Source organism: Mobula hypostoma, chromosome 25 (assembly GCF_963921235.1).
Source record: "Mobula hypostoma chromosome 25, sMobHyp1.1, whole genome shotgun sequence".
Taxonomy (NCBI): Eukaryota; Metazoa; Chordata; class Chondrichthyes; order Myliobatiformes; family Myliobatidae; genus Mobula; species Mobula hypostoma.
The window spans coordinates 24,558,475-24,702,653 of record NC_086121.1 but is presented as its reverse complement, the minus strand read 5'-3'; the positions used below and the strand labels follow the sequence as shown (position 1 = coordinate 24,702,653).

The following is a 144,179-nucleotide window of genomic DNA, read 5'->3' as shown; positions in this document are numbered from 1 at the left end:
AGCTGACTCGTTAATGGCCTTTTGAGTGCAAAACCAAGGGAGTGGTAGCAATGGAGAGACATCAAATAAGACTTTTAGGCAGCTTAGTGAAATCATTCCTTATACGGTGAGGGAAAAGAAGAAATAGCAGTAAAAATAAACAGGGTTGTTAATACTTGCACCTATGCTTACAGAAACCAACATGTGGAACCTGCTTCTATGACAAAAGAGAACAAAATAAATCGAGCAAATAAGGGGATTTTACCAACATGAGAAATTCTGCAAATGCTGGAAATCCGAAGCAAGCCACACAAAATGCTGGAGGAACTCAGCAGGCCAGGCAGCATCTATGGAAATGAATAAACAGTCGACATTTAGGGCCGACAGCCCTCCTCAGGACTGAGGAGGGAGGGGGAAGATGCCAGAGTAAAAAGGTGGAGGGGAGGGGAAGCGAAAGAGGTTACCGAGAAGGTGATGGGTGAAGCCAGGTGGGTGGGAAAGGTCAAGGGCAGGAGAAGAAAGAATCTGATAGGAGAGGACAGTAGGCCATGGGGAAAAGGGAGGGAGGAAGTGACGCATGGGGATTTTAGATGGGAATTTTCCTAGTTATCATTGCATCTGGGAATGTGCATTGTACTAGGCCCAAGCTGTTTACCGTATTTACGGAACACTGTTCTGTATAATTCTACCTTACCTCATCTCCACAGGGCACTTCCACTTTCTTGTTTGTGTTTTTACAGAGGATTCTGGCCAGAATCAAGTGGAATATTTTGGCAGAAATGGATCATTTTGATGATCTTGGCCAGAGTATGACTGTGAAGTGCGTGTGTCTCTTTGGGGTAAGGGTTTGGGTTTGGAGTTGGTGCTGATGTCAGCAGCGAGAACCTCCGTTTATTAACAGAGGGATGAATCTCTTTACTTAAAAATGCTACAGCTTTCTGTCTTTTCATGCTAAGTGTTAAGCTGAAGAAAAGTTCACCGAAATAAATTTTAATTAAGGAAACATTTTGTTGCGATGAGTTTTTTTTTAATTGCTGGAGCCAGGTCTGAAATGCGTTGGCTGAAAGGAGAGAGGAAGCAGATTCAATTGCGACATTCAGAAGAGATATAAATAAATTCTTGAAGGCAAAAAGTTCTCAAGGGAAAGAGGAAGAACAGAGGAGTGAGATTAATTGGAGAACTTCTGCAAGAAGCAGTCTTAGGCACATTGAACCGAATTCCCTTCTTCTGCTACACATCATTCTATGATCCTGTGAATGTTTGGCACTTTTGGAAAGTAAACAATTCCGGCTGAACGTGGCTTCAAATGCAATTGGAATGTGTAATTCTTAGAATAAATTCCCAGCATCAAAACTAACTTTGTTGCTGCCATCATGAGTTTGAGGCAGAGCATGGCCACAGTTCAGGAAGCCGGTTATTTTCAGAGCTTATGAGGTACAGCACATCTGTTTATAATTAATTATCATTTGTAACATAGAAAAGTTACATGCTGCAACTGGATTCTGGATCGGAGGGCAGTAACGTGATTGGAAGTTCACGGCTTGGTGAGGTGATAGTGGTGGGGAAAATGGAGTAGAAAGTGGAGGCAGATTTTCTGTGCGCTTTTCCCTCATTTCCACTGAACACTCACCACTCGTGTCATTAACAATATGCACAGTGGTGACCATGTATCAGACAGAGCTGGGCAAAAGATGAAACTTAGTGATGGCAGACAGTAGAACCTCATGGTAAGCCATGAAAGTTGTAGAATGTGTGTCCCCCCCTCCTCTCTCCTTCCTTTATTCCCCATACTGACCTTTTACTTCTCATCTGCCTATCACTTTCCCCTGGGTCCCCTCCTCCTTCCCTTTCTCCTATGGTCTGCTCTCCTCTCCTATCAGATTCTTTCTTCTCCAGCCCTTGACCTTTCCCACCAACCTGGCTTCACCTATCACCTTCCACCTAGCCTCCATCCCCTCCCACCCCCAGCTTTTAATTCAGGCATCTTCCCCCTTCCTTCTCAGTTGTGAAGAAGGGTCTCGGCCTGAAAAGTCAACTGTTTATTCATTTCCATAGATGCTGCCTGACACAGGGTTCCTCCAGCATTTTGTGTATGGTGCTTTGGACTTGCAGCATTTGCAGACTTTCTCAAGTTTATGTATGTTTAGGAGTTGGTCTTTGAGTATTGAGTGTGATACAATAGCTGAGACACGTAAATGCTCTGAAAATAAGAGTCTTGAAGCCAGATAAAAAAAAGTGGTGTAAGAACCATTGATATAGCAGTCTGTGCACCCTGGAGGCCTGTAGAATTGAACCAGCTGAAATTCATTTCAGTATTTTTCTCCTTGTCTTGTGGCTTTAATCGTGACAGAAATAAAGAGTTGGTTAATGATACCTTACCTTCTCAGCATGGACTTCAATCTGATTGTTAGAGGTGGTAACGATAATATCTTCAGGAGAGAAATCGCTCACATCCACTGTGAATTGATAGTTGTCTCCCAGGGTCTTTACGTTGCCCATACTTCCCGGGCGGCCTATTTGGGCAGAACACATTGTCCAATTCCATCAGAAATGTCCATATTTACATTAAGTGAATGAGTTTGACTGTGTCTGTGGCGATTAGGTGTAAATCGCCTAAATTAGGTGTTTAAGTGTTGAGAATTAGTTCCCTGATGTGTAAAGCTTGTAACCCTGATTCTCAAGTTTGTAGATGACAAAATATATTGTGCAGATTCCAGTGAGGGTCATGTGCTAAGGAACACACGAGTATCAAATGTTGCTCAATGTTTTCCTTGCGTGGAAAAGGTAGAAGGCATTAGAATAAAATGAGATTTAAAACGTGAGGGAGCATAGTTTAAAAATAAAACATTCCTCAAGTTCAGTAGACAAGATTACCTTGAAATACCTCGATTCACATCGTCAAGACATGTTCTAAGTTCAATCATAATTAACTAGAAACTGCTGGTATTTCCACCACCTTCTGCTTTTATTTCAGATTTGTAGCATCTGCATCATTTCTCTTTTGGTTCCTAAATTTCAGTCACTAGCCCGAACAATCCTAACATGGATGGTGGTCAGCACACTTTCAGATAGTCTCAGGATTATGATACTGAGTGACAAATAGAGAGGAGGTGGGCATGTTCTATATAAGTGTGATGATAAGTTAGCAATTCAGTACCAAATATGCGAATGATATTTTCAGCACTGTGCTAAAGAGCATGAGTCACTACTGCACCCAGAGGTGATTAATTAGAAATCAGCAGTATGACCTTTCCATCCCATTAACATTCCAGCTGCAAGCAGATTATAAAGTGTGCATGCTTTTCTGATGAAGCAGTAAATGAGTAAACAGTCAGGTTTGGAATATGAGTTATGCATGCCCAGTTCAGAAGCCTTTAATTGGGCACATCATCTGACAGAAGATCCAGATGTCCACAGAGTCTCAATCTGATTACTTTCAAAGTAGTATTAGCCAAAATGGAGGGCAGCCCTGTAATGGAGTTTGACCATTCAAAGGACATTTGCTTGTTTTCTTTTCAATGAAGATCTTTTCTGTTCTTTTCTGCTTCCATTTGCACATTTATCTTTTCCTTGAATTTTCTTCCGAATGTTCTTCTTCTACTTTAAGAATATTTTAAACCTTTTTATTTTCTTTATTGCAGGAGGCATTAAAGCCTGACTCCATCACTGTTGACAAAAGTGGAGTGCCTGAGTAAAGTGGCCATTCTTGACCTTGAAGTTTTGACACGGTAGTGTAGTGGTTCAAAGAAGGCTTTACAGTATAAGAGCCCCAGGCTCAATTCCCGCTACTGCCTGTAAGGAGTTTGTATGTTCTCCCCGTGTCCGCATGGGTTTCCTCCGGGGTCTCTGGTTTCCTCCTACAGTCCAAAGATGTGCTGGTTGGTAGGTTACTTGGTCATTGTAAATTGTCCCTTGATTAGGCTAGGATTTAATCAGGGCATTGCTGGGTGACATGGCTTAAAGAGCCGGAAGGGCCTATTCCACACTGTATCTCAATAAATAAATAAAGTTTAGAGCGTATTAGAGCTTTTGCTTATTCAAATGCACAGTCTTCAAGCAGGATTGCGAGGAAGAGATAAAGAGCAGAAGTTAGAGATGATGCCCACCACCCTCTCCATGCTCACTAGTCCCTCAGTATGAAGATCCTGAGGCTACTTGAAACATTACATCAGCCATATTGGGATTGGCTAACAGAACATGTTGGTGATGCAAATTAGGAACCAAAAGCAAAATGCTGCAGATGCTGGAAATCTGAAATAAAAAAAATAGAAAATGGTGGAAATACTGAGGTCAGATACTGCAGGACTTGTTTGCACCATTTTCTCTTTATTTACAACTGAAATTAGAGCAATTCTTGTCACGTGACCTAATAATCAACAAATCAATAAAAAATCAATATTGAAAATCAATATTGCAGGCCTTACATATGAGAGATTAAAAAATCAGAGAGATATCATTTACTTTGCAACATGTCACGAGTATCTGAATAACTTTGAGGGTTTCAGATGTTGTTCCATCATAAATTGGAGGTTTACTATAGGTGCTGATTAAGTAAGCTAATGTGGTTTAAGTAGTTTCGTGCAATAATTGTTACTGAGTTTTCAAAGCTTCTCTCTGCTGGAACTGCAAAGCTATAAAAATTATCCCTTGCACATTTGTAATCTTAAACAAATTGGCACTAATGATTTAATCCTAGATGCTGGAACGTCGCTGTGAAGTTGAGACAGCAAGACACAATTGAAATTGATTCACAAGATGGGGATACTGAAATTAAACCAGGATAATTTTATTAAGCCCTTTCACTTACTGCTCTCAGGGAAGGTCACTGTGTTCAAATGATCTCTCTTTCTCTCCCTCCCTCGACGCTGTCAGGGTTTAGTACTGGCGCAAGGTTTAATCGACCTGGTTTGTGGATTGTGGACTCTAATGCACGCTTATGATGTGTTCTAGTTTCTGGTTTCTTGTTGCTTTTTTTTTGTTGCTAGCTTGGGCAATTTTGAATTGTGGCAGTCCGCAGATAACAAACTCTGAGCTGAACTAATATGCATTAAATATGCAGGTTGATTTTGTGGTTTTATATCCTATATTTTCCCATGTATTTTTTGTTACCGTTTGTGCAGATTTTTTTTGTGCGGGGTGGTTTGATATTTTTTTGAATGGGTTCCATAGTTCTTCTTTGTTTGATGGCTGTCTCTGAAGACAAATCTCAGAGATGTATACTGCATACATAATTTATAATAAATGTACTTTGAATCTTTGAAGTAATATTATTTATAGCTTCCTGTTAATTTTATTTAGGTGTTTATCACCCCCAGTCCTCTTTTAATCTACTACACTGCTAAGGGACCTTCTGTTTTATTTTTTGAAGATGACTAATCTGATACTTACGTCAGCTTAACAGTGCCAAGTTAATGCCCATAGATCTTTTTTTGGTCATGTCTAGGTGTTTTAATTTGCTCCCTAAAATTAATTCAGACAATTTATAAATATGCACAATAGCCATAATCATACATATCTGAAACATAACAATCCGTCACAAGATATGAATTTAATCACTTGCAAGAAATCTTAATTTAATTTTATTTGTCTTGACTTAATATATATTTTTTCATGGATACATTAAAGTACGGAGCTATAATCCCATAGGATTACACATCCATGTCATGATCAATCCCCTGGTCTGTGATCTTCTGATCATTATTTTCCACTTGCAGAATTAAATTCCTTTATATACACATTTGTAGGCAATGTAAAATGCTTCAAATTTTAAATAACAACATCAGTTTAAATAGCAAAGCCAAACCGGCACCCCTTCCCTTTGGTCATCATGGTGTTAGGAAAAAGGTGTGACTGTTGGTTTGGACCGATGTCACTGACCTGAAAATCCCACTTGCTCATTCCGTGGCCTCAAGAAGCTTCCATGGATGATTGAGGACTTCTCAAACTCGTCCCCAAAAAGACCCCTTGTTTTATCCATGCACTGATCCAAGCTTGGAGCCGACGCAGAGGAGGAGGAGGTCGTGGTGTTCTGATGAAAGCAACGCTCAGATTTGAAAGCAGTTGAAGATCTTACACTCATGGAAGGCAGACAGACTTTTAATCACAAATGTCTAAGTAAGCGGTTCCTTTCTAGCAACCCTCAAGGACGTGGCAATGCTGGATAAGCTTCTGAAGTCTGGATCGTCTTTTGTGCTCCAGTGGTATTCTACTCTGCTTTTATACGGTCTCCTACCAACTAGCCTGACAGCCGATGTTAAAGCCTGATGTTAATTTTAGCCCTGGCCACATCAGGCATGCAGTTGTGAAAACTCTAACAGATGAAAGCTTGCCAGAGCTCTACAAACAAACGGAGTGATCCAGGAATATGTCCTCATAGCACGCATTCCAAAACTGCTCAATGGAGAACCTAAAAAAGCAATCTGGTTCCTGGCATGGCAACTCTCGTTAAAGCTGTGGCACTGCTATCCAGAATCCGCAAAATGCTTTATATAGACTTGCAGCGACTGGTTGGGAGAATTGCAAAGATTCGAGAAATGTCAGATTAGCCTTTTGAACTTAAGCTACCCTGGAATTAGTCAATAAAAGTTGTTAATACAGTTGCAATTTCTTTAAGGAGATGCTGTCATAACTTGCTGAGCTCCTCCAGCATTTTGTGTGTATTGCTCAAGATTTCCTGCATCTGCGGAATCTCTTGTGCTAAACGTCCCATCTGGGATGCTTCATTTAAAAGATGTTGAAACCTTAATATTACTTCTGTATATTTATAATTCCCATTGCAGTAAATCTACTATCAAACAATTCATAAGTCCTAACGTTTGGCATCTTGCTCACTTGGTGAAGTTAGCCACACGTCCTTCATGTTCTCCAGAGTGCTGGTTCCTGCACTCCATCTCTACTCGCTAGGATACCTGGTACCTGTATATGGTACCTGTTATGTTTGATCTTAATGAAGGCAAACTTGGTGTGGGTTTACTCTAGAACATTTTATTACTGAACTGTAGCTCAACACAGGGCACGTGTGACCCCCTCCCCCCCTCCCCCCACCATCGTAGCTTCTGGTCCCTGGTGAACCGCCCACATTTTGCCCAGTGGGAACTGAAGTTCTTTATTATGCACACACAATAACACATCTACCCCTTTAAAGAAAAACAAACAAAATATTGTGTTCTCAAAACCTGCAAGGAATAATAATCCTTTCCACCAAAAATATCTACATTCTGTAGCTGGTCTCTTTTCTTTTTTTTCCCCAAATTTCCAACTTCAATTCTAATGAGCAAATATAGTCCTTATCCACTCATCAACTTTCAATCAGCCTCCGAGGCAGTTTAATGATCCTTTTTGATCTGCTGTTTGTTTTCACATGTGTATTGCTTTCATTTGATATGTTAATATTTGTGTCTTTCTGAGAACTCTGATTAACATGTTACTTTTTTACATCTGCTGGTCCCCTTGGTGCACCGACAGGTGATGCATCACAGTTTGTGGTTGTAGATCCACGTGGTTTCCTAATCTTCTCTGTTCTATCAGGAGATACTGGAATGAAGGTGACAATCATGTCAACATAGGCCTGTATATCAGCATTAATCTCTTGGTCACCCTCTTCCCTCTTGTTGACTGTTCGAGACAACGCATCAGCGGCAAACGTATATTGTCCCAGTGTGTAGATCATCTTCACATCATATTTCTGCAGCTTTATCCTCACGGGCCAGTCATTCAGTGGTTTGGACATAACTGAGACCGGTGGTTTATGGTCTGTCTCCACTTCAAAAGCTTGCCCATAGATGGAACCTTTTGCATGTATATGTGCTGTCGAGAAGCTCCTTCTCTATCTGTGTATTGTTGGCTTCCGCATTTGTTAAAGCCCTTGACACATAGGCCACAGGTTGCCACGTGTCGTTATGCTGCTGCAGTAGTACTGCTCCAAGGCCGTGCCAGGGTGCATCAGCCAAAATCCTAGTACACCTTTCCAGATCATAAAACCTCAGCACGATTCTCAGCATCTCAGTAAGGATTCTTTTCAGCATCTGGAAACACTCTTCTTGCTCATGAGAACAAATCCACTCATTTCGCTGCTCAAGAGTGACCCAGGTGGTGCTGACACAGTTGACAGTCGAGGGATTAACTTAGCCAGGTAAGTCATCACCCCCAAAAATCATCTCACTTCTTCCTTGTTTTGTGTCCTCTCCATGTTTTCAATGGTTGGCATCTTTCTTGGGTCAGGCTTCACTCCCTCTTCCGAAATTACACTTCCTACAAAAGTCAGTGTCTTAACACCAAACTCGCACTTCTCTTTATTTAAGTTCAAATTAACCTTCCGTGTCACATCCATCTCAGTTGTGCATCATGTTCATCCCTGGTGGACCCCCAGAAGATGATGTCATCCATCATGGTCTCAACATCAGGTACGCTTTCAAAGATCATGTGGATGGTTTTAAGGTAGACTTCTGGTGCGGACAGGATCCCAAAGGGTGGCCAAAGAAAACAAGATCTTCTCTGAGGTGTGTTAAAAGTACAGAGTCTCGAATTTGCCTCATCAAGCTTCATCTGCCAACACCCAGGCGACACATCAAATTTGCTAAGCCACTTGGCACCTGCAAACCGAGACATGATCTCCTCCCATGTTGGCAATATAAAATGGTCTCTCTTGATGGCTTTATTAAGATCTCTTGGGACTTGACATATCCACAATGCTCCATTTTCCTTTTGCAAAATGACCAGTGGCTCACCCAGTCTGTTGGTTCTTCAATGTTCTGTATGACATTTATCCATTCCATGCATGGGAGTTATGTTTAAGTTTGTCTCTAAGTGCAAACAGAACTTTTCTGCATGCATGGACAACAGGGGCTATTGTCTCCTCTACATGAATTTTATGTACACCAGGTAAGTATCTGAGCCCCTCAAAGACATCTGCATACTCTTCCATGAGTGTTGTGTGACCACCTTTGGTCTGTAAAGCCACTGTGAAATTTCTTTTCACCAGATTGAGCTTTTCGCATGCACTCAGACCGGAAATTGGCTATACTCTCTTTTCTACAATCAGTAGCTGTGACCTTAGGTGCTGCCCCTTGTGCTTGAAGGTCACTATTATTGGAACATTCTCTCCAGTGTAGCCTGTCACTTTTGACTTTACTGGGTAAATCTTGCTCTTTACCTTGAGAGTCTTGCAATCATCTATGGATAACAGATTCACCTGCACTCTGTTGTCAAGCTCAAATGGAATTGTTGTCTCATTCACAGTCACTGGAACTACCAATTCTGTTTTTACCAGCATCAGAAGTCTGTAGAGAATCTACAAAGACTTCCTCCATTTCCTCAGCAACCGTTTGCACCTTTCTCTTAGTAGCCCTAGCTTTGCAGCACTTTGCAAAATGATTCTTCTTCCCATAATTATTGCAGGACACGGCTTACAAAAGAATGTGCCTGCCTCCACATTTGCTGCATTTGCTGCTTGAGCCTTCCTCTTTGCTTTACTGTTGTTCTGGGAAGCACGTTGTTCTCTGCCCCTCTGTTTTCACAAAATGCACTATTGTGTCTGTCTTGTGCAGCTCCTTAGCTTGTGCCCGTGTGGTCTCTGCTGCCCTACACATATTCACAGTCTTCTCCAGCATCAATTCTTTTTCATGCAGCAATCTTTCTCCAAGTCCATTATCTGAAGTTCCGCAAAATATTCTGTATCTAACTAGTGATTTTCTCAAATCTCCAAATTCATGGGACTTATTTAGTATTTGAAACACAGCTATGTATTGGTTGAAGTTAACACCTTGTTTTGGGTCACAGGAGAAAAAAATGAAATGTAATGTTTATACATTTAAACATAGAAACAAAGAAAACATACAGCTCAATACAGGCCTTTCGGCCCACAAAGCTGTGCCGAACATGTCCCTACCTTAGAACTACCTAGGCTTTACCCATAGCTCTCTATTTTTCTAAGCTCCATGTACCCATCCAGGAGTCTCTTAAAAGACCCTATCATTTCCACCTCCACCACTGCCGCCGGCAGCCCATTCCACTCACTCACCACTCTCTGCGTAAAAAAACTTACCCCTGACATCTCCTCTGTACCTACTTCCAAGCAGCTTAAAACTGTGCCCTCTCCTGCTAGTCATTTCAGCCCTGGGGAAAAGCCTCTGACTATCCACACGATCAATGCCTCTCATTATCTTGTACACCTCTATCAGGTCACCTCTCATCCTCCGTCGCTCCAAGGAGAAAAGGCCGAGTTCACTCAACCTATTCTCATAAGGCATGCTCCCCAATCCAGGCAACATCCTTGTAAATTTCCTCTGCATCCTTTCTATGGTTTCCACATCCTTCCTGTAGTGAGGCGACCAGAACTGAGCTTGGGGCAAAATACAAATTTGTCATCAGAGTGTCCAACATAAAAGCTGTCTCATTAATTTGAAAGTCTCTTCGCCAATTACGTGCAGAAAGCTAGACTCTTTCAAGTTTTCATTGGTCTCTCCCACTCTGCTAGCAGTTAAATATATATTGAGTTGCTTTTTGAAGCATTTCTGCTATCAGTCAGATTGCTGGTAAACTGCAGGAGGGGGACTTGGCTTATCCACGATGGGAACTCTCGGCTTCTCACCCAAATTTCTTGGTGAATCTGATGAACTTCGGGAACAACATGCTCGCTCGCCTCACTACCCCGCTCCCCTCCATCACTTGTTGCTAGCACATTTCGTATGTACACAGTCTCTTTCTCAGTCGTGCATGGTATTCATTTACTCTCTATGTTTAGACCTCAGGTCAACTTCTGACTCCATGTTATGTTTGTTCTTAATAAAGACAAACTTGGCATGGGCTTATGCTAGAACATCTTATTGCTGAGCTCCAGCTCAGCTCTGAGCGCGTGCGAACCCCCTCATGATCGTAGCTTCCGGTCCCGGATGAATCACCTGCGTTGCCCACTGGGAAATGAAGTTCTTTATTATTCACACATAATAACACAGTATCATTCAAAAATTTGTTGTAACATTGAGTAACACCTAACAATATTAAATCGAAATGTGTTGAGATACCAATAGAAAAAATAGCTTACTCTGTAGGTTTATAGATGCATACAAAATTATGAAGGGTACAGATAAGGTAAATGCAAGCAGGCTTTGTCCATTGCGGTTGGATGAGTCTAGAACTAGAGGTCATAGGTTAAGGGTTAAAAGTGAAATAGTTAAGGGGAACATGAAGGGAACAAGCTACCAGCACAAGTGGTGGATGTGAGTTCAATTTAAACAATTAAGAGAAATTTGGATAAGTACATGGATGGGAAGGGATGGAAGGCTATGGTCCAGATGCAGGTTGATGGCACTGGGCAGAATAATGGACTAGATAGGCCAAGCAGCTTTTTTAATGCTGTAGTGCTCTAAGACTCTATATCTCTAAAATCTGTCAGTCCAGCAATCACCATAGTCCTGAGTATGCCCAATTGTTAGATATTTTCTCCTTCACAGTTCACCAATACTGAAACTAATCATCTACACTTTCAAAAGGATGTTTGTATTTTAATGTACAGATTGATTCGGAAACTCATGTTTGTATATCTGCACAAATGTTTGACCTAGTGAGGAGCGAGATGCTTCTTTAGAGGTGAAGGGATTGCTGACTTGTCATAAGAAGGTAATTTTACTGCAGAGTCAGTCGGAGGTTTAACTCTTCCTCAAGGCCAGGAGATGATCCATTGGTTTTCTACTAAAAGGTGAATAAAGCTAATCAAAATACCTGGGAATTCACTGTTTCACTGACTGTTTCTAACAATTTTTGTTGAAGAGTGGGAGCTCTGCGTAAGCACCTGCATTTAGGCCTTTGAAGCCCGAGGATCCAGTCGCTTTAGTTTACTGGGAAAAGTTTCCAGCTAGAAGGTCACAATCGGAAGCAGGAGTCACCAGTGGAAGACCCAAGTGCGAAAGCAAATGTTGTTATTTGCAGTTGTCCAGCTGTTCCACTATTGAACTGCCCCCTCAAGTTGAAAGGTAATGACCCAAATTTTGAATCTGGAATTAAGTGATATCTGGTTACTAGTTATTGCTTAAATTGTAAGTGATTGCTATTTTAAACTTTTTAAACTTTACTAAAAGGAAAGGGGGAATTGCTGGGAAACTATTTTTCCCTCCTTTTTTGATTTTTATGTGTTCACATTTCACTAATTCTTTATACCAAGCTTAGACACCATTTGTATCTAGGTACTATTAGAAACCAAATACTATTAGGTTACTTAAAACAAACAATGGTAAAGTTCTAAAATATCTATCTAGGGATAGTAAAGACAGCCCTTTTTGCTACATTAGAGTTCCACTGGATTATGGTATTTATTAAAACTAATGTGCAAGAGATCATGCAGTGACATTACATGGGTTAGGATGAAATAATCGCGGTCAATTCCCGACAGGGTGTCTGAGTGCCCGTTTCACACATGTATTTTAATTAATTGAATTGAGGGGAAAGTTGTGAAACCTTGGACAGAGATGCATTTAGAATACTAATTTTCTTTCTACAAGTATATTTAAATTCGGAAGTTCATTCCAGTTTGAAAATAACAGCTACTTGGAACCTGTCACGGGCAAAGTTGTGAAAAATCAATTTATTCTTTAGAAATAATGTGAAATGTGCTGCAAGATGCACTTTTGTTATATCTGTATATAAAATAGTCTAGTAAATAGTTTACAAAGTGTAAGATCAAGGCTTACACTTGATCAAATTTCACGACACATGCCGGTGATAATAAACCTGATTCTGATTCTGATTAATGACAAAATCAAGTATGATTATTCCAGCTCTAATTGAGAACATTAAGTTTGGTTCCTGTCATTTCAAAGGCCCACATTTCAACTCCTAGCTCCTTTAGTCCTGAGTAGAGTCAGAAATGTCAGATGTCACCTTTTGTCTCCTCGGATGCTGACTCATCTGCTTGAGTTCATCCAACCTTTTTTTGGTTCTCTTTAGTTCAATTATGTCACTTATGTGTACTGTACTCTTCTTCAGTTCACTTTTTTGGGATCTGGGCATCTGTGCCAAAGCCAACTTTTATTGCCTGTCCATAGTTGCCCCTTGAGGGAGTAGAAGTGAACTGCTAGCATTGAACTCCTGCAGATCTTCTGCTGAAGGTATCCCCGTGTTGTTGTTGTGGAGGGAGTTTCCTGGATTTAGATCCAGTAGCACTGAAGGACTGGCGACAGATTTCCAAGTCGGGGTTCTGTGCATCTTACAGGGGGGCCTGCAGTGGTGGTGTTCCCATACATCCACGGCCTGTAGGTAGTTGAGGAAGGGATGTTAGCGATATTCCTACCTGGATATGTCCCTACCTGTCGACCTTAATGACAAGATCCAACATCGTCTTAAATGCGCTGGAACAGCTTTTGGACGTCTCCGAACAAGAGTCTTTTATGATCGTGACATCCAAACAGATGCCAAAATGTTAGTGTACAAAGCAGTGGTAATCCCAACGCTCCTGTATGCATCAGAAACCTGGACAACATACCGACGACATCTGAAGGCACTTGAAAAGTTCCATCAACGCTGTCTTCGAGCTGAGAAGATAGAAGAACCAACGTGTGCTAAATGAAGCAAAAACAACAAGCATTGGAGCCTACGTCATCAAGAACCAACTAAGATGGAGCAGTCAAGTTGTTCGGATGAAAGACAAACGTCTGCCGAAACAAATCTTCAACTCCCAGCTTAAAGAAGGCAAACGTAAAAGAGGCGGACAACAGAAGAGATTCAAAGACGACTTAAAATCCAACATGAAGAAATATAACATCGACATCAACGATTGGGAAACCAATGCCAAGGACAGGAAACTCTGACAAGCCATCATCCAAGAAGGAACAGCAACTTTCGAAGCCAACAGATGTGCAGAATTAGAAGAAAAGAGAAGAAAATGGAAAGAGAGGCAGCCACAAGCAAAGCCCGATTTGTCATCTGGAACTACCTGTCCTGAATGCGGAAGAACTTTCAAAGCCAAGATTGGACTCATAAGTCACTTGAGAGCCCACAAGTAGATCAACAGAATGAAGACCATCATCCTCGACCTCGAGGGATAGCCACGACGATGTAACTGCAGTGCATTTTATAGATGGTGAGCACTACAGCCACTATGTGTCATTGTTGGAGAGAATGAATGGGAGCTTGACGAAGTGTCAAATTGCAGGGCTACTTTTCAGTGGGATCAAAGAGTTGACGGAGCTGTCACTAATCCATGCTTCATCTTCTTTGGACCCTTGGCTCCTAAGTGGAGCAAAGGCCATCGATGACCTCCCATCTCCATCGTCCTCTGAAGTTGATGGTATGGTTGGAGTTCATCAATGCTTCTGCAATCCATTGCATCCACCGTACAGGGGATTGGCCTATAGAGCTTCACCAGAGCCCTGTGTCCAGCCTTAACAGTTTCCACCTCTCACCATGGGGACGTAGGGTTGGACTTTGAGAGGAACTTATCTATGCAAGTGGGTGATAGCCTATCAGACTCCTGACATCTACTTTGAGAACTAGCCTTTTATTATCTGCTGTCATTTTGGCTCAGCTTTTCAGTTTTCTTTTTCTTTCATTTTTGTATTTTTGGTCATGTCTTGCTCATTTCCCATTCCACACACAAAGAGTTTAACTTGGATCTGAACTGCTCCTTTGCCGCCACATTATACTATTCTGGCTCAACTTATCAGCAAAATTCCTTTTGTTCCAACCCTCCCACATCCTCTGTTGCTTTTACTGCTCATTTTTTCTCTTTACCCCAGTTCTGATGAGGGACCCAGATCTAAAAACTTCATGAGCTTCTCTCTTCACAGATGCTGCCTCATTGCTGAATGCATCTAACAATTCCTGGTGTTTATTTTCCAGATTTCCAGCAGCAGTTCGATCTTCACATCATCATCTTGACACCAAACTCCCAAAATAACCTCTCAATTCTGATCTCAGTCATGTAACCAGATTACCACACAGACAGAGCGGGGAAAAAATCTAAGAGAATGGTCAGTACTCCCTTGAAGAAGTGAAGCACCTTCATTGACTTCTGACAACTCCTGGCCCCTGATGACTTAAAATGGAGAAAGGGCATTTGGGATAAGGTATCAAGAGCCTTGAGTTCATGAATATCAATCTCCAGTGTAAATGGCAGCAGAAAAGGACCATCTCATAACATACCTTCCGTCCTGTTGGTGGAATTGTCTTGGGCTCCTACTTTGTTGTCATTGACCACCTCAAACCCACAAACTGGGGTGGAAGTAAGCCACCCTGGATCCCAAGGGACTGTCTAAGACATGGCGGAATATACCTATAGCTTCTCACATTCCATATTGGAACAGATGCATTATTAGTAAGTTCACTCATACTTCAAGTTTGGAAGTCTTGGCTAAATGTACTTCATTGGATTCTTAGAACTGAGTAAGACAATTAGCTTGTGTCTTAGCTTCATCAATCTGGAGATCTCCTAACATGATGTCTCTTTGTAGCCTCCAATTGTTTAATTAATGATTTCAGGGTTTTCGCTTCTACATCAATTTATTTGTTGTCCAAGGCGAATCTTCTGATATCTCAAAAGAAGCCTTTCTTTCTTTTTTTTCCTCTTATCTTTCTTTTTTTTTGTAATTTATTTTTATTGAATTTCATCATCAAACATTTCCATAAGATGTTTTAAGATACTGTATATATATATCATACAATCATATTTGTCACAAATCTCCACATAATATTTATCTGTGGTATACACTTATAGAAAGGAGAGGAAAGAAAGAACAATCGAAAGAAGAAAACTATGTACAGAGTGGGGAGTGATTTGTTTTTTACAACATATTCATTGACTCTTGTTCTGGAGAAGTGTCCATGGATTTTGTTCCAGCAGTTTAAAGTAATAATCGGGTTAATTCTCTTCTGTACTTTAATAGTTTCTGTTACCTCATGAGCTTGGCACCGAAGATTTTGATTAAGTTCTTCCCACTGGGTCACTAATTGTTTGTGTTTCTTTTTAAGTTTTCCCTCTGTTTTCAGGAAATGATGCATCAGATTTGTTGGCGAATCTCTGATGGATCACATACTTCTTGCATTTGTAATTTTTAATGATATCCACGTGCAAGCATATGCAATGCAAATGGCTTTCCAACAACGAGCTTGTAGGTAAAGTTCATCTCAATAGTACTGCCTGGAGGGATTGATCTTGAAACCTACTGTCATTTAACCCTCCATGCTGTAGCTACATTTGTATCCAAGACACTTGCAGAACAAGTAAGTACTGAAACCTACCATCAATTAAGTATGTTTAGCACTTGTTCTAAGAAATACAGTAATGCAAAGGAAAGTTATATTTTCATTTGAAGGCTTGGTTTTCCCCTTGACTCGGGCAGAAATTGGTAGGACTTGGCCTGGAAATAATTTGGATAATGTGTCACTTGGGTGGTTGACGGTTGGGTTGGGTTGTCTCCGATCTTGGCCGTTTACTTGCAAATGATTCATTGCCATATGAGGAGACATTGCCCGCGTGCTGTTGACTGTGGTGGTGTCCTCCGAATGCTTGGCCTATATATACTTTTCAATCAGCTGATTGGACGGCATTTGGGAAGCTCAGTTGTGATGTGGGGAGGAGATCTCATCGCTGATTGGTTGTGTGGCGAACCTCGAGCATCGTGGTCTGGAATTTGCCCTCACTGGCTCATAAATAGGATCTAGGCCTGAATGTTGTTCGCAGAATTGTTTGCGGAAAACCACGCTTCTAGGAATTCTCTTGCGTCCCGCGTGCTTGTTTGCGCCACGACTTTCACTGATGCCCAGTCAAATTTGTACCCGTCTTGACCTTCATGGGTAGAGACTAGGGCGAGCTGGTCATGCTGCTTCACGGTCGGTTGATGTCCGTGCATCCTTGTGGATAGTTCTCTCCCGGTTTGGCCGACGTAACATTTGCTGCAGTCCCCACATTAGATTTTATAGACCACATTGGTCTTGTCCAACAGCTTGGTTTGTTCTTTTGGTCTGCAAAGTACACTCCTCATCGCTGCTGTTGGCTTATGAGCGGCCAAAATTCAGTGGTCTTGAAGCAGTCGGACTTCTTCTTTACTTATGATCAGGACTGCGCCATAAGAAAGCCTCTTCTATTTTCTAAGTGCAGGATACTGTTTGTGATGGAACTCTTGGTATCATTTTAGGTATAATGAAGCTTCTTCAATGTGTCTATTCATTGACCGCCTTTAATAGCAGATGGAGCATATCCTGTGGGTTGGAAATAGTTCAAGAGAACATCAGCTTCATACAGAATATAGAAGATTTTTGAGTACCCTTTGCCCACCGTTCCACTTTAGAACTGAACTCTGCTCTCCCAAATATTTCAAAAATGAACTTTATTTATAGAAGTCATACAGGAAATGCAATAACAGTGCATTCACTATCATTTGGTCTATACATTCATAGTGATTTTGGGTTTATACAGTTGTGGTGTTTGCACATTCCATGTACAAGGTATTATTGTGGCCTCTAAAAGAAACTTCAAGTTTCTTACTACAAGGGCCAGGCATTGACACAGGACTTATCTTGTCAATGTTTTCAGCATTGTTACGCCATCTCTCGAAAAGAATGACCCTGGGGTGTTACAATTCTGTTTCCCTTTCTCATACCTCCCAGTGAATGTTATCTGGACTACCTTCTCACAACTTCTCACAATTGCAGTACGCCTCCCTCTGGGACCACACGGCTCCTAAGGAACATACAGCCCTCCCCATCATTGAGCACATCTGCACAAAGTGTCACAGGAAAGCAGCAGCTATCATCAGGGACCCCTAAAACTCCCAGGCCACCCTCTCTTCTCGCTGCTACCCTCAGGAAGGGGGTACAGGAGCCTCAGAACTCACACCACCAGGTTCAGCAACAGTTATGACCCCCAAACCACCAGGCCCTTGAACCCAAAGGGGATAACTTCACTCAACTTCACTCGCCCCATCACTGAAATGTTCCCAAAACCTAAGGATTCACTTTCAAGGCCTCTTCATGTCGTGTTCTCAATATTTATTATTATTATTTCATTCTCTTTGTACTTTCAGAGTTTGTGGTCTTTTTCATACTGGTTGAATGCCCAAGTTGGTGAGGTCTTTCATTGATTCTATTGTGATCATATTCTATTATGGATTTATTGAATATGTCCACAAGAAATTGGCTCTCGGGATTGTATATGGTGACATATATGCACTTTGAACTTTGAAGTCCAGGAATATAAATCAATTTAATCAGTTACTGTGAAATGCAAAGGGATGGTTTTGTTTCACCTCACTTAATCCAACTTATCTTTATGTAATAAGGCAAATAATCAAACCCCCATGCTTTCACACACTCCCCTTCCCTGGACTGGTGGGACATCTTTATTGGACTAAGTTGATCTAAATGCTTGGTAACCTCCAGCATCCAAATTTTCAGAGTCTAACAACACATCCAATAGATCTGCACCTTCCTGAGATGACAACATACCCTCACCATCGTTTACTACAAGGGCCAGGCTTTTGCATTGTAGGGGAATTAAAGGTTATGGGGAAAAGGCAGGTAGGTGGAGATGAGTCCATGATCTTATTGAATGGCAGAGCAGGCCCAACGAGCCAGATGGCCGACTCCTGCTCCTGTTTCTTATATTCTCATGTTCTTACAAACTGAATACTGATTGCCAGGAGAGACTAACAAATCACTCAGTGCGTTTTGCAATGGTAGCACGTAATGGCAATCGTGTGTCCGATTTAACCTGGACAGGAATCTCCATGCAGTGCCTCCACCGACTTCATCCAGTTCCCACAACTCCCTGTCCTGAGCCAGACCTTGAGAAGTTTACCCTTCGGTATAGAGTCACAGATTCACCGAGTAACACAGCTCGAAAACAGGCCTAAAGGTGAAAATTCTCACAACGTGTGATCTTGCCTGGAGCACAATGCAGTTTCTGCCCCCGTTTAATTTGTATTTTAAATAGTTTAATAATTAATTCTCCTTTTTACCATTCCAAGCACTGTTACACTTCGCTGAAGTTGTGTGCCTCCGAGCACATTTCTTTCTTATCCTGCAAACAACCTTGACCCCTAAGGATAAATTGCTTCAGGATTGATAATTTTGTTACAGGAGCCTCTAATTCACAGCCCCAGAGACCTGGCCTCTGGCTCAGTCTGTATGCAGTTTACGTACTCCCGCCGCGACCACATGGGTTTCCTCCCACATCCCAATGATGGATGGGTTGGTGGGTTCATTGGTCACGGTAAATTGCCCTGGTGTGAAGGTGAGTGGTAAAATCTGGGGGTAATTGATGAGAATGCGGGGGGGAAATGAAGACAGTGGGATTAATGTAGACTTTGTGCAAACGGCATCTGTATTTGTATTTGGTGGTCTGAAGAACCTGTTTCTGTTCTAGGTGGCTCCATGAGCACGCCTATCAAGATTACCCTTCCCTATTCGATAGAGCTCTTAAAGATAGCGGAGTCAAGGGATACGGGGAGAAGGCAGGAAAAGGGTACTGGTAGTGGATGATCAGCCATGATCACAGTGAATGACGGTGCTGGCTCGAAGGGCTGAATGGCCTACTCCTGCACCTATAGTCCATTGTCTATTCCGTTTCGGCTATACCCACTCATGGGGAAACCCCGAGGGAAAAATCCAGACTTGGAGTCCCACATTGAGTTCAATACTGACTGGCAACTCCTGCGACGCTGCTGGTACCAAACTGTATCGGTCTCTGCCACTCCTTAGGGTTCATCAGTTGCGTGGAGAGGGGGAGCTTGCTGCATGGGCAACAGTTTGCTCTCCATATCATGCTGACCAGGCTGGCGTATCTAGACATCTAGGACGCAACATCCATGGCCAACCCTGACTAATGGAGGCCTCACTCATTCCCGTTGCTGTCTGTAATGAGTTTGTATATTCTTATGGTGACAACATGGATTTCCTCTAAGTGCCCTGGTTTCCTCCCAAATTCCAAGATGTATCGGTTAGGGTTAGTAAACTGTGAGCATGCTACATTGGTGTCAGGTGCATGGTGGCACTTATGAGCTGCCCCCAGCTCATCCTCAGACTGTCTTGTCCGTTGATGCAGATTACACGTTTTACTCTGTTTCAACGTATATGTGGTGAGCTAATCTTCTCTAATCTTCTCTATCTTCTCTCTCCCTTAGCTTGAACTCATCAGAGGCTTACAGAGCACAAGTAAACCACTCATTCTACCAGATAAGGAAACTAATATTCTCAGATCCATCTAAAACATTCACACCAACTCCTGGGAATCCCTGGCCCGTCTTCGTGCTGGCCGCTTTACACTTTAAATCGCATGGGAGGTTCCTCAAATGGAGAAGTATTTAGGATGATACTGAGAAGCTGTTCAAGAGGAAACTTGGAGTCCAGCAAGGAGGGTAGAAGGAGTGCCCCTACATCCCGAACTGTTCACGCACTGTCCATGCCAAACACCTCCAGTTCTACAATGGCAAGGTTTTGATGGTGTATCAGATCTTCCAAAACTGAAGAGGGAACAAGTTTTCCTCAACCTCAGGGGATGAACAACAAAGAAGAAGATTTCCTGGGTCTTGCTTCGCATGCTTATGGATAATAAGACATCATATCCTCAGATACTCACTCTCCCTCTGCCTCAAAAGCCCCCTTTTTAAAAAAAACGTTTGACTTCGCACTTCACCTTCTTTGTCCTTTTGCATTCCTGCGTGGGAGCCATTTTCTGTCACCTGCCCGATGAAACACTGAGATGCTGTCCTGTGTTTGAGAAATGCTGCAGAGAAGTAACCTGTTTACCAAAACAAAGCTGGAAATGATTGCTTCGATAGTAAGAATGACTTGTGTTCGCATAGCACCTACCAGTTTCCTCTCAGGACATCTAAGGTGCTTCATAGTTGGTGCTGATCATGGGATGTATATTGGCACACGGTGGGTTCGCAGAGCCAATAGTTCAATAGCGAGCAGATTTTCTGACTCAAATTTGTTGAATAAAATATGTCACACAGCACGCCAACCCTCAGCCTTTCTTCAAGTGGAGCCTTGTGACCCCTAGTGTCCACACAAGATGGTAAACAGAACTTCAGTTTAATCTAAGGCAGAAGAGATCTACCAAAATGCAGCTCAGGTTAGAAGGAGACAATTAACTTGGGTTGTTTACTCTGGAGCAGTGGAATTTGAGGAGAGGCCTCATAAGCATAAGACATTGGAGCAGAATTAGGCCTGTTGGCCCATCGAATTTGCTGATTTATTATTCCTCCCAACTCCATTCTCCTGCCTTCTCCCCATAACCTTTGACACCATTACTAATCAAGAACCCATCAGCCCCTGCTTTAAATATATCTAATGACTTGGCCTCCACAGTCTTCTGTGACAATGAATTCCACAGTTTCACCACCCAAGTTTATAAAATTGTGAGAGGCAGAGAAAAAGTAGATGGCTGGTATCCCAGGGTCAAAATGTTTAATACTAGAGGGCATGCATTTCAGGTGTGGGGGCAAATTGGAAGGAGATGTGTGGGTCAAGTTCTTTTACACTGAGGGTGAGAGGTGTCTGGAATACACTGCCAGAATGGAAGTGAATATGATAGAAATGATATGATGAAAGTGCAGAAAATGGAGGTCTGTGGACATTGTGTAGGCAGAAGGGATTACTTGAATTAGCCATTTAATTATTAGTTTAATTAGATTGGCATAACATTGTGGGATGAAGAGCCTGCTGTATGTCAGGATCCCATTGGGGTCCCAGCCTAGAGCTTTGTGCGAATGAATCCGGAGGGGATCTTGAACCTATAAATTACAGATTTCCATGTGTGTGTGTGTGTGTAAGAAACTTCTATAGATGTGTGGTGGAGAGTATATTGACTGGTTGCATCACAGCCTGGTATAGAAACAACAATGCCTTTGTCCGGAAAAGCCCACAAAAAGTAGTGGATACGATGGGTGAAATACTCCCTATCATTGAGCACATCTGCACAGAGCACTGTCACAGGAAAGCAGCATCCAGGCCATGCTCTCTTCTCGCTGCTGCCCCAGGACTCACACCACCAGGTTCAGGAACAGTTATTACCCCTCAACCATCAGGCTTTTGAACCAGAGGGGATAACTTCACTGAACTTCACTCATCCCATCATTGAACTGTTCCCACTAAACTGGACTCACTTCCAAAAACTTTTCATCTCATGTTCTGGACATTTATTGATTATTCATTATTATTATTTCTTTTTTTTCTCTCTCTTTCTTTTTATATTTGCACAGCTTGTTGTATTTTCTTGCAGACTGGTTGTTGTCCGCCCTTTTGGGTGTGGTCTTTCACTAATTTTGTTATGTTTCTTGTATTCGCTGTGAATGCCCGTGAGAATATGAATCTCAGGCTTGTATATGTACTTTGGTGATAAATTTACTTTGAACTTTTAACTTTGTGTGTGTGTGTGTGTGTGTGAGAGAGAGAGAGAGAGAGAGAGAGAGAGAGAGAGAGAGTTACCAGCTGACCCTGAGCTGTGTGAGTTGATTTCCTCTGAGTCTGATCTGCTACTGAGTCAGCTGATGAGTCTGGGGTGTGGTGGTGGGTGTACCGATGGGAAAAATGCTCACTTGAAGACAATCACCAGCACAAGTAAGACCAATAAGGTGGGAGCTGCTTGTTTGGGTGCCTGATGTTTATCCTTTGGATCTCAGAACCTCACGACCTCAAGAGTAACCAAGTGGGCCGAGCAGAAGAGGTGACATTGAGGTGACTGAGTGTGCTTTCCCAAAGATGAATACTGCAAACCGTTAATATGGCATTTACTGCATACTTCTCTCTTTTACTTTCCCACTTCTTCCACAACATTCCCAGCTCTCTGGAGAAGAAACTTTAGGAGTTCCCCTTTAAGGGTCACACAAGCGGCGCTTTCTGACTGCAACGGGGTCATTTTGCTCCTGCCCTCGATTCTGGAAATGGGACAGGGTTTCAGAATGCCTGTGGAAGACCACCTGCTCCTGATGGACTCCTGCTCTGATGCCAAGTGGAAAAGATTATAAAAAGTTTCAAGTGAGTGTCAAGAGAAGGGTAGAGGAAGAAGTCGTGGTGTGGATTTGAATTCTTCACCTTGGATTCACCTGGAGAAGATTACAGCTTGTTGTTCATATATCAAACTGTACTTTAATCCTTATAAAGATTCTTGGAACATTCAAATCAACATTTTCATAACAAGTTTCATTATAGAGTCATAGAGGTATACAGCACAGAAACACACCCCTTGGCATGACTTGTCCAGACTGAACAAGATGTCCTCCCGAAGTGGTCCCATTTGCCTGCATTTGGCCCGTTTCATTCAAACCTTTCCAATCCTTGTACTTAACCAAATGTCTTTTAAATGTTGTAATTGTACCCATCTCCAGCAGCTCATTCCATGCGCTCTCAGATCCCCTCTCACCTTAAGCCTATGCCCTCTGGTTTTCGATTCCCCTGCCCCGGGAAAATGGCTGTTCTTTAACTACTTAACATCAACACATTATCAAGTTATCCATTTACTAACTTGAATAGTTCATGGGGGTTTTAAGGCACGGATTTTAACAAAGTTGTGCGCAGTGACAGGAGGGCCTAAATAGAGAACTGACGTGAAACAGAATGACATTGCTGTGTCAGGATAGTATTTAAGGATCAATGTTCCAAAACTGCATTATAGGAGCTTTGTATGGAAGGACCTTGTGAAAGGCATCACTGCTGGATTCAGTCATTGGCAGCTGGTGTTGTCAGCTTCTTAAGTGAAATACCAGCTGGTGTTGTCACAATAAACTTTTAGATTATCCATCACACAGCATCTACCCTTGTCTCCACTATACCTCATCCGACTTCTAAACGAATGGCTGATTCATATTGACACTTCCAGCCAAGGTTGGTCAGGTCTGAGGAACGTTTATGTGGTTTTGATGCAGTAAATATTGAAGGCCCTGAACAGATTAGCTGATGGGATCTAGAGAGAGGACCTATCCTTGAGAGGGATGGCAATCTTGCTTTATCACAGAATATGACCCTGTTGTCATGTTTGTATCATTGTGCCTAATAAGTAGGGATGGTAATAAGATCAGACCCTCGGCTTAGCTCAGAACCGATGCCTAGAAAATCAGTCCTGTGCTGTCCGATGACCACCTCTGGGCATTGGGATGCTTGGGAAGTTTAACAGCTTCAAGGTTCAAAGTCAATTATTATCAAAGTACCATATGTCACACCCCTGAAATTCATTTTCTTGAGGGAATACTCTATAAATCCATAGAATAATGACCATAAGAGAATCAAAACAAAACCGCACCAACTTGAGCGTTCAATCTGTGTGCAAAACTGTGCAAATTTCAAAAGAAAGAAATAATAATAATGAATAAATAAGCAATAAGTATTGAGAACATGTGATGAAGAGTCCTTGAAAACGAGTCCCATAGCTTGTGGGAGCATTTTAACGATGGGCAACTGAATTTGAGTGAAGTTATCCTCTTTGATTCAGGAGCCTGATGGTTGAGGGATAATAGCTGTTTCTGAACCTGGTGGTGTGAGTCCTGAGGCTCCTGTACCTTCTTCCTGATGACATCAGCTAGAAGCGAGCAGGTCCTGGGTGGTGGGGCTCCCTGACGATGGATACTGCTTTCCTGCAACAGCATTTTGTGTAGATGCACCCAGTGGTGGGGAGCTTGCCCATGAAGAGCCATGAAGAGCTTCAAAAGAGACCAGAACTCCTTTCCAAATACCTATGCATAATAATTGAACAAAACTCTCAATTATCTTGAGCTTACAAACTTTATCCATTGCGACTAGCTCAGATTTCTTCATTATCTTACACTACTAGTTAATTAAGGAGTCTCACCATCTGGGATGTGCCCTCTTCTCATTATTACCAGCAGGAGAAAGTATATACAGGAGCCTGAAGATCCACATTCAACGTTTTAACAATGGTTTCTTTCTCTCTGCCATCATATTTCTAAACAGTCCATGAACCCAAGAACACAACGTCACCCATGCCTCTTTTGCACTATTCATTTATTTGTAGCTTATAGTGATTTTTATGTCTCACACAGAACAACAAATTTCACAACAAATGTCAATGATATAAACTCAATTTTGATTCTGATTCTGAATTTGTGATGGTTCCATTCCAATTCATCTCAATATTTTAACGCTTTATTCTTTTGAACTAATCAGTAAACTCCAAGACTTGGGCCTCAATACCCCTCTGTGTCATTGGATTTCCTCACTTGCAGACTCTGAGAACCTGCCCTGGACCCGTCATATAAATACATTTGCGAAGAAAGCACAACAGCGCCTCTGCTTCCTCAGGAGTCTGCAGAGATTCGGCATGTCATCAAAACCTTGGCAAACTTCTGTAGACGTGCGGTGGAAAGTGTGCTGACTGGCTGCATTATGACCTGGTATGGGAACACCAATACCTTTGAGTGGGAAATTCTATAAAAGGTAATGGATTCAGCCCAGTTCATCATGAGTAAAACCCGCCCTACCATTGACAACATCTACATGAAACGTTGCCGTAGAAAAGCAGCATCCATCATCAAAGATCCTCACCACCCAGGCCATGCTCTTTTCTCACTGCTGCCATCAGTACAAGGTACAGGAACCTCAGGACTCACACCACCAGGTTCAAGAACAGTTACTACCCCTCAACCACCAGGCTCTTCAGCAAAAGGGGATAGATACACTCACTTAAGGACTTGTTTATCTTGTTATTTCATGCTTGTTCTTTATTGATATTTGCAGTTTGTATACAGTTTACAATTCCTGAAGTTTACAGTTTACAGATCCTGTTTGCAGTTACTGTTCTATAGATGTGCTGAGTGTGCCTGTAGAAAAAGTATCTCAGGGTTGTATGTGGTGACATGTATGTATTCCGATAATAAACTTTACTTTGAACTTTTAATTGGTATCAAATATTTTATATTACTGTAATTACTTTAAATTGGCATGAAGTATTTTTTGAATATCTCTTGATATTTTCTGCTTCTATGAATCTTAAAAAAAATTAATTCACAATAATGTCCCATTGTTCTTCCACAGTGCTCAATTCAAGTCCTGGTGAAGGGTCTTGACCGAAACATCAACTGTCCATTTTCCACAATAGATGCTGCCTGACCTGCTGATTTCCTTCCTATTTTGGTCCAGATTTCCAGCATCTGCAGTGTCTCCATTGTTGTTCAAGATCTGGAATGATTATTGTCTGGAGTGCTTTCTTTCAATCATAGAACCTAGAGCAAAGTACAGGGACCTAGAGCTATAATATTGTGCTGATGTTTGTAAACATACTCCACAATTAACCTAACCCTTCCTTCCTGCAAAGTCCCCCATATATCCATGTGTGTTATCTAAGAAACTCTTAAATGCCCCTATTGTTTCAGCTGCTACTATCGCCTCTGGCAGTGCGTTCCAAGCACCTACAGCTGTTCGTGCAAAAAGCCTAGCTCTGTCGTCTCCTTTAAATGTTCCTCCACTCACCTTAAACAGATGTGCTCTGGTATTGGCTATTGCTGCCCTGGGGCCAAGGAGCTGGCTGTCCACTCTTTCTATGCCTTTCCTCATCTTGTACACCTCTCTCATCCTCCTTCGCTCCAAAGAGAAGTGTCCTAGCTCACTCAACCTTTGCTCACTAGACATGTTCTCCAATCCAGGCACCAACCTGGTAATTTATGGTAACTTATGTATAAAGTTTCCGTATCCTTCCTATGATGAGGTGACCAGAACTGAACATAATAATCTAAGTGCGGTCTAACCGGAGATTTATAGAGCTGCAGCATTACCACAAAGTTCTTGAACTCATTTCCGTGACAAATGAAAGCCATCCCACCATATGCCTTCTTAACCACCCTATCAATCTGTGCAGCAACTTTGAAGGATCTCTGGACTTGGACTTTAAGATCCTTTCACTCCTCCAAACTGCTAAAAATCCTGCCAGTGAACTTGTACTCTGCCTTCATGTTTAATTTTCCAACTCTGCTTCACACCTCACACTTTTCTGAATTGAACTCCATCCGCCACTTCTCCGCCCGACTTCGCATCCTGTCTATATTCTGTTGTAACCTATGACAATCTTCAACACAACACCACCAGCCTTTCTGAGTGAGTGAGTGGGACCTCCATTGGCCAGGGTCGACCATGGATGTTGTGCCCTAGTTGTCTAGATACACCAGCCTGGGCAGTACGATGTGGAGAGCAAGCTGTTGCCCATGTGGCAAGCGCCCCGTCTCCACGCATCTGATAAACCCAAAGGAACAGCAGAGACTGATACAGTTTGGTACCAGCAGCGTTGCAGGAGTTGCCAGTCAGCGTTGCACTGCCTTAGGGACTCCAGCTCTGGATTTTTCCTTCAGGGTTTACTCCCGAAGGCTCCTCCATGGGTGGGTACAGCCACAAGGCAGCAGAGGTTCGAGATCAGAGTTTTCCTTCTCCTAGATGAGCTGCCAAAGGCACCAGTAGCCCACCTCTGCCCCTTCTCCTGCCAGTAAAAACTGTTCCACCAGCTTTAGTAGCTAAGCCACACATGAAAACCAAGAGCTGGACTTGGTTGTCAGAGGCTATTCGAGGCACACATCATTGGGAGCATTTAATAGGTGGTGGGCGCTTGTCCCCACTACCACCCCCTGGCTTAAGGAACCAGCCTTTGTATCATCTGAAAATTTACCAACCTACCTTTCCACCTTCCTCATTCAAGTCATTTATAAAAATCACTAAGAACAGGGGTCCCAGAACAGATCCCTGCAGAACACCACCAGTCGCAGACTCTCTCTCTACCACCACCCTCTGCCGTCTGTGGGGCAAGCCAATTCCCAATCTGTCAGTCACGTTTCTATGGGTCCCTTGTCTCATTACTTTCTGAATGCATTTGTGCAGATTTTGCCATGAAATTTGGTCCCTATAAAGCTATCTCATCAAGTACTTGCAGCACTATGATGAAATTATTACAGTATTTTGTCATCTAAATTTCCTGTCCTTGCTGGTTTCTTTGTGCAGAACGCCACTACAGTCCAATCACAGCGGAAACAGATAATCTTGCATTTCCTAGTCTGTCATCCTAAAGCAATGTAAATCACTGAGTCATAGGCTCATGATGCACAGAAATAAGTATACAGCTGTATTAATCCTTCACTAACTCTATTTCATTATTCCCATATTCCCACCAGATTCTACCACTCCCTGGGGCAATTCCCAGTGCCAATTAACCTATAGACATACAGGTCTTTAGGATGTAGAAGGAAACTGGATCAAGCAGGGAAACCCCATTTGCTCACAGGGAGAATTAACCCCATTTGCTCACAGGGAGAATTAACCCCATTTGCTCACAGGGAGAACATACCATCTCATACAAACAGCACCCGCGGTCAGGAGTGAACCTGGGTCATTGGGGCTGTGACATATCAACTCTACTGCATTCAATTCTTTTCCGTTTTCCGTGGACTGATTCCTATTCCTGGGTGACCATCTGGCGAGAAAGTGGGATGGTACAAATAAGTTATTGTTGGAAGTCAGGCATGTTGCTTCAGAGAAGGAAGTCGTAAACACGAGGAAGTCAGCAGGTGCCGGAAATCCAGAGCAGCGCACACAAAATGCTGGAGGAGCTCAGCAGGTCAGGCAGCATCTACGGGAAAGAGTAAGCAGTTGATGTTTTGGGCCGAGACCCTTCATCAGGACGGAAATGGAAGGGGGATGTCACCAGAATAAGAAGGTGGTGGGAGGGGAAGGAGGCTAGCTAGAACCCAGGATGTATACGGGGCTGTAGGATCAGGGACGTGCAGAATCTCTCAGATCTATGTGTAGTAGTATCAGAGCCCTGGATCACTAGGCCTCATTTTCCCATGTAAGACCTTATCAAAGCCCACATCAACCTACTTAGTCACTTCCTTGAAAAATTCATTCAGATTAGTTGATACAACCTTCCATTGATCAGCAAGGGGGTCAAAGACTGGTAATTGGTAAATCTACAAGTCCATCATGATTGAGTGAATCAGCTTCAAAGCTCTGACTGTTCTGCTCCTGCTTCTATGTTTCTTTACGAGTACTTTAGGAAGAAATGTGCAAAATATCACATAAGAATCTAATTTCAACAAAGGCCACAAATTGCCCGAAAAAGCGATGTGTTAATATTTAGTAATGATGTCATTCTAATGGTGAATAGACATCCATGTGATCAGTGGAGGTTTGTCTACATGGTGGGCTTCATCGGTCGCTTTATTTTTTGAAAGGTCTTTGGCTGTTACAAGGAATGTACAAGGGCAGGTTATGACTGTAAATGTTTTGTGTTCTCTGTGGGAGGTGTGGTTTTGGGCTTGAGGAGTGGGCAGGCGTTTTCATTGTTTAAACCAGGTGTACTAGGCAAGAGACTGTTAGCAAAGGATTGCGTGTGTGTGTACCTGTGTATATGTCTGTGTGTGTGCGTGTGTGTGCATGCGAGCCTGTATGTTGGGGCTGAGTCTGGTTAAGATCAGTGGTAGGTGGGGGCATAAATGATACAGAAATGTTTAAAAGTCTGATGTGTGCAATGGATGAAGAATGGGGAGGAGAGAAAGTTTCCAGCCCAGGAGCAGAAGAAAATTCTCCCCTGCAGCAAAAGCCACAGAGACCCTGTTCAAAAACGAGGCACCATGTAACAGGTAAATAAGATTAGCCTACTGAATAAACCTGCAGTTTTAAAAGTAGGTCTATCTGTTTCAACATGTAGCGTACAGACATCTTAAACGTTGAATATGATTATGTTAAATACAAAATATTTGCACTAATCCTGGCTTCCCAGAAGAAGTAACTTTCTCAGTATAATTTGCTTGTTTAATGTGAGAGGCCATCAAACCCAAAGAATCTGCTCAGCTATCAATTGTCGGTCAATGATGTTGCCTGTGAAAATATCAAGTCTGCCATAAGATGCCTTTGCATTTTAGCAATCTATATCAATGATTTATGGTTTCATAAATATTTATTCAACTCTAAATTGAAGTTCTGTTGTCATAATAATGCTTCTCAAAGGTAGTAACATCACGATTTTTACTGGTGAATGGTAATTGCTTCCATTTCTTTAATTATTATCATTTATATTAACTATTTTAATTATTAATTTGTTTTTGTCAGTCTGATTAAATATTCAAATTTCCAGCAGCTTGCTGTGTTCAGCATTCTCCCAAACTACAAATCTTTCTGTAGGTTGAATAAGTTTTAACAGGGTGACACCAAGAGTACCATAAACTGATTGGGTTGAATTGATGCATTGGGAGAATGCAATATTTTGTAATATAAAAAGAAACTAAAGGATTAATATAATTTTAATTTCAATGTATCAGGATAGTTACATGGAAATAAAAATGGTATATTAATCACCTCAGTTTAATTACACTATAGACCATTTGACCCTTCATGACTGTTTCACCATTCAGTAAGACAATGGTTCAAATTTAAGTCATTGTCTCTCAAATAGTCATTGACTACATTTTCCCGGGAGATTTGCCTTCTATTGCAGACAGCCCACTTCCGTCTCCTGCCCAAGGTTCATAATCTGGGAAGGAATTGTTTCAGCTTGCCACCCCAACCTCGTTTCTTGATTTCATCCTTTTTATGTCAAGTTCGCTCTCACCCTCATCTCTGATGTCCCTCAACACTGACAATTTCCAGTTGTCCGGTCTATCTCTAGTACATCCTTCCTTAGGAAGAGAACACTCAAGTGCATATAGTATTTCAGAAATTGCCTCACCAAGCCACTATATAATTAGACCCCAGGATGTCTTTGTTAGGCACAACTCATAAAGGCATCAACCTTAAATCATCAGCAAATCTGGGTATGTTAAACTTGGTTCCATCAGATATAGATTTGAAAAGCCAGGATCCAGGACTGATCACTTCAATACTACACTAGTTAATATCTCCCAGCTCCAATATGATCACTTCTCCGGTTTTTCTCCATTAACCAGTCCTTAATCCGTACCAAACTATTCCCTTTATTCCTGTGGGCTTAATTTTGTCTTAATCCTCTCGTGCAGCTCTTTATCAAATACACCGCATCTAACAGTAGGATTGCATTTACTACCTTCAGGTCTGTGGGAAACACTGTTTCCATAGCTGCCTCTTTCCCAAACCTTGGGATGAAGTTTTTCAGGTCCTGAAGATTTATTGGTGTTCAGTCTCACTAGTTTCTCCAATACTTGCTTTTATTAATTCTGCTTTCATCTTCTCATTGACTCCTGATCTGGAGTTCTCCGTAACTTCTGGGAGATTCCCTGTGTACAAATGTTTGTTTAATTTCTCTGCTCTTTCCTTATTCAGGATCAGAATCAGGTTTAATATCACCGACATATGTCGTGAGATTTGTTGTCTTTGCGGCAGCAGTACTTTAGAACATAGAGCATAGAAATCTACAGCACATTACAGGCCCTTTAGCCCACAATGTTGTGCCAATCATTTGACCTACTGTAGAAACTGCCTAGAGTTTCCCAAATGCATAGCCCTGTATTTTTCCAAGTTCCATGTACTAATCTAAGATGCTCTTAAAAGACCCTATTGTATCCGCTTCCACCACTGCTGCCGGCAATGCATTCCACACACCCAACACTCTCTGTGTGAAAAACCTACCCCTGATATCTCCTCGGTACCTGCTTCCAAGCACCTTAAAACTTTGCTCCCTTGTGTTAGCCATTTCAGCCCTGGGAAAAAGCCTCTAGCTAGCCACACAATCAATGCCCCTCATCATCTTATATGCCTCTATCAGGTCACCTCTCATCCTCTGTCGCTCCAAGGAGAAAAAGCCGAGTTCACTCAACCTATTCTCATAAGGTACACCCTCCAATCCAGGCAACATCCTTGTAAATCTCTTCTGCACTCTCTCTATGGTATCCACATCCTTCCTGTAGTGAGGTGACCAGAACTGAGCACAGTACTCCAAGCGGGGTCTGACTAGGGTCCTATATAGTTGTAACATTACCTCACGGCTCTTGAACTGAATCCCACAGTTGATGAATGCCAACACACCATACGCCTTCAAAGCAACACTGTCAACCTGCGTAGCTGCTTTGAGTGTCCTATCAACACGGACCCCAAGATCTCTCAGATCCTCCACACTGCCAAGAGTTTTACCATTAATATTACATTCTGTCTTCAAATTTGACCTACCAAAATGAACGACTTCACACTTATCTGGGTTGAAGTCCATCTGGCACTTCTCAGCCCAGTTCTGCACCCTATTGATGTCACGCTGTAACCTCTGACAACCCTCCACACTATCCACAACACCCCCAACCTTTGTGTTATCAGCAAAATTACTGATCCACCCTTCTACTTCTTCATCCAGGTCATTTATAAAAATCACAAAGAGGAGGGGTCCCAGAACAGATCCCTACAGAACATCACTGGTCACCGACCTCCATGCAGAATACGAACCATCTATAAGCACCCCTTCCCTTCTGTTGCCAAGTCAATTCTGGATCTACAAAACAAGGTCGCCTTGGATCCCATGCCTCTTTACCTTCTGAAGGGCTCTTTCATGGGGAACCTTATCAAATGCCTTACTGAAATCCATATACACTACATCCACTGCTCTACCTTCATCAATGTGTTTTGTTACCTTCTCAAAGAATTCAATCAGGCTCATAAGGCACAACCTGCCCTTGAAAAAGCCATGCTGACTATCCCTAATAAGATTATGTCTCTCCAAATGCTCATAAATCCTGCCTCTCAGCATCTCTCCAACAACTGAAGTCAGACTCACTGGTCTATATTTTCCTGTGTTATCTCCACTCCCTTTCTTGAACTAGGGAACAACATTTGCAACCCTCCAGTCCTCTGGTACTTCTCCCGTCCCTATTGATGATGCAAAGATCATCACCAGAGGCTCAGCAATCTCCTCCCTCACTTCCCATGGTAGCCTGGGGTACATCTCATCTGGTCCCAGTGACTTATCTAACTTGCTGTCTACATACATCTACTGATGCTTCTGGACACATCTTCAGTGATGTTCCTGGAATCATCGGGTGTTTCGGGTCTTTCAACATCATACAACCTCCTCCAGGTGACCCAGCCGGGGCTGATCAGACCCCAGCTTGTGTCCAGATGGCTAGCTACTTATGACTCCATGGCTCCCCTCTTTCGAGCCACAGCCATCTTGAGGCCCTCTCTGCCGCATCAGTGGTACTGCGGATGGCTCTCCTCTTCCTCTCTCCCTCGATGCCCAAAATGCTGAAGGCTCTAACTAAAGAACGGGCTATGAATCCCCTACAACCAACCTCCACTGGGAACTGTTCAGCTGCGATACTGACAATAATTGTTGTCATGGCTTGCAGCTTCCTATCAACCCCTCCCTTTGCCGTTGCCTCCAGAATTTGGTTAACATCTTCATCAAACTGCTTCCACAGTGAAGTCATGTTAGCTGCAGGCCATTTGATCCACCTCCCGTTAGACTTCATGTTAGGGGGATTAGTTTGCAACACTTGGAGGTTCCGGGCACTATGGGGTGACTCCGGGCCTGACCCCTCCTTCGTCTCACCAGGTTGGACACCTGCGCGTTGTGCTGCTGCTGCTCCCGCCAAACACTTCATCCTCGCTTGGTGGATCTTCAAGCCACGATCGTTCTTGCAGATTTTGCCACATGCACACTGCTTCGTCATCATCGTGCTTTTCAAAAGCTCCAGCACATCCTCTTTCTTAATGTCTATATGCTCAAGCATTTCAGTCCACTGTAAGTCATCCCTACAATTGCCAAGATCTTTTTCCCTGGTGAATACCGAAGCAAAGTATTTATTAAGTACTTCCACTACCTCCTCCAACTCCATGCACAAGTTTCCACTATTGCACCTGATTGGTCCTATTCTCACACAGCTCATCCTCTTGTTCTTCACATACTTGTAGAATGCCTTGGGGTTTTCCTTAATCCTGCTCAGCAAGGCCTTCTCATGGCCCCTTCTGGCTCTCCTAATTCCATTCTTACGTTCCTTCCTAGCAACCTTACAATTCTCTAGAGCTCTAACAGTACCCTGTTTCTTGAACCTTTTGTAAGCTTTTCTTTTCTTCTTCACGAGATTTTCCAATCCTTTGTACACCATGGTTCCGTAACTCCACGATTCTTTCCCTGCCTCAAAGGAACACACCTATGCAGAACTCCATGCAAATGTTCCCTAAACATTTGCCACATATCTGTCGTGCATTTCCCTGAGAACATCTGCTCCCAATTTATGCTCCCAGGTTCCTGCCCCAATTAAATGTTATCCCAAATTGTCTGCTCCTATCCCTCTCCAGCACTCTGGTGAAGGTGGTCACTACCTCCAAAATGCTTTCCCACTGAGAGAGTGACACCTGACCAGGTTCATTTCCCAATACCAGATCAAGTACAGCCTCTCCTCTAGTTGGCTTATCTACATATTGTGTCAGGAAACCTTCCTGAACACATCTAACAAACTCTACCCCATCTAAACCCTTTGAGCTAAGGAGATGTCAATCAATATTAGGAAAGTTAAAATCTCCCATCACAACAACTCTTATTATTGCACCATTCCAGAATCTGTCTCCCTATCTGCTCCTCGATATCCCTGTTATTATTGGGGAGTCTATAAAAAACACCCAGTAGAGTTATTGCCCCTTTCCCGTTTCAGACTTCCACCCATAGTGACTCAGTGGACCATCCCTCTGCGACTTCCTCCTTTTCTACAACTGTGACACTATCCCTAATTAGCAATACCACACCCCCACCTCTTTTGCTTCCGTCTCTGCTCTTTCTGAAACATCTAAAGTGTGGCACACTCAGCAGCCATTTCTGCTCCTGAGACAGCCAAGTCTCCTTGCATTAAAATAGACACATCTCAAACCATTAGGCTGAGTGCATCTTTGCTCTGACATCTGCCTATCCTTCCTCACAAACTCCCTACAAGCTGTCTGTACTTGTGCTCCAATCTCCCCTTCCTCTGCCTCTTCACTTCAGTTCCCATCCCCCTGCAAATCTAGTTTAAACCCTCCCCAATAGCATTAGCAAAGCTCCCCGCCAGGATATCGGTCCCCTTCAGATTCAAGTGCAACCTGACCTTTTTGTACAGGTCACACCTGCCCCAGAAGAGGTCCCAATGTTCCAAAAATTTGAATCCCTGACCCCTGCTCCAATCCTTCAACCACACATTTATCCTCTACCTCATTCTATTCCTAAACTCACTGTCGCGTGGCACAGGCAGCAATCCTGAGATTACCACCTTTGAGGTCCTGCTTCTCAGCTTCCTTCCTAGCTCCCTGTATTCTGCTTTCAGGACCTCCATCCATTTCCTGCCTATGTCGTTGGTACTAATATATACATTGCAATACAGAATAATAGAAAAAATGTGAATTACAGTAAATATATATATATAATATTTAAGTTCAGTCCAAAAAGAAATTAAAAAGTATAAAAAATAATGAGGTAGTGTTCATGGGTTCAATGTCCATTTAGGAATCGGATGGCAGAGGGGAAGAAGCTGTTCCTGAATGGTTGAGTGTGTGCCTTCAGGCTTCTGTACCTCCTACCTGATGGTAACAGTGAGAACAAGTCATCACCTGGGTCATGAAGGTCATTAATAATGGATGCCACTTTTAAGGCATCGCTCCTTGAAGATGTCCTGGATACTAGAGGCTAGTGCCCATGATGGAGCTGACTAATTTTACAGCCCTCTGCAACTTACTTCGTTCTTGTGCAGTCGCCCCCATCACCCCCACCACTCTGCCCCCATACCAGACAGTGATGCAGCCAGTTAGAACGTTCTCCATGGTACATCTGTAGAAATTAGCGAATGTCTTGGTGTCAAACCAAATCTCCTCACACTCCTAATGAAATTTAGCAAATATAATAAAATATTCCTCAATATATTTTCTCTCAAGCCAGTCTGCAAGGGACAACATTACCTAAACATTTCCCCTTTACATAATTTTACAATCTTTTACAGTTTTCCTTGACATTACTCATGGTATAGTCTTGAATTTTTCATTCCATTCCTTTGTCAATGCCTTGGTCATTATTTGCTGAATTGGGATTGTTCCCAATTTTCAGGCTTACTGCTCTTTTTAACCACCTTTGATCTAATAATATCTTGAGTTTTCCTCATTAGCCCTTTTACTGTTGAGTTTTTTTGCTTTAAAATGTTTCATTATAAATTACTGTCAGTACTACTTCTCTGATTATGTTGGTTCTCTGTTTATTTACATATCCCTCAGGTAGTTATCCAGAAATTATGTGCTCATTCCCAATCTGCATATCCTCTTTCCTTATCCAACCTGTATATCACTCAACACAAATGGTTTACTCCAAACCTCTAATACACAAGTTCAGTGGTCCTCAACCTTTTTTGCACTACGGACTGGCCGACGGGGGGGGGGGTGGGGGGTGTTAATGACGACTGGAATATAGGTGATAAGTCACTTAGAAGTGGCTAATACACTCAATTTCATTTCTAAAAGGGTTTATCTAACGAATTTAATATTAAACACACAACACATATTTTCCTCGCATGAATATAGTGATAAGTCAATTATAAGTCACTTATAAGCATTTGCTTCTGTCCCGCTTGCTCACGTTTTTTCCGCTCAAAAAACTCAACGGGTTTGTCCTTAAGTGCAGGGTCCTTGGACTCAAGGTGCCGAAGCAGATTTGAGGGCTTCATTGCCTCATTAGACAGCTTGTCTCCACATATCACACACAGGGGGCTTGGAGCGTGCGAGTCTCCGGTTGCAATAAAGCCATATTTTATGTACGACTCGTCGTACTTTCTGTTGAAGGAAGCTTTCTCTTTTTTTTGCAGTCTCGGCCTCAGCTGTCTCTGCGTTATCATCATCGTTAGGCCTTTTATGTCCCCTACCACCTCTTCCAAAGAAACTCTCAAGCGACGTTTGTTTTTCACTCATCGAGTAGTTGTAGGTTAATGACCGACTGATGACCTCACGTGGGTAGTGAACTCGCGTGCGTTGAAGTTCAACAGTGGGCATGACAAGGAATGGGGAAAGGTGCAGCTGACTCATATCGTTTGATATTGCCAAATCATATCATTTCCTCGCGGCCCGGTAGCACGTGCTTTGCGGCCCGGTGGTCGGGGACCACTGCACAAGTCCTTTCCAGACTCAGGGAGATGACATTACCTTCAGGAATCATGCCCTCAGCTGCAGAGAACAGAGCCTGTCCCCTAACTACACTCTCCTTTTATCACTAGCGAATCCACTTGCGCTCTCCCAGTTTGAATGTCTCCCTGTACCGCAGAGCCGTGGTCAGTTTGCTCGTCCTCCCCGCCGTCTCTGTTCCTGGTTGACAGGCTGCTGAAACCTCGTACCTGTTGCAAGCGTGCCAGGACTGAGGCTGCTTTACCTGTACCTTCTCAACCTCACTCCTGGTCGAACCCACACCCCCTCTTGAGTGACTTCCTCCACGATGCCTTTTGGGATGAAGTATCCAGGTCACTTTCCCCCTCCCTTCTTCATGGCAGTGTTTGAATCGCAAACTTCAGTCCGTCAACTGTGAGCCAAAGTTTCTCCAACTGCTGATGTGGTTCCGTAGATCACCACAGTTCCCATTGCTCACGGTTGCACAAAAAATCCTGCCGGACCTACGATTCATTTTAATATACTTACCAAACAAAGTTAGTCTATTTAATTATTTAGATATAAGGCTGCACTGTTGATCATATCCCTTACTCACTGAAATCCATTCTCAGTAAATACTTCACATATGGGTGCAGTACACCGCTCGAAACCACGCATTGTGTTTGTAGAACCCACAGATTTATTTTCCCTGCACGGTGAACTAATCCTAGTGCATAAATAATCACTGCAGCTATGTAAATGTGTAGGGGTTGTACGAAGAAATAGGATCAAACTTCTGCGATACCGTTCTCAGAGAATAGTGGCGACCGGATTCAGTCAACTGGTGAGCCAGACTGGGTGCCGCTAGCCCTATGCAGCATATTAAGTAGGCGTTAAATATCTGTGACCTTGGCAGGAGAGGTCTGTTGGGCAAAAAATATTGGGTGGCTTTTCAAGTTTTCCCATTTTTGTTCCCCACTGGCAATGACGGGAGAACTTCAGCTAACTGGGCCTTAGAATTTCCTTCCTCAATGTTTCTATCTCTCTTTCCTTTAAAATTATCTTTAAAGCCTACCTCTTTAAATGAGGTTTTAGTCTTGATACCTTCGTTATATTATTTTCAAGTTCAAGGTTATTGTCACTCAGCCATAACCATGTATATAGATAAATGAAACACCGTTCCTCTGGGAAAAACACAGGACACGTAGCCACACACAGCCTACGCAGTTGTGATCCAGCACGCACAGTAGCAGTCCACAGAATAATATTAGCACAAGCCCCCTAAGAGGCTTAACAGGTCAACATAAAGTAGGAGGTTATGTAAGGCAGTGTAATGTTACTGGTACTGTCACAATAAAACAAGCAGTTGCATTCATACGTGAAACAGCAGCAATCGAAGATGAAGAGTGCCCAGAGCAGGATGAGAGTGTGAGAGAGTGTCTGTGAATTGGGGAGTGGGATGGCGGGTGGGGGGGAGCGGGAGGGCTTTCGGTTGGGGAGTACATGTGTGCTGGGTGGCAGCACGGTGTTATGCAGGGTGCTTGCTTGCGTTTCCACGATGTGTCCCTTGGGACACTAGTCCAAACTAGAAAGTTGTTAACTCTGTGACTCCAGGGTACTGAGAAAAGTAACCAGGTTAGCCGGTTATCAATGCAAATTTATGTGACGTCCATAGAGAAACCCTCCTCTGAGTTATTTTCAGTTTTAAAGTACATACAAACAAGGGAGATTGGAGAGAAGTTGTTTTGTGATTAGATTTGTCTCGTTGCAACAGTGTCAGCTGAATAATCTATTCCTTTTAAGAACCTCTGTGCATTTCACATTATTGAAGCTTCAAGCCAAAGTACATTACTGCCCGTAAGGGGTGAGTGAGGAGAATTAAACTTCCAAGCAAATAAAGTGAAATGCTAACAGACATTAAATACAATTCAACTAAAACTGCAGGATGCAGATCTAATATTAGAGGCTACGTTACTGAACTGTGACTAGTTACATTCCTTAGATAACATTTCCATGACTGCGATGCATGAGATTCAGCGTTTGAGCATTGAGCAGTTTCCCTGTTATTTCTGCCTGCAGCTTTTAATTCCCCTCTTTTTTCATTAAAAAAATAATAGACCAAACTTTTAATTGTCTACACTGTAGCTTGAGGTGTTTGGGAGCAGTTTTCAATTCTTTTGAGGCGACGGTAGGGAAAAGTACTAGTTCCCATTTTTAAGGTGGGAATTGGAAGGCATTCCCACATGTCCCAGAAAGATGTTATTTTAACGTGGAAGGTTTGATAGGAAACCTGGAGCATTTCTTTACAAGACATGAATTGCAAAGTGAAATACTGAGCAGGTATTTGTCCTTCATTGCCGAGGCTAAAGGTCACACAAGAATTGGCCCTGCTTGTAACTACCTCCGCCTGTATAATTCTCTTAACCACAGAAAATGTGTTCAAGGTTTAGGGATAAACATAATGGCTACAGACCAGTCCTTTTGACCTTGGTAGTGGGTAAAGTTCTAGAAATAAAATCAAGGACAGAATTAGCAACCGCTTGGACAAGTGTTGATTGATTAAAGAAAGGCTGCAAGGACTTGTTAAAGGTAAATCATCCCTAAGAAATTTAATAGAGGTGTTTGATAAGGTAGCAGTGTGTCAATTAGGGAAATGCACTTGAGATTGTATATGTGGACTTCCAATGGACATTTGATAAGGTGCCACTTATTAGCTAAAATGAAGAGTACAGAAAGAAAAGGACTGGAAGTGGTTGGATAGAAAATTAGGCTCATTAACACGAAACAGAGAGCAGTGAAATAATGTCTTTCATACGGAGGGAGGAGTCCAATGGAGTTCTGCACCTCCTGTACCTAATAAAGCAGCTGCTGAATGTATGTTCATGGTCTTCGCTGCTGTAGCCCATCCACTTCCAGGTTCAACATGTCGTGCATTCAGAGATGCTCTTCTGCACGCCACTGATGTAACTTGTGGTTATCCTGAGTTGCTGTTGCCTTGGTGTCAGCTTGAGCCTGTCTGGCCCTTCTCCACTGACCTCTCTCATTAACGAGGTGTTTACGCCCACAGGACTGCCGCTCACTGGACGCTTTTTGTTTCTCGCACTCCCCTCTGTAAACTCTAGAGACTGTTGTGTGTGAAAAAAGTCCCAGGAGATCAGCAGTTTCTGAGATACTCAAACCACCCTGTCTGGCACCAACAATCATTCCATAGTTCCTCATAGATTATATTTCAGAAAAATATTTCTGATGTTTGGTCTGAGCAACAACTGAACCTCTTGACCATGTTTGCATGCTTTACTGTATTGAGTTGCTACCACATGATTAGCTGATTAGACAGTTGCATTAACGAGCAGGGATACGGGTGTACCCCTGTGCAAACAGTACGCTAATAACTTTGACTTGGAAATACAGGACACAGTTTACAAATCTGCAGATGATGTAAAACTTTGAGGTCTACTAAACTGTGGAGAGGATAGTAATAGACTTCAGGGAGATAGAAACAGATACGTGGAATGGGTGGATGAATGGAAGATGAAATGTAATGCTCAGAAATGTGAATTGTTGTACTTTGATAGGAAGAATGAGAAGAAAGTATAAACTAGAGGGGACAGTTCTGAGAAGGTACAAGAAGATAGAGATCTGAGGGAAACTATGCATACTTTATTGAAAAGTGGTTACAAAGGTATTTTATAAATAGATGCATAGAGCACAGGAAGCCATGATAAACCTTTATTAAAATATTTATTATTTATTTGGTGAGTAACCAATACATAACTAGAGTGACTTGGTGCTCTTTTACAACTTTGAATACCCTCAAGTCTCAATGTCACAAAGGTTTTGTAAGAGAATGGAAACCAGTCAGAAACTTTCTAATTTCCAAGACTAATGCAGATGGTGGAAGTTGTTGTCCAACATAATTGTGCAGTCTGATTGGGACCCTAAAATGATTGCTATGAAACCTGCGTATATGTGAACAGTCTCTGTAATGCCAGCTTACATATACATTCTAATAAAAACTTGCCATGCTTCATGATCTGTCTTGCAGCGTTTTTGACTTTTGTCAAACGTCAGCTCTTCCGGGTGGGAGACGACTGGTATTTTCTCTTCATTCTTGGAGTGTTGATGGCTCTTATTAGTTTTGCGATGGACTGCACAGTGGTCAAACTTTTCAAAGGTAAGCACAGTCAGAATTCTTACACTGTTTTTTCTGACGCTTTTCTAAAAACTCACTTTTGAGTTGGATGTGTCAAAGATGAGGACGTCATTTAATGCCCTGCCCTAACAGGACTTGCTAAAATAATGGTGAGCTGCCTTCTTGAAGTGCTGCGGGGGTCTGGGTGGTGGCAATCTTGCAGAGCTGATGGGTGCATAGATGCAGTGATTTCTTTTCAAGAAGGATTCTCTGGGCTTTGGAGGGAAGCTGCGTGCGGAGATGGAAGACATCCCTGGTTTGAGGGGTCCTGTTGGGGTCAGCTGGGCGATTAGTTACAGTGCAATTTGCAGATGGTACTCACTGCAGCCACAGTATACCAGTGGTGTGGGGAAGGAATGCTTGGAGTGGCTGCTTAGGGGCCAGTCAAATGGGTGGCTTTGTCTTGGGTTGTGTCAATCTTACTAAGAGTTGCTCATGCTACACTTATTCAGGCAAGTCGAAACTAATCCCATCACACCCCTGTCTTGTAGACAATTGAATGGCCTTGGGACATCAGGAAGATGGGTCTCTGTCCCACTCTGGCAGCCATGTGGCTTGTCCAGTTGAACTTCAGGGCAGTGGGTCCTCCCAAGACGCTGATGGTGAGGGCTCAGGGATGGTCACATCACTGAATACAAAGAGCTGACAGTTAGATTTTTAACTGTCAAAGATGGATATTGCCTGCCACTTCTGTGGTCCACATGTTGATGGTGTCGTGTTTATCTGACCGAGAGTAACAGAATGTACTGCTTCAAAGTCAAAAGACATATACGTCACTATATATGACCCTGAGATTCATTTTATTGCGGGCATACTCAACAAATCTATAATAGAATAGTAATGGTAATAGAATCAATGAAAGACCGTACCAACTGGGTGTTCAACCATTGTGCAAAAGACGACTATGCAAATACAAAAAGAAATAAATAATAATAATAAATAAATAAACAATAGATTTTGAGAATATGAGATGAAGAGTCCTGGAAAGTGAGTGGGAACATTTCAATGATGGGGAAAGTGAAATTGAGTGAAGTTACCCCCTTAAAGTTCAAAAGTCTGATGGTTGAGGCATAATAACTGCTTCTGAACCTGGTGGTGTGAGGCCTGAAGCATCCGTGCCTTCTTCCAGATGGCTTGTGGTTTATTGATCTTGTTCTGAAGGAAGAAAACTAACATCTCCAGGGCTTTCTTTGATCTGGGATCGTCAAGGTTGTTCTATGGCACAGATTGAAATCTATCAGCTGTACCTGATGCCGCTGAGTTCAAGTTCAGTTCCAGATTCTTGTTACAAAGCTCTAGGGTGACATTCAAGTGAAGAATTAAAGAAGAACTCTCTAACTGGCAAAGTTGCAATGTTAAACCCTCTTAGGTAAGTTAAAAAGAAATCCTTTGGTATTATATTGAAATGTACAGTGATCCCTGCGATCTTTACACCCTAACCATTGTGATCTCCCACTTACCCTCACTCTAACACAGCCACTATCACACCATACTTTGCACAAGTTTGCTGTGAGCTTAAATTGGTTACAACCCGAGCATTACAGTAGTAATTACACACCACTGCTGTGTACATACCTCTACTGATGCTTCTGGACACATCTTCAGTGATGTTCCCGGAATCATCGGGTGTTTCGGGTCTTTCAACATCATACAACCTCCTCCAGGTGACCCAGCCGGGGCTGATCAGACCCCAGCTTGTGTCCAGATGGCTAGCTACTTATGACTCCATGGCTCCCCTCTTTCGAGCCACAGCCATCTTGAGGCCCTCTCTGCCGCATCGGTGGTACTGCGGATGGCTCTCCTCTTCCTCTCTCCCTCGATGCCCAAATTGCACAAGTATTACTTGTTCTTTATTAGCATTGCATTTTTCAGATGTTAGTATACTTTTGGATAAACTCCCAGAGCTTAAAATTTGTGTCCTGTATACAATCAATTTTCAAAGATGATTCTTACTTTAAGGATCCTGTTCAGAGGGAGTATTACACTTTTATAGCATTTCCATAATTGTAAATCTCTTTAAATATGTCTCTCTCCTTAGAAAACCTTATATGGCCTCAAAGTGAGATAATTTTACTTACAGTTCACACCGTAAATAATCACAGATCCTATGGTTAATCTCTGTGTAAGCTGGTGGGATCCTACCACCAGTCACCTGTTAACCACCCCCGACCCCCAATTCTCCACTTTCCGCAGAGACCACTCCCTCTGCTACTCCCCCGTCCATTCGTCCCTCCCACTAATCTCCCTCCTGGCACTTTGGCAAGAGGCCAACATGCTACACCTGATTCACCTCCCTTCAGGGCCCCAGACTATCCTTCCAGGTAAGGCGACACTTAACCCGTGAATCTTCTGGTGTCGTCTATTGCGTCCAGTGCTCCTGATGTGGCCTCCTCTACATCGATGAGTCCCATTGTAAACTGGGGGACCACCTCCGCTCCATCCGCCAAAAGCGGAAGTTCCCAGTGACCCAACATTTTAACTCCCATTCTCACTCCTGTTCCGACACGTTGGTCCACGGCCTCCTATTGTGCCACGATGATGCCACCCTCAGGGTGGAGGAGCAACACCCTGTATTCCATCTGGGTAGCCTCCGACCTGATGGCATGAATATTGATTTCTCCTTCCGGTAAAAAAAATCCCGCCCCCACCCCTTCTATTCCCTACTCTGGCCTCTTACCTCTTCTCTATCTGCCTATCACCTCCTCCTTCCCTTTCTCCTTTAGTCCACTCTCCTCTCTGATCAAATTCCTTCATCTCCAGCCCTTTACCTTTCCCAACCACCTGGCTTCACCTATCGTATTCCAGCTATCCTTCTTCCCCTCCCCAACCTTTTCATTCTGGCACCTCCCCCCCCTCCAACTTCTTCTCCAGTCCTGAAAATGGATCTCAGCCTGAAACATCGACCATTTATTCATTTCTAATAGATGCTGCCTGATCTGCTGAGTTTTCCGGCATTTCCTGCGTGGTGCTTTGGATTTCCGGCATCTGCAGAATTTCTTTCGTTTATGATTTGCTTGCCTTTTATTGCTGATAACTGCCTGGTGTTTTATCAACATAAATGTTTTCCATAGCTTGATGTTTGCAGCAACCGCACCTTTTTACACCAATGCTATTGAGGTAACTGCAGATCGAAATTCCGCTGAGCCCTCCAGGACTGGAAGGGGTGAGTTTGGGAAGGTAGGGTAGGGAAATCCAACCCTAGTAGAACCCTTGACAAAGTGCTTGGAGCATCGGCTTATCATAACTGACTCCCTGTTTCTTCAGAGTCAAATGCAACGGGCTACGGTAGGAAACTTTGTCACATGGTGTGAGCAGAATTATCTGCAGCTTAATGTGAAAAAGACTAAGGAGCTGATGGTAGACCTGAGGAGAACTAAGGTACCAGTGACCCCGTTTCCATCCAGAGGGTCAGTGTCAGAAGGAATTTGATCGGAGAGGAGAGTGGACTAAAGGAGAAAAGGAAGGAGGAGGTGATAGGCAGATAGAGAAGAGGTAAGAGGCCAGAGTAGCCCTGTTTCCATCCAGGGGGTCACCATCCTTCACATGGTGGAGGATTACAAATACCTGGGGATACGAATTGACAATAAACTGGACTGGTCAAAAAACACTGAGGCTGTCTACAAGAAGGATCGGAGCCAACTCTATTTCCTGAGGAGACTGAGGTCCTTTAACATCTGCCGGATGATGCTGAGGATGTTCTACGAGTCTGTGGTGGCCAGTGCGATCATGTTTGCTGTTGTGTGCTGGGGCAGCAGGCTGCGGGTAGCAGACACCAACAGAATCAACAAACTCATTCAAAAGGCCAGTGATGTTGTGGGGATGGAACTGGACTCTCTCACGGTGGTGTCTGAAAAGAGGATGCTGTCCAAGTTGCATGCCATCTTGGACAATGTCTCCCATCCACTACATAATGTACTGGGTGGGCACAGGAGTACATTCAGCCAGAGACTCATTCCTCCGAGATACAGCACAGAGCGTCATAGGAAGTCATTCCTGCCTGTGGCCATCAAACTTTACAACTCCTCCCTTGGAGGGTCAGACACCCTGAGCCAATAGGCTGGTCCTGGACTTATTTCCTATAGTAATAATTATTACTATTTAATTATTTATGGTTTTATTACTATTTAATTATTTATGGTGCAACTGTAACGAAAACCAATTTCCCTGGGATCAATAAAGTATGACTATGACTAACATCCATTCACACTTAGAGAAGGAATGAGAGAAGGCCATTCAGGCCCTTGTTCTCGTCCCTCTTTGCAGGTTAAAGCCTCAACAAACTAATGGATTTGTCAAATGTGATTTTCCTTTCACAGAACAGAGTCAGAATCAGGTTTTATAATCACTGCTAAATGTCATGAAATTTGTGGCAGAGTAAAGTGCAATAGATAATTAATAAAAAACTATAAATTATAATAAGTACTGTATATATAAAAATGTAATTAAGTGGTGCATAAGAGAGCAAAAAAAAAGGAAAAACAAAATGAGTGAAGCAGTGTTTTTGGGTTCACTGTCCATTCAGAAATCTGATGGCGGAGGTGAAGTAGCTGTTTCCAAAATGCTGAGTGTTTGTTTCCGGGCTCCTGTACCTACTCCATGATGGGTAGCAATGAGAAGAGGGTTAAGACTGATTCTGCTCCAATTTGGCTACCGGAGCAACAGGTCCACAACAGATCCATATCATTGGCTCTTCCCGGAACCCTGGAACATCTGGACAGCAACAACATCTTCTCCATGATCTCCATCGGCACAGGTGCACCACAGTGTTGTGTGCTTAGTCCCCTGCTCTACTCGCTTATGATCGTGTGGCTACGCACAGCTCCAATGTCATATTCAAGTTTGCTGAGGACACCACTCTTGTAGGCCTAGTCAAAGGTGGTGATGAATCAGCATAAAGGATGGAGATTGAAAATCTGGCTGAGTGGTGTCATACCAATATCCTCTCACTCAATGTCAGCAAGACCAAGAAACTGATATAGACTTCATTAGAAAGAAACTAGAGGTTCATAAGCCAGTCCTCATCGGAGGATCAGAGATGGAGAAGGTTCGCAACTTGAAGTACCTTGGTGTTATTATTTCAGAGGACCTGTCCTGGGCCCAGCACGTAAAGGCAATTACGAAGAAAGCACAGCAGAGCCTCTACTTCCTTAGGAGTTTGTGGAAATTTGGCATGACTTCTAAAACTTTGACAAATTTCTATAGATTTGTCAGGGAGAGTAAACTGACTGGTTGCATCCCAGCCTAGTATGGAAATACCAATACCGTTGAATGGAAATTCCTATGAAAGGTAGTGGATATGGCCCAGTCCATCATGGGTAAAGCCTTCCCCACCTGCGTGAGATGCTGTCCCTGGAAAGCAGCATCTGTCTTCGGGGACCACCACCACCCAGGATGTGCTGTCTTCTCGTTGATGCTATTAGGAAGAAGGTAAAAGAGCTGCAGTTCTCACACCGCCAGGTTCAGGAACAGTTACTACCCATCCAGACATCCCACCTCTCCCGGAAGTTCCGGGAGTCTCCCGCATATTAATAGTGGCTCCCTGATGCCCGCAAATTATATACAATGTCACGGAAATCAATTTTTTTGACAGCAAGCGAGCGAGAGAAAAGCAAGCGAGAGTGCGAAAGAGAGAGAGAGAGAGAGCGCGCCATGGCAGAGTTTTCCAAAAAAAGAAAATATAAATCGTACGTCACTCCAGACTACACTAAAGTGTACCCCTGCCTAATAGGAGTCAAAATAACGACAGTGTTGCTCACTGCACTGTTTGCAACAGTGACTTTTCTATTGCTCATGGTGGGTTAGAATGTAAAAGACATGTTGAGGTGAGTTTAACAGGTGTCATTCATTCATTAGCATAGCTAACGTTATTTAAACTAGCTGGCCAGCTGCTAAGGAGCTACTCTATTGCAGACATCCCACCTCTCCCGGAAGTCTCCCGCAAATTGATGGTGCTACCTCCCTGAAATGAGTTTTTGCAGGGTGGGATGTCTGCCCATCAAACATTAGGCTCTTGAACCAAAGGGGATTAACTTCACTCAAATTCACTTGCTCCATCTTGAAATGTTCCCTCAACCTATGGACTCACTTTCAAGGACTCTTCAGCTCATGTTCTTAATATTTATTGCTTATTTATTTATATTATTGTTTCTTCTTTTTGCATTTGCACAGTTTGTTATCTTCTGCACTTTGGTTGAATACCCTAGTTGGGTCTTTTATTGATTATGTTATAGTTACTATTCGATAGACTTGTTGGTATGCCCACAAGAGAATGCCTCTACTTCCTGAGGAGACTGAGGACCGTTGGAGTTTGCAGGCCTCTCCTTCACATGTTCTACCAGTCTGTTGTCATCAGTACAATCTTCTCTACGTTGGTGCGCTGAGGCAATGGCATCAACACGGGTGATGCCAACAGGCTCAATAACCTGGTTAGAAAGGCTGGCTCTGTTATAGGAATCAGACTGGGCACACTGGAGACTGTGTAGAACAGAGGACCCTGGCCATTCTGAACAATGTTTCTCACCCTCTGCATGCCACCTTGGCTGAAGAGTGGAGCACTTTTAATAATAGACTAAGACAACTGCACTGCTCCAAAGAGCGCTATATGAGGTCATTCTTACCCTCGGCCATTAGGCTCTATAATGAGTCGACCTATAGCCTGGGAAGTGATGACCCCTTCCTGTTAGACTGTTCGAGGTAACTTATTTTTTATTCTTTCTTACTTTTCTAATATTTGTATTTCTGTGCACTTGTAATACTACTGTGACACTATAATTTCCTTTGGGGTCAATAAAGTATCTATCTATATAAGGGTTGTATATGGTGACATAAATGTACTTTGATAATAAAATTTACTTTGAACTTTGAACTGTGATTTAAATCACATTTAGACTTTATTTTAAAGTACTATTATACAATATTATGATTACTTCACCAAAGTCCTATTAACAACCATGTTATTAATGAATTCTTTAACATTGTGTGCATTTCTAGATCTAGAATAGCCTATTCCTCCATTAACTCTTCAACGTACTGATTCATAAAATCACTGTGTTCCCCCGACTAGTACTGCCTAGACTATAGGTTAACCACCAACAATTATTATTGATCACCCTTCCTACATGGGCCTACAATTTCCAGATTCATGTCACCTCCTGTGTTATGAATTTTTTTGAGAATGTGTCTAAACACATTGATGAAGGAAGAGCAGTAGATGTAGTGTATATGGATTTCAGCAAGGCATTTGACAAGGTACCCCATGCAAGGCTTATTGAGAAAGTAAGGAGGCATGGGATCCAAGGGGACATTGCTTTGTGGATCCAGAACTGGCTTGCCCACAGAAGGCAAAGAGTAGTTGTAGACGGGTCATATTCTGCATGGAGGTCAGTCACCAGTGGTGTGCCTCAGGGATCTGTTCTGGGATCCCTACTGTTCGTGATATTTATAAATGACCTGGATGAGGAAGTGGAGGGATGGGATAGTAAATTTGCTGATGACACAAAGGTTGGAAGTAATGTGGATAGTGTGAAGGGCTGTCAGAGGTTACAGCGGGACATTGATAGGATGCAAAACTGGGCTGAGAAGTGGCAGATGGAGTTTAACCCAGATAAGTGTGAGGTGGTTCATTTTGGTAGGTCAAATATGATGACAGAATATAGTATTCATGGTAAGACTCTTGGCAGTGTGGAGGATCAGAGGGATCTTGGGGTCCGAGTTCATAGGACACTCAAAGCTGCTGCGCAGGTTGACTCTGTGGTCAAGAAAGCATACGGTGTATTGGCCTTCATCAATCGTGGGATTGAATTTAGGAGCTGAGAGGTAATGTTGCAGCTATATAGAACCCTGGTCAGACCCCACTTGGAGTACTGGGCTCAGTTCTGGTCGCCTCACTATAGGAAGGATGTAGAAACTATAGAAAGGGTGCAGAGGAGATTTTCAAGGATGTTGCCTGGATTGGGGAGCATGCCTTATGAGAATAGGTTGAGTGAACTCAGCCTTTTTTCCTTGGAGCGACAGAGGATGAGAGGTGACCTGACAGAGGTGTATAAGATGATGAGAGGCATTGATCGTGTGGATAGTCAGAGGCTTTTTCCCAGTGCTGAAATGGCTAGCACAAGAGGGCACAGTTTTAAGGTACTTGGAAACAGGTACAGAGGAGATGTCAGGGGTAAGGTTTTAACGCAGAGAGTGGTGAGTACGTGGAATGGGTTGCCGACGATGGTGGTGGAGGCGGATACAACAGGGTCTTTTAAGGGACTCCTGGCAGGTACATGGAGCTCAGAAAAATAGAGGGCTATGGGTAACCCTAGGTAATTTCTAAGGTAAGGACATGTTCAACACAGCTTTGTGGGCTGAAGGGCCTGTATTGTGCTGTGGGTTTTCTATGTTTCTATGTCTCTTTGGGGTCTGGTAGATTACCCACCCCAATGATTTCTGTCCCTTGTTGCTTCTTTCTAACCGGCGGACCAAGTATATAAAGGATTAATTATATAAAGGGTAAAAGAGAGTTGAGGGTAAATATAGGACCAATAGAAAATGACTCTGGAGATATTGTAATGAGAGATGCAGAGATGGCAGAGGGACTGAATGCGTATTTTGCATCAGTCTTCACAGTGGAAGATGTCTGCAGTATACCAGACTTTCAAGAGTGTCAGGGAAGTGAAGGATGTGCAGAGAAAATTATGACTGAGAAGATGCTCAGGAAGCTTAATGGTCTGAGGATGGATCAATCTCCTTGACCTGATGGAATGCACCCTCAGGTTCTGAAGGAAGTAGCTGGAGAGATTGTGGAGGCATTAACAATGATGTTTCAAGAATCAATAGATTCTGGCATTGTTCCAGATGACTGGAAAATTACAAATGTTACCCCGCTACTTAAGATATGTGGGAGGCAGCAGAAAGGAAACTATAGACCTGTTAGCCTGACATCAGTGGTTGGGAAGTTGTTGGAGTCTATTGTTAGGGATGAGGTTATGGAGTATCTGGACACACAGGACAAGATAGGCCAAAGCCAGCATAGTTTCCTGAAAGGAAAATCCTGCCTGACAAACCTACTACAATTTTTTGAGGAAATTACAAGCAGGGTAGAGAAAGGAGATGTAGTCGATGTGGTTTTCAGAAGACCTTTGACAAGGTGTCGCACATGAGGCTGCTTGGCGAGATAAATTCCCATGGAATTACAGGTATGGATGGAGCATGGCTGATTGGCAGAAAACAGAGAGTGGGAATAAAGAGATCCTACGCTGGCTGGCTGCCGGTTACCAGTGGAGTTCCACAGGGGTTGCTGTTGGGACCGCTGCTTTTACGATGTATGTCAATGACTTGGACTATGGGATTAATGGACTTGTGGCTAAATTTGCCAATGATACAAAGATAGGTGGAGGAGTGGGTAGTGTTGAGGATACAGAGAGCCTGCAGAGAGGCTTAGATACTTTAGGGGAATGGGCAAAGAAGTGGCAAATGAACTACAATGTTGGAATGTGTATGGTCATGCACGTTGGTAGAAGAAATAAACGGGCAGACTATTATTTAGATGGAGAGAGAATTCAAAATGCAGAGCTGCAAAGGGAGTTGGGAGTCTTTGTGCAGGATTCCCTAAAGGTTAACCTCCAGGTTGAGTCGGTGGTGAAGAAGGCGAATGCAATGTAGGCATTCATTTCTAGAGGTATTGAATATAAGAGCAGGGATGTAATGTTGAGGCTCTATAAGGCACTCGTGAGACCACACTTGGAGTACTGACTGTGGTTTTGGGCTCCTTATTTTAGAAAGGATATACCGACATTGGAGAGGGTTCAGAGAAGATTCACGAGAATGATTCCGGGAATCAAAGGGATACCATATGAGGAACATCTGGCAGCTCTTGGGCTGTATTCCCTGGAGTTCAAGAGAATGAGGGGGGATCTCATAGAAACATTCCAAATGTTAAACACCCTGAACAGATTAGATATGGCAAAGTTATTTCCCATGGTAGGGGAGTCTAGGACAAGAGGGCACAATTTCAGAATTGAAGGATGTCCATTTAGAACAGAGATGCAGAGAAATTACTTTTGTCAGAGGGTGGTAAATCTGTGGAATTTGTTGCCACGAGCGACTGTGGGGGCAAAGTCATTGGGTGTATAAAGGCAGAGATAGATAGGTTCTTAATTAGCCAGTGCATCAAAGGGTATGGGGAGAAGGCAGGTGAGTGGGGATGACTGAAAGAATTGGATCAGCCCCTGATTGAATAGCGGAGCAGACTCAATGGGCCGAATGGCCTACTTCTGTTCCTATATCTTATGATCTTTGATCCATCCAAACTGATATTACTTTTTGATTTTCCAAGCTATGATCTATATATTTGTTATTGGGATGAGGATCCTAATTAGCCCATTTCCAGGAAAATTTAATTCAGAAGTTTGGTTACTTTTCAGAAGGGCTTTTAGATTCTGTTCATTTACTTTTATTTGTGCCATTAATTCCCCTGTCTTGTTCTTCAATACTCTGGTGCCAAACCAATTCAGGTGAAGCCTGTGCCAGCGGAACAGCTGCCCCTTTCGCTGGCACCGTTAACCAGTCCCCTGAGAATGGAAATACATTTTGTCCCCATTGGTCTTTCGCTGTGCCTTCTGCTCTCTCAACATTATCGTGACTAAATATCTTTGTATTCTCACAACCTGAATGAGCCCTTCTCCATCCTCCCTGTAACCTCTCCTCTTGTCAAAGCCAACCCGCGAGCACGGTATTAGGTCACTTCCTAGAGCTGTGCCCAGGTGTCTACTCATCTCTCCTGGTTCTGACCTGTGCCCCAGGGGTTCCTTCAGGGTGGGAAAGGGCAATGGTATCAGGGCGAGGGACTGGGAAAGGAAGAGGGGCTGGAGGCTTCTGGAGAAAGAGTTGGGAGAGCCCTGGTCTTGGTCAAACATTGAGGGGATTGGGTCAGAGAATTTTCTGTTGAGTGGTGGGGATAGCATAAATAATTTATTTATTATGAACCAGGAGATTATTGAGCCCAATAGGTCTTGAAATTAAAGACCATTTATATTCAATAACTTAACGTGTGATTTGTTTTCAATGAAGAATAAAATGAGCTAATATAATTCCATTGGTCACAATGAGTGCATATTTAGTAAATAAACACGGCTTATGTTTCATTTTCCAACATCACTTTCTGCCCTTGCCCTGCCTTTGAACCTCTGAATGCTAATAGTTTGCCAACATTTCTTCCAGTTACAAAGTGTGGCAGAAATAAACGCTTTCTACTTAACACGTCCATTTGAGCAGTGAGATTACTGGGGAAATGGCACCAGGAGATCTGGGCGAATTATAATTTCTCCCAACGATTAACTCTAGAAGTGGCACATTACCATGTTCAACACACAGCATAGTTAGCAAAATAAACTGGATCAAAGCTTCTTAGTGAATTTTAAAGGTTAGCTTTATTTGTCACACGTGCATCGAAACATACAGTGAAGTGCGTCGTTTGCATTGAGTCAACTCGGTGAGGTTTTATGCTGGGCCGCCCACAAGTTTCACCAGGCTTCCGGCACCAACATAGCATACACAACTCACTCACCCCAACTCGTGTGTCTTTGGAGTGTGGGAGGAAACGGGGACACTCGGAGGAATCTCATGTAGTCGCGGGGAGATCGTACAAACTCCTTCCCGACTGCAGTGGGAAATCGGGCCGCTGTAAAACGAACGCGCTAACTGCTGTGTGAATGTGAGTTCAGCACGCAGACAGAACGTGCTTCATTCCTGCGTTAAGGGTCTGGGGTTTATCGAGCTTCTTGTGTCTGTGCAGCTCACAGGTGGCTATACGAGCAGTTAGAAGGCAACAATCTTCTGCAGTACATGTCTTGGATTGTGTACCCTGTTGCTATGACAACGTTCTCCACCGGTTTCTCTCAGAGCTTGTCACCTCAGTCAGGAGGTAAGTCCACCACAACATCGATTTATTTATAACCGCACAAGCATTCACACGACTTGCCTCCCACTGGTACTGTGAACACGCCACAAAACACAGCTGCTCATGCGCGTCTTCTGCGGGGGAGAAAAAAAGTTCCCACGTCAAGAAGAGCTGAAAAGCATCGTTAGATACGCAGGTCCCTTTTGAAACCCTATCCGTGAATTCCAGAAGATTTCAGGGATTCAGCTGGATGTAAGGGTTGGTGTGGTAATCTGGTAACAAGGATGTAGTTAGCCAGGCTCTCGACGGAGGTAGTGTCAATGTTATCCCGCTCAGAGCGGGCAGCCAGGTCCTTGATGGAGAGTGAGAGTGGGCTGAGTATTCGTGTTGCTGAATCTCTAAGCAACCTTTGATGACAGTACTGCGAGCATGGAAAGTGAACTTTAGCCCTCCATGTTCATTCGACTCAGGATTTGTTCCATCCAATTGAAACATTGGTGCTGACTCTCCTCTGCTTAAGATGTGTGTGTGTGAGAGAGAGGGGGTGGGGGAGAGAGAAGGAAATTATAGAGCAAGCAGCCCAGATGGAAAATGACCGTAGTTTGATCCGGGCCACGGAAGCTGAACACAGTGAATATTTTAGCTTGAGCAGCAAAGCCAAGGATTTGTAAATGGAAGCTCACTCTTGACAAAGTTGATTGACCCCTTCGGAAAGATGACTAAACCATTACTCAATGGAACCTTTGTTTTGATGAACATCCAGAAGGCATTTGTTGTTGTCCCTCATTCAAGGCGAAATAGCAGCCACTGAAGCTCATGGAATTGGTGGCTCAGAAACGGGCTGGAAACCAGGAGACAGAGATGAGCGCTGGTGCCCCGAAATATCTACCCCGCGGACTGTGGCTATTGGCCATATCCGTAAATAATTCAGATGTTGGGTCGGAAAACCACATGGAGACAAAACTGTGGAAAGAAACATCTGATTGCAATAAAATACCAACAGGTGAAGTGAACGGAAGTTTTAAATAAGCAAGACATAGAAGAAACCATAGAAATAGATTGGCTAAAAGAGCCGTGTGCACCAAAGGGCCAATTTCCGTGCAGCCAACACTATGACCCTTACACTATTGTGGCAAATAGATTATGTAGGCAAATGTGAAGGCATCCATAAGGATAGTACTGAGTATATTTATATGGTGGAAAGCTGGTAGCAGTAGACTTCCTAAGAGATTTGGGAAACCATTTAGTCATAGTCATAGTCATACTTTATTAATCCCGAGGGAAATTGGTTTTCGTTACAGTTGCACCATAAATAATTAAATAGTAATAAAACCATAAATAATTAAATAGTAATATGTAAATTATTCCAGGACCAGCCTATTGGCTCAGGGTGTCTGACCCTCCAAGGGAGGAGTTGTAAAGTTTGATGGTCACAGGCAGGAATGACTTCCTATGATGCTCTGTACTGCATCTCGGTGGAATGAGTCTCTGGCTGAATGTACTCCTGTGCCCAACCAGTACATTATGTAGTGGATGGGAGACATTGTCCAAGATGGCATGCAACTTGGACAGCATCCTCTTTTCAGACACCACCGTGAGAGAGTCCAGTTCCATCCCCACAACATCACTGATGTTTACAGAACGTCATCAAAACGGCTAATGCAATTAGATCCGGGCGACAGAGAGGAAGACTAATAGAGCTTGCAGCGGGATCTGGACAAACTGGGAAACTGCAGATGGAATTTAATGCAGACAAGTGCGAGATGTTGCACGTTGGGAGGACCAACCGGGGCAGGTCTTACACAGTGAGTGGTAGGGCACTGAGGAGTACTATAGTACAAAGGAATGCAGGTCAATAATTCATTCAAAGTGGCGTCACGAGTAGCTGGGGTCGTAAAGAAAGCTTTTGACACATTGTCCTTTATAAATCAAAGTACTGAGTAGAGGAATCGTCTACGACTGTGACACAAGAATCAGAATCAGGTTTACTATCACTCACAGAAGTCATGAGATGTGTTGTTTTGTGGCAGAGTAATTTGCAATACATAAAAGATCACTATAAGTTACAAATAAATAAATAACGAGTGCTAAAGCAGAGTAGTGATGTACTGTTCATAGCTTCATGGACCATTCAGAAATCTGATGGTAGAGGGGAAGAAACTGTTCTTATATAGAGGAAGTTACATTACAGCTATACGAGCCCCAGGGAAGATCAGCAGCTCACCAGTCCTTGGTCCTCGGTCAGTCCTTCAAGTTGTCCCCAGGCATAGCCCATCTTCTTGGTTGTCCTTTCTCCACCAGGGATGAGGCCTCTGGAGCTTCTGTTGGTGTTGCTGTAGCCCTGGGTTTTTACAGGGTGGAGTTGCTAGCTCCATGTCCAACCCTCCTCCTTTCACAGCCAGGCTGAGAACCATCCATGGCAGAGTTGAAAAGATCATTCTGGGTGTTTTAAATTGCTCTAAGTTTTAGAATTCCAAGCATTAAAGTACGAGGAGAGATTCCACAATCAATATTGTGTTCTCTGGGATTTAGGTTAATCGGTGGTTTGGCTGAAATGTTCATGATTTTAGGCAAATTGGTATATATGAACATATGAATTAGGAGCAGGAGCAGACCATTCGGCCTCTCAAACCTGCTGGGCCATTTAATAAGACCATGGACAAACTGGTTGCTGCCTCACTCCACATTCTTGCTAACTCACAGTAACCTCTCACCCCCTCATTTATCAACATCAACCTCCGCCTGAAAGACCTTCAGAGATTCTGCTTCCAGCAACCTTTGTGGAAGAAAATTCCAAAGATCCATGGTGGTGTAAGAGAAAATAAACTCACATCTCTCTTAATTTGTTGTCCGCTTATTCATAAACAGAGACCGCTCGTTGTTTACTTTCTCATGAGAAAAAAACAGCATCTCCCCATCCACCCTGTTAAAACCCCATTCATATCTCTATCAAGTCCACTCTCACGCTCTGCTCCTGTGGATGAACGCAGAGCTACTGTTCTGAGGATCTGAGCTCGAGGACTAGGGACATGTCCGAGGATTTTAAGGTTGGAAATAGAGGAAATATTTCTACATCCAGAGGTTGATAGGAGTTTGGAAATTGTTTCTGTAAATAGTCGGTGGTTTATATGACTTCTGAGATCTCTGTTAACTAGATTGGCCTGGGGATGTGGAGTTTGGTTACGGAGGGCCCCATCTCACTGATTGCCCGAAAAGACTTGGGGGTTGGAGGTAATTGTCACATTCCTATGTTTCTGTGTACCTGACTCCCTCTTGTGGCCAATGTTCTCCTGATGTAACACACACAAAATGCTGGAGGAACTCAGCAGGTCAGGCAGCATCAATGGAGGGGAGTAGACAATGTTTTGGGCTGGGGCCATTCATCAGGACTGGGGAAAAGGGGGATAGGAGCCAGAATAAGAAAGTGAGGGGAAGGAGTTCAAGCAGGCAGATGATCTGATAAGGTCCCAAGACTAATTCTTGTCCTGTAACAGCGATCTGATTTGTAATGACCAGTGTTATAAGGCTGTCAGTGGAATATTGTACAGCGGTAAATGTGTGTGATGACAGTCAGCTCTACCTCTCCATCACTTTTCGTAACTCCACAACTGTCTCCATGTTGTCAGATCACATCTTCAATCAGGAGCCATGGATAAAAAGGTTAGCTTTCTCTATATGAGCAGCTGAAAAGTCAACTCCAAATCTCAACCGTCACCAATCCCCAGCTCCCTCACCTCTGACCCCATCTTCCCACCATGACTACTTGTTCAGGTGACAGAACTCAACAGCTTAAATCTCAGCACCTACTTCAACCTTGTATCCAACCTGCTACTACATCGTCTTTCTTCCAATCTTGGAGCATTCTATAGATCTGCCCACCACCTAGTCAGAGCACCTCTGTGCTGAGTTACCCAAGCTCCTTCCTCGATGCCTCCTGCCTTTCAGTACAGCAATATACGAAGGTCATGTTAACAGCCTGATTTGTAAATAGGATGTTATATGGTGCGTGACTGTGCAATCTAACATTCTCAGTGGAGGGAGAGTCGCAGGAAGCAGATGTCTTTGTAACCGTGATTTTCTGGAGTGGATACCAGGAGGAAGGTTATGGACCGATGGGAAAAGATTTCCCGACTTGCACAACCGATTCTCCACTACTGTGCCACTCGTACTCCAAGAAACGAGTCCCCAGACTGTCAGATGGGCTATTAGCTGAGGGGTGGGGAGTCAGGTGGGGAAAAAAATTGAGAGAAATGGGCACACATTGGAAAAACAAACCGTTTTAACCTGCAGTGACAAGGAATAGTCCATAGAAACATAGAAAACCTACAGCACAATACAGGCCCTTCGGCCCACAATATCGTGCTGAACATGTCCCTGTCTTAGAAATTACTAGAGTTACCCATAGCCCTCTATTTTCCTAAGCTCCTTGTATCTATCCAAAAGTCTCTTAAAAGACCCTATCGTATCTGCCTCCACCACTGTTACCGGCAGCCCATTCCACGCACTCATCACTCTCTGGGTAAAAAACTTACCCCAGACATCTCCTCAGTACCTGCTCCCAACACCTTAAACCCATGCCATCTTGTGGCAACCATTTCAGCCCTGGGAAAAAGCCTCTGACTATCCACATGATCAATTACTCTCATCACCTTATACACCTTTGTCTGGTCACCTCTCATCCTCCGTCGTTCCAAGGAGAAAAGGCCGAGTTCACTCAACCTGTTTTCATAAGGCATGCTCCCCAATCCAGGCGACATCCTTGTAAATCTCCTCTGCACCCTTTCTATGGTTTCCACATCCTTCCTGTGGTGAGGTGACCAGAACTGAGCACAGTACTCCAAGTGGGGTCTGACCAGGATCCTATATATCTGCAACATTACCTCTCGGCTCCAAAACTCAATCACACGGTTGATGAAGGCCAATACACCGTATGCCTTCTTAACCACAGAGTCATCCTGCGCAGCTGCTTTGAGTGTCTTATGGACTCGGACCCCAAGATCCCTCTGATCCTCCACACTGCCAAGAGTCTTACCATGCATACTATATTCTGCCATCATATTTGAACATGGAATAGGAAAGAGCTACAGATACGAGAGGATACCAGAGCCTTCTCTGCAAATGCAGTTCTTCATTGAGCTATGATGCACACAAGGGAGACGAGAGAATCATGGACCATTGTGGTGGCCAGGAGCTGCCTGACTGACTTACCATCATCAGGTGTTTTTGTCCAAGTAATTATTTGACTAGACTAAGGAAAGGTTAAAAAACAACAGTTAAGCTACACCTTAATATTGTCCTGTCAATTCTGGTGGTAAATAAATTGCGTGTTAGGTGAAGGTAGAACTGAATCTTTGTCAGAGAGACAGGATGTCAACTGCTCCTCAGCATCTAAAATATAGCACTGAGTAGAATATTTGAAAACATATTTGCCTACATATATTAATATTTATATTGCTAGAGTGAGGATTTTTGATATATGAACTGTTGTCCCATGCATTGTTTATTGACATCCATCTGTCATAGTTCAGATCTTAAGTACAGTAAAATGTGGCTAGACTGCCCCCAATAGGCTTTATGCAGTACTCTGACTGAAATAACACAATTAATAGACAAAGTAATCAACTGAAATTGAATGTAATATTTTAAACGAAACAGATGAAGGGTCCCAGCCCCGAACGTCAGCTCTTTACTTCCCTTCATAGATGCTGCCTGACATGCGGAGCTCCCCAGCATTTTGTGTGTGTTGATAATGAAAGAACTTCTCTTTACGTAGAGCCTCAAAATATTTTGAAACTGAACGCTCAATGAATTACCTTCATAGTGTAATTGCAGATACAGATACAGCCTTTCCCTTGTAAGCTTCCGACACAAGATACCTACAAAGGGAACACAAGAAACTTCCTCCGTCACAAACTATAGGAGGACTAGGACCTACTGTTTCAGACACTCTGATTCCAAGTGGAGTGATGTGGAAGAGAGGCATGTTGGATGAGGGTAGTTTGATCGACCACACTGACACCTGCAACGCTAATGAACCCCTGTAACAAACTATGTTATAACTTTGCTCGAGACAGTTTCAATATTGAGACCTGAAGTGATTCTGATGGAATAAAACAGGGGGAAATTCATACAGAACAAATGGTAAACACCAAGGGTGCCCTTTCCCTATAGTTTCGGAGCTTTGTAACTCTTTGTGATAGTTGTTTAGTTTACTTGAGCCTGGACATTCTATGCTGTTGCTTCTCCGGGCGATGTTTTCGAGATGTTTGCAGATGAATATCAATCTCTCACTCAGGTTCAGGGATTCCGGAGCTGAAGACAATCCTGACCGGAGTTCTTCTGGAGGAGTACCTGACCTTGAAAACCTTTACAGCAAAAGTAGTCGGTCTGATATGCTCCCTGGCAGCAGGGAGTACAATTTTTTTAGGGAAAGTGGTAAGTTTAAACCTGGTGCACGTTCTCCGGACAAAATGGTAGGAGCTTGGGCACTGGGGAAGCTGGAAAGGGAAGGCAGAGGAAGAGGAGGAGAGATGAAGTCAGGAAGGAAATGTTGAACTGAAGGACATTGAGTGAGACTTGAAGTAACTGAGAATGGGCAGAGAAAAGGAAGGCCAGGGGGACAAAGATCCAAGAGGAGGAAAATCTTTTGGAAGGGTAAGAAAACAAAAAGGAAGAAAAATATACTTGTGAGATGACAGGAACCTAAGTGTGGGAATGATCCGCAAATGTAACACTGAAATTTAAACAAGAACACACTGCGGATGCAAAAATCTGAATTAGATGCAGAAAATCCAGGAAGCACTTGTCAGATCAGGCACCAAGTGCAGAAGGAGAAACGGTATTAAGGTCCATGCCTTTGATCTGCTGAGCGTTTGCAGCGTTCTGTATTTTTACATGAAACGTAACAATTTTCCTCTGATCCTCAGGGTCCCTTTGTACACATATGCAGCATGATTGCTACTTACTTGGGAAGGATCCGAACGACAGTCACCAGGGATTATGAGGTAAGGAGGGACATTGAAGTTAAATTTATGAATCATTAAACCAGACCTGGCAACACCTTTTCAAATTTTCTCCGTACTCTTTCCACTTTATTTACATCTTTCCTGTAGGTGGGTGACCAAAACTGCACACAATACTCCAAATTAGGCCTCACCAACGTCTTATAAAGTGTTTACTTCATCACTTGCTTCCCGACGTTCGCCTACTGCTCTGCCAGACTGCACTTGTTAGGTTTCTGAAAGGAGAAGGGCACAAGGTTAATGCAGTGGGGCTGAGAGGGAGGTATTAGAGGTACTTGTCTATATGCCCTTGTAGCTTGTAGCGGATTGTAATATGTGATCTTCATTGGTCAATCCCTCTTCTCCATGGAAGATCGAATAACTTGCAGCTGCACCTGGCTTTTACCCACTCTTCTTACAGGAAATGTGCGAGCTAGTGCTCTGAAAGTAGTTCAGATGGTGTGGCTTTCCTGACTGGACAACCTGCAGTCAGTGGGAGCTGAGGTGTGGGCATGGACCTTGGAACAGGTGAGGCTGCGGTAAGGTCTGTGAACATTAGGCACGGTTGGTAGAGGTCACCAGCCGTTGGATGACGGAGATGTGGTGAGGAGAGCAGTGCAGACGGTGGAATGTGGCCTCAGAAAAGGCATTTGCAAGCCTGGATCAAATGAACAAGATCTGTTGACTCCTCAGGGCACAGATCCAGGTGTTTGTGCCAGGACTCCTGGCACCGACATGACATCTCTGGACATCGACTCCATTCCACCACTCTCCCCGGCCCCTCCAGATACTAAGCGACTACTTGCTCCAACGTTCAGCCATTTTCTGTCTTGGAACAGCTGTAGGTGATTTACGTAAGCACCCAATAATAGGATAAACAGACACAGCTCAGTTCCTCCGGCATTTTGTGTGTATTGCTCTGGATTTCCAACATCTGCAGAATCTCGTGTTTATTATTAGAACTATCCAGTTTAGCCCCACTTAGTTACTGCTGGAAGTATTTCCTGCCATTAACAAACCATGTAATAATTGTAATTTTTCATATGACAGCAAAGAAACTCCCAATGTACTTAAACTTGCCCGAGTTCTGTCTGGTTGGCAAAGTACGTAGTAGGCTCACAGTACAGTGGATTCCAGTTAATTGGGACACATCGGGACCGATACATTTTGCCTCAATTAAGTGGCTGCCCCAATTAGCCGAAATTTAATGAAAATAGTTTAAAAGGTATAAAAAAGGTAAACTGTTGAGTCATAAATTACATATTTAAATGAAATGCAGAATTTGAACACTACCAATACTACTACGATGCTATAAAACTGTGTATTAGTTCCTAATAGTTATTGACAGAGAAATTCATCCATTGCATGCTGCTGTGTTTTTTTTTATCGTAAACCAACAAAATCAGTGCAGGTAATCGACTGCCTTCAAACAATGCCTTTGACGAATTCATCCTCTGAATCTTCATTTTCACTGCAACATTCAGGATGGCTATTGATACCTTCAAATTCTTTGTAGTTCTAACTTGTTGAAGTAGCAAATCGTTTCATTTTTCATTCCCGGCCATTTCTGGCATCTCCAAGCCCGAGTGCCTGAAACCGCAGTCAGCAAAACAGTTCTGAATTGTCTAACTGCTGATCTCTTGCTAACTATCAGTGGCAAAAATCACTGCCTTTTTCAACACTTGCACACACAACTGATGCTATTTAAAAAGCGTCCTCTCTAAGCACAGGGAAGTGCCTAATGGCCACACAAGTGAGCTCAACGGACATTGGTTAGAAACTGTTCAGCAGTTAAGCGGCATTGTGTCCCAAATAAGCAAAGGGAATCCTGGCTATTTGTTCGATGAGTTTTTGTTCGTGAAGAGCTGTCTCAAATAAGCAGCTGACCCAGTTAACTGGAATCTACTGTACTTTGTATTGCGACTGAACCAAGCCCAGTTCACCCTGCTATTCCTTTCCTACAGAATACAAGCAAGAGGTACGAGATGCTGGTGACGGCAGCGGCCGTTGGGGTGGCAAGTTGCTTTGGCGCACCCATCAGTGGTAAGTAACTGGTTAGGTCAAAGTAGCTCCCTTTTTGCTAGAGACTGAAGGCGATGCCTGGTCACAGTTGAGAAAATGTGGATAACGTTCCTGGTGTAGTAATGGCCACTGCTTAACACAAGGAGGTAAAAAATGGTGAAAGACAGTTTAGTTGGGGACAATTTGCTTTTAGCGATCTGTAAGATTGTTGAAAACATAATGGATCCCCGTGAGCTGGCTGTGTAATTGGAACTGACATCTCCTACTTCTATTGAAAAGGTCTAAAGGATGAACTCTATTTTTAGTGGGGTTTGCTTTTTGCTTGTGTAGATTAAATTTGACAGAAGAGCTGTGGAAACCAAAGATAAACAACTTCTGAATATAATGCTTAAGTTAGCATTAATTTCAAGAGGAATAGAATATAAAACCAAGGAGATAATGCTGAGCATTTATGAGACACCAGTCAGTCTTCACTTGGAGGATTGTCAACGATTTTGGGCCCCGTATCTCAGAAATGATGTGTTGTCATTGGAAAGAGTCCAGTGGAAGTTTACAAGGATGATTTTGAGAAAGAAAGGGTTAATGTACGAGGAGCATTTGGCAGCTTTGGGCTGTACTCACTGGAATTTAGAAAACTGCATGGGGATCTCATTGAAACCTACCGAATGTTGAAAGGACTAGATCGGGTGGATGTGGAGAGGATATTTCCTCTGGTGGGGGTGTCCAGAACTAGAGGGCATAGCCTCAAAATTGAGGGGTGACTTTTCAGAACCGAGGTAAGGAGGAATTTTTCTAGACAGAGAGTAGTAAATCTGTGGAAAGCTCTGTCACAGACTGTGGTGGAGGCCAAGTCCGTGGCTATATTTAAGGGGGAAGTTGATCGTTTCCTGATTGGTCAGGGCATGAAAGGATATGGCAAGAAGGCAGGTGTGTGGGGTTGAGTGGGATCCAGGATCAGCCATGATGGTGAAACAGACTCGATGGGCTGAATGGCCTAACACTGCTCTTGCTGTTATGTCTTATGGTCTTTGGTTACAACACAGTCTTAGAGTTTTCCTGTGGAAATTTTTTCTTCCAACCTCCTCTCATTTAAATGTGTTTCTCTGCTGTTTCGTGTAACCATCTCTCCTAAAGTTGTCAGCTCCATCCCGAGATACTTAATGCATAGGATGGACACGTTGGGCAAAAGGGTCTGTTTGTGAGCTGTTTGACTCTTGGAAACTGTGAGTCCCTGTCAGCCTTCAGTGGTCAGTGTTAGTGGTCATCAGTCACGCCCGCCCTGGGTGACTATTAGCATGACCTCACCAAATGGCAACCCTCACACAAGCTGCTCTGGTGGTCACCATCTAATGATCAAGTGTGGGTACCCAAGATAGTTTTCTCCTTTCTAGCTCACAGAGGTAAAGCCCATAGTGGTTTGAGTCTTCTGGTATGTACGGTTCAACAATTCATTGTTCAAGCTTGCTGAATTCAGGCAAAACTTGTATGATGCCAGCATAATCTAAATAATAAAAGAGCTGGAGGAAAGCATTCTAACAAAACACTGATTCCTGAGACTTCGGCGAAAACATGTCCCACTAAGAAAAGTGCTAATTCTGTTGAAAATGAATACTTTCTTATTTAAAATAATCGGGATTGATCATCTGTGGGTCTTTTGCACAAATGCAACATTTTTTCATATGTTTTTAATTTTATAAATTGTATGATTATATGATAGCCCAGTGCCCACAAAATCAGTTGTCCTCAGACAAGAGATTATCATTTCAATTTGATAAAAAAGTGTGGAAAAAAAGTCATTTAAAATATATAATATATATGCCAGATGAAAGAATAGAGTGAAAAACCTCTTTAGAACTAAAAGCAGTGAATTTTCAACAATATTTACTCTTATTTTGTGGTTGCTCAAAATGTGTCCCAAGTTTTTGTCAACACCGTCAGATATTTATATATAAAAAAAAGCAATAAAATCAGACAACCACATGATCAACTATATTCCTGAGGACCCCCTTTCCACCCTCCAGATCTGCTAAATACAACAAGGTCAAACAAGCTCCTGTAAGTTTGCTATTTTTTCAATAGTTTTTACATATTTGTTGATGTTGGTACTGTCACAACCATGACGTGTCAACAGTCTCTTTTGTATAGAAAGAATTATTTTAAATTATGTCATAAATTTATGCATTTGAGTAGAGGCCAGAGGCAGCTAGCAACAGAGGGGAAACAAGATGGTTCCTGTATACAACTCATGCATGTCGTGTAAAAAAATGTATTTTTGTCACCACCATCAGACGTCAACACCGTCAGACGTCAACACCGTCAAGTTTTCTGTCTGATGGTGGTGACACATAGTTTGACGTTGTTGACAAAAACGTCCAAATCATCCTCACTGGAGGCTTGAATATAATTTATGATCACAATAAATAGTAATATGGCTTGTAATGTTTCATTAACCTCTTTATTTACAATATACATAATTTCCCTTTTATTTTTTCCACACACAGGCCTACAATATTTCCTTACTATATGTATCCCCAATGACTAAAACCATAAATGAATTTAGTTGCAACATTTCATAATCATTTAATAAAATTTCACCAAATTAAACACAATTAAATTCATAGTAATTGAATTACTATGAAATTGTATGTATTTTATTATGTATTTTAGGAAGGTATGGCTAGGCAGCAGCTATCAGTGGAGGAGCGAAGGAGAAGAAACAGGGAATACCAAAAAGAGCGGAAAGAGAAAATATATAGTGAGCCAAAGTTAAAGGAGGAATACCTGAGAAAGGAAAAGCAAAGATGGAAGAAGAGAGTACAGGATGAGAAGATAAAAACTCAGTGATTTGAATGAAAGGGTAAAGAGGAATAAGAGCAAGGCGTGGAAATGTAGACAGCAAGAATCAAGAGGGCGTAAGAGAAGGGGCCCAGAACGCCCAGATAGTCCATTGGATCAGACTATACAGGAGCCAGCTCACAGTAGGCAATCTATAGCAGGGGAAAGGGAAAGAAAGTAAACAAAAGCAAGGTACTTGAGAGAGATGAAAGCTTTGAAAAATAAACTTCAAGAGATAATGAAAGATAGGAACAAACTGAAAAAGCACTGGCGATGAGAGCAAACTAGAAATTAAAAAAAACAAGAATCACCAAGAGAAAAAAACAGAGCAGATGCTACAGGGAAGCAAACTCAAAAACCCCTCCATCTAGAAAACCCTGCTCTTCCACAACTGTCGCATTCAAGGATTTAATCAAAACAAAAATAATTTACAGTCTGCTCAAAAATCAAAGAACTTGACTCCGTGAGGCAGGGTTCTAAAGAAATATCACCTAATACACCAGACAAAGCAGTTCAGGCTGACATACAACACACTGTGAAAGAGAAGAACTACTGACAAAAAGCCCAGTTGCATTCAAACAATAACCCAGATGGTTCAGGATTTCTACCATAATGCTGCACGAATGATGACTGACAAACAGGACACGATAACACGGAAGAAAATAAAGCATCAGAGAATGATTCTGACTGACACAATATTAAACCTCCACAGGGAGTTCATCAAAAAGGAACCAACTGTAAAATTCAGTTATTCATCCTTCTGTGCTTTACGTCCATTCTATGTCACAGCACCAAAACCATCAGATCGAAAGATGTCAGTACCATGAAAATGCGAAGTTGATATTTGAGGTCCTAAGAGTATATGGCATATAGCAAATTGGAGGATGGATAGTTTTGAACTTGTGTGTTGTTCTCAGACAAGAGAGGCATGTCTTCTGCACTCCTGCACCTGGTGTCTCCACAAGCACACACTTCCCACCCCACAGCAAAAGTTGACCGATGTTGAGTGGCAGCAATGGGAACGAGTTCAGGACCAAACAGCAGATGGAATTCACTTCAGTACAAGACTTGTGAAGCACAATGGCAGAGCTCAACAAGCTGTATGAAGACAAACTAAAGAGTGAAACAACAACACGTGTGCTTGGTTCATAACCAGTCCAGGGAATACAGGAGCATGATACAGAACTGCAATGAAAGCACTGTAGTTGTGCGTGTGGACTTTTCTGAGGCATGGAAATGCAAATATAGCTCTGAGGTACAGTCATGCCATCTTGGTCAGAATCTCCCACAGCTCAATCTGCACACTGGCTTGTACTACACAAAAGAAGAGAAGAATTTTGTACAATATCAGAATCCAAGTGACAGGACGCTTCTGCCATTTGGACTCACATGGAACCAGTCCTCAGAGATGGCCCTACCACAATGCGAAAGAACAGAGGCCTTTGGCAATGCTGATGGAGGAAATGGAGCAGGCACCCCAGAGTGGTCCTGACAGGACTACGACAGATATATCTGCCGGTGTCATTAATTGTGGAGGTTGGCGTGCAGTCATTTATGACCAGAATTAGTGGTTAGCAAGGGCTGTCACTGTGGATGCTCATCATCAAGATGTTCAAGTGGAGTTTTTCCATCCTCTTGGGCCCAACACGCGCTTCCATCCAAAACCAGGGCGGAAAGGATATGTGCTTCATACCAGTTGAAGATATTCTGGTCAAACTGATGGAGCCATCATCACCGGGTTGTGCAAGCAGGACGAGGGAGATATACCACCCGTCTGCTGAAGTAATGGACCATAGAGGAGGAGCATATTAATCATCTACTTCCTGATAAAACTGACTGAACGCTTTCGAAGATTTTCAAGCCCAGAAATGGTTGGAACTTTTTTTTAGTTCCTGGTGTGTTTTCTGATGTTTATACTTAAACATTGCAGTTGTACTGTAGTTTTTATTTTACTGTTTACTGTTGTTTGTTAATATTTACAGAAGGATAAAATGTACATGACAAATTATTATTTATTGTACCAAATTGTTAAGTAAAGTTAAGCAAGGAAGCATTGACTTGAGTGGTGAAAAGTTTGGAATTGTTTGTTGTAATTAGGCTACTGCCACCACTGTCAGGTCTCAATTACCATCGTCAGATGGAACTCTCTTTGTTTTAAATTAATATGCTTACAATCTGTTTCTCCAAAACAGTTCATTTATTAAAGTAATTGTCTCTTTAAAATTAAAAATGTGTTTTTTATGTCCAAAATTGTTATTTTGTATATTTAATGCTAATGATAAAAGTTGCATGATGTAAGAGTTTTTAAAGGAGTACACGTGAAATAGTATAAAAAATGAACAAAAGTGAATATTCAACATTTAACAGCATGTATGTGTACCTATGGTGTAGACACAATGATTTAAAAGCTCTAAATCTATATAAGACTAAATAAATAGGAATAATTAGCTTTTTATTGTGTCGGACTGTGTTGACAAAAACTAAGTAATGGCAGGAAAAACACATATTTTATGAAAAAAATACAAAATCAGGAGGTTGCTCCGAAATACTGCTTGATTGCTGAGACCTTGTCTATAAACATATAAGTTTAGGTTTCTTAACACTTAAAATTTTTCTTTTCAAAATTAAAACCTGTTTTATCCAAATTCTCAAGAATCAGTGAAAAATAAGGCAGCAATTCTAACCTGGGCCTGAGTGGAAGCCTTTGCAGAAGAGCAGGAGACTTTTTGCAGATCCTGGAAGGCATTGCACTCAAAATCTCTTTTCTTCCACCTGTGGCCAGCAGAGGGCTTCACAGTTCAGCCCATCAGCTGAGGCAAGTTGGGCTTTAGAGTTAAAACACATCAAATGATCCCTGTTCCTTCACCCGTGCTCTGCCCAGTGGACACCTATTGATGTTTGACTCTACAGTTTCTAAAAGGCTTCCATTTAGATACAGCAAAGGATGCCAAGTCCAGAGAAAGGCTAATGTCCTGCTAGGCTTTAAAAAAAAGAGAATCTATGAATCTATTGAAGTTATTTTGTTTCAGTCAGGTAAGGCAATCTACCTTTGCAGAGGAGAAGTAACACAAGCATTATTTTGCATTGCTGTTGCAAAGACGGGTTGTACTATTTGAAATGAATGAATCCGGTCACAACTATTAAGAACTGGGAAAATGACCACTTTATCCCAAACAGTTCCTTAAGGCTGATCTATACTTGTGCGTATGGGCTATGTGGTGGGCCTGATTTATACTTCTGTGTTGCCCTACGCCGTAGTGAGCGTGCATAGTTGTGTCTGCGTCGCTCTGCAATTCACCGCCAAAACGCTAATTGGCAGTGGGGTTTCTATGCCACTGTGTTGAGTTTCTTCGTGAGAGACATGGACAAGGAAATGCATTTCAAATATTTTCGGATGTCGGCAGTAGATTTGAAGATTTGGTTCATCGTCTCCAACCATTTATTTCGCATCAGTGTACAGACATGGCGGAGAAAAGCAACCGGAATTGTGTAGGAGGAAATGCGATGCTACCAAATCACAGTTGTTGCGGTCTGCGTCGCCGCGACGTGTGAGATACATTTTTGGGGAGATGCACGTCACCCTACGACGCAAGGTACGCAGTAATTACGCCGTACATTTGATACAGAAGTATAAATTGGGCTTTAGTTCACCTTCAGCAAGACTGAATGTCACCTGCACGGTCACGAAAAGCCAGTTCAGGTCAGAATGGACCTAAAACCGTTAGGCCTTGGGCAATGATGTTAGATGTTGGTCAGTACACGCATACTTCTAAAGCTAAGGCTGCGTTTTGGAAGGTTCTAAGCCCCACTGTACTAATACAGGATCTAAGAGCTGAATTCATGCTGGAAACACTTGCCCACATTCAGCGGGGTCACCTGAGAACGTGATCTGATGAATGAGAAAGGAAAGAATAAACTTTTATTAACAAATTTACCCCTGACAAGTTATTTTCAAATAATGTTTCTCAAGATAGCTAGAAACCTAACCTGTACGAATTTACTCACAACAAGCTTTCGGGGTGTTGGGCAATAATTGGGTAATTACTTAAACCGGAGTGTTGAAGGATTGTGCTCCCTGAATGATCAGGATGTTTTACAATAACGATTAGTGACACTGAACCCGTTGTCCACTAGGAGGTTAGGAACCAGCCCTGCCAAGATTGCTGATGTTAAAATGTACACTATGTTTCTTATCCTCAGGTGTTCTATTCAGTGTGGAGGTGATGTCTTCCCATTTTGCAGTGCGAAACTATTGGAGGGGATTCTTTGCGGCCACATGTGGTGCATTCATGTTCCGACTGCTTTCTGTGTTCAACAATGAACAAGGTGAATGTGTAATCCTCAGCAGTGTAATTCTCCACAATGAACAGGATGAATGTGTAATCCTCAGCAGTGTAATTCACCACAATGAACAGGGTGAATGTGTAATCCTCAGCAGTGTAATTCACCACAATGAACAGGGTGAATGTGTAATCCTCAGCAGTGTAATTCGCCACAATGAACAGGGTGAATGTGTAATCCTCAGCAGTGTAATTCACCACAATGAACAGGGTGAATGTGTAATCTTCAGCAGTGTAATTCACCACAATGAACAGGGTGAATGTGTAATCCTCAGCAGTGTAATTCTCCACAATGAACAGGGTGAATGTGTAATCCTCAGCAGTGTAATTCTCCACAATGAACAGGGTGAATGTGTAATCCTCAGCAGTGTAATTCTCCACAATGAACAGGGTGAATGTGTAATCCTCAGCAGTGTAATTCACCACAATGAACAGGGTGAATGTGTAATCTTCAGCAGTGTAATTCTCCACAATGAACAGGGTGAATGTGTAATCCTCAGCAGTGTAATTCACCACAATGAACAGGGTGAATGTGTAATCCTCAGCAGTGTAATTCTCCACAATGAACAGGGTGAATGTGTAATCCTCAGCAGTGTAATTCTCCACAATGAACAGGGTGAATGTGTAATCCTCAGCAGTGTAATTCTCCACAATGAACAGGGTGAATGTGTAATCCTCAGCAGTGTAATTCACCACAATGAACAGGGTGAATGTGTAATCCTCAGCAGTGTAATTCTCCACAATGAACAGGGTGAATGTGTAATCCTCAGCAGTGTAATTCTCCACAATGAACAGGGTGAATGTGTAATCCTCAGCAGTGTAATTCTGCACAATGAACAGGGTGAATGTGTAATCCTCAGCAGTGTAATTCACCACAATGAACAGGGTGAATGTGTAATCCTCAGCAGTGTAATTCTCCACAATGAACAGGGTGAATGTGTAATCCTCAGCAGTGTAATTCTGCACAATGAACAGGGTGAATGTGTAATCCTCAGCAGTGTAATTCTCCACAATGAACAGGGTGAATGTGTAATCCTCAGCAGTGTAATTCACCACAATGAACAGGGTGAATGTGTAATCCTCAACAGGTTATTCTCCACCTTGATGAAGATAAAGGGTCTGTGTTGTCTGGGTAACCAGCACAATATGTGGAAATGTATCTCTGTGAACAAGAGGAGAGGAAGGCAGGAAAGTTGTTGGGGGGGGGGGCGGGGAGCGGCGTGTAATCTCCAGACACTTGCATTCAATCAGTGCCTGCTTCAGTGTTTCGGTTTTAGGTTAATTGTAAAGCTCATTTTTATGTGTTTTTGTTTCCCTGCAGAAACCATCATTGCTCTTTTCAAGACAAAGTTTCAAGTTGACTTCCCGTTTGATTTACCAGAAACTTTAATCTTTATCGTCCTTGGGTGAGGTGTCTTTGCAAGTTTATTGTATGTGACTATTTGAAGGATGTGATTACACTGCAGACTCTCACACACACAACCATACATCCTCATTGTGCTGTGTCCTAGCTGTCACGTAGCATTTCCCTCACATCGTTACTAGGAGTCTAAACAACCCCACTTTTTATTCTCCTAAAGCTTACACCAAGCCTTTGGGTTGGTGTTAAACATTCACTGAAAGACAGGGTAAGAGTTAATTACTGTTGCAGTGTCTAACATTATAAAAGTCAATTTTAACGTATTCTGCAGTCGGCGTGATTTTCGTCAAATAGGACCTGTGGCATATTGACATGAAAAAACACATGGAATAAAGTGAGCTTGTGCTGCAGACATTATTCTGTTCCCTTTATCTAAACAGTTCTAAACTTCAGAAGACTTGTTTGAATGAAAAAAAGATGGGGAAGCACATTGATATGTCGTGGCCACAGAATATTTTATCTAACTGATGTGATATACACAGCATTTGCATCCAGAAACTTGCTTTGTGTTGCTCAGTCCTTGTAATCCATCCAGGCAGTCTCCAACCTGGTGGCACTGACATTGTATTCTCAAACTTACAGAATTCAGACCTCCCCCCACCTCTTTTTCCCTTGTTCTTTTCTCTCTCTCCTCCTGATCCAGCTGGACTCCATCACCCTATGTCCTTCCCCTCTCCACCACCTCCATCTGCCCATCACCCCACACAAAGACAACCATTTTCTCCCCACCTTACCTGCCTCCCTTTATTCCATGGCTTCACCTTCCACTCCTATCAGATTCCATCATCTTCATCCCTTTGCCACTTCCACGTCGCATCCTCTGACATCATTCCCGCCAACCCCTCCATCCACCTATCACACCCTCTCTTGGATCCACCTATCACCTCCCAGCCTTTGACATCATTCCCACGAAGCTCTCCAGCTGCCTATCACACTCGCTCTTGGATCCACCTATCACCTCCCAGCCTCTGACATCATTCCCACCAACCCTCCATCCACCTATCACACCTTCTCTTGGATCCACCTATCACCGCTCAGCCTCTGACATAATTCCCACCAACCCCTCCACCTGCCTATCATACCCTCTCTTGGATCCACCTATCACCGCCCAGCCTCTGACATCATTCCCACTACCCCTCCATCCACCTATCATACCCTCTCTTGGATCCACCTATCACCTCCCAGCCACTGACATCATTCCCACCAACCCTCCATCCACCTATCACACCCTCTCTTGGATTCACCTAACACCTCCCAGCCTCTGACATCATTCCCACCAACCCCTCCATCCACCTATCACACCCTCTCTTGGATCCACCTAACACCTCCCAGCCTCTGACATCATTCCCACCAACCCCTCCACCTGCCTATCACTCAGACCCACCTATCACCTCCCAGCTCTTGCTCCACCCCCCCTTCCCTCCACTGTTTTTGCACTGGCTATCTCCCCCTTCCTTCCAGTCCAGATGAAGGGTCTCAGCCCAAAATGTTGTCGGTCTATCTTCCTCCACAGATGCTGCCTGACCTGCTGAGTGTGTATCCTGCACTCTGAGAGCTGCATCTGCAGTCTCTGCATTTACGTTGCCACTCTTCAGACTGTAAATGCTTTACGATGCCAGAGGCAAATGGCAGGTATTCACACGATCGTTGGCAATATCAAACACAGCACTGGAGCGATAGAATCAGATCTTGGGCGTATCACACACAGCATTTGTGTCATATAGACGTCACACGCAGCACAGACGACTCCTTTAGGTACTTGCCCCACTGCCGTCTACTCAAGAAGTAACAGCAGCACACTATGATTATGGTAAATTGCTCACCACTCCTGACACACACAGTGCTGGAATGAAATGGGTGTTCTACATTGGCACGCTATGAACGTTACGGTAACAAAGATCTTTTGTTGTTCAGTCTACAATGTAACTCCTTTCTCTTCTCTTGCTGGTGTGATTAGAATGGTCTGTGGGATCCTGAGCTGCGTCTACCTCTACTGTCAGCGGCGGCTGCTGCGTTACATCAAGCGAAACGCCTTCATCCAGAACTTCATGGCAACCGAGTGAGGATGGAATACCACGTACACTGCTTGCAGGGGGCAAAAAATTAGCAGTCGACCCAAGACATGTCTTGTCCATTGTTGTGGAGGGGTGGGAAAGGGAAAATATTTTCAGTTGAGGCTTAGTGGAATGGTATTCAGAATCATTTCAATTAGAGTCAGGGAGCACCACAGCACAGAAGCAGAAACCTTCAGCCCGTCTGATCCATGCCAAGCTGTTATTCTGCCTAGTCCAATCAATCCACACAGAAAACAGAGCCCTCCATACCCCTCTCATCCATGTATTTATCCAAATTTCTCTTACATTTTCCAATCGAACCCATGTCCACCACTTCTGCTGGCAGTTCGTTCCACACTCTCACCACCCTCTGAGTGAAGAAGCTCCCCCTCATGTCCCCCTTAAAAATTTCACCTTTCACCTTTAAACTCTGACCTCTAGTTCGAGTCTCACCCAACCTCAGTGGGAAAAGCTTCCATTTACCCTACCTATGTTGTTGTTCAGTCGTTAAGTCGAGTCTGACTCTTCGTGACCTTAGGGACTCCTGCACACCAAGATGGCGCCGGCAACTGGTGACTCTGCGTGTGCTCTCCCGAGCAAACTGCCCCTCTACACCAAGCCTTCCTGTTGGAAACCGCCTCCCTAAGATCCCCCAAGGTCATAGGGTATAGACCCGATCTACACCCCTCATAATTTTGTATTGTGAGTTTGCCAATATGGGGTTTAATTTTCTGTTTCATGCAAAATTCCCCAGCAGGTAAATGTTTGCAGATGAATGAGCCAGTGGTCCCTAAAATAAATTTGGACCCTGGACATGATGCTAAAGAGAGAAATGGGTTTATAGACATGGCAAGAATAAGGTTAAAATCAATGAAGAAAGGAAAGAGTATGCAGGCCAGATCGAGGATCAATCAGACCACTAAACCTGCCTCGCTGTTTTTCTCCACCACTGTCTGTTTATTTCTTGTCATGATTATCTTGGTTGATACCCACTCATTTTGAGTTATAAGTCAACAGAAACAATCTTTGTGAACCTTTAAAGCTTTGTGTTGCTTCTTTAGTCACTCTGCTCTAGTAAGAAACCTTAACTTCTCATGCCACCTCTTAGCAAAAATGTCATTCATTATCCCTCGCAAAATCCTACTGAACAAAAACACAGGAGTTCCATTGTCCCGTATGAGAGCATATCTCATTCTAAAATCTGGAGTCCACCAGAAATGAAGCAGTTTTTATTCATCACGAGCCTTTGGGAGCAGAGTCTTTGAATGTACTCAAGGAAGAGAAGTTGGATCCTTGACAGGCAGGAGAGAGGAAAGTGACTGTAGGTAGGGAGGCTGCAGAGCTGAGATTACTCATGATTTTACTCATGACAAGGATCCAGTGGCCTACTGCTGCACAAAGTTTATACCCAAAACTGCTCGCTAAGCTCCAAATAAGGTTTTGAACAAGTTCAACAAATTTCCTTCCACCTTATTTCTTTTATGGCTCTATTTTCAAAACCAGTTGTATCATCTATGAAAAGCTATCACATGCAATGTCAAATTTCTGAAAATAAACCTTGCAAATCCTTAGGTTTCCAACATTGTATTTTAATGATGTTTTTCTGCAAATGAGTCTCAATTCAAGCAACATTCTGCAATCTAATGTTCTTTAACTGTGCAATATTGACAAGGCAATAAAATTTGATCCCTTTCCCAATAGCTTTAGGAGAAATTAGAAATGGGTTGTCACATTTTGATTTACAGTGGATAGCCAGCGTGGACAAATATACCAAAGTTCTGCACTGCAATAGAATGTGCCTGCAGATGTGGAATAACAAGAGGGGGGATCTATCAGAATTCTGTGCAGGTTGAGCTGAGGGTCATCTTCAGTTAGCTGAATTATTCTGAAACTTGAGATGCTGCTGGTCAAGATTTTAGTGAAGGTTCAAAGTTAAAGTTTTCAGGAAAGACAGACACAACAAGAACAAGCATCTCTTTCCATGAAAAAATTAACTTGGAAGTATTAAGCTCTGTGAAATTTTGATGGAATTGCGAAGGCATTGGCTAATAGCAACATTCTACCATTAGGAAAGCTATATATTCTGGAGTTATGACCTTCTTCTTGGCATCCATTACCTTCCCTGCTGGACTGGGGCAGCTCATGGCATCCAGGGTAAGTGTTCCAATTGCTCTGCATTTATGGAAAGGGAAAATGAAGAGATCTCTTTTTGTAGAAAAGTTAGCCGCTGAATGTCTTGCTTCCTTCTGTGCAGCTCAGCATGAAGGAACTCCTCTCCTCGCTCCTCGATCATCGGTCGTGGGGCGTGCTTTCCCAGAACGCAACGCTTAATGTTCACACAAGAGTGGATCCCGACAACCTCTGGATCGACTGGTGTCACCCGACCTTCACTTTTTACGGCACCTTGCTCTTCTTCTTATTCATGAAGGTAGATGCGAAGGTCTCCACTCCTGGCAGTATAAAGCCCTGCCTCGTTAAGTGTTTTCCCAAAGTGAGCTTATAATTCCCAGGCTTCAAGATGCAGGGAGCGCTATACAATAAGGAGCAATATGTGGAGGTTCAGTCTAGGCTGATTCTGCCTTGTTTCTTCTTTTGCAGTTTTGGATGTTGATCCTTGCCACCACCATGCCAATGCCAGCTGGGTATTTCATGCCCGTGCTTATATATGGTAAGTTCAAACCGTGCTTACATATGGTACAATTTAACCATACTTATATATGGTACTTATATGTGGTAAGTTCAGGAAAGCACCCTATCATTTACAAAAAAAAATATTTTGATGTGCAAAATTCCAGCAGGTAAGGTGCCCGGTCCATGACAGAGCAGATGTTAAAGTTATATTAAATATAACTTTATTGATGTTGTGGGGATGGAACTGGACTCTCTGACGGTGGTGTCTGAAAAGAAGATGCTGTCCAAGTTGCATGCCATCTTGGACAATGTCTCCCATCCACTACATAATGTACTGGTTGGGCACAGGAGTTCATTCAGCCAGAGACTCATTCCACCGAGATGCAACACAGAGCGTCATAGGAAGTCATTCCTGGCTGTGGCCATCAGACTTTACAACTCCTCCCTTGGAGGGTCAGACACCCTGAGCCAACAGGCTGGTCCTGGACTTATTTCCTGGCATAATTTACATATTACTATTTAATTATTTATGGTGCAACTGTAACAAAAACCAATTTCCCCCGGGATCAATAAAGTATGACTATGACTATGACTAAATCAAAGGAAGAGGCTGAGAAAGTTGTGAGAAGTAGCATTGGGCCTGAGGATTGAGAATATTTTAGAATTCAGCAATGGAGGATCGAGAAGTTGACAAAGAAGATGAAGACAGAATCTGAGATTAGTTTGGCAAGAAACCTCTTAAACAATTGTAAGAACTTCTACTGACACATTGAAAAGAAAATACTGGTGAGAGCAAATATAGTTCCTTTAGAGAGAGAAGGAAAATCTGTAATTGGAGAGCAAAGAGTCAGCAGAGAAATTCGGAAGCGACTTTCACTCACCCTCATGGGAAAAGACAAAAATAAATGAAAAATCATCAAAAATGAAGGAATTCAGCATTAGTAAATAAGAAGTACTGAAGGAGCTGGTGAAATGAGAAGCCAAAAAGTCCCAAGAACCCAGAGCTTAGTAAGATCTGGCTGCAGAGAAAATGGATGCTTTGGTTGTGATCTTCCAAAACTCTACAGGTACCGGAATGGTTCCTGTAGATTTGCAGACCGGAAATGTGACGCCACTATTTAAACAAGGAGCAAGGGAGGAAGTGGAACTGTTGATCTGTCAGCCCAACATCCGTGGGAATGAAAATGCTGGTATCTACAATAGATAATGTGATGAAGATCACCTTGTAAAGAATAATAGAAGTGAGTAGATTCAGCATGGATTAATGAAAGAGAAATCATGTCCGACTAATCTATTAGAGTTGTTTGAGGGAGTGGCCTGTGTAAAATCTAAGGAAGAATCTGTAAATGTTATGTATTTAGATTTCCAGAGTTTAGTTAACAGTGAGTGAGGTGAGTGAGTGAGTGAGGCCTTTGTTGGTCATGTCCTAGCTGTCTAGATACACGAGCCTGGGCAGAACAATATGGAGATCAAGCTGTTGCCCATGCAGCAAGCTCCCCCTCTCCACACATCTGATGAACTCAAAGGAACGGCAGGGACCGACACATTTTGGCACCAGCAGCATCGCAGGAGTTGTCAGTCAGCATTGAACTCAATGTGGGCCTGCCTTAGGGACTCCAGCTCCGGATTTTTCCCTTGGGGCTTACTCCCGAAGCCTTCCCCATGAACGGATATAGTCGCAAGGCAGCAGAGGTTTGAGATCAGAGTTTTCCCTCTCCTAGATGGGCTGCCAACCACAGCCGATGAGCCCCATCTGCCCGAAGCAACTGGTTTTAAGGGGGTTTTAACCCTCCTTTGCCCCTTCTCCTGTCAGTAGAAATGGTTCTGCTGGGCTTAGTAGTTAAGCCACATATAAAGGCCGGGAGCTGGTCTTGGTTGTCAGAGGCAATTTGAGGTGCACATTATTGGATAGGTAGTGAGAGCTTGTCCCCATTACCACCCCTGGCTATAACAAGCTTAAGGAATCATGTTAGTTAACAGAATACAAGAAATTGTAACTAATGTACTGGCATGAATTAAGTATTGGTTAATAAAACGAACACACAGAGTAGGAATAATCAGATATGACTTAGATTGGCTGGTGATATCTATCAGCTACCACAAGGACTGGGATTTGGGCCCAGCTGTTCACAATCCCTAGCAATGACTCTGCTGAGTGGATCAAATGTCATATTTACAGATTTGCTGAGAGTATAAAATCAGATAGTTTTGTGAGCCGAGATGGGGACGTAAAGAGACTTCAAACAGATGTGGACACTTTGAATTAGTAGGCAAGAATATGGCAGATGGAATATAACATTGAAAAATAGGTCATGCATTTTAGTGCACAGAACAGCAAAATGAAATACAGTTAAAAGGTGAGAAATTGTGAACCTTTAATATTTAAGGAGACCCAGCTGTCCTAGTATGCAATCCCCTGAAAGTTAAATTGCAGATGCATCAAGCCACTAGAAAAACAATTAAACAATTGCTACATCGGTCTTCATTATTAAGTGAGTTGAGAACTGGAATGAAATGTCTTATAAGCGGGGCCCTGGTGAGAACACCCATTGAATATTGTGTGCTGTAAATCACAAATGCAAGAAAATACTCAGATGCTGGAAATCCAAAGCAACACACACAAAATGTTGGAGGAACTCAGCAGGTCAGGCAGCATTTATAAAAATGGATAAACCCTCGAGGTTTGGGGCCGAGACCCTTCGTCAGGACTGGGGGGGGGGCGGGGGTGGTGGAGATGCCTGAGTTAAGCAGCTGTGGGAGGGGAAAGTGGCTGGTTGGAAGGTGATAGGTGAAGCCAGTTGGGTGGGAAAGCTCAAGGTCTGGAGAAGAAAGAATCTAATAGGAGAGGAGAGTGGACCATAGGAGAAAGAGAAGGAGGAGGGGACCCAGGGGGAAGTAATAGGCAGATGAGAAGAAGTAAAGGGTCAGAGTGGGGAACAGGGGAGGGGAAAGCAACACGCATCAAAGTTGCTGGTGAACACAGCAGGCCAGGCAGCATCTCTAGGAAGAGGTACAGTCGACGTTTCAGGCCGAGATCCTTCGTCAGGACTAACTGAAGGAAGAGCTAGTAAGAGATTAAGAGGAGGGGAAAATTTATTTATGGGAAGGAGAAATCAATATTCATACCATCAGGTTGGAAGGTTTTAGTAGTTATTAACTTAAAAACATTACTTACCAGGACAAGACTACAAGGAAGGATTATGAAATGGAAGGTTGTATTGTATGGTGAGGGATTGAGTAACCTAGACCTTTGTTATTCAAGTCTGGAGGAATGAGAGACAATCTCACCGAAACTTAGACTATTCTGTCAGGAGTGGATGTAGGAAGGACGATTACTCTGGGTAAAGTGTCTAAATCCAATTGTCAGAGTCTCAGAATAAAGAGAAGGTTGTTCAGCATTGAAACAAGGAGCATTTTCTTCATTAAGAAAGACTGTGACTCCTGGAATTCTCTACCATGGTTGGCTCTGAAGGCCCGGTTATTGGTGCGTTGCATTCGAAGCAGACTATGTTAGCTTTCTGGGTATGAAATGAATCAGGTGACATAGGAAAGGTGGAGGAAAATCGTGGTGGATAGAAAATCAGCCATAATCTTGATGGATGTTGGAGAAGGTTCAATTGGCTAAACGTCACATTCCTCCTTTCAGTGCTTGTGCTTAAACACAGCGGATTCTGCAGCTCCTGGAAATCCCCAGAGTAACACACACAGTTTGCTGAAGGAACTCGGCAGGTCAGGCAGCATCTGTGGAGAGGAATAAAGAGTTGATACTTCAGGCCAAGTCCTTTCATCAGGATTTTAAGCTTTAATTTTCTTATACCTTGTTAGAGGTGAATATAGGTCTCAAACATTTTTCACCTTGAACCATTCACCTGCCTCCAAACCCTCACCTTTCCTGATAAGGTTCATTGTAAGGTTGAACAGGCTCAGTCTGTGATTTTTCAAGAATTTTACAGTCTTACGTTGATAACATAGAATCACAGTTTAATCCTCTCATCAGTTTAATCCAACAGGTTATTAAGAAAGCAAATGAAATGTTGGCCTTCATTGTTAGAGGGATTGAATTCAAGAGCAGGGAGGTCATGCTGCAACTGTACAGGGTACTTGTGAGGCCGCACCTGGAGTACTGTGTGCAGTTCTGGTCTCCATACTTGAGGGAGGATATACTGGCTTTGGAGGCAGTGCAGAGGAGGTTCACCAGGTTGATTCCAGGGATGAAGAGGTTAACCTATGAGGAGAGTTTAAATTGCCTGGGACTATTCTCTCTAGAGTTCAGAAGAATGAGAGGGGATCTTATAGAAACACACAAAATTTTGAAAGGGATAGATAAGATAGAAGTAGGAAAGTTGTTTCCATTGGTAGGTGAGACTAAAACTAGGGGACATTGCCTCAAGATTCGGGAGAGAAGATTTAGGATGGAGATGAGGAGAAACTGTTTTTCCCAGAGAGTGGTGAATCTGTGGAATTCTCTGTCCAGGGAAGCATTTGAGGCTTCCTCACTAAATATATTTAAGAAACAGTTAGATAGATTTTTACATAGTAGGGGAATTAAGGGTTATGGGGAAAAGGCAGGTAGATGGAGCTGAGTTTACGGACAGATCAGCCATGATCTTATTGAATGGCGGGGCAGGTTCAATGGGCCAGATGGTCTACTCCTGCTCCTATTTCTTATCTTCTTATTATCTGTCTTAGAGTAGAACTGAGCATCTCCTCCGGACAGTCTGGAGTAGAAACTTCCTGTAATATCTGGAATTCCTTTGCCTGGGAGGATGCAGGTGTCACCAGTAGCGAACAGACAGCTGCTTTCTTATGGAAAAGGAATGTATCTAGTCTGATTATAGTTGACTACAAAGACAAGGACATAGAATTTGTCCTCAAGTTAATTGTAGTTAGAAATTCAGCCTCCCACCCGAGGGGTAATAGGATTTGCATGTAATCCTTTCTCAGGAGAACTTTATATACGCATTTTATTTTGGTGGAAAAGAATGGGTTTATAAAGCTAATGTACTTCCCTGTCTCCTTTGGGTTGTGTAGGTGCTGTTATAGGTCGTACTGTGGGAGAACTAATGGTTTCTATATTTCCTAATGGCATCAAGTCAGAAGGCGTACTGAACCCAATAATCCCAGGGGGATATGCCCTTGCAGGCAAGTATGTGATGATACTGAACTTTCTAAATCTGCTACTACATTGTTGGTTTATCTCCCCCGACCTACCCTGCAGGAGTAGTCCTAAATAGTCCCTTGCACTGCAGATGCGATGGAGTATCCCAGTCAGGAGATTTGCTACCATCCTCGGGGAAAGGGTCAGTATAGGTCAGTTATGAGGCTGCTTGATTACCTGAATCCTGGACCATCAAACCCTTTTTCACTTTATTCCTCTGAATGCATATAACCCCATATTTCAGAATCTGGTTTAATACCATCGGCATATGACGTGAAATTTGTTAATCTTATGGCAGCAGTACAATGAAATACGGAATAATAGAGAGAAGAACACTGTGAATTACAGTAGTTATACATTTATTAAATAGTTAAGTTGAAAAAGTAGTGCAAAAAAATAGAAATAAAAGAAATAGTGAGATAGTGTTCATGGGTTCAATGTCCATTCAGAAATCGGATGGTAGAGGGAAAGAAGGTGTTCCTGAGTCACTGAGTGTGTGCCTTCAAGCTTCTGTACCGCCTTCCTGATGGTAGCAATGAGAACAAGGCATGTCCTGGGTGATGGGGGTCCTTAATGACGGACGCCGCCTTTCTGAGGCGTAGCTCCTCGAAGATGTCCTGGATACTACAGAGGCTGGTGTCCATGATGGAGCTGATTAACTTTACAACTCTCTGAAGCTTACTTCGATCCTGTGCAGTAGCCCCCACACCACACCCACTCCCCATACCAGAAGGTGATGTAGCCTCTTAGAATGCTCTCCAGGGTCCATGTGGAAAATTGTGAGTGTTCTTGGTGTCATACCAAATCTCCTCAAACTCCTAATGAAATATAGCTGCTGTCTTGCCTTCATAGCCCACCAATATGTTGGGCCCAGAATAGGTCCTCAGAGATATTAACACCCAGGAACTTGAAATTGCTCACTCTTTCCATTTCTGATCTATATTTAGCCAAGATTCCCTTACTATGGCACCCAAGCTTTGTCTTTGAGCAGTCCCATCTGATTAGGTTGTGACATGAAGCTGTAGCCAGTATCTCCGATAATCTCATAAAGAGTACGAAATAATCTTCTTGTTTATCTTGACAGGAGCAGCAGCGTTCTCTGGAGCCGTGACCCATACATTGTCCACAGCACTACTGGTCTTCGAGCTCACTGGGCAGATAGCTCATATTCTTCCTATTTTACTGGCTGTACTTGTGGCAAACGCCATCGCACAGAAGTTGCAACCTTCGTTCTATGACGGAGCCATCATTGTGAAAAAGCTGCCCTATTTACCCAGAATACAGAGCACTGATGTTGGGTATGTACGATTCCAGTGGGAGGTTGATGGGAGTGGCAGGCACGAATGGGTGATGGTAGGCATGCAAATGAAATTTACTAGCTTGAGTTTTATGAATTGGAACTGGTTTATTATTGTCACATGGGCTGAGATATCTTGTTTTGCATGCTGTTCGCACAGATCAACTCATTACACAGTGCACTGAGGTAGGAAAAGGTGAAACAATTCAGTATCGAAGCTAAAAAGGAGTACAGTGCAGGTTGATATTAAAGTGTATCATCATGATGGGGTGTGTTGCGAGGTGTGTGTTTGAGTGAAGCTTTGGTACCCTGCGCACCCTGTAATTGTAACCTGATGACCTGCGTCCTTTCTCCCCCTCCCTTAGAGCTGGAGGAGAGCGTGTGGGGCTCGGTTTCTGCCTCATAACATTGCGGCAAGACGCTGGTGAGGCCGTACCTGAACGAATGTGTACAGCTTTGGCTACCCTTTTGTAGGAAGCATTTCACTAAGCTGGAAAGAGTGCGAAGAGGAATTGTACAAGATTGTTGCCAGATTCGAGGGCCAAAGTCATAGAGAGAAGCTGAGCAGTTTTAGACTTTATTGGGGCATAGAAGACTCCGGGGTGGATGACATTAAAGGGGCTTATAAAATCATGAGGGGGCTTGGATAGGGTGAATGCACAAGGAATCCAAGGAACAGGAATCAAAAGGTGGGGACACAGGTTTAAGGGGAGAGGAGAATATTTAAAGGAGACCTGACGAACAACTTCTTCATGTGGAGGGTGATGCGTCTATGGAGCAAGCTGCCAGAGGAAGTGACTGAGGTAGGGGCAACTACAACATTTTCAAGACACTTGGACAGGTACATGGATAGGAAAGGTTTAGAACAGGCATTCCCAATCTTCTTTACGCCACGGAGCCTTACCGTTAACCGAGGAATCTGTGGACCCCCCGGTTGGGAACCTGTGGTTTAGAGGGTTATGGACCAAACACGGACAGATGGGACTGGCTTAGGTGGAAGTCCTGGTTAGCATGCAAGAGATGAGCCGAAGGGCCAGGTTCTGTGCTGTACAACTCTGTGACTTTACGACCACCCACCCAGCCCAGGAACACCCATTGCCCTAGGTTAATGTTTTCCCCGTCACCTCTCAAACTCTGCTCATCTTTGTCGTTGGTCTAACCGGAGTCAGCCTGCCCAACCCGCTCTGTGATACCGCTTCTCACGCAGGCGTTAGACACCCGCACGGCACTGCTTCAGACCACTGCCTGTCAGTAGGTTGAATCTGCCTGTTACTGTACGATCGCACTCATCCATTCTTCAGCTTTTACAGTGTGACAGTGGAACAGTTCATGAACACCAAGTTCAAGTGTGTGGATCCAAGCAGCAGCTACAGAGATATTCTGCAAGTGATAACCTCCAGTTCCAATGCCGTATATCCTGTAGTTGAGAATGCAGGTAATAAACTTCAAAATCGTGGAAACTCCTCTTCACCAGCCTCAGTTTTCCAACACGTGCAGGCAACCGGAGTGAGCTTCTGCATTTTTTTTCATGCTTTCCTTCATTTTACTTCAGGTCTTGAGCTTTGCAGCTTCTTCTCACTTTGGCTGCTTCGTAACACAGAGCCTAAGCAGAGGTTTGATTTCTGTTGCCAGAGTCCATGGTGCTCGTGGGATCCGTTCAAAGGAGCGAACTTACCAATTTTCTTCAGACTCAAGCAGAACAGAAAAGCCGCGAAGAAAATTTGCCGCTGGTAAGCAGACTGCTGGGCACTGGAATGATGGGCTGAATGGTCTCGCTTATTAATTTATTTTATTTATTTAGACACGGTATGGAATAGAGCCTTCTGGCCCTTTGTATGACACTGCCCATCAATGCCCCACCCCCCCCCGATTTAATCCTAGCTCAATCATGGGACTATTTACAATAACCAATTAACCTACCAACCAGTATGTTTTTGCAATGTGGGAGGAAACCAGAGCACCCAGAGGAAACCCACGTGGTCTTGGGAAGAACGTAGAAACTCCTTACGGGCAGTGGCAGGAATTGAACCCGGGTCACCTGTACTGTTATTATTAACCCTCTTTGATAATATACTGGAAGAGCCTAATTTCACGATTAATTATGGCTCATTATTTGATCTTTTAACCCAGCTATTGCACAATCTAAGGAAATATTATGACTGAATTTCCGCGTCAGACTAAAATTCTGGAAAAATAGAGTTTTTAAAAACAATAATATTGCAGACTCTCTAGCATGCCATCCATGATTGTCTTTAAGAAAATCATCTTCTATTTGTTAGCAATCTTGAATCCAAGCTATTGCTTTTCTTCCCAGTCAAAGTTATAAGAATGTTTAAAAATACAGAAGCAGCCTTCGCCATTCAACAAGATCTTGGCTGATCCATTTCTTGATCTCCACTTCCAGAACTAACCTCCTGTCATTTGGTTCTCTTAATATCATAATATCTGAACTGTTAAAATGCTTTGAGGCATTACCAAGCAGAACATGGCATCAAACAACTCAAGGTCACATTTGATAATAATGGAAAACTTGGATAATGAAGTAGGTTAAAAAGAGAATTTAAATTCATGCCAACTTACGTTTGTCCTTATCTTGCAAGGTACTGTGCCTCTGCTATAAGAAGGTAATTTTCATGGCAGTTTTACATAGGTATGCATGCATTGATGACAATAACCTTGAATTTGAACTTGAACTTAAATGAAGAAAAAGAGGTGGAGAGGTTTTGGGGGAGGGGAACAATTCCAAAGCTTAAGGCAAAGGCAGATGAAGTGTAGACTAGTAATGGTGTACAAACAAATTTAGTGATGATGAAGAGCCATATTCAATGGAGTGGAGATTGCTTGAGGGGATTATAGGGCTTGAAGAGATTTACAGATGATGAAGGCTGTGGATTGCGAATAAGGATGAGAAGTTTAAAACGGGCAACATTTAATCAGGAGCCACTGCAGATTAGCTAGGACATGGCCAAGAGTTAAACGGTTGGGACACCAGCAGGAGAGCTCTGGAGGACCTCAGTTTATGGAGTATGAAATGATGCAACTGGAAGTGTGCAGGAATTGCCAGAGGCGTGGACGGAAGTTTCAAGAGCGGAGAGTGTGGAGTAGGGCAGACATGAAAGTGGCCATTCTTGGCGCAGATAATATGATCCAAAGGTTTCCTTAGAGCGGAGATTCCCAAACTGGGGTTCACAGATCCCTTGCTTAATGGTATTGGTCCATGACATAAAAAAGGATGGGGAGTCAAATTTGACATCAAGGATCAGAAGAGCCCAGCCGAATTCCAAACCGATGCCGGACAATGGGAGAGAAAAGGTCTGTTTAGTTCCTTCATCTATAATTCCGGAATAAATGTTGTCATAGCATTGCTGCGAAAGAGAAACCTCAGGTTGAAATCAGTCTTTTTGTTTGCAGAAGGAAGTGGACGAAAACCCTAAGGGAAAATGGCATATTGATCCAATAACCTTCCAACTCTCTCCAAGTACATCACTACATCAGGTAAATAAATCAAAGTCTGGGAAGGAAATTGATATGAAACTGAGAATCAGGATATACACAGGTTTAGACTATAATTGCAATCATTTTGCAGGGTTAGTCCTAAACCCTAATCTAATATTCATCATAATTAATTAGAAATAAAAGATTGAACTGTTTCCTGAGTGTGTTTCTGCATGTAGCTCAACACACACATGCACATATGGTGTCTGTTTGTAACTGGGCATACAGAAGGCTTAAGGAAAAAGTCGTGAATGACCTGCGTTTGTGTCAGGCGTAGCAAGGGGAAAATATCGGTAAGACAATCCTTTTCTCTTCCTCAAACAGTGCCAAGGTTTTTTTTTTAAAAATCATCTCCATGTAGATGAACACTTGAACTGGAAGACGGAATATAATCATCAGAATCAGGTTTATTATCACCAGCAGGTGATGTGAAATTTGTTAACTTAGCAGCCGCAGTTCAATGCAATACATAATAAGAAAAAAACCCAAAATAAAATAATAATAATAAATAAGAAAACCAATTGCAGTATACTGTATATTGAATAGATTAAAAATCATGCAAAAATGGAAATAATATATATTTTAAAAAAGTGAGGTAGTGTCCAAAGGTTCAATGCCCATTTAGGAATCAGATGGCAGAGGGGAAGAAGCTGTTCCTGAATCACTGAGTGTGTGTCTTCAGGCTTTTGTACCTCCTACCTGATGGTAACAGTGAGAAAAGGGCATGCCCTGGGTGCTAGAGGTCTTTAATAATGGACGCTGCCTTTCTGAGACACCACTCCTTGAAGATGTCCTGGGTATTTTGTAGGCTAGTACCCGATATGGAGCTGACTAAATTTACAACCCTCTGCAGCTTTTTTCGGTCCTGTGCTGTAGCGACCCCCGCCCCCATACCAGACAGTGATCTGGCCTGTCAGAATGCTCTCCACAGTACATCTATAGAAGTTTTTGAGTGTATTTGTTGACATGCCAAATCTCTTCAAACTCCTAATGAAGTATAGCCACTGTCTTGCCTTCTTTATAACTGCATCGATATGTTGGGACCAGGTTAGATCCTCAGAGACCTTGACACCCAGGAACTTGAAACTGCTCACTCTCCTCCATGGAACAGTGCCTTACAGCTAGGTTGTCTATCTTGTTCACGCACTCACGTCTGGGACAGGATCTTTAACCTGAAACCCTCTCACTCAGAGGCGGAGCTGCACGGGCTGAGCAGAGTTGCCAGTGTCATTTATCTATCACCTAGACTCAAGTGAAACAGAAAATGTTCTGAAATGTCGGAGTGGGGAGGAAGGGGAGAGTTAGGCGTTGGTGAAGTCTCTTGAGCCAGTCGGCTGACATTTCCATTTCCCTGTCCCTCCCTCATGACCACCAAATAACCCGCATCTTCCTCCCTCTGGTTCACCACCTCCTTCCCTTTATTCCATGGTCTACTGTCCTCTCCTAACAGATTCCATCTTATTCAGCCCTTTACCTATCCCCTCCCAGCTTCTCACATCATTCCCTTTCATCCCCCCTGCCCCACCCAATTCCTCCACCCTCCCCTCCCCTTTAATCTGACTTCTGTCTTCATTCTTTCCAGACACGATGAAGGATCTCAGCCTGAAACATCGATTGTTCATTTCCTTCCTTAGATGCTGCCTGACCTGCTGAGTTCTTCCAGCACCTTTTGTGTTTCGTTCCGGATTTCCAGCATCTGCAGCTTTCTTGTGTCTGTGCTTCCATTTGCCTGATATCTCACATATTGTAGTTTGTGTAAATGCGCAGGGAGTTTTTATTTTTTTTTTATTTATTGAGATACAGTGTGGAATCGGCCCTTTCAGCCCTTCCGGCCGTGTCTCCCAGCAGTCCCCCGATTTAATCCTAGCCTAATCACAGGACAATTTACAATGACCATTTAACCTGCCAACCAGTAGGTCTTTGGACAGTGGGAGGAAACCGTAGCGCCTGCAGGAAACCCGCACGGTCATGGGGAGAACGTACAAACTCCATACAAGCAGCAGCGGGAATTGAACCCGGGTCACCTGGACTGTAAAGTGTTGTGCTAACCATCACGGAACTGGCCAGACCTTTCCAGTATATTTTTCAATAACTTTAATATCAGGGTGAAGGATATCTATGTTGGGGAATGCATTGATTTCTTCCATTGACAGGAAACCATTAGCTGTCCAAGATCAGATACAAAATGGGCTCATACAAAGTAATCTTCCTCAACTGTAACCTAACCATATGCTTTACTACAGACTGAGAAGAGTATCATCTATCATACTTGGCATAGTATTTTCATTTACTCAGGTCAGCTGTGTCTTCCCTGAACAGGAGTACCAGTGTAATGCTGATTAACACTGAATTAGAGATGTTTCATGCTATGGGGCAGTAACATTTCTCAATTTGGCTAAAACTACCAAAAAATCATTCAGTCATTGCTTACGAAGAGAGGAAAAAAATATTTCATCATATATCAGAAATGAAAAGACTTTTAATTTGATATTTGTCAATCAATGTTGCATTATTGTACATTTGCCTGGATAGACTTAATAGTAGTGTTGAAATGTCACCGACCAAAAATTCCATGATAGTCAGGTTATCACTCTGTTCTCTTACTTGATATTTTCAATCCATATTGATTACAATGTCTTCAGCAACATGACGGTTTCAATTGTGTGTGCGACACAGTCTCTTGACCCTCTAGCAAAGCACCCTACTGTAACCAAAATGATCAACTGAGACAGAACTAAAAAGGACGAGGATTTGAGCTCCGGCAGCTGTCTGCCTGACAAATCCAGGAATATGAAAGTTGTGCGACTGCTTCGCAGAGGCTCCACCCTATATTTAAATCCCAGCCTTTATGCTTCTTGGTGCCTGGAGCACATGGGTTCCTGTTGGGGTCGTGGAGCCAGAACGTCGGTGACCTGAGTCTCAGCCACTGCAGGCACCAGCCCAAGGCTGGAGTTTGTGAATTCCACTCTGGCAGACTGAGGGACATCACCACTTTGGAAAACTGCTGACACAGGCTCAAACTTCCAATGATTGTCTAATGGAACTCAGGTGGGGGAGAATAAGAAGATGGAAAAAGAAAGCTTTAATACTTTTAAAAACATACTTTCCGTAACTGTGATCCATAACATTCCCTCGCCAGTGAGTGTGGTCAGGTCTTTGACTCCATTCTGGGCTTAGAGATGGAGTAGAGATCGGGCAGATCTCAGGTTCAGGCTCCTTCTACATTTAGATCAGGGGGTCTCAACTTTTTTTATACCGTAGACCAAGACCATTAAGCAAAGGATCTGAGGACCCCAGGTTGGGAACCCCTGCTTTAGATGATTTAAACAGTTATAAATTAATTGGGAGGTCCATGGTCATTCCCAAGTGTACTTCCAGGAGATGGCAGAGCATTGTGTTGAATAGCCTACCAACTTTCACTGTGTAAATCAAGATAGACATGACTTCACTCGAGGAGAGAAATGGATGGATGTTTCACACCAATCATTTTAGAAGCACTTTTTTCTGTGAAGTATTTTGAGGCACACTAATTTGTTAATTGCTGTTGGCACCACTACCTAGATGGTGCCATTTGTTAATGTAAAATTAAGCACCATGGCTAAGGACTAGAGGACTACAACTTTGCTGTGGGGCTGGGAGGCTTGCATGCCTCAACGACCCAGGGAGCTATGTCAGCTGGAATTAGGACCTTGGGCTTTGGCTCTCGGTGGGGTCACCCATGCCAAACAGGTCAAAGGGTAAAGGCCAGACTAAGAGTGGTCCACCGGTCCTCCAGGTTCAGGGGTTCAGCTCAGGGCTAACAACCCTGGCCGGCAAAACAAAATTGTCACAGAAACAGCAATGAGAGCTTTCCTATATTGGCATGCAACTGTATGGACAGACAGAGATGGAAAGCTTTCATAGCTGCCCTAAACACCAGTGGCATAACAGGCTGTAAGTAACTTAGGAGTGAGCTCGCAACCTGCAAAGGTTTTGTTGCCCATTTTCTGCTACCAGGGGCAGGGATTAATTGCTCCCTTTGACCCCGATATGCAACAGCTCACCTCTGCAATCAGCACAGCTCTGTAAGTTTCACCGCTTTCCTCCTGCTGAAAATAAAACAGTTATACGAAGGTTTAAATTAACCTCAGCACCCTGCAGCTAGTCTGCCGCACTCAGAACAAGTTGCTGCTTTGATTTTGCAACTCTCTCCTGCTGTAAACAAAACACAGCTTCCTGCTGAATTCTCACTCATGCTGATAATAATGTTCTTATAGGTAATTTGTAGCTTAAAATGAACAAGTACTCTTCAAAAGGAAAAAAAATCGTCTGAATCCTCACACAAAGGCAATTAAGAATCAACGCTATGATAGGAAAAAAGCTGCTGGTGTTACTTTTTTGTGATGAAGTCACTATAATTCTTTTTAAACAACTAGAGGTCTGACCCAAAACATTAACTCTTGGTTTCTCTGTAGATATTTCCATAATTTTAGATATTATTTCAGATTTTCATATTCCCAATGTTTCACACTCATCATTTTGCATGTGTTTTTTTCTCTCTCTGTGAAGTAGCTGGAGGCACACTAATGTGTTAATTGCTATTGGTAACAATTGCTGTTGGGCGGCAGGTCAGAGATACGTCCCTGCCAAAGGAGGTGTAAGGTGCTCCTCCCCTTCACTAGCCTGCAGGTCACCCTGGGGCAAGGTGTAGCACCTGCTTAGCCACCCCCCCACCCCCCGATCAGGGTCACGTGAAGCCCCATGGGAGCAGGGGGATGGTCATGTGATCACAAGTCCTGGTTATGCGACCACTGACGCCAGGCAGACAATCTCTGAAGCGTATTAATAATGGCTGGGGTCACCCGTCTTGTAAAGACACTGCCCAGAAGAAGGCAATGGCAAACCACTTCTGTAGAAAAATTTGCCAAGAACAAACATGGTTAAAGACTATGATCGCCCACGTCATGTGACACGGCACTTAACAATGATGAACGGTACCTAGATGCTGTCATTGGTGAATGTGCAACACCCTACTTCATTTGCAATATTGTGGAAACTGCACATTCTGTAATCAGGTCTACACATCCAGGTCTTGGGCTAAACAACCATAGCTTGGACTAAACAACCATAACTCAGACTATACAACCATAACCTGGACTATACAACCATAGCTCGGACTATACAACTATAGCTCAGGCTATACAACCATAGATCGGGCTATAAAATGATAGTTCGGACTATCCACCTGCTCCCATATCTAAATACACTCCCACCTGTATTACGCTACATCATCACTTTTTATAATGCTTCAAAACATTTAGATCATGACCTCTTGAGTGCTTTAGTTAGAGAATATTGAGTTCTTTATCGATCTACATCCCTTGCTGCCTGGGATGAAAAACTGAAATTTTTATCCAGTAGAGACATATCACTAACATTGCCAATTTAATCCGTTTGTAATGTTGTATTGGCCACCATTCACTGGCCCAGCCTGCATCTTTCTTGCATGTATAGCCTGCATGTGATGGACTGAGACTCTGGCCGATCCAGGCTGCTCTGAGCTTCAGGCTTCGACTCAGTTTCATTCTGAATGCTGATGCTTGCTTTAATGTTTGTGTGATTTGATTTGATTTGTCCTCTCTCTCTCCCTCTCTCTCTCTCTCTCTCTCTCTCTCTCTACGCATTCGCTGTTTCGAGTTTCTTGTTGTGTGGCTGCCTGTAAGCAGATGAATCTCAAGCTTGTATAATTTATACATACTTTGATAATAAAGTGTATTTTGACCTTTTGTTATTGACTCACTCAATTCCAGACTCCATCGTCATCTGCTTCTGCGTAGTCCCTTTTCTGGATTGGGGCAGAGGTGAAGGTCATCTAGTATGGGCCAGAATGATGGTGCCAATGCAACAGTACAAGTGGATTAGATTGGCAATGTTACTGGCACGTCTATAACCGGTTAGAAATTTAAGTTAGTCATAACTGGCACCAGGGACGTAAATTGATAAAGAACCCAATAATCTCTTACTAAAACACTGCAGGCATGATTCAAATGTTTTGAAACATTATAAAAAATGATTAATAGCAAAGGCAGGTATGAGTGTATCTGGATATTCAATGTATACATTAGGCTGTTTGGTTCCCTAAAAAAATATACTGACTGGTTTTTGAATACTGTTGCATTTAAGAGAGGTAAATATTACTTTTCCGCAAATTACGCCTGTCTTGTCTGAAATTAAGCTGCAAACGTTTTAAAATTCATCACACAATTTAGCTGGGGCTTGATTAATGTGTTAAGTGGTTTGCAATCAGCCGTCACTTTCTATCTTTAACAGCCAGGTGCCACCTGCAGGAATAATAAATAGGAATGGTATGGAAATTGTACTGAGAAATATTAAAACATCCAATCTATTTTCAGGCCCATAAACTGTTTGAACTTCTTGTCCTTCAACACACGTTTGTCATTTCGGCAGGCAGGGTTATTGGCTTTGTAACCAGAACTGAGGTAAGACATGACGAGGAAAGATAATTGGAACTTTAAAGTAAGCTCATGCGTAACTTTGAAACATTGTGCACCAACTTTATCCTTGAGCAGGTATGGAGTATGACGCAGATGTGTTAAGTGCTAAGAACCTGGCTTTAAGAACACACGGGACCAGACGCTAGGAATAAACCTGTACGACCACAGCTCTAACTGTTGAGCAAGAGTGATTTAATCAACAAGCCCAATTTGCCTTTTAAGATTGTTGCTGGTTTATTAGATTAGCAGTTCTGTTCAGGAGGAGTTTGGTTCCTCTGAGGATCAAATGAGGAATTTTTGCGCCCTGTTCCACCACCTTCCTGTGCCAGCAAGACTAACGGGAAAGGACCCCAGATATTAACATTTCAAAATCACATACTGTACATCAAACAAAACCAGCGCACAGAGGCCGACCACTAGTGAATTAGAGTCATCCAGCTCAGAAACAGGATCCTTGACCGACCGAGTCTGCATTCACTGTCAAGGACACATTTATATTAATCGTGTTTTATTCTCCACACACTCCCACCACCTCTCTCCAGGTTCTAACATTCGCCTACAAATCGGGTGCAGTTTGTAGAGGCCAATTAACCTTACACCGGCATGACCCTGAGACGCAGGAGGGACCCGAGCTCCCGGGGGGAAACCGGGCAGTCACAGGGAGGACGTTCAAACTCCACACACAGACGGCACCCGAATTTCCAGAGCTTTGAGGCAGAAACTGTGTTGCTCATGAATGAGCCAGTAAATAAGCCCAATCTGTTTGTTTCGCAGGTCTGTGTATCACTTGTCCATTTCTCTGTAGCATACCCGGTACTATAAGCAGCTAGGATTTTTAAACAAAATGTAGTGGTTTCTTCACTGCTGCATTATTGGAATACAAGCAAGCAAGGCAGATACTGAAATAGTAAGGATTTTATAAAAGTACTGTGCTATCTATAAATTCCTTTTGCAGCAATACGCAAACCCCCAGGACTAACACTATGGGGGCAGTTCTCCCGAGCTGAAAATTAATTTGCACCTGCATCTCTCCCTGAAAGGTCTCTAACACAAGAGGTTCTACAGATGGTGGGAATCCAGAGTAACACAGACAAAGTACTGGGGGAGCTCAACAGGTCACACTGAGGATCCTGAAGAAGGGTCTCGGCCCAAAACATCAACTCTTTATTCCTTTCCATAGATGCTGCTTGGCGTGCTGAACTCCTCCAGCATTGTGTGTGTGGGTGTGTGAGAGAGAGAGAGAGACTCTAAGGCAGGGGGTCCCAAACCCTTTTTATACCATGGGCCCCTACCATTAACCGAGGGGTCCATAGATCCCAGGTTGAGAGCCCTGCTCTAAAATGGTCTCTGACCTCCCTGCACTAATGATTATATCAGACGGATACTTTACTGTCAGACTTCCGTTATGGAGAAGAGCTGGGATTTTGGGTAGCATGGGTGGAGAGGATCAAATGAAGCTCCTGTCATGAGCGACCATGACAGGATTTGCCAAGGCCCTCACACCATTGCTTGGGATTGTGATGTCGCTTGTGTATTCAGATGCTCTTGTGATGTCGCTGGTTGTGCTGTGGGCTACAATAACTGAAATCTCTGTTTTCTCTCAGCTAAAGAAAGTGATTGAAGACCTGGCAAACGGGCGCATCCCAGTCAAGTCATAATTACCACAGAAGAGAAGAAACATGTGCTATTTTTTCAGGCCATCCTGCAGTCTTGTCCTGACATTATTTTAACAAGATGTTCCATGCAGTACACAGATGTTTACCAACAGTAAACACCCAAAGGTCGTGTGTCCTCACAAATACACAATTACATTCCAAAATGTTTAATAATACACTGAACTTACTTCCCTACAACAAAATGAGTTGTGAACTATTAATAATATAAAATATTTAAAAAATTAAATGATAAGGATCAGGCGAGTTGTCTAATTAGGTTTTATGGGGGGGAACTGTAATAATTTAATTTTAACATTCAGTATGAAAATTTCTTGTTTTCTAAGTAAAATGCTTTATGTAAGGAAAGGGAAAGTTAGAACTGATGTCAGAAGCAAATTATGGTCTACCCCTGCCCAGCCAAACAAGGGTCTGCTGAACTGTTGTCGCTTAATGTTAGCCACGTTCGGATTGGCAGGTTTATGAGGTAAGACACCTGACCAGGGGCGATTTCCCTCATTCTGCCTTCCATGTTGTGTCTATCTGTGTTGAAATCGGGATTGTACAATATACGATTCTAGGTTACAATCATCTGTCAGTCCATTCCTTGTTGAACTAGTGTGATTTTATACTATCACCTTCTTTGTTTTCTAACTCCTATTTTCTCAGGAACTGAGTTTGAAACTTCATTGAGCCCTTCCGAGCTTTTCTGTAGCTCTGGTCACTCACTTGTGCCTGACGTTAATGGCTCCATCACTGGTGGCTCTGCATTCAGTTTCCAAGCTTTCACTCACCTGACCCTCTCCTTACAAATGTTTGGCCTGAAAGCACATTTCTGAAAACCCTGAAACGTTCTTGCTGCATTAGTGGTAGGACATCAACAAAGAATATTGATTAAATGGCGGGGCCACAGTTCCCTGAAGGAGGAAACACCAGTACCGAGGTGCTGAAGAAGGCACTTTGCATTCTTGCCTTCCTAGGCCAGGGCATTTAAAAGTTGGAGCATTTGTTGCAACTAGTTTGCCTGCATTTGGAGTATTACGTCCACTTATAGAAACATAGAAACATAGAAAATAGGTGCAGGCGTAGGCCATTCAGCCCTTCGAGCCTGCACCGCCATTCAGTATGATCATGGCTGATCATCCAACTAAGAACCCTGTACCAGCCTTCCCTCCATACCCCCCGATCCCTTTAGCCACAAGGGCCATATCTAACTCCCTCTTAAATATAGCCAATGAACTGGCCTCAACTGTTTCCTGTGGCAGAGAATTCCACAGATTAACCACTCTCTGTCTGAAGTTTTTCCTCGTCTCGGTTCTAAAAGGCTTCCCCTTTATCCTCAAACTGTGACCCCTCGTTCTGGACTTCCCCAACATCAGGAACAATCTTCCTGCATCTAGCCTGTCCAATCCCTTTAGGATTTTATACATTTCAATAAGATCCCCCCTCAATCTTCTAAATTCCAACGAGTATAAGCCTAGTCGATCCAATCTTTCATCATATGAAAGTCCTGCCATCCCAGGAATCAATCTGGTGAACATTCTTTGTACTCCCTCTATGGCAAGGATATCTTTCCTCAGATTAGGGGACCAAAACTGCACACAATACTCCAGGTGTGGTCTCACCAAGGCCTTGTACAACTGCAGTAGTACCTCCCTGCTCCTGTACTCAAATCCTCTTGCTATGAATGCCAGTATGGTCACATTACAGGAAGGATATGGTTACATTGGAGAGAGTGCAGAGGAGATTTGCCAGGGTGTTGCCTGGAATGGAGGACTGTAGTTATGGGAAGAGATTGGGTAGGTTGGGCTTGCTTTTCCTGGAGGAAAGGAGACTGAGGAAAGAACTGATAGAGATATATAAAAAATGAGAGGCACAGACAGGATATACGGTCAGATTAACGCACACAAAATGCTGGAGAAACTCAGCAGGTCAGGCAGCATCTGAAGGAAAGGAATAAACAGTCAACATTTTGGGCGACATCCTTCGTCAGGACTGGAAAGGAAGGGAGAGGGAGCCAGAATAAGGGAGGGAAGGAGCACGAGCCAGAAGGTGAAAGGTGAAGCGAGGTGGATGGGGGGGGTAGGAAGCTTGGGGGGTGACTGGTGGAAAAGGCTGAAGAAGGAGCAATCTGATACGAGAGGAGAGTGGACCATGGGAGAATGGGAAAGAAGGAAGGGCAGTAGGGAGAGGTGATGGGCAGGTGGCGAGAAAAGAAGAGGCAAGAGGAAAAGCGAGCAGTTGTCCCCCTCCTGGCAGTTGCAACCTCCATCAGTCTAACAAATCCAAACACGAGGAATTCTGCAGATGCTGGAAATTCAAGCCACACACATCGAAGTTGCTGGTGAACGCAGCAGGCCAGGCAGCATCTCTAGGAAGAGGTGCAGTCGACGTTTCGGGCCGAGACCCTTCGTCAGGACTAACTGAAGGAAGAGTGAGTAAGGGATTTGAAAGTGGGAGGGGGAGGGGGAGATCCGAAATGATAGAAGAAGACAGGAGGGGGAGGGATAGAGCCGAGAGCTGGACAGCTGATTGGCAAAAGGGGATACGAGAGGATCATGGGACCTCTCATGCAAGAAAGAAAAGGAGGAGGGGGGGAAACCCAGAGGATGGGCAAGGGGTATAGTGAGAGGGACAGAGGGAGAAAAAGGAGAGAGAGAAAAAGAATGTGTGTATATAAATAAATAACGGATGGGGTACGAGGGGGAGGTGGGGCCTAGCGGAAGTTAGAGAAGTCAATGTTCATGCCATCAGATTGGAGGCTACCCAGACGGAATATAAGGTGTTGTTCCTCCAACCTGAGTGTGGCTTCATCTTCACAGTAGAGGAGGCTGTGGATAGACATGTCAGAATGGGAATGGGATGTAGAATTAAAATGTGTGGCCACTGGGAGATCCTGCTTTCTCTGGCGGACAGAGCATAGGTGTTCAGCAAAGCGGTCTCCCAGTCTGCGTCGGGTCTTGCCAATATATAGAAGGCCACATCGGGAGCACTGGACGCAGTATATCACCCCAGCCGACTCACAGGAGAAGTGTTGCCTCACCTGGAAGGACTGTCTGGAGCCCTGAATGATGGTAAGGGAGGAAGTGTAAGGGCATGTGTAGCACTTGTTCTGCTTACAAGGATAAGTGCCAGGAGGGAGATCAGTGGGGAGGGATGCGGGGGACGAATGGACAAGGGAGTCGCGTAGGGAGCAATCCCTGCGGAAAGCGGGGGGGGCGCGGAAAGATGTGCTTAGTGGTGGGATCCCGTTGGAGGTGGCGGAAGTAACGGAGAATTATATGTTGAACCCGGAGGCTGGTGGGGTGGTAGGTGAGGACCAGGGGAACCCTATTCCTAGTGGGGTGGCGGGAGGATGGAGTGAGAGCAGATGTGCATGAAATTGGAGAGATGCGTTTGAGAGCAGAGTTGATGGTGGAGGAAGGGAAGCTCCTTTCTTTAAAAAAGGAGGACACTGATCTCCCTCCTGGCACTTATCCTTGTAAGCGGAACAAGTGCTATACATGCCCTTACACTTCCTCCCTCACTACCATTTAGGGCCCCAGACAGTCCTTCTGGGTGAGGCAACACTTCACCTGTGAGTCGGCTGGGGTGATATACTGCGTCCAGTGCTCCCAATGTGACCTTCTATATATTGACAAGACCCGACACAGACTGGGAGATTATTTCGCTGAACACCTACGCTCTGTCCGCCAGAGAAAGCAGGATCTCTCAGTGGCCACACATTTTAATTCCATGTCTCATTCCCATTCTGATATGTCTATCCACGGTCTCCTCTACTGAAAAGATGAAGCCACACTCAGGTTGGAGGAACAACACCTTATATTCCCTCTGGGTAGCCTCCAACCTGATGGCACGAACATTGCCTTCTCAAACTTCTGCTAATGCCCTGCCTCCCCCTCGTACGCCATCCGTTATTTGTTTATATACACACATTCTTTCTGTCACTTTCCTTTTTCTCCCTCTGGCCCTCTCACTATATTCCTTGCCCATCCTCTGGGCTTTTCCCCCCTCCCCCTTTTCTTTCTCCCTGGGCCTCCTGTCCGATGATCCTCTCATATCCCTTTTGCCAATCACCTGTCCAGCTCTTGGCTCCATCCCTCCCCCTCCTGTCTTCTCCTATCATTTTGGATCTCCCCCTCCTCCTCCCACTTTCAAATCTCTTACTAGCTCTTCTTTCAGTTAGTCCTGACGAAGGGTCTCGGCCCGAAACGTCGACTGTACCTCTTCCTAGAGATGCTGCCTGGCCTGCTGCGTTCACCAGCAACTTTGATGTGTGTTGTTCAGTTCCTTGTGGTCATTACAAATGGAGCAAGCCCCAGACACTTTCGGAGAGTGATCTCTGTCATCAGCAGAAGGTGCTTCCTTCCGGCCTCACCCCACAAGAGACCACACAGCCTGTGCGTTTTTAGGTGTTACATTCCAGCTGCCTCTTTCAAAACATCCCACCTTTTCCCCAAAGTATTCACATCACAGAATGTTAAAGGCATACAATACGACTGACAGAGTAATCCATTTAATACATTTAAATGTTTTAATTCTTTTCTTTTTCTTGATTGTGATAGATTCCACGTACATTCCACACAACAAAGACAAAATAGTATCACGGCGGCCTGTGAGACAATGACCACATGTCCTTGTGAAGTCCTTTTGACGATGTTTTATGCATTGCGTGAGCAGGAGGAATAACACATCATTCAAAGAGCTATTGGATGAGTAATACCTGAGGGGAAAAGTGCATCTAAGAACTGAAAGGAAGAATTGCAACATAAACCTTTTCTTTTTTAATACTTCACCAGAGGGCTGGGTCAAGTTTAGATAGAGCTACAATGTCAAGAGTAAGACAGGCCATAAATCCTTGTCACCAAAGTGGGGTGCTCTGTATTACCACAGTATTATACGCGAGCAAAGCTAGGACATAAACAACCTTTCGTTTTCTAGTTTTTCACCCTCGATGCCTTCTGTTTCTTACCAAGATGATCATTCCTAATGCGTGAGCCTGGTCATCTTCTCCCTGCAAGTTCTGCCAGGAGTTTGAGGACACCAGGAGTCCCTTCAGATTTCGAGGCGCGGTGTGGATGTGACTGTGGAGGGCAATGAGTCTCTTTTCCTCTAGGAGGGGTCACTGCAGGGCAAACACAGACTTCCTCTCCTGCTCAACGCTGGGACAAAGAGGTCAATTGTTGTGTCGTGTTATTTAATCATCCTATATCCCGATGAATGTAATACACACACACACATGCATACTCGCGTGCATGCACACACACGCACACACCACACATACACAATGTTCAAATGGAGTAGAACAACGACAGTCCCATTTTGAATAATGAAGCAGAAAGCATCCTTGTCCAGCACTGTGGCTTCCAACCATAAGTTCCTGGCACAATAAGGCTAATTATAAAATACGTCATCTTCAATGAACGAGCTGTTGTTGCTGGAGTGTGAATGGTGATGGTGACTTCCAGTGCTCTGTCCGAGTGTCCTGTGCAAAACCCCCCCACAGGAGCTGGCTTCTGGAAGGTACAAGCAATTTGGAGGCTCGTAAGTCAAGGTCGCGGCGGGCGAGGCGTTGTGAGCAGGATCGAGGGTGGCCATGTCTATTTGCACTGGCTCGCCAGCTGGGCTGTCTACGGACGATGTGACGGGAGTCACCACAGTGCAAGGTCCTTCAACGTTTAGAGAGTAAAAACCTTGAGACCCATTGGAGGAGTGATCTTCATAATAAATGTCCTCTGTATCTATAAAAAAAAAGAGAAACTTTATTGTAAACTAATGGAATTTATCACTGGCGACCTCATGGTGATGGGGCTCTATATGAATTATTAAAGTGTTCACCACTTCAGAGAATTTAATTGTTATGGACTCCAGAGGTAAATGTGGACATTTTGGTGTCAACCGCATTGTTCATGGGTAGTAGCAGCAAAAATAGTGAAGTACTTCTAAAATAGGAAACCCCACTTAACAATGGCCTCAAATTACAGTAGTTCTGTCAGAATCTTTATGTCAGAGTCGGACTTTTCTAGATGTGAAGAACTGACTAAAAACTGGTCAAAGACTCAACTTTGCCTGGACAGAACAATCTTTAAGTTGGCAAATAACTGCTAAGGTTGGCAGGAAAACAAGCGGATTAGTTATGATGCATAAGTGGAATCAACAGGAAGGGTGGGGAGGACTGGGGCTGGAGCTGAGGTGCTGTCTGTCTCTTCCCAAGGTCCTAAAATAAAACTGGAGGGTCACTTCATGAGCCTAAGCAAATACACACACACACACACACACACACACACACACACACACACACACGTGTGTGTGTGCATAAACACGGACACATATATGTGCATATCTGCACATCTGTATTCATGTGTGTGTGCGCACACGCAAATTCATACACGTACGGACACAAAGCATGTATGCACACACACACACACACAGAAAATCACACCCTCACATGCAGTCACGCTGTAGGGTAAAACTCACTTCCCTCCCTGCGGCATGAGAACTGTGCTCTGATGTTGGTGTGGTGTCTGTATGATAGACTTCTATGGCAATGCCACATGACTGGGGGCATTAGTCTGATACTGTATTCACTAGAATTCAGAAGAATGAGGGGTGAGCTCATTGAAACCAATCAAACAATGAATTATGCTTGATAGAGTGGATGTGGAGAGGATCTTTCCTATGGTGGGGGAGTCTAAGACCAGAGGACTCAGCCTCAGAATAGAGGGACTTCCTTTTTGAATGGAGATAAGGAGGAATTTCTTTAGCCACAGCGTGGTGAATCTGGGGAAATGGTTGCCACAGGCAGTTGTGGATGCCTTCTTTATGTATACTTCAGGCAGAGGTTGATAGATTCTTGAGTAGTCAGGGCATGAAGGGATATTGGGGTGGGGGGGGAGTGAAAGCAAGAGATTGGAACTGAGAGGAAAAATGGATTAGCCATAATGAAATGGTGGAGCAGATTCGATGGGACAAATGGCTTAATTTTGCTCCTATATCTTATGGTCTTATGATATCTGTAGGTGCCCTTAATAAGTATAACCAGTATGAGTGGTGTGATGAGAATTACATTTATGCAGAGGATTAGCCAGTGCCAAGTCTTTAAATTTCAATCTAATCGTGTATTTGACCAGTGCCAGATACATTTGGGTAGAAGCCAAGTGCCATAAAGTGGGGCTCCAAATGATTTAAGACTATTTGTTCATTTTTTCAGGTATTGCAATGCAAAGCCAAGGCTAGGAGTTCTGACAAAGCAGTGGAACTTCCACTAATTAAGTTTTTAAAGGTTTTGAAGAAAGTAATGACAACCTCACCTCTTCCCATATTTGTGACATTTACTTCCAGAAGAATAGTTTAGACTTGGAAATGTTTTGCTCAGCCTGGCTGGGGTAGAGATTCCATAAAGTTTAAAATAAATCTTTGCAAGTAAGTGACATTAGAGGGCATAGAAAATGTGAATAATGTAGGACTCCTTCGGAAGAGTTAGTAACAGTACAAGGAAGTCCGGCTGAAAGTCAACCTCCCTCTGCTGTCATTTCTAATAATCTATGTGTCTACAGCCTACGTCTCAACCAGTGCCATCGTGCACCAGTGTTCTCTGTGTTAAAGAATAGGCAACCAGCAAGAATGATCTAAGACTATCAAAGAGATATCTCAGAGGAGATCCCAGCTGAGGACAGTATGAGATAGTTAAGGGGATTAGGTTGACCCAGAGAAATGTTTTCAGATACAGCCAGCCAGCAAGGTGCTGAGTTCAAGACGGTGAAAGGTAAATTTGCAACTAATATTAAGCAGTTCCTCAGAGTAGGAAAGACAACCTGAACAGATTTTGGAGGAAGGTGGTTGTAAAACAGCACACGAAATAGCAAGATGCGGCAATGAAAGAGAATGGTTGATGTTTTGAAAGGAATAGCTCAAAGGGGCCTTTCATTGAAACCCACTCCTGTAATAACCGACACCACGACCAATAAATAGAGGGTGAATGAAGAATGTTGACCTACTGAGGTAGTTAACCACATTGCTTGGACTGCTGTCTCCAAGCACTTCTTCAGTGTCCAGCGAGGACCAAGCACTCAGTGTTGCTTCAGTAATAGCAAACTGCTCAGCAACGCCTGTTGGAGAAAGAAGATGGAATTTTTTAAAATGTGATTTAAAAAAACAGCCACAAGAAGCCCAGTAAGAAGCATTGTTTCAGGAATGTGACAACCATCATTACGGACTTCCTCCCACCTCTTCTCATCACTGCCAGGCAGGAGATACAGGAGCTTGAAGGCCAACACCTCAACATTCAACAACAATTCCTTCAATTCCTTCCCCAGGACCATCAGGTTTTTGAAATAACTTGAAAAACTCTAATATTACCTCACACTATTATATATATATATTCTGTCTGTCTCCCCCTTGGCTCTTTCAATATTACACTGGAGTCATTATGTTTATTTTGTTGTTTGTTGTGCACACGCATAATATATATATATAATTTATGTTAATTTAAATTATGCTTACACAAAAAGCTGATTTTCTTGGCATTTATACCCTGTCTGCCCACGGCAACAATGACCTTCGACAAGGCTAGATGCAACTGGTTTTGCGGAGTTGGCACAAGGTAAACTGCAGTGTTATCAGCGGCTCTTCAAATAACTCAAGTCAAGCTCTGAACAGACTGTGGTGTACAACAGGGAGAGACCTGGGATGATGAAATGGGAAAAGCAAGTCTGCACACTGACTGGAAACTCTGGAGCCAATTCTGTTATAAAAGTAGATATCGGTGAATCTGCAGATCAATACCTTTAGCTTTGCTACTTCTCTTTAAAGGCACCATCCCACCGCCAGTCCCAACTAAAACCAATGATTTCCTCTGAAACAAGGCTTCTGCCTGCATTCTCCAAAATGCCTTAAGATATCAATGGTTCCTTCAGTATCAGGGAATGTGCACAGTATACAGCTTGAAATTCTTAGTCTTCACAGACATCCATGAAACAGAAGAAAAATCCCCAAAGGATGAATGACAGAAAAATGTTAGAGCCCCAAAAATCCCCCCTCCCACGCACAAGCAGCAACAAAGCATCAACTCGTCCCCTCTCCCTCAACCACTTGTTCCAGCAGAAATTTTCAGCCCCCTACCCCCCAAAGAGACCATGATCTAGAGTCCATCAAAAAAAACCCTCTTCATCCCAACAGTTTGACATCCCACAGGCTCTCTCTCTCTCTCTCTCTCTCTCTCTCTCACTAACGAGGGAGAAAGAGGTATCTCATGTTTTAGGCCTCAGGTGCACTCTGGGACATCCCATAACCCCTGAATATCCTTTGGCTTTAAGGACTGGAGAAATGCAATATGATATATAAAGCAACACACACAAAATGCTGGAGGAACTCAGCAGGTCAGGCAGCAACTACGGAAGAGTATAAGCAGTTGGTGTTTCTGGCTGAGACTCTTTTTGGGGCTCAAAACGTCAACTGTTTGCTCTTTTCCATAGATGTTACATGACCTGCTGAGTTCCTCCAGCATTTCGTGTGTGTTGCTTTGGATTTCCAGCATCTGCAGAATTTCTAGAGTTTACAATACGATAGATACCTGGGAACAGGTGCTTCCCCTCGTATCATTGCAGGTTGTTACTACCATTCCTGAATCACTGTTGCAATAGGGGAATGTAATGTGTAAATCAAAATGTTGCAATTAGCTAGTTACACACCTGAGCCCCTCAGCTATAAACATCAGAGGAATGCCTTTCCTATTGCAAAATCTCAATACTTTCCAAATTCCTGGCCATTTCCTGTTGCTATCCTGCTGTTTGATCCTTGCTGCGCTGAAATCAAATATTCCAGTTGTCTGGAACTCGTGCCTCCTTTTTCCATCTCAATGATGAACCAACATCCAGCGTGGTTCCCTTACCTGCGGCAAAACGAGCTTCCTTTAGTTCATCGGTCAGATTGGAGTATTGGTCTTCATCCATTGGAGGGGCATTACATCCTCTGCGCTGGGCACCCCAACCCTTCCATTCAATGATGTGAGCAACACGCCCACTTGCCATGGCTGTTGGTTTGGTAATGTGATCTTTTACTGTCTGAACCAGGCCTGAAATAAAAATTCAATGCTGCTCTTCACCACAATGATTAAACAAATCTTGTATTTTATTGTAATCTTAAAAGTTGGCCATCTGTCTTTCAAATGGCAGTATTATGAATGAGATTTATAGGAAAGACTCTTGTTAAACTCAACGCGCTTTGAATTAGTCTGTTCACACTTCGTAAATAGTCCCCGTGGGGTATCATCCCAACCTCCATTTGTCATTTCCTTTACTAAAGAACAAATTGTTTCCTTTTAATCCCTCTTTGTACTTGCACAATTGGAGTAGAAGTAATTTAAGAACGTAAGAAATAGGAGCAGGAGTCAGCCATCTGGCCCATCGAGACTGCTCCACCATTCAATAAGATCATGGCTGATCTGGCCATGGACTCATCTCCACTTACCTGCCTTTTCCCCATAACCCTTAATTCCCGTACCATGCAAAAATCTATCCAACCTTGTCTTAAATATATTTACTGAGGTAGCCTCCAGAGAGAATTCCACAGATTCACCATCCTCTGGGAAAAGCAGTTCCTCCTCAACTCCATCCTAAATCTACCTCCTCGACTCTTGAGGCTATGTCCCCTAGTTCTAGTCTCACTTACCAGTGGAAACAACTTTCCTGCCTCCATCTTATCTATCCCTTTCATAATTCTCTATCTTTCTATAACATCACCGTTGTCTCAATCCTGGGGGAAGACAAGAAGGCAGTGTTTCACATTCTGACACAAAGTGAAAAAACACTACACTTCCTCAGCAACACACACAAAATGCTGGGGGATCTCAGCAAGTCAGGCACCATTTATGGAGGGGAATAAACAGTCAACGTTTCTGGCCCAAGTTCCTTCATCTGGAGTGGAAAGGAAGGGGGAAGAAGCCAGAATAAGAAGGTGGGGGAGAGGGGGGCACAAGCTGGTAGGTGATTGGTAAAACCAGGTGAGGTGGAATGAAGTAAGAAGCTGGGAGCTGATAGGTGAAAGAGAAGAAAGGGCTGAAGAAGAAAGAATCTGATAGGTGGGGAGTGTGGACCATGGGAAAAAAGGGAAGGAAATGGGGAACCACAGAGAAGTGTTGGGCAGGTGAGAAGAGAAGGAGAGGGAGTGTAACCAGAATGAGGAATGCAAAATTCTGGTTCCGATTCTATTTACAATATTTCCTCGGGTCAGCAAGGACTGGACACCCTGAGGCGTGTTCTTGCATTCTGCAGATCTTCTCGAAAGCAAGTGTTGTATATAGCAGAAGAGATTGTGGAGATATGAGTAATGATCTTTCAAGAATCACTGGATTCTGGAATGGTCCCGGAGCAATGGAAGATTGTCACTCTACTCTTTAAGAAGGGAGGGAGGCACAAGAAAGGGAATTGCAGGGCAGTTAGCCTGACTTCAGTGGTTGAGAAGATGTTGGAGTCTATCATTAAGGATGAAGTCTCAGGGTACTTGGAGATACATGAAAAAATAGGCCAAAGCCAACATAGTTTCCTTAAGGGAAAATCTTGCCTGAAAAATCTGTTGGAAGTCATTGAAGAAATAACAGGCAGGGGTAGACAAAGAAGATTCCGTGGATGTTGTTCACTTGGATTTTCAAAAAGCCTTTGACAACGTACCATGCAAGAGGCTGTTTAACAAGATAAGTGCCCATTGTATTACAGGAAAGATACTAACATGGATAAAAGTTTGGCTGACTGGAAAAAGGCAAAGTGTGGGAATAAAGGGGGCCTTTTCTGATTGGTTGCCAGCGGCTAGTGGTGTTCTGCAGTGCTGCTGGAGTTTAGAAGAATGAAGAGGGATTTCATAGAAACCCATCAAATATTGAAAGGCTGAGATGGGGTGGATGTAGAAAGGATGTTTCCTACAATGGGGGTGTCTAGGAGCAGAGAACACAGCTTCAGAATAGAGGAGTGTCCATTTAGACAGAGATGAAAAGGAATTTCTTTAGCCGGAAGGTGGTGAATTTGTGGAATTCATTGCCTCAGATGGCTGTAGAGGCTAATTATTGGGTATATTTAAAGCAGAGGTTGGTTAAGTTCTTGATTAGTTAGTACGTTTAAGGTTACAGGAAGAAGCCAGGAGAATGGGGTTGAGAAGGATAATAAGTCAGCTCTGATGGAACAGCAGAGCAGATGCAATGGGCCAAATGGCCTGATTCTGATCCTGTGTCTTCTGATCTTATGGCCCTTCTGCCCATCCTGTCCCTGCTGACTATCAAATACCCTTCATTACCAATCCCATTTGGTCTGTAGCCATCTGTGCCTTGACAATTTCAAGTGCTTACCTAAGTACTCTCTAAATGCTGTGTCCCTGTGTCCACAATGCCTCAGGCAGTGCATGCCAAAAACCAACCAGCTTCTGCGTGAAAAATGCCTTCGTTATATCTCCTCTAAACCTCTAACTTTAATCTTAAACGGCACACACAAAATGCTGGAGGAACTCAGCATCTATGGAAAAAAAAAGTACAGCCGACGTTTTAAACCCTCTGGTCAGACACTTTCCAGTTGTTAGACATTAAGCAAGATTGGAAAATTGCCTTGAGGTGTCACACTCAGGTCTGGGGAATTATTTGACTCACTGGCAGAAACAGCTCTCTGCCATTCTCTACCTAGGCAGTCTCTTGGCATTGAGGATTATTTGCCTTGAGCGAGGAGTGGAATGGTAATTCCTTTTAATTGTTGTGAGAAAGATTATGCCAATCAGTTATTAGATGTTTTTTGTAGGACAAGACTGAGGTCCAACAGTGAGAGGCCACAAAATGAGTGGAGAGCAGTGATTTAATAGGTACATATATGAGGCCACATATGCAGATACCTATTCACAGTCTAACAATACACAGACACGTACACAAAGACAGGTACAAATGTGGATTAACACCTCTTTATCAGCCATTCCCATCTCTTCCATTCTTAATTCCCTTTCTCTCCTAACTGATCCTTCAATCTAGCAATTGGCCAATTCGGCTAAGGGCACACCTACCCCTGAAACAACACCAAAGAGCTGGGATTGGGTGGATCAGAAGAAATCTGAGAGAAGAGCCATTTCTCCCAGGCTCAGGAATATTTGCTCGTAGTATGCATTTGGAAGGTTTGCCTGCACTGGGTTTGCTTCCAATGAACCCCGGGCGGACTTCCAATTCGCCGATATGGATACATCAGGGAGAAGGCAGGATGTATTAAAGTTTGCACCTGGTCTTGAAATAGTTGCTTAGCTGGTGATTAGATATTTAGAGATCGGGGAAAATTTTATAAATTTGGATAGTGAATGCCTATCTGATTTAGAGAAAAGTTATATTGGACCATGAGGAATGAATTCCTTCGAGCAGGGATTTAGACAAATACCCCTTCACTCTGAACAGTCAATACAATGAAACCACTAGAAATCATGAAACTGAACCAGAAGCTCCCACTGCTATAACTTTGTGGATTACTGCCTGAACTGTAAGGTGCTTACAGCCCCAGGGAGAAAGTCAGGAAGATTGAGTCTGGCCTGTTATTGGACTTCCAGCTTCCTGCTACTTGCATCATAGATTTCAAAAAACTTGGGGAAGCCGCAGGCTGTCTTAGCTGGACCAGCAGCTACCAGCTGATTCATTTCACCTACGTCCCAGTTGATTACCCCTGAGTTGGAAAAACTCTTCGCACTGGAGTCTGCTGCGTAGCAGCTGCTCACCGTTGAACCAGACTCTATAACTGAGAGGCTCGACAAGCTCAAAGCCATGCCCAAGAAACTGTAATAAATCTTCTGAGCCCAGGTCTCCTAGTACAGTGGGGGCACCCCATGTTTCACCAACACCGCCCAACCTCAGGCTGGGAACGCATTCCCTCTCCTCGCATTTGATTCACACTTTGATGGGCTCGTTAGAATTTACTTTCAGTCTGCCGTCCTTCAGAGTGTTGCCAGACCTCTGCCTCCTGAACTCAGCTCATCTTCCCAACTTCAGCCTATGACTTGCAGATGCCAATGCAATAATGCCTGGATTCGCCCCTGAATATACTGGAGGAAGAGGCCAGTGTGAAGAATGCACACATAGTGGCCCTTCTTAACAGAGTAGAAAGATAAGTGTAGGTAAGTGGTTTAGTTGATTCAATTTATCTTAAAGTTTTAAATTAATTTCTGATCTTTTAGTGTTTCTTCCAATGTAATTATTTTATGTAACTTTTATATCAAATATTTAAATCTCTTTGGCTGGCAGAATCTCCTCAAAATAATTCAAAGACTTCTGACAGCAGTGAGCTGTCAAAAGGCGGTCAGGGATTTCTAGAGGTGGACCCTAGGGATCAAACACCCGAGCCCCAGTCGCTGGTCAGAACCCACTCTGTCCTGAGTACGGTGGATGATCTCAGCTGGCTCTTCTTATTGAAAACAGGCTCATGCAGGCAGGCACATTGGACAGTGAATTTGGGGAGCAGATCTATGAGAGTCTGGCTCAGTCGATTATATGTAATGCCACTGTTTAATAAGATTGATTGGAGCAATCACTGAACACAATGAGAACTGAATCACTTTCTAATTTAGCCTCACCTTCATTCCACTGATTCCTCACCTTTTGCACTGTCAACACCAGTTAACACTGCCGGCCTGCAGTGGGACCCAACTTCCAGCCTATTATGCTTGTATTCAATGGGAGATGAATGGCTCAAGTAATCATCCCATAACAACCTTATAACCTACCACCGACCACCCCACCAGCACGCCATCCTCCGCAACTTCCGCCACCTCCAACGCGATCCCAGCACCAAGCACATCTTTCCCTCGCGCCCCCCCACTTTCTGCTTTCCACAGAGGTCGCTTCCTACACAACTCCCTTGTCCATTCGTCCCTCCCCACTGATCTGCCTATCCCCCCCACCCCGGCACTTATCCTTGCAAGCGGAACAACTGCCCCTACACCCCCTCCCTCACTACCATTCAGGACCCTAAACAGTCCTTCCAGGTGGGGCGACACTTTACCTGTGAGTCTGTTGGGGTCGTATACTGTGTCCAGTGCTCCCGGTGTGGCCTCCTGTATATCGGTGAGACCCAACAAAGATTGGGAGACCGCTTCTCCGAGCACCTACCAGAAAAAGTGGGATCTCCCAGCGCCACCCATTTTAATTCCACTTCCCATTCCTATTCCGATATGTCCATCCAAGGCCTCCTCCACTGTCTTAAATTGGAGGAACAACACCTTATATTCCGTTTGGATAGTCCCCAAACTGATGGCCTGAACATTGACTTCTCTAACTTCCGGTAATGCCCCCCTCCTTCATCATTTCCTATCTCCTGTTCCCTCTCTCACCTTATCTCCTTGCCCGCCCCTCACCTCCCTCTGGTTCTCCTCCCCCCTTTTCTTTCTTCCATGGCCTTCTGTCTCTTTCACCAATCAACTTCCCAGCTCTTCACTTCATCTCTCCCCTTGCATGTTTCATCTACCACCTTGTCTTTCTCTCTCCCCTCCCTCCACCTTTTAAATCTACTCCTCAGCTTTTCTCTCCATTCCTGCTGAAGGGTTTTGGCCCGAAACGTCAGCTGCACATTTTTCCATAGATGCTGCCTGGCCTGCTGAATTCCTGCAGCATTTTGTGTGTGTTGCTCGGATTTCCAGCATCTGCAGATTTTCTCTTGTTGGTAACCTTATAAGCTAATCAAGTTGCATAAAATTGACCAAACCAAGAGCAATGTAAGCTGCACTCCTAACTGTTTCCTGCCATGTGTATGGTATTCAGAAATCAACCTGCAAGCAATGTATAGATCAACGGACGTGGTGGGTGGAAGGGGTTGTATCTGTCCTGTCCATTTCCAAACTTCAAACCTTCTCTCTTTATGTAGGACAGGTACTTCTGTGGTTTGTGTAATTTTAAACATCTGGGTGCTCCAAAAATTAACTTATAAATCATGTTGGTGGCGAAAAGATTTACCAGGGTGGTGCTGGGGATCTCAGTTACCTTCTGGGATGCAGGGGCTGGAGAGGATGGAGTGGTTCCCTTCAGTGTGGAGGAGACTACGACTGGTCCGATAAATGTGTTCAAAATCAGGACGAGGCCTGGACAGAATAAAGAGTAACTGTGCCCATGGACCGAAAACTCAGTAACCAGCCAATGCACATTCAAGGTGATCAGGAAAGAGGTAAAGGGGAAACGAGGGGGTGGCAGCAGGTAGTACAAGTTCACCTTCTGAAGCAGGGTCAATTGGGTCATTTGAAAAGGAATTTAGTGGGCATCTGAAGGAAGAGAACTGCAGACCTACGGGGAAAGAACTGGGAAATGGGGCTGACTGGGTCATTCTTATGAAAGGCTAGAATGGACCTGCTGGGCCAAATGGCCTCTTTCTCTAATGTATCAAATCTATTGTATGTTTTATAAATACTGGTAACTTGAAGTACATAGAAGGAGTCACACAGACTGCAGCTCTCAGTTGCAATGGACATAACTCGGCTTTCTTATGCCTGCACGCATAGACTTACAGTATATACAGTCATGCAGAAGGAATCCACATTGCCAAATTAGTAATATGAAAAGTTTTCCAGTCCCGTTCTCCTAACTTTTTCCCAACACCCGTCGATGTATTTCTTTTAAATAGTTACCCCAACTTCCCACTGTTGGTCCTGCTTCCATTTCCCATTCGAGTGAGACCTGTCACATAATTTCCCCGGTTCTGACTTTGGACTTCAACCTCACACACTACTTTGTGCACTCTCATCACAACGGATGTAATGCGTCTTCAGCAGACCGCTTCTTAAGTGCTGCTGTGCATTACCTCATGCTTTCAAATGAGGTTCATTAGTGTTTGGTGTTTCATGTTAAAGATATCCAAGAATATCTCAGAGTTACTCCACTCCCCATTCTGCTCTTTGGTAACACAAGAAGTAAGACCAGAGAATTAAGAACAAGAATAGACCATCTATTCCCTCACCCTTGCCCTGCCATTTTGCAAAACCATGTCTGACCATCTGCCTTGGTACCATTTTGTAGCCCTGTCCCCATATCCTAGTTCACTTAATTTCCAGAAATCTACCGGTCTCTATTTGGAATGATCCCAATCTCTGAGGTTCGAGGGGAGGGCATTCCTTTGACTTGCCACATCCACCATGAAGAAATTTCTCCTCATTCCTGAACTAAACAGACTCTTTCTGATAAACAATACAGTAAAGCAGAGGAACGATTTGGAAGCTTTCCAGCCCTGGGGCGCTTGGCAACAGGCAATATGAACCTACCAACCAGTGATGATCTTGCAAGTGCATTAATATCATAGCCGTTCAGAGTCTGCTTGGAGCCAGAAAAAAATCCATTGGTGCTTCCGAAGCAATTCTAAATCCCAAAGATGAGGACAATTAAACAATTTTCATGATAATGAATTGCAGGTACAAAACTGAACAATAATACACTAAATTAGATTAATAAGGGGCTATTATATACAATAGGATCAACTGCATGCATGCGCATCACCTGCTTAATGTTATCCCATTATTTCCCATCTTCTCTTTAAGGACTCTTGCAGACACCTTTTATGAATTGTTGTCTGTGTGCAACAGGGTGACATAGAGGCTTTGGATGTACGGGGAAGAGGCAAAAAGAACTGCATTGTTTTCCTCTTTGTGAGCTGGACTCAGTGTTAAGGTAGCTGGCATCTCTCCTGTGCTTCCAAGTCAAGTAAATGGGTCACACAACTGATCAGTTTGACAGGAGAAGAGATCACAGCTGAGTGTGGCTGTTCTGATGTAAAACCTGCGCGTGCTTTTGCAAGTAGGGACTGGATGGAAGTTGGTTCAGGCAGTGCTACCTGATCGTAAACTTCCTCACTTTCAGGTGTCCAACCCACTTGCGACATTCCTTACAGGTTGAGACCTACACTTCACTCCTCGCCGGAAGGCATTGGTCTATGAGTCCAGCGCCTTGGTGCTGTGAGTTCAAAGTTCAAAGTTCTGCAACTTCTTTCCAATCCCCTTCCCTTCAAAGCAGAACTCGTGTTTATCTAACACACATCACAACTTCTGCACATCAAAAAAAAATGCTCTATGACTTATTGTAATTTTTTAAAGTGTAGTCGCCGTTGCAGGCAACCAATCATAGCAGCCTGTGCGTAGCAGGTTCCTTGGCATCAGTGTGGCAGTGCATGGTAGAGCAGTGAATATAACCCATATCACCAATGTTAACACCCCTTCCCTTTCTCATGTTACACCTCAGAATTGTTGCTTCCGTTTCAGAGGGTATTGGTTCAACATGCAAAGAATTACGGCTTCAAGCACCCTAATGCATCAGAGTTTCAGCCTGGAACAGGACTTGGGTCCTTTGCCTCAAAGAATCCTGCTCACTGAATTCCTGGCCATACTCAGGCGTGGGGAGTCATCAAACCACTATTCATTGCTTTTCCACATCTTTCCACTTCCTGTCCAGCGCCTTGGCCCTTTATCTATATCCCTGTACATGCAGGTCCAGACAATAGAGCGAGGAATTTCCTCTGTAAGGAAGGCACCCTCCCACGTCAGACAAGTGAGGGTCTTTGTCAGTTTGTTCCTTACTTCCAACAGCAGTCCTGCAATTCATCACATTCAGGATGAAGGAGACACTGACCTGTATGATGGGGTCCCAGCAGAAATCTGTCCTGTCTTGCTGAAATATAATCCATCAATAGAAAAAAAACATTAAATCAACAGTAGATTATAAAGCCTTGTTTTCTTTTCTAATGTTCAGTCTTTGCTCCAGGTTGACTGTTGGTTATCTATCGATTCCATTAGCTTTAGAAGTTTTAGCAAAGATTTAATGTGAACCTTTTTAGTGGATGTCGATGGGGTATCTTGCAAGATAACAGTTAGTGCAGAAACTATTTATAATGAAAATCAGAAATGCTAGAAATGCTAGCATTTGTGGAAAGAGAAACAGTTAATGTTTCAGGGTGATGATCCTTCAAAGAATTGACCTGAAGCATTAACTCTGTTTCTCTTTGCTAGAAGCCACCTGACCTGAATTTATGGTTTTTATTTTGAATTTTCCAGCGCGTGTGGCTTTTTGATTCCACCGCTGAACCTGCCAATGTGCCTGAAAGCTCGGAGTGGTGATCAGCTCTGCTCTTCCAGGTTTGACGAATTGGATCCATTGTCAGCCGATAGCAGAAGTCAGGGGTGACCTTTGAACTGCCATACTTAATCAAGAAGGAGGGGCTTCTCCCACACTTTTCCAGTGTGATTACTGAAGCAGCTGAAAGGAATCTCTTGGCCATTGAGGCCATCAGATGTTGCAAGGCAGGTCATTGAGGGTGGGTCCAAAAACCAGAATGAGAGGCGTGTCTAGTGTAGGATACGGCAGCTGAAAGCACGGGCAGAGACAGTGGATTCGGGAGAGAAAGCCCAGGAAGGAAGGTTACAGTGCAGGTCTGAGTGTGGGACTAGGCCATGGGGAAAATATTGAGGCGAGGATAAAGACCTTGAGCAGAAAGCTGAGAACTCTGTGCAGGATGAATAGGAAATGAGAGCTTGTGTGGCATGAGGCAATTCCTGATAACTAAAGTAATGGAGGGCAAAACCAAAGAACCTGGTGAAGAAGCATGTGTCACATTCGTACTGCGAGTGACAGAGGCAGCAATGCAGGCTTTAATGCACACAGCGATGAAGTTGGGATGGAAGTACATGCAGTCATTGTCACTTTTAGATGTGCTTTAAGTGCAGGTTCCTTTCTGTTCTAGTAGGGTGACCAAGTTGACTTTCAATAGAAAGACATGAAATTAGGGCCTCCAAGCAGTGTTCTAAACTAGGTTGAAGCAGGATTTCTTGCTCACAAAATTCATCTGCGCATAGTTCATTTTTAGGATAGAAAAGGAGGCAACTTCTTTTCAGTATGGAGCGAGTTTATATCACTCCAGTCACCACGTAACACCATAAGATATAGAAGCAGAATTAGGCCATTTGGCCCATCGAGTCTGCCCTGCCATTTCATCATGGCTGATCCAGTTTCCCTCTCAGCCCTTACTTCCTGCCTTCTCTCCGTATCCCTTCAGGCCCTGACCAGTCAAGAATCTATCAACCGCTGCCTTAAATATACATACAGACTCGGCCTGCACAGCTGCCTGTGGCAATGAATTCCACAGATTCACCACTCTCTGCTAAAGAAATTCCTCCTCATCTCTGTTCTAAAAGCATGTCCCCTCTATTCTGAGGCTGCACCCTCTGGTCCTAAACTCCCCCACCATAGGAAACATCATCTCCAATTCCACTCTGAAATGGCCTTTCACCATTTGATAGGTTTCAATTAGGTCACCCGTCATTCTTCTGAATTCTGGTGAATACGGGACCAGGGACATCAAACGCCCTTTATATGACGGGCCGTTCAATCTTGGAATCACCCTTGTGAGCCTCCTTTGAATCCTTTCCCATGTCAGCTTGTCCTTTCTAAGTTAAGAGGCCCCTAACTGCTTACCAGACTCTGAGTGAGGCCTCACTGGTGCTTCTTAAAGCCTCAACATTATAAAGCCCACCGGAAAGACCGAGCGCACACACTCGTCTCAGGATGCATTCCCAGGCATGGAAACAGTGCGAAATGGGGGTCACTCTTCCTCGTATCACAGTCAGTGATGTTGTTCTGGGAGCCTGGCATGAACCCCCTTCCTTTCCACTCGTCTGATGGGGAGCCGGTTGTGGGCCCACCCTCCTGCTGCAGCTCCCACAGGAATGAAATGGTTAAACTGATCCTGTTGCTGCAAAGTTTGGTGTGGGGTAGACCACTGAACTCGTGTGTAATGACCGAGGGGCCTGGTGTTGGTGTGTTGGGGCAGCCACACGGTGCTGAAATGTGGCACTGGGGCGGTGAGCGTGGCCATTGCTGGAGACGGGAAGCCCCTGCTATATGTGCGTGACCAGACCTGATTCTGTGGTCTCTATAGTCACAGTGAGCAGCTTCAGCCTTCTGGGATTAAATATCACAGAAAATCTATCCTGGCCCAACACGGTGATGCAATGACAAAAAAGGCACACCAATGGATACATTCCTTTCGGACTTTGAGGTGAGTCGGTATGTCACCAAAGATACTACCAAATTTCCACAGATGTACTGTGGAGATCGTTCTGAAAGGTTGCCTCACTGCCTGGTGGAGAGGCTCCAATGCAAAGCATTGAAAAAACTCAATCAGCTCAACGATGAACACTAGCCTCCTCCCATTGACACGTCTTCAAAAGGTGATGCTTCAAAAAGGCGTCATCCATTATGAAGGCCCCTCACAACCCAGAGCATTCCCCCTTCTCAATGCTAGCATCAGGAAGGAGGTACGGGAGCCTGAAGGCACACACTCAGCGATTCAGGAACAGCTTCTTCCGCTCCGCCATCAGATTGCTGAAAGGTCCGTGAACCCATGAACACTACCTTGCCATTTTTTATATATATTCCTTTTGTTATTTAGAGTGTACTGCTGCCGCAAAACCACCAATTTCACAACACACGTCAGTGATAATAAAGCTGATTGATTCTCCTCCTGGTCACTATCTCCCCTTCTCTTTGTTTGACTGCACAGCCAAGAGACTTCTGGATGGTCACAAGTCATTCCTGCCTGTGGCCATCAAACTTTACAACTCCTCCCTTGGAGGGTCAGACACCCTGAGCCAATAGGTTGGTCCTGGACTTATTTCATAATTTACTGGCATAATTTACGTATTACTATTTAACTATTTATGGTTCTATTACTATTTATTATTTATGGTGCAACTGTAACGAAAACCAGTTTCCCCCTGGATCAATAAAGTATGACTATGACTATGACTTTGATGCCCAATGTCTACTCTTGAGCTGCTTTTGTTGAGAAATACCTGGGCTAGTAATTGGTTTATTATTGTCACAGGTCATTGAGATACAATGAAAAGCTTTGTATTTGCGTGCCATCCGGACAGACCATTCTATAAAAACACTGAGTAATTAAGGTAAACAATAAACAGGATGCAGAATATAATGAATACATTGTAGAGAAAGTCCAGAGCAAGTAGGCATGGCGGAGTAGACTGAGAGTTTGACCATCTTTATCGTATGAGCTGTCTATTCAAAAGTCTTATCACAATGTCCGTCTTGTAACAGTGGGGAGCTAGGGGTAAGCATGGCCCCCCGGCCCCAAAAAAGAGAGACAGCAGCTTCCGTCACATCCAACAGGGGGCAGAGAGAGAGAGATCGTAGCCCCACAACTCAGACCGAAACTGGGTCAGCTCCCTCATGGGCACTGGCCTCCGTAGCATCCAGGACATCTTCAAGGAGCGATGCCTCAAAAAGGCAGCATCCATCCTCATTAAGGACCCCCATCACCTAAGGCCTGCCTTCTTCTCATTGCCACCATCTTGGGGAAGTTACAGGAGCCTGAAGACACACACTCAACGATTCAGGAACAGTTTCTTCCCCTCTGCCCTCTGATTTCTGAATGGGCATTGAACCCGTGAACCCTACCTCACTACTTTTTTGCGCTACTTATCTAACTATTATATTTATTACTGCAATTCATATTTTCTTCATTATTATTTATTGCCTGGTCCTGCTGCAGCAAAAACAACAAATTTCACACATTATTCCGTTGATATTAAACCTGATTCTGATTCTCAATTCGAGTATGTCAACAATCGGAGGAGGGGCCACCAGCCCTCAATAATAGGCCACACCTACTGTGCCGGACAGCACAGAAAGTGTGGCCCCTATCCCAGCAGTGAGCAGTTATGTCACTCACCTCCGCCCTGCCCAGCTCCGTGCCATGTTGCTGGCATAGCAGTGCACAGCCTGAGTAAATACCCTTTCTGAAGTCACGTCCAGCATGGGACAAAGTTACGTATGTTAGGACTCTGGGATCAAGAGCCCCATGAGGAATAAGCACTCTGAAGGCCGGTGCTAAGCGGGAGAGATAATAAAGTATCTTCATGTAACCTTGCTTTAAAAACACTATTTACACACTCAATTTTAGTATTGCAAATGCAGTATGTTTAAACCTCGTGCAACTGAGTGTGGTTCATCAATGGTAAAAAAAAATCTACTGAATTCACTGCTAAACCTACTTGTAGGGAACATTGCTTGTGGATTAGCTGCTGTTTAATTTCTGCAGATCATTTTCTCAGTGGCTGATGCCTGCAAACATTGCCTGTTGGTGCTCTCCACAAGGATTTCGAGGAGCGAGTGTTGGCTTCAAGTCCTCTGTAATACACCAGATGCCTCTGTGTGGTTCAGTGGCCTGTCCTGTGGGCTGAAACTTGACTGAGGGATGAGCGGGGAACCGATCTGCTACCAGCGCAGGGAGGAGGGGAGTCAGGAGGCTGTGTATTTGCCAAGGATCTTCCAGCATCCACGTTCCCGTGAAGCAGTGCAGAGGTCCTCACCTAAATATACCGTGGGCTCCCTCACAACAAAGATGTGTGAGGTCTGCTCAGTCTGTGGCTGTGAAGTCAATTATCATCAACATCTACCCATTGGAATCTGTCCAGGATGAAGCTGTCAAGACCTAAGAAGGTTGTCCTCTTCTGTTACACAAGAGATGCTTTCATTCCCAGAGGGCTTGGCACGTGTCACCTTTCTTACAAAGGCAGCAGTTTAAGTGAATTTGTACGGGTGAGGCATTTAACAGTGTATTTACTAACCTTAACCACCAAGTTTTAAGTCAAACTGCATCCAGCTACTTGCCACCCGACTCCATGCGTTCACCTCCTGATCTAGCACCTCCCTCTGCGGTTTGTGCTCTGTCTCTGGGTAACTTCCCGACTCTCCTCAGGCAGGATGGAGAACCTCTCTCCACCTCGCCACCTCCTCCCTCAGCACCTCTGGGACAACACAGCAAGATCCCAGAGTTGAGGCATTCTTGATTCAGCAAGCCCTACTTGCCCCTATGGTCACCATGACCACTTAGGAGCTTGACTTTGGCTTCTTAAGTAGTGCAGGTACCAGAAGCTGCCAAGACTGAGCCACCTGTATGAAATACTGGCCGAGGTGACAGTGCACTTGGCACTGATTGGATGTTACAGTCACATGATTCAAAATGTTGCCAATTAATCAGGACCAGCATGACCCATGTCTGTTTTCCACTGGTCCAGATTTGTCCACATTTCACTGTGACACTACTGACCTCCGGAAACTCAAACTCATTCTCAAGGTGACACCGGGCAAGTGGAAAGCCACCCGTTCTGGAATCAAACGTGGTACTGGAGCAGGGAACCTGACAAGAAGAGCTGCTCTCTTGGTGTCGCCTGCAGCCTCCAGGGGAAAGGAGCAGGTCTTCTGGGACAGAAGGCGGAATGAGGGCATGCAAGATGGGAGATCGTGGTGGAGAGGCAGCAGAGAGCAATGGATGGCTGAAGTGATGGAAACTGCAGAGAGACAGAATAGGACAAAAATGGACGCTGGCCCAATACCCGGATTGTGATATTGACCAGGGAGATTTGGAGCCGGGGGTTAGACAGATTGAGAGGAAAGATATTTTATAAGCAGATGGAGGGTTGGGTTAGTTTCTGTCCTTCGGGATTTAGTGCCACACGCCCATGCAGAGTTGGCTCGCAGATCATTACCTTGCAGACATCTTGGTCTTCAGCAGTCGGTGGGTGCTTTTTCTTCTCCTGAGCCACAGCTTTATTTGCATTCTGAGGGGCATCGCCAGTACTTGAGGGATTATCATAAACAGCTGTGAGAATTTCTAAAGAGATGAAATGATTAATCACATTGAGGGAAGTGGAACCTGCGATAAATAAGGAATTGTACCTCTAAAACAGGGATTCTCATCCTTTTCATGCCATGGACCAACACCATTAAGCAAGGGGACTGTGGACTCCAGGTTGGGAACCCCTGCTCTAAAATTCTCCTGATAAACGGCAACTCTTCAGTCTCCATTTGTTTCCCGTACCAATCCCAATCCTCTCAGTTGCTTTCTAAACTCCAGTGGCGCCATCTTATATCACTCTTGTCTCCAGCTCCCATTCACTCATTCCCAGAGACTCAAATACCCAGGGAAATCCAGAGTAACACACCCAAAACTTTGTGTGTCTTAGTCTGGATTTAGTGCATCAGCACAATCTCATGTGTTTATGATTTGGCACCATGGAATTCCAAATTATTTTCCTCCTTTCTGTCCATTCAGAACCTACAGACTTTCAGACAGAGAGTGTAGGACACCCCTGATTTGTCATAACCTCTTTTCCACTCTTTCAGCACCACCAACCATTATACACTAATGATGAAAAGTGGGCCAGCGTTTACATTAGATAGGTAGGAAATAATAAAAGAAAGATAAAAATGTTTGCTTGTTCGGTAAAAGTGGCAAATAATTATTGCATACTTTCTGGAATGGGAAGTATGCCTGCCTCTTTACTGTCCCATTTAGTGACAACCAGTCCAGACACTGCCAATTCCCCGCTGGGGCGGCGGGGTGGGGGGGGGTCTACATGTCTTCAATGTTGAGGAATCATTCACAGACGTACAGCACCAAAAACGGAGCCTTTGACCCACTACCTCCACACTGACCATTAAATACTCATTTTGCACTAATCCCATTTGATGAAAGGGGCTTGTCTGACTGTTGTCCTGTTTTGATTTTTGCGTGGTTCTGCTGAACGCTGTGGGTGCCGGAATACGTGGCGACACTAGCCCCTCAGCACGTCCTTCGGTTGTTAACGCAAATGATGCATTTCACAGTGTGCTTCGACGTGCATGTGATAATAAATAAATCTGAACCTGAATTTGAACTCTCTCTAGGTCTTAACGATCACTTACACTTGAGGGACGATCTCCTGTAGCCAGTTAACCTGTTCATCTTTAGGGTGCAGGAGGAAACTGGAGCATCTGTAGGAAAGAGGTCACGGAAAACATACAAACTTAGCAAACCCAGTCCTGGAGGTGGTCAGGACTGAGTCCGGGTTTCTAAAGCTGTGAAACATCAACTCTAGCAGTTGTGCTGCTGTGCTGCTCCCAAATCTGCCATCCTTACCCAGTCTAGTCTATGTGTGACTCCAATCCACCTAAAGCTGTTGATTCATGACCATCTATTCTGTTTGAGGTCAAGTATGATTGGACTGCACCTGCAAAATTCAAGTCCAGTGGAGTCTATTGTCATGTGCACAAGTACACTAAGGGAAAAACCTGTTTATCGCAACATCACTGGTATGTAGGTTCAGACAACACACTGAACATAAACACAATGAAACAAAAATATTGAACTAGTAAATGGCAGTGAAGGAATGGTGAGACCAATTAAGGACAAAAAGCAGGAACAGTGGCATTCAGAGATATATAGTTGGATAAGTCTTTGAAGATGTCAGGGTAAGTTAATAAAGTGATTGAAATATCCTGTGTCATCCTTCCCTTTAGCGGGAAGAACAACAAAACAAGGATGGTGGATTGAAGTCAAATAACTGGAGTATTGTGTCCAACTCAACTCTTCAGACTTCAAGGTGGTTTCTGAGAGGCTCATTAGGATAAGTCTGGGTTGAGAGGGGTCAGTAATATGGACAGACTGAAGGAGCTAGGGTTCTTCTCTTTAGATCAGAGGAGAGTTGATGACCCCTGTAAATGGCCTCCTTTGGAGATGTAATAATTTAATGAGCCTAGGATTCTGCCAAATAGGAAAGAAAAGCAGCTGGCTTAAGTAATTTAAAGACCCATTTTGAAAAGCAAAGGGTCGGTCTTTATGTAATGCAGAGCAAATCCTCTTCTCTGTGAATTTGTAGCTTTCTCTATAGATCTGTGAATCCATTCCAATGTCTTTAGGTGCTGCTTTTGCTACAGAAATCATTGTTTTGAAGAAAAAAGTACCAACCCTGGGACTTTAAATTTCTCCAGTCCTTGAACAAAAGGAAAGGAAACCATCATTCGGGACTCTCACTGCCCGAACAAGAAAGGTTAAGTGACTGCTTGTGTTGTAGAAGGAGTTAAGGAAAGAGCCGGGTGCCTTTTATCATAGTAAAAAATATGACTCTATACCGGATGCTTCATTTAATTGAAATGAATTTGTTCTTTGTGTAACTGGAATGCAAGAGTTTTATTATGAGTTATGTTCCACCCACAGAAAGGAAGATGATTTAGTGCACTGTCATGGTCAACCTGGAACCTTTAATCCCATCCACTCTGTGATGGTCATTCAATAGGTGAAGACCTATTTAGACCCGGTTCTGTTCTTTTCCAAGAGTGAGTAAGCAGAACCCTGTCTGGTTAATCATCCTCCATAACCAGGCTAGATATCTATGCACTGAGCAAGAATTGGAAGGATGTACTGCTAAAATGGGCTAAAAGTGAACCTCCTCTCTTCCACCCTATTCATAAAGCCTTCACTGACTCATGATTTATGAAAAACAAACTTCCTGCTGGGGACAAGGAGTCTGTAGCGGTCCACTCCCAAGTCTAGTTAATACTCCAGGCAATACATTTGATGTATTATCATCAGTAGGGTGAAACAGGAAAGGACTTTTGGGCTCTCCACAGTTGTCCAACTGTTTACTCAATAGCTCATCCAGGCCTGGGTGTCAAGAAGGGCAAGATAACTCCCTCTCCCGATCAAGCAACTGGTTTCTGGAAGATGATTGTAGTGCCGCACATGAATTGAAATTCCTTCATTGCTCATTCATTCCCCTCCCTCGCCCACTTTCTGTTGACTTAAAGAGAGGTCGACACGTAATTGGAGTTGTGCTACTACCTGTAGCTGACTGGAGAGTGCCAGGGTAGAAGCTCACACCTGCTATTTCGCTCATTTATAGAAGCAGTATGTTACACTCCAGCTTCATCAGCCTCTTCCCTTCTAATTGTTTTGACATGATTAATTCTTCACTTTGCTTACCTCCCTTATCTAATCAACAAGTGTATTCCTTAATCGTTAATTTATTTTAAATCATCAGCTGATTCAGGTTTCTTGATAGGCCGGTGTGGCCAATCTAGCACAGCCGGAAACCTTGCTCGTTCTTCGGGCCCAAGGGTTTCTCAGAGATGATCCAATTTCTTCCCACATCCCCCCCCCAAAAAAAAACATGCTGATTGTTAACTGACTTCTATAAATTGTCCCTAGTGTCACTGGGAGGCAGAAGTTACTGAACATGAGAGAAAGAATTGGTTACAAGCAAATAAATGGGTCAATGGGAGCGAGGAGATTGCATTGAGGAGGCACAAGAGACTGCAGATGCCTGGACCTGGACCAGCACATAAAAAATATGGAGGAACTCAGCAGGTCAGGCAGTATCCACGGAGAGGACCAAAGAGACCCTTCATCTGCCCAAAACATTGACTCTTTATTCCACTCCATAGATGTTGCCTGACCTGTTAAGTTCCTCTAGCATTTTGTGCGTGTTACTCTAGATTTCCAGCATCTGCAAAATATATTGTGTTTATGATGTGCGGAGGGACATGGACGGTGTCACCTGGACTCAACCAGTCCAGATGAAGGTTCTCAACCCAGAATGTCAACCACCCATTCCCCACCACAGATGCTGCCTGACCCACAGAGTTCTTCCGGTGTTTTGAGAGATTATTCTGAGAGCTGGTGTGGACAAAAAATCTTCCATCTATGGTGCAAAAATATATAAAAATATATATTGGCATTGAGTATCGGGTACAGCATATAACAGGTGTTAATGCCCTATTGTTTGATGTGCATTACTACCCATGTCCAGTCTCATCTCCTTAAGCCTCGTGCATTCTCCTAGACTTTACTGTTGTCAATCGTTCTTTCTTCACTCATCCTCACAGCCCATTTCCCACTCCTCCTCCTTCCTCTCCTTCACCCACAGTCCCAGTCCCTCTCCTCAATCATTGCCCCCTTCCCCTCTCCCTCCCTCCATCATACCATTCAACTGGCTTGCTGGTTCACTTCCCCCAGTTTGCATGTGTTGATCATTTTCCAGAACTGTAACTTGGCTCTTTTATCTTCTGTCCTGCAGCTCATTCATTTACAGTAAGTGAGTATCACTGCCACATCCAATGGGTCGTTGTCCTTCCTATTTTGACTTTGGAGCAAATAACTTACCAGCATCTTTCAGAGGGCACTTAAAGCTCCAGCCATATCAGGCGTGGAGTCACATACAGACTAAACAAGGGTACCAGATTCCCTTCTCTCAAGAACACAAATGAAATAGGCTCAGTGGCCACTTTATTAGGTACACCTGTACACCTACTCGTTATTGCAAATATCTAATCAGCCAATCGTGTGGCAACTCAATGCACAGGAGCACAGTCAAAAGCTTCAGCTGTTGTTCAGGCCAACTATCAGAATGGGGAAGAGATGTGATCTAGGTGACTTAGATCACAGGGAATGTTTGAGTATCTCAGAAATTGCTGAGCTCCTGGGACTTTCAACGCACAACCACCCCGAGTTTACGGAGAATGGTGCGGAAAACAAAAATAGATTCCAGTGAGCGGCAGCTCTGTGGGTGAAAACGCCTTGTTAATGAGAGAGGTCAGTGGAGAATGGCCAGAGCGGTTCAAGCTGACAGGAAGGTGACAGTAACTGGAATAACCATGTGTTACAGCAGTGGTGTGCAGAGGAGCATCTCTGAACAGACACCACGTCAAACCTCGAAGTGGAGGGGCCACAGCAGCAGAAGACCATGAACATACACTCAGTGGCCACTTTATTAGGTACAGGAGATACCCAGTAAAGTTGCCGCTGAATGTAGATGGGCTTTTATGGCAAATCTGTACTGTAATTGTATATACAACATTTTAATCTTTGAATTACTAGATCAGTAACCTAATGACACTACCCTAATTGTCGTGTGGGTGGACAGTAACACAGTGAAGGAGAGCTCAGGTCATACTATGGCGTGTAAGAAATCTGAGTTTACTTTCAAGACCGCACTTGTTCCATATCTCTCTAAGCCCTTCCTGTCCTTATGCCTGTTCAAGTGTCTTTAAAATTAGGCTAATGAACCTACCTCAGCCATTTCCTCTGGCAGCTCATTCCATTTCCTGATCACACTCTGTCTGAAAATGTTGCCCCTGAGGTAGATATTAACTTTCTCTCCTCCCATCTTAAACTTTCGTGCCCTCTAGTTCCTGATTTCCCAATCCTGGGGAAAAGACTGTGTGCATTCACTCTACCGAGTCTGGGAAACAAATACTGGAATCAATAAATACAGGTGTCTCAGGAAGAGGAACAGCTATTTAATTCATTGAACTTTATCATGGCTAATCTATGAGCTAATTCCTTTTTTCCCACATCCCCTAATGCTTTGGTTACCAAAATCTAGGAATCCCAGCATTAAAATTAATAATTGACCTCTTATCAGTTGCTGCACGCAGAAGATTGCTCCAAATTTCTACCACGTTCAGCTGGTAGGTTTATCCTAACCTCACAGGAAGGCTCAGCTCTAATTGTTACTCAACCTCTCCCAGTCCTTGGTTCCCCAAACAACTGAAATCATTTTTCTCTCTGCCCTCATTTCTGCTCTTAATAAGAAAGCTCAAACAAATCATCCCTTTAACTTCTAAATTCCCCGAAGTGTAATCCTTGCTATTCGGAGTCCTGGAGTAATTTGGATTTATCCCAGTTAACTATGGTGAGGAATGCTACTCTCTGTACTAACCAGGACTTAGTCACCACCTCCGCTCTCTTTATATCCCGAGTACAAAGTCCAGCCTGGCATCAGTCGTTTTGGTTACTTGCTGACCACTTCCATGGTGCATGGATGTGGATCTACGCATCCTTTCATCTTTTCTCCAATTAGAAGGCATCTCATTCCATTGTTTTCAAGGCCCATTTCATTTGCCACATCTTTGCGCATTTACACAATCCACTGGCAACTCTTGATTATTTAACTTTCACCTAAAGTGCTTGCTGTGCCCCCACCAGCAAACTTGGGTGTGTGGATGTCCTTCCCATTGTCTAATTCATGTAACACCGTAGCACAACTGTGGAACATCGCAGGTCCCCGGTTGCCACATTCTGCCAATCTTCGAATCTGCTTGTTATGTTTACTCTCTTTCTCCTCCTGCTCCAGCGGCCTCTGAATCAGTTTAACAATCTGAAGTTCAGCCTTAAATGCATAATAAACTCCATAATGACGGACTTTAACAGATACCTTGTGCAAGTCCATGCCAAAGCTGAACAGGCATTCCTAAGTCTACCTCTTCGGTCGGCCATTCAAAACAGTCATGATCGATCATCTACAAATCCAAGGTTGTTACATAAACACAACTGGTCCTTCTAATTCCTTCAGGGTCACAGACCCGCTCAGTTCTATACAAATGTGGTCGACCTCTATCAGCCCTCTAGTGCAGTCTGGGCACGCACTCAGCAGTGGGCACCAAATGCTTGGCTTACAAGGTGAGGGTGATCACAGTCTAGACTCTGACTTGCCATTTGATTCAGTTTTCAAGAGTGACTATTGCATCCGCTGCAATGCGCCCAGCTCCGACCACAAATAGAGGCGATTAAATTTCCACAGAACCATCAAGGCAAACACAGAAATTGCAGCTCTACAATTCTAGAATGTTCCACCAAACCTGTACTGAATATAATATTGGGCACCATTGATTTTGTGCTCAGTGTAGCACTCTCCCGCCTGATACTAGCAGCAAGGTCCTGTTCCATTGGTGCGTGTAACCATAGCAACAACAAACCAGGCTGATTTAATTCGCTATACAGTCTCCTTGCAATTCCAGATTGCTATTTAACACCACGGCTAAAGGAGATGGAGTTAGCCAGACGCAAAGGACACGGTCTGATTCTGGGAAGAAGTGGTTATTTTTCAGAAGGTAGACTCACCTCTGGAGATGCAGCAACCCATCGCGAGCAGCGCAGGGAAGAAGCAAAGATTATTTTCTGCTATCTTTGTGAGGCTGCACCATATCTTTTTTTGTGATTACAGTCTCTGTGAGAGTATCTGAACACACACTGCTTGCAGAGGCAACTGGTACTGACGTCAGCGATTTCAATCTCAGAGCCCCCAGTCTGCACTTCTGAGCTGTTCTGAGACCAGGAAAACACACAGACACAAACACACAGGGACAGAGCCACCGAGCTGGCAATCACGCTGTACCTAGCTGTTAACCCATTCATCACCAGCACCACAGTTTGATCTAATTCTCAGTTTCACTGATTGCCGCACACTCTGGTCTGAAAAATCCAATGCGTTGTGAAGCAAACAATTTTCAACAGGTGTCTTTGTGTGACAGTCGGGCTGATGCCGACAGGATATAAAATTCAACTTGATCTTGTGATCAGCGGAACCATGACCCTACATGGCTTGTTATTTCCCCTGCTAAGGCTTTACATCACCAACTATTGTTGTTCTTGAATCAACTAATTATGGACATTATCTCAACTTATTAAATCGATGCACATTAAACTAACCAGGCATGGTGTCTGAAGCCAGTAAGCACTGGCAGATTGGAGTGGGGGGAATGATGGCCTTCCACTACAATACTTGCTCTGACTTAACCTCGAATTCAAGTATTTACCTTTCATAATAGTCACCAATCAGAACCAGAATCAGGTTTAATATTACTGGCACGTGTTATGAAATTTGTTGTCTTTGCAGCAACAGGTCAATGTAATAATAGAGAAAAAACTGTGAATTACAGTGAGTATATGTGTGTGTGTGTGTATATATATATATATATATATATATATATATATATATATATATATATATACATACATATATATATATATATAATAGTTATAAGTAGTGCAAAAATAAAAAATAATAAGGTAGTGAGGTAGTGTTCATGGGTTCCATTCATAAATCGGATGGCAGAGGGGAAGAAGCTGTTCCTGAATCGCTGAGTGTGTGCCTTTAGGCCTCTTTCCTGATGGTAGCGATGAGAACAGGGCACGACCTGGGTGATGGGAGCCCTTAATGATGGACGCCGCCTTTTTGAGGCATCGCACCTTGAAGATGTCCTGGACACTACGGAGGCTGGTGTCCATGATAGAGCTAAGTTTACAATTCTCTGCAGCTTACTTCAACCCTGTGCATTAACCCCCACGCCCCACCCCTCCCCCTACACTAGACGGTGATGCGGCCTGTTAGAATGCTCTCCAAGGGACATCCGTAGAAATTTGTGAGTGTCTTTGGTGAGATACCAAATCTCCTCAAACTCCAAATGAAATACAGCCGCTGTCGTGCCTTCTTTGTAGCTGCATCGATGTGCCCAGGATATATCCTCAGAGACAGTGACACCTAGGAACCTGAAATTGCTCACTCTTTCCACTTCTGATCCCTCTATGTGTTCTCCCCCATCTTACCCTTTCTGACGTCCACAATCAGTTCTTTGGTCTTACTGATATTGAGTGCACAGTCGTTGCTGCGACACCACTCCACTAGCTGATATACCTCGCTCCTGTACGCCCTCTCGTCACCATCTGAAATTCTGCCATCAAGAGAGATGGCTTTGGCTTTGCAATCCAACACCACCTTTTAAAAAATGAGCACGCTCTCGATGAAGAAAGCCTTCCTCTACCCCTTGCTGAGCCCCGTGCAGAAATAAAATATACAATGTGAGTATTGCACAGATGGCCACAGCGAAGATGTAATAAATCAAAGCTGCATTTATTTTGCAGCACCTGTTACCCATCAAATCGGCTTCTTGTTTTTTTCAAAAGATTTGAAATGTTATTGACCTGGAAACTAAAGAGAAAGGACTAATTTTGAACTTCAACCCGATGGTTTGGTTGAAGAGACTCTTTATGCAGCCTCCTTCACAATGACTGACCCTGAGAGCTAGGGAGAAGAGAGTGCATTTACGTAGCTCCTTGGGAGCAAGATATGTTGTGCCTGGATTAGTAAATGGTAATTGGTTTATTATTGTCACGTGTACCAAGAAAGAGTGAAAAGCTTCATTTGCGTGCCATCTAGTCATAACTCCATCACTGTGGTACAAAAGTACAAACCATAAGAAATAGGGATAGAATTGGGCCATTCAGCCCATCAAGTCTGCATTGCCATTTGATCATGGCTGGTTTATTTTCTCTCAACCCCATTCTCCTGCCTTCTCTCTGTCACCTTTGATGCCCTCACTAAATTAGAACCTATCGACTTCTGCTTAAAATATACCCAATGACATGGCCTCCATAGCCATCTGTGGTAATGAACTCCACAGATTCTCTACCCTCTGACTGAACAAATTCCTCCTCAACTCTGTGCTAAATGGACGCCCCTCTATTCTGAGGCTGCGCCCTCTGGTCGTAGATGCTCCTGCAGGAGTGTTCCCTTCACGTCCACTCGATGCAGCTCTTTCAATATTTGTTAGGCTTCAATGAGATCCTCCTTCATCTTTCTAAACTCCAGTGAGTACAGGCCCAGAGTCATCAAATGCTCCACATTTGTTAACCCTTTCATTTCTGTGATCCTCTCCAATGCCAGCACAGCCTTTCTTAGATATAGAATCCAAAACTGCTCACAATACTCCAAATGTGGTTTAACCAATTCCTTATAAAACCTCAGCATTACATCCTTGCTTTTTTTTTCTAGTCATCTTAAAATGAATGCTAAAGTTTAATTTCCTTCCCTGCTACCAAAACAACCAGTATTTTAACCATTAGCAAATCCTGCAACAGGAATTCCAAGTACTTTCACACCTCTGAATTCTGTATTCTTTCCCCATTTGGAAAATAGTGAACGCCTTTACTCCTGCCACCATACACTTCCCCACGCTCACAAAAAAAACTGGAGGAACTCAGCAGGTCGGGCTGTCACGGTCCCGGCCAACCCTCCCGTTTATTCCTCGTGTTCCCCTAATTCCCTTTTCCCCATGTTTCTCCTGCTGCCCCGTCTGTCTCTCTCTCTGTTTGTTTGTGTGTGTGTGTGTGTGTGTGTCTGTCGGCGCGGTGGGCGTGGCGCTCCTTTCGTTCTCCCGGGCTTCCGGATTGCGGCGCACCTGAATCTCATCTAACCTGCAGCATAAAAACCCCGGCTTTCCAACCACTCATCGCCAGATCGTTGCTTCAGTCAGTGTAGCAGTTCGCGTTCTAGGCCGCTTAGAATTGCGTATTCTAAGTTTTGCTTCCGCGCTGTTGTTTGCCTGTTGATGCACTGTCAAATACTCCAAAAGACTGGAAGTAGAGTAAATACTGAAAGGCTTTTATTAACAGTAAATGGACCAACGTCCATGCTGAATATCTGTCCTGGACTGAGGGAGGAGCAGTGACACAATCGCCTTTATTCAGGAGTCTGTGGGAGGAGTCACAGGAGCAGTCAGCAGAGGGGTGTGTCCAGGCATGTCCAGACAGGTAACCCGGTTACAACCTGTATACATGGTTTACCACACCTGTATTGACTCTGCTCCTCCGTGTTAACAGGAGCATTGCATGCCGCCTGCCCTTCCATTCACCCTCCTGCCCGCCGTTCTCCTCCAGCCACGCTCACACCCTTGTTAGCATGCCTGCTCCGCCTCGTCCCGCTGCCCGCCTACACTCTCCACCGCTCTGTGGTTAGACGCCGCGCTCTCACCTCAGCGACCCGGGTTCGATTCCCGGTCAAGCCTTGCTCACTCCTCGGCCTTCCCTGCAACCATTAATAAACGCTCGTCAGATTACTCTCCCTCCGTGTCAGTGTCCTGCGTTTGGGCTCACCCGTTCTCCGCAGCACAGGCAGCATCGATGGAAATGGATAGATAGTTGATGTTTCAGGCCTAGTCTCTTCAGGATTGAGAGGAAGTGGGAGGACGCCAGAATAAAATGGTAGTGGGAGGGGACAGAGGCGAGCTGGAATGTGAAAGGCAAAGCCAGGTGGGTGGGAAAGGTCAAGAGCTGGAGAGGAAGGAATCTGATAGGAGAAGAGTGGACCGAGGGAGAAAAGGGAGGAGGAGACCCAGAGGGAAGTAATAGGCAGGTGAGAAGAAGTAAAATGTCAGATTGGGGAATGGGGGGGGTGGGTTTGCTTTGTTTAGCGGAAGGAGAAATCGATATTCACATCATCAGGTTGGAGGCCACCCAGACGGAATACAAGGTGTTTTCTCCACCCTGAGGGTGGCTTCACCTTGGCACAAGAAGAGGCCATGGACTGACACGTTGGACTGAGAATGGGAATCGGAATTTAAATGTTTGGCCACCAGCAAGTGCCACTTGTGGTGAATGATGCAAAGGTGTTCGACGAAGTGGTCCCCCAATTTACAATGGGTCTCACCAATGCAGAGGAGGCCACAAAGCCAACCAGATCATTAACATGTAATGTGAAAAGCGGGGGAGCCAATGCTGACCCCTCCAGAACACCACTAGTCACCAGAACCCAACCAGAGAAGGCCCCCTTTATTTCCTCTTTTACCAGTCAATCTTTTATCCATGCTAGTTTCCTTCTTGTAATACTATTGTGTACAGTTCTGGTCACCTAACTATAGGAAGGATATCAATAAGATTGAAAGAGTGCAGAGAAGATTTACTAGGATGTTATGGGTCTTCAGGAGTTAAGTTAGAGGGAAAGATTGAACAGGTTAGGACTTTATTCCTTGGAGTGTAGAAGAATGAGGGGAGATTTGACAGAGGTTTACAAAATCATGAGGGGTATGGACGGAGTAAATGTGAATAGGCTCTTTCCACTTAGTTTAGGAGAGATAAATACGAGAGGACATGGCTTTAGGGTGAAAGGGGAAATGTTTAAGAGGAAGTTAGGGGGAACTTCTTCACTTAGTGAGCAGTGGGAGTGTGGAACGAGCTGCCATCTGACGTGGTAAATGTGGGTTCACTCTTAAGTTTTAAGAATAAATTGGATAGGTACATGGATAGGAGAGGTCTGGAGGGTTATGGACTGGATGCAGGTCAATGGGACCAGCAGAATAATGTTTCGGCACAGACTAGAAGGGCCGAATGGCCTGTTTTCTGTGCTGTAGTGTTCTATGGTTCTATGGTTCTACTATGGGCTCTTATTTAGCAGCTTCATTTGCGGCACCTTGTCAAAGGCCTTTTGAAAACCCAAGTAAACAACATTCTCTGATTCGCCTTTGTCTGTCCGGTCTGCTATTTTTTCAAAAAATTCCAAAAGATTTGTCAGGCAAGCTTTCCCCTGAAGGAAACCATGCTGGCCTATTTTATCATGTGCATTCAAGTACCCCATAACCTTATCCATAATAATGGATTCTTATATCTTGCCCAATCACTGAAGTCAGACTATTATTTCCTGTATCCCTTTAAAAGGGTGGGATGACATTTGCAGGTTTCCAGGCTTCCGGAACCATTTCAGAACCTAGTTACTCTTAAAAGATCAATACTCTCCAGTCTCTTCAGCTACATCTTTCAGAACCCTGGGTGTAGTCCATCAGGTCCTAGAGACGTATCTGTCTTTAGTCAGACCTTTCAGCATCTCAAAGTCATTCTCCTTAGTAATAGTGACTGCACCCACTGCTGCTCCTGACGTTCTCGGATTTCAGCCATGCTGTTGTCTTCTACAGTGAAGACAAACACAAGATACTTGTTCAGTTCATCAATTTCTTTGTTCCCCACTAGTACCTCTCTAGCGTCATTTTCCAGCAGACCGATGTCCACTCATGACTCTCTTTCAGTCTATATATTCCCACTAATTTTTACTATATTGTATTAGATTATTAGATTAGATTATGAGAACCTCAGTCCTCGTTTATTGTCATTTAGAAATGCATGCATGCATTAAGAAATGATACAATGTTCCTCCAGAGTGATATCACAGAAAAACAGGACAAACCAAAGACTAGCACTGACAGAACCACATAATTATAACATATAGTTACAGCAGTGCAAAACAATACCATAATTTAATAAAGAACAGACCATGCGCACGGTAAAAAAAAGTCTCAAAGTCTTCGAGTCTCCGATAGCAGGCAGCAAAGGGAGAAACTCCCTGCCATAAACCTCCAGGCACCGACATCTGCCAATGCATTGGAAGCAGCCGACCGCAGCCGACATTGAGTCCGTCCGTCCGAAAACTTCGAACTTCTGACCAGCCCCTCCGATACAGCCTCCTAAGCGCCATCCTCTGCCGAGCGCCTTCAACCTCCTGCGGCCGCCAAAACAAGCAAAGCCAAGTATTCGGGGCCTTCTCCTCCCGAGATTCCGGACCACACAGTAACAGTGGCAGCAAAGCGGGCATTTCAGAAGTTTCTCCAGATGTTCCTCCATACTCTCATGCCTGTCTCCATCAAATCAGAATTGTGCACGGTCCCCTACTTGACAAATAACAGACATCACCACTAAGGTGGCCGCGCGCGCTGCGTCACGCCGCCATCTTCTCCTCCCTTATTGTGTGCCTTCTCTCTTGATTTTATGCTGTCTTTGACTTCCTATGTCAGCCATGGTTGTCTCATCCTCCCTTTAGAATGTTTCTTCTACTCTAATATGAACTAATCCTGTGTGTTTCAAATTACTCCCAGAAACGTCAGCCATTTCTGCTTTATCATCATTCCTGCTGGCCAACTCCAGTCTCATGCCTTATAGTTACTTTTACTCAACTGTAATACCAAAATATCCAATTTTAGCTTCTCTCTCTCAAACTGCAGGGTGAATTCTATCATTTGATGATCACTATCTCCTAAGGGTGCCTTTACCTTAAGCTCCCTAATCAAATCTGGTTTATTGCACAACACTCAATCCAGAATTGCCAATTCCCTAGTGGGCCTGGCCTGCAAGCTGCTATAAAAAGCCATCTCACAGGCCTTCTCTTGGAGTCCAGCACCAATCTGATTTTCCCAATCTACCTGCATATTAAAATTCCCTATGACCGTTGTAACATTGTCCTTTTCACAAGCCTTTTCTATCTCCCATTGTCATTTGCAGCCCACATCCTGGCTACTGTTCAGAGGCCTGTATATAACTTCCATCAGTGCCTTTTTCACTCTTGTAGTTTCTTATCTCTACTCACAAGTATTCTACATATTCTGATCATATGTCACCTCTTTCTAATGATTTGATTTCAGTTTTTTTACCAACAGTGCCGCCCCATCCCCTCTGCCCATCTGCCTAACCTTTTGATGAGGTATGTACCCTTGGGGTGCTAACATAGACTTTGGATTACAGAGAAGGTGCAGTGCAGGTAGATAAATAAGGTACAAAGATCATGATCAGGCAGACTGAGAGATTAGGATTTCTTTCTTGTAAAATACATCAATTCAAGCATCTTTTAGGAGTGAAATGGCCAGGAGCCTGCTTTGGACTAATGTCTAACTTCAGGGAGAAAGAGAATAATTTATGCTCCTTAATACAAATTTATCTCAAAGAAATAAATAATCCTCTACCTCACGGAGAAGGGAAGCAGTTGCATTGGAAAACCACCACCTCTGGGTCCTCCTCCTAGGTGCTCCACATCCTGAGCTGGAAGTGCCCTCATGGAGAAGATGGCGGCACGACGCAGTGCGACGGCTGCGCCAAATTGATATCGTATTTGTGGACTAGGATGCCATGCACAATTCTGATTTGATGGAGACGGACGTGAGAAGCACGGAGGAACATCTGGAGAAACTTCTGAAATGCCCACTTCGCTGCCACTGCTACTGTGTGATCAAGAATCTCCGGAGGGGAAGGCCCCAAATCCTCGGCTTTGCCTATTGCCTGTTGCCGGGGCAGGGGTCAAAGCGCTCAGCAGAGATGGTGCTCGGTGCTCGGTGTTGGAGGGCTGGTCGGAGGCTCAAAGTTTTCAGACGGACTCAGAGTCGGACAGTGGTTGGGTGCTTCCAGGATGCTACATCGGCAAGATTGCGGCGCTGGAAGCTCATGGCAGGGAGAGTTTTTGTTCCTTCAACCGTCTGTGTGAGATGATGGGACTTTTGAGACGTTTTACCGTGTCCATGGTCTGTTCTTCCATCAAATTACAGTATTGCTTGCACTGTTGTAACTATATGTTATAATTATATGGTTTTTGTCAGTTTTTTTAGTCTTGGTTTGTCTTGTGTTTCTGTGATATCATTCTGGAGGAAGAGATTGTATCATTTCTTAATGCATGCATTACTAAATGACAATAAAAGAGGACTGCGTATCCTCATAATCTAATAATCTAATCTAATGATCCCTGGGTCTAGACCCTGGAACTGCCTATTCAGCAGCATCTTCACCAGAAGAACTGGGTCAGTTCTAAAAGTCAGTCACCACCTCCTGATTAGGGGCACATAAATGAATGGGCAATAAATACCAGCCGTTCCATTAATGCCTAGATCCTAAAAATGATGTTAAAAAAACAGATAAGCAGATAAACAAATAATTCTAGGGCACCTACACTGGATCTCATTTGGGTTTTTTGGAATGGTCCCACAGGATATTTTGCAGCCAGTGTCTCAATTTAACGTCTCATCTTAATAAAATCATTTTTGGCCGGTGTGAGACTCTCAGAGAACTGATTGTATTCTGGGCTTCTGGAATGAAATTAGAAGACACAGCCCTTTTGACTGAGAGGTGAAAGAGTCACTGCGAGATGAGGAGACAGGCTGCTTGGACGGACATGGGTTCCGCTCCATCCTTGTGGACCTCTGGGTCTGTCAAAAACCTGTTGGTCTTCTGGCACAGCGAGACATCCCTAAGGCAATGTGTGGACTGGCTCAGTCCAGACTGCTGGAGTACGTGCTGAAGGGTGCACTGAAGCTCCGTGTCATCAATGCTAGGATTCTCTGGGGAAGGACCACACTCAACAGTCCATCCATTACTGAGAACGGAAGGGTGGAGTTGGGTGGGGAACAATGTAGGATGCATCATCATATAGGAAGTGGTCTGAGAGTGGATAAATCTCCTGCACCCTTGGATTCTGAAGGAAGTAGCTGGAGAGATTGCGGAAGCGCTAACGATGATCTTTCAAGCATCGATAGATTCTGGCATTGTACCAGATGACAGGAAAATTACAAATGTTACTCCGCTATCTAAGATAGATGGAAGGCAGCAGAAAAGAAACTATAGACCTGTTAGCCTGACATCGGTGGTTGGGAAATTGGTGGAATTGATTGTTAGGGATGAGATTATGGAGTACCTGGGGACACATGACAAGATAGGCCAAAGCCAGCATGGTTTCCTGAAAGGAAAATCCTGCCTGACTAAACTACTGCAATTTTTTTTGAAATTACAAGCCGGGTAGATAAAGGAGATGCAGTAGATGTGGTGTACTTGGATTATCAGAAGGCTTTTGACAAGGTGCTGCACGTGAGGCTGCTTAGCAAGATAAGAGCCCATGCAGGGAAGTTACTAGCATGGGTGGAGCATTGGCTGATCGGCAGAAAACAGAGAGTGGAAATAAAGGGATCCTATTCTGGCTGGCTGCCGGTTACCAGTGGAGTTGGGACCACTGCTTTTTACGATGTATGTCAATGATTTGGACTATGGGATTAATGGGTTTGTGGCTAAATGTGCCAGTGATACAAAGATAGGTGGAGGAGTGGGTAGTGTTGAAGACACAGAGGAGCCTGCAGAGAGACTTAGATAGTTTAGGGGAATGGGCAAAGAAGTGGCAAATGAAATACTGTACAATGTTGGAAAGTGTATAGTCATGTACTTTGGTGGAAGAAATAAATGGGCAGACTATTATTTAGATGGGGAGAGAATTCAAAATGCAGAGATGCAAAGAGACTTGGGAGTCCTTGTGCAAGATACCCTAAAGGTTAACCTCCAGGTTGAGTATGTGGTGAAGAAGGTGAATGCAATGTTGGCATTCATTTCTTGAGGTATGGAATACAAGAGCAGGGATGTGATGTTGAGGCTCTATAAGGCACTCATGAGACCATACCTGGAGTATTATGGGCAATTTTGGGCTCCTTATTTTAGAAAGGATATACTGACATTGGATAGGGTTCAGAGAAGATTCATGAGAACGTTTCCAGGAATGATAGGGTTATCGTCTGAGGAACGTCTGGCAGCTCTTGGGCTGTATTCCCTGGAGTTCAAGAGAATGAGGGGAGATCTCATAGAAACATTCCGAATGTTAAAAGGCCTGAACAGATTAGATATGGCAAAGTTATTTCCCATGGTAGGGGAGTCTAGGACAAGAGGGCATGACTTCAGGATTGAAAGATGTCCATTTAGAACAGAGATGCAGAGAAATTACTTTAGTCAGAGAGTGGTAAATCTGTGGAATTTGTTGCCACGAGTAGCTGTGGAGGCCAAGTCATTGGGTGTATTTAAGGCAGAGATAAATAGGTTTTTGAGTAGCCAGGGTATCAAAGAGTATAGGGAGAGGGCAGGTGAGCGGGGATGACTAGAAGAATTGGATCAGCCCATGATTGAATAGCAGAGCGGACTCAATGGCCAAATGGCCTACTTCTGCTCCTACATCTTATGGTCTTATCTCAAGGAACGACGTTAGGGTCTGTTTGTGTTTTTCTCTTCCTCAAAAAATTATGCCACCGAATGAAACAATCATGAAGTTTTTTTTTTGCATTGTTTTCTCCTTTGTATATATTTTCTATTATGAATAAAGTCCAAGGACAATTGGCTTGCAGGCTACCCAAACAGAATATAAATTGTTGCCCCTTCACCTTAAGGGGCAATATCTTATATCCTCACAGTGGAGAAGCAGCACTTTATATTGTGTCTTGGTAGCTTCAACCCAATAGCATGAATATTGATTTCTCCTTCCGGTAACTAAACTCCCTCCCCTCCCTTCTTCTTCCAAACTCCAGTTTGGCCTCTTACCTCTTCTCATCTGCCTACCACCTACCCCTGGGTCCCCTCCTCCTTCCCTTTCTCCTATGGTCCACTCTCCTTCTCCAGTCCTTTACCTTTCCCGTCCGCCTGGCTTCACCTTATCACCTTGCAGCCATCCTCTTTCTCCTCCCCCCACCTCTTCATTCTGGTGTCTTCTCCCTTTTACTGCAGTCCTGAAGAAGGGTCTCGGCCCAAAATGTTGACTGCTTATTCATCTCCACAGATGCTGCCTGGCCTGCTGAGTTCCTCCAGCATTTTGTGTGCGTCACTTCGGATTTCCAGCTTCTGCAGAATTTCTGGTGTTTACGTACATAAGCTATCTTATGTATTTATACTTATTGTGTTTTTTTATTATTGTGTTCTTTATCTTATTGTGTTTTTTTTTGCGCTGCTTTAGATGTGGAGTAACAATTATTTTGATCCCCTTTATACCTTTCTACTGGAAACAACATTAAATAATCTTGAATCTTGAATCTTACACAGAATATTGAAATGTCAGAGCAATCAGGTAACTGCAGTTCTTTCCGTCAGTGAAACAGGAGGAGCTGAAGAATTGACCAGTCCCTTGTGCGGGGTGGCTGTGATCTATACGGGCCTCTGTGGAGTCAGGATTAAGGTGATATTGCACCCTGACTCCTGGGCATCAGCGAGAATCAAGTGGGCCTTCTGAAAGCATTGCTTCTGGTTGGATCACCTGTTACACAACACTGCCATCCTCAGGAACAATGGGACCTTACACCAAACTGGCCAACGGCAGCAAGTACTATTTCACTGACACAGGAACATAGGAGCTAAGGAGTGGAAGTGGGCCAGTTAGTCCCTCCCTGACTCTCAGTTAGGTCATGGCTGATCCCATTTTGTGCTGTAGACTGTGACTGCAGAGGGAGTAACCCAGGGACGTATCTACGGAAGATAGAGCCTATGGCAAGCACTGAAATTGTGCCCCGTCCAAACACCTGACACCCATCTTTTAGATAACTTTACCATAATATCAGCTCAAAAATGCAAGTCAAGCTCGTTAATCTTTTAATTAACAAATTATGGCACTACATGAAAATTATAACTGCACCTTCCTTGCTTTCGCTGATGCAAATTGGTCTATGATGTGATCAAAGTCAGTTTCTTCAGTTTCTGCTCTTTCTACACTCAGCAGAGCAAGATCACAGAGTTTGCCTTGACCCATGGAGGCTCTCAAATATGAAAGTATTAGTCTTAACTTGCTGAATGATCTCTCACAGCTGGTGATGGAAACTGCGATGGTTAGCATCATCTGAATAGCAATGCGAAGATTGGGGAAGACGCTCTCATCTCCATACTGAACAATAAATTCAAGAAGCTCTTCAGGTCTTGATATTTTCATGTTGACCCGCCTTGATCACAACTTTCTGCAATCCAGAATTTCTTCATATACAGTGGCGTGCAGAAGTTCGGGCACCCCGGTCAAAATTTCTGTTGCTGTGAATAGCTAAGCAAGTAAAAGTTGAACTGATTTCCAAAAGGCATAAAGTTAAAGATAACACATTTCTTTAATATTTTAAGCAAGAAAACTTTTTTATTTCCATCTTTTACAGTTTCAAAATAACAAAAAAGGAAAAAGGCCTGAAGCAAAAGTTTGGGCACCCTGCACAGTCAGTACTTAGTAACACCCCCTTTGGCAAGTATCACAGCTTGTAAATGCTTCTTATAGCCATCTAAGAGTCTTATCAATTCTTGTTTGGGAGATTTTCACCCATTCTTCCTTGCAAAAGGCTTCTAGTTCTGTGAGATTCCTGGCCATCTTGCATGCACTGCTCTTTTGAGGTCTATCCACAGATTCTCGATGATGTTTAGGTCAGGGGACTGTGAGGGCCATGGCAAAACCTTCAGCTTACACCTCTTGAGGTAGTCCATTGTGGATTTTGAAGTGTGTTTATGATCATTATCCTGTTGTAGAAGTCATCTTGTTTTCATCTTCGGCTTATTTACAGATGCTATGATGTTTGCTTCCAGAATTTGCTGGTATTTAATTGAATTCATTCTTCCCTCTATCAGTAAATGTTCCCCATGCCACTGGCTGCAACACAAGGCCAAAGCATGATCGATCCACCCCCGTGCTTAACAGTTGGAGAGGGGTTCTTTTCATGAAATTCTGCACCCTTTTTTCTCCAAACATACCTTTGCTCATTGCGGCCAAAAGGTTCTATTTTAACTTCATCAGTCCACAGAACTTGTTTTCAAAATGCATCAGGCTTGTTTAGATGTTCCTTTGAACCTTTTGAATAGAACAACAGGTAATGAACAGGGTAATGAACCTAAACACACCTCAAAATGCACAATGGACTACCTCGAGAGGCACATGCTAAAGGTTTTGCCATGGCCCTCACGGTCCCCTGACCTAAACATCATCGAGAATCTGTGGATAGACCTCAAAAGAGCAGTGCATGCAAGATGGCCCAAGAATCTCACAGAACTAGAAGCCTTTTGCAAGGAAGAATGGGCGAAAATCCCCCGAACAAGAATTGAAAGACTCTCAGCTGGCTACAGAAAGCGTTTACAAGCTGTGATACTTGCCAAAGGGGGTGTTACTAAGTACTGCCATGCAGGGTGCCCAAACTTTTGCTTTGGGCCCTTTTCCTTTTTTGTTATTTTGAAACTGTGAAAGATGGAAATAAAAAAGTTTTCTTGCTTAAAATAATAAAGAAATGTGTCATCTTTAACTTTATGCCTTTTGGAAATCAGTTCATCTTTTACTCGCTTAGCTATTCACAGTAACAGAAATTTTGACCAGGGGTGCCCAAACTTTTGCATGCCACTGTATCTGCTGTCCACCAACATCAGAGCTGTACAATTCGTCCAAATTTTCGCACTTCTTCTTTAGGTCGTTGCTGTCAGCGCCGTAACAGAGTCCCTCGACATCGAGAGGGAACTCAAACTTGGCATCAGTGTTGAGCAAACGAGCGAAGCTTTCGTCCATTTCTCTGTGAAGACGGTCGAGTGTTCCCTTCATGACTCTTTCCATTTCCTCCTTAGCCGTTAACTCAGCGTCTCTCAAGTTCTCATCAGCCATTCATTTCTTTCGTCTCCGACGTCTTTCAACTTCAATATTCCATGCTTGACAGAGACCGACTCCTTCTTCGAGTGACTCACTGACCAACACTTCTCTTCCATCATAAAAATTATCTTGGACGGCTTTCAAATCCAGGGCAGCATCGTGGAAGTTCATGCTAGGATCCTGCAGCCTCTTTTGAATACGGTCAACGCAAATGAGTACTTTGTTCCAAAATCCTAGCAAAATCAGAAAATCATAACTCAACATGCGGTTGTACAGCTGCCTTGTGTCACTTCTTGTTTCACTGGTCTCGTTCTCATTGTCTAGCATGTCCTGGAGAACTGGAAGTATCTCCTCAAGGTACTTGTTGACGGGCTGCACTGCTTCCGTCCTTGCACTCCACCTGGTTTCGGACTCCGACTTAACAACCACAGGCACGGCGTTTTTGAGTTTTTCCCAGCGCTGTGTTGAACGAGAGAAAAACACGTAGAGAGCTTTGATGGTACCAAAAAATGTGACCATCATTGTATCCTGCTTAGCTGCATGTACACCCACCAAGTTGAGTGAGTGATTGTCACAATTCACAAACACTGCCCAGGTTGATTTTCTCACTTATCCTTTAATGGACACCACTTCTGTGTCCAGCCATCACAGCAGCGTTGTCATAGCACTGTGACCGACAATCTAGTAGCTCCATTTCGTCCTTCTCTAGCTGTCTCAAGATGTCTTCAACCAAGATCTCAGAATCCTTCTGGCTTATCTGGATAAAAGCCGGCACCGGGCCGTGAGGAAACGATTTGAGTCAGCTGCACCTTTCCTCAATCCCTGTCACGCACTGTTGAACTTGAACATAGGGTTGCCAGCTGTCCCGTATTAGTCTGGACATCCTGTATATTGGGCTAAATTGGTTTGTCCCATATGGGACCCCCTTGTCCCATATTTCCCCTGCTAAGGTACAGCGTTCCTATGAAACTTTTTGTGCCGAAATGGCGTAAAGCGAAGAAGCAATTACTATTAATTTATATGGGAAAAATTTTGTGAGCGTTCCCAGACCCAAAAAATAACCTACCAAATCATACCAAATAACACATAAAACCTAAAATAACTCTAACATATAGTAAAAGCAGGAATGATATGATAAATACACAGCCTATATAAAGTAGAAATAATGTATGTACAGTATAGTCGGGAAGGTTAAGCCAAAACCGATTTATGGGAAAAAATCGGCACCTACGCGCATGTGCACACAGGAGCCCGCGCAAGGCTTCACGGTCATGGTAGTCTTTCTCGGGGTAAACACAAGTGTCCCGTCAATACACACACAAAATGCTGGTGAACACAGCAGGCCAGGCAGCATCTATAGGAAGAGGTACAGTCGACGTTTTGGGCCAGGACCCTTCGTTAGGATTTGACATGTTGAGGTGAGTTTAGCCCTACTTGAACACCGCCCCCCCCCCCAAGTCGGCTGGTCCACAGGAATATTGTCAATGTTAAACCGGTCCGCGGTGCAGAAAAGGTTGGGGACCCCCTGACCTAGACTGTATCTGAAGCATCTCCAGTGTTAAGGTCTCCAATTGTCCAATTACAGTTTTGTCTATCCATCGTCATTTCATATACCCTGGGCTGGAACTGTCCCTATCCCATTGAAGATACCCATTATCCAGTCGGTTATTTCCATGGAATTCTAAAGCCTGTGCTATTTTGATTGCTGTTTTCCCTGATGTTCTCACCCAATACTGGCTGAAGTTGGCCTGATTTATTTTCCAGAAAGCTGTCTGTCTCTAAGGAGTTTGCACGTTCTCCCTGTGACCGTGTGGGTTTCCTCCGGGTGCCTCAGTTTCCTTCCACAGTCCAAGGGCTAACCAATTGGTGGGTTAGTTGGTCATTGTAATTTGTCCCGTGACCAGGGGGTAGCTGGGCGGCGCGGCTCGAAGGGCCAGAAGGTCCTATTCCACACCTTATCTCAATAAACAAACAAACAAACAAACAAATAAATAAATAACCTTCTTCATTGGTCAGAAACCTACCAATCTACAAAGTTCTGCAGACCACACGATGCAGTTCTACAACTCAAAACATTGGTACTTCTTTCCCTCCCAGTGACACTGCTCAACCCATTGAGTTCCTCTGGCACATTGCTCCAGATCCCAGTGACTGCAGATTCCTTCCCCTCCCCATTTGCCCCTTTTGCCGTTGGCACCCCAGTCTCTATTCAGATATCTGAAGCTCTACCTTATGGACTTTGCACAGCTTATACAAGGACATTGTAGCAGGATCAGGCCATTCAGCCCCTCAAGCTGTCTCTGTAATACTGGCTGGTCTGTCCCAGACCTAAACATCCCTTCTTTACCTGAACTCTGCACACCTCAGTCCCCAGTCTGCTCTGATACTTTCCTTGCTTAACAATGCTTCCCTGCTTGCTGTCCCATTTGGCCTGTTCTTAGGAATATCATATAATCTGAGATACTAATAATACGAAAGCATAGATTGAGTTAATAGCTAAAGATTTTTTCCTGCGGTGGCAATGTCTAATAGGAGGGCGCATAATTTTAAGGGAATTGGAGGGGTTGTCAGAGGTAAGTTTTTGACATAGAGAGTGGTGGGTGTGTGGAACGCCCTGCCAGTGTCAGAACGTTTGGATATGGCCCGTGGGGGAGGGGGAGAAAGGGGGAGGGGGGGAGAGGGGGAGGGGAGGGACAGGAGAGAGGGGTAGAGGGGGAGAGAGGGGAGAGAGGGGAGAGAGGGGGAGGGGAGGGGTGAGAGGGGGAGGGGGAGGGGAGGGGGAGGGGAGAGAGGGGAGAGAGAGGGGGAGAGAGGAGAGAGGGGAGAGGGGAGGGGAAGGGAGAGGGGAGGGGGAGGGGGAGAGGGGAAGAGAGGGGGAGGGGAGAGAGGCGGAGAGAGGGGAGAGGGGGAGGGGGGAGAGAAGAGAGGGGGAGAGAGGGGGAGAGAGGGGAGAGAGGGGAGAGAGGAGGAGAGAGAGAGAGGGAGAGGGGGGAGAGGGAGAGGGAGAGAGACACTGAAGCAGTTCAACAGTTCGCTGACTTTAATGAGAACCACTGCAGAATTTAAATAAAATGATAAACACTGGGCCAACAGGGCCATTAGCTGAAACTCTCAAACTGAAAGCGAACACCAACACCATGGCTGAAAGCAATACCTAAACACTAAATGAATCCCGTTCCTTTCCAGCACCAGTCGAAGGGGCAGTCCTCTTTCACAGACAAGGACGAGGGCAGGCAGGGAGCGTTACGTTGCTGTACTCAAGTCTCGAAGAGACTACAACGTAAAGAAGGGAGTTAAATACAGGTGCACATTCCTTTATCCGAAATTCTGAAATCCAAAAAGCTCCAAAAACCGAAGCCTTTTCCGTCAACAGCTGACGTCACTCAGGTGTGACGTGGCAGCACTAGCAGAGGCCGCCAGACGTCAGTTGTGGCTCAGCCCTCGTACTGGTTACACGTGCATTTGCTGTTCGCTGATATTTTGTTTTCACTGTTGACTTTGTGTTTAATTTCACTGTGAAAATGTCAAAAAGAGCTGCAGACACCCGAGGGTAACAATGAGAAAAAGAGAAGGAAGCATCTATCATTATCAATAACGCAGAAAGTGAAGTTATTGCAGAAGCTTGATCGTGGTGTGTCTGTGCAGCATCTTACTGAAGAAAATAGTGTTGGAACTACCACCGTGTATGATTTAAATAAATATAAAGACAAGTTACTGAAGTTTTATGGTGACAGTGACGTTCTACATTTATTCCAATAAGTCATTTACCATGTGTTTGATTCGGTTCGTTTGAAGCTGTATATTTTTATGTTTTATGGAATGTTTTCATTGGAAATAATTTTTTTTCTTGTCATTATTCCCTAAACAATACAGTATAACAACTATTTTACATAGCATTTACATTGTATTAGGTATTATAACTAATCTAGAGATGATTTAAAGTATATGGGAGGATGTGCATAGGTTTGGTGCGCTGCCGGGTCCTAAAGTCCACCGCACTGAGACAGGTTATATAAGGGACTTGAGCATATGTGTGTTTTGGTATGGGTGGGGGGTCTGAAATCCGAAAAATTCTGGATTCCGAATTGCAACTGGCCCCAAGGATTTCGGATAAGGGATTGTGGACCAGTACCGCCTAATGCAACAGTAATTAGCTGGAATGTGCATACTCACGAGCGTAATTGGTGAACCTGTTGTGTAGTCCACCTGTGGGGGTGCGTAGACCCCACAGCAAAGTTCGTAGTTGTGACAGCCAGGGGTGGTGATGAAGGCAGATATATACGATAGGGCACTTAAGTTCTAAGGTAGGCACACAGATGATGGAAGAACGGAGGACCATGCAGAAAGGAAGAGTTAGATTGATCTTAGAGTAGGTTAAAATGAGGGCACAACATCATGGGCCAAAGGGCCTGTACTGTGCTAAATGTTCTATGTTTCATGTTCTATCCAGTCCTGGTCACCTTACCACCAAGTCTCCACTACAGCTATTAGATCATAACCATACAATATACTCCCTGCATTGTCAACTCACCAGCATTATTGCAAATACATCTCAATTTAACCACATGAGGAGCCACTAATCATTGTCAACTTTTAGCCTATTAAGAACCGCAGTGGTATTTACCTTTGCTGAGACGCCAGGTGCATTCTCTTTCTTGCTGATGACTGACAGGAAGGACTCATTTTGTATCTCAGTCATGTCCCTCCGCCCCCAGCCCACCCCACCCTTGAGTACGTTCCTTCTTTGGTCTCTGGTTTGCCCCACTACAGCTCCGACAACCCTATCCTATTCAATGGCGACGCGAGAGATGCTGGAAATCTGGAGCACTACACAATCTGCTGGAGGAACTCAGTGGGTCAGGCAGCATCAGTAGAGTGAAGTGGACAATCGAGACCCTTCGCCTGGATCCCATGGAAGCTGACTGACCTACTGATTTTCTCTAGTGCATTGTGTGTTGCTCCTTTTCCTTTTATCATGCATTTAGAATTTTATGCATTCCCTTTTACACCAGTTTTTTCTTGCGCTCTCATCACCTGTTCTATTTCCTATCTAACTGCCCCTTTGAACTTTGTGTTATCATTTTGGTTTGCAGTTATGTTAACAATCTGTATAAGCTTGTTTTTGGTTGGTTCTCCTTATCTGCGGTTTGCCCTTAACATTTTGTCCCATTACCATCATTGAATCATGCTGGACTCTACAGACGTAAGGGTAC

General features: G+C 43.7%; 3 protein-coding genes across 8 annotated transcripts in view; 1 reads left to right on the top strand and 2 right to left on the bottom strand.

Annotated features, from left to right (window-relative positions):
• Positions 1-6,202, bottom strand: part of hspb7 (heat shock protein family, member 7 (cardiovascular)) — an 8,886-nt gene extending 2,684 nt beyond the window's left edge. Inside the window, exons 1-2 of the mRNA XM_063032955.1 lie at positions 5,857-6,202; positions 2,359-2,492 (exon numbers count right to left, since the gene is read on the bottom strand). Coding sequence (XP_062889025.1) covers positions 2,359-2,492; positions 5,857-6,058 — 336 coding nt within the window. The 5' untranslated portion in view covers positions 6,059-6,202. The remainder of the gene's footprint in view (positions 1-2,358; positions 2,493-5,856) is intronic.
• Positions 6,203-29,243: 23,041 nt separating this feature from the next.
• Positions 29,244-95,744, top strand: clcnk (chloride channel K). Of its 5 annotated transcripts, none has more exons than XM_063033077.1 (19): positions 29,244-29,537; positions 40,985-41,113; positions 52,908-53,036; positions 59,308-59,447; positions 59,939-60,016; positions 61,978-62,056; positions 69,071-69,196; positions 70,532-70,616; positions 72,588-72,689; positions 74,754-74,838; positions 74,939-75,112; positions 75,283-75,352; positions 80,347-80,457; positions 81,558-81,771; positions 83,072-83,205; positions 83,403-83,500; positions 85,185-85,265; positions 91,658-91,744; positions 93,364-95,744. In XM_063033077.1, exons 1-19 carry the CDS (start codon positions 29,402-29,404, stop codon positions 93,415-93,417), a joined length of 2,112 nt encoding a protein of 703 aa, XP_062889147.1. In that variant the 5' UTR covers positions 29,244-29,401; the 3' UTR covers positions 93,418-95,744. The 5 variants fall into 5 exon arrangements, with proteins under 5 accessions (XP_062889147.1, XP_062889145.1, XP_062889149.1 ...); XM_063033075.1 differs by having other exon boundaries at positions 85,182-85,265; XM_063033079.1 differs by lacking the exon at positions 52,908-53,036 and having other exon boundaries at positions 85,182-85,265.
• Positions 95,745-97,613: 1,869 nt separating this feature from the next.
• fam131c (family with sequence similarity 131 member C) lies at positions 97,614-125,287 on the bottom strand. Of its 2 annotated transcripts, XM_063033027.1 has the most exons (7): positions 125,118-125,287; positions 117,946-118,070; positions 112,013-112,051; positions 110,656-110,749; positions 103,301-103,483; positions 101,409-101,519; positions 97,614-99,152 (listed from the first exon to the last, which is right to left on the bottom strand). In XM_063033027.1, the coding sequence occupies exons 1-7, from the start codon at positions 125,137-125,139 to the stop codon at positions 98,806-98,808; spliced, it is 921 nt and encodes a 306-aa protein (XP_062889097.1). In that variant the 5' UTR covers positions 125,140-125,287; the 3' UTR covers positions 97,614-98,805. The 2 variants fall into 2 exon arrangements, with proteins under 2 accessions (XP_062889097.1, XP_062889098.1); XM_063033028.1 differs by lacking the exon at positions 112,013-112,051.
• Positions 125,288-144,179: the final 18,892 nt, after the last annotated feature.

Excerpts from the sequence above, each read along its gene's own strand:
- clcnk (XM_063033075.1), top strand. The coding sequence starts at position 29,402 with ATGTTTAAAAGTCTGATGTGTGCAATGGATGAAGAATGGGGAGGAGAG. Across the intron at positions 53,037-59,307 it reads CTTGTCACCTCAGTCAGGAG|GTTCAGGGATTCCGGAGCTG; the intron begins GTAAGTCCACCA and ends TCTCTCACTCAG. Across the intron at positions 91,745-93,363 it reads GCTTTGTAACCAGAACTGAG|CTAAAGAAAGTGATTGAAGA; the intron begins GTAAGACATGAC and ends GTTTTCTCTCAG.
- fam131c (XM_063033027.1), bottom strand. The coding sequence starts at position 125,139 with ATGGGTTGCTGCATCTCCAGAG. Across the intron at positions 112,052-117,945 it reads AAGACCAAGATGTCTGCAAG|CAAGACAGGACAGATTTCTG; the intron begins GTAATGATCTGC and ends ATTATATTTCAG. Across the intron at positions 99,153-101,408 it reads CAATGTGGTTAACTACCTCA|ATACAGAGGACATTTATTAT; the intron begins GTAGGTCAACAT and ends TTTTTTTTATAG.